At 33.3% G+C, this 109,323-nt stretch overlaps 1 protein-coding gene across 4 annotated transcripts; it reads left to right on the plus strand.

The window, feature by feature from the left end:
- Window positions 1-11,001: 11,001 nt before the first annotated feature.
- On the plus strand, window positions 11,002-99,848 carry LOC145242620 (ras-related protein Rab-24-like). 4 transcript variants are annotated; one of them, XM_080105734.1, is made up of 10 exons: window positions 11,318-11,854; window positions 40,537-41,009; window positions 44,216-44,284; window positions 46,029-46,175; window positions 68,708-68,807; window positions 70,227-70,277; window positions 73,088-73,156; window positions 80,906-80,953; window positions 89,815-89,850; window positions 99,634-99,848. In XM_080105734.1, exons 2-10 carry the CDS (start codon window positions 40,887-40,889, stop codon window positions 99,708-99,710), a joined length of 720 nt encoding a protein of 239 aa, XP_079961860.1. In that variant the 5' UTR covers window positions 11,318-11,854; window positions 40,537-40,886; the 3' UTR covers window positions 99,711-99,848. The 4 variants fall into 4 exon arrangements, with proteins under 4 accessions (XP_079961862.1, XP_079961860.1, XP_079961861.1 ...); XM_080105736.1 differs by lacking the exon at window positions 80,906-80,953 and having other exon boundaries at window positions 11,002-11,854; XM_080105735.1 differs by lacking the exon at window positions 89,815-89,850 and having other exon boundaries at window positions 11,718-11,854.
- The last annotated feature ends 9,475 nt before the right edge of the window (window positions 99,849-109,323 follow it).

Consider the following 109,323-nt stretch of genomic DNA (forward strand, 5'->3'; position numbering starts at 1 on the left):
ATTAAATAATTTTATGTATTTTATTCTTTTTTATAGTATATTTTTTAATATTTTATAGCTTTTTTTTTTACTAGTTTATTTCTTTTACTCTTGTTCACTCCAAACTAGGCATATTGCCACTTGGACGTTAAAAGGTACTATTTGGAACCATGTCTGCAGGTGACTGTGTGGGGAGATGAATGCGATGTTTGTTCTCATTACATTTCAACTTTTGCATGTCATTACAGTCAAGGAATCAGGAAATAGGGAGGTAATTCCAAAGTCTAGCAGTCCAAGAGAAAAAAAAAAACTATTAGAGTAGAAGGTTTTTTAGCATCTAGGGACCTTAACATTGAAAGAATGAGATACTGTACAAACGAGACAGGTTTGTCGGATGTATGTACATTGAGGGGATACAAGTGCTATGAGTTCATCGGAACACATTTCATTAAAGTACTTGTAAAACCGGTACTGGAATACAAAATTGCAGTGATGGGACAGGGGTTGGAGCTTGGTTGATAGTGCAGAATTTATTAGATTGGAACCTCTTTTTTGGAGCTTGTCTAAAAGAGAAAAACTTGTGGTGGATGCACCAGTTTAGATGTGGTAACAATAATTCATGTATGGGTGGATGGTGGCTTTTTAGAGATACATGATACTTTCAGGTGTAAGTAATTTTCTAGCAAGATAGAGGGAGCCCACCTTCGTTGCAGCAGTCTTGGCAATATCCTTTGTTTCAGTTTATGTTACCTGTGAATATTAAGCCAAGGAGTTTGAATGAAGAGCACTCAAGTAGGGTGTTATTGACCATAACAATCAGTAGTTGAGAAGGGTTTTTTTTGCAATTGTTAAAGGAAAGAAGTTTAGACTTAGTAGCATTAGTTGTCAGCATCCATTTACATCACCATTCCACTAAAGACTGTCATTTTCTAAAGTTTCAGCATTAGCTTTTTCTTCATGTCTATTATAGGGCATGGTGTCATCAGCAAATATACCCATCCCGGACATAATTTTATCAGGTAGGTCGTTTATGAATATAAATAACCAGACGAAAAATATGGTAAGGACAAAACAGGAAACAAAACAGTGACAAAAGAAAAATCGAAACCAGACGAGGTGCACAAAGAAATTGCATGCAAGAAAATGTGGACATGGTTGCAAAAAGGACACTTGAAAAGAAAAATGGAATCAAATCGAAAAATGAAAGATGTAAAACATCTTACTTTCACTCCCCTCCTCATCCCAAGTAAATAATACTCCAGTTAACCCCCTAAGGTGGGGGAGCACCTTGAACACAGAAGTAGAGATTTCATTGGATGAAGGGTACTGGAGAGTAGTAAGTTTAAAAAAAAAAAGCTGTCAGCACTAATGAGTTTGAAAAAATATTTAACTCTGTATTCAAATTTCTCTCTAAGAAAAAAATGGACCTTGGCTCAATTTTATACAAACAATGTTGACACTGCCTACTGAACTTACACACTCTGCCACAGGTGTATTTATACCGACAGAAAACAAACATAAACATACACACCTGCGTTTTTCTTTTTCACATTGAACACTGTACAAATGAGAATGTTTAACTTTTCCGACTCATAAACATGAAATAACTTTTAAACTTTTTGTAAATATGTTTTGTTCAGTTTCTGGATTTTTGAGATGAGGATTGATTATTCATATTCTTTGGATTACTGTGATACTATGAAGGTGACCCATGAGTCACTAAGTGCTGAGAGGGGAACAATAGATAGGAAGCGTCATACAAATGTACAATGAAATAGGAAGTAGCAAACAATGAATCTGTAGGTATTTTTTAGATCGAGCCTTTTAGATCTGACAATGACAATAGAAGCCTACAGGACAGATCAAAAAGGAAGGGCAGCTTCCGGGTGGCCGGGGATGGTGGCGACTTTAGATACTGATGGAGAGAAGACAGTTGACAACTAGATGCCGTTCACAGTGGATGGGAGTTGATAGCAACAACAGTTGGACAGTTTTTAGAGTTGACTGCGAAACAGAGATAGAGCCAAATTGCGTCTGACAGATGAGCCTAGCCTTGGTAGTATGCAGGGGTTGGACTATAGTTTCACACACACACCCAGATCCCATCTGATATGTATGTGAAGCATTGGCGGTTGTGTTTTTCGTGTTTGTTTTATTTTAATATTTCTACTTTGTGAACCCACGTGTGTTCTCATCTACAGTCGCCAGCGAGAAAATGACGATCCGGCCATAAGAAACACAGTGAACGAAAAATACTGCAGCATACACAACGTTTAGGGATCAGTGATCTGTCGGGGCCACGCACGTCTGGTCAGATTACTGTTCTCTTCTTGAGTGTTATGTTCACATTTCGTTGAAATTGCTCGACTGCACTGAGGATTGAACTTTCAACTTCTAGAAGAGGTAAATTTACAACAACTGAATTTTCTCAAATACTTTAGCCGCTATGCCATGGCGTGGTACTCACAATAAAATTGCAAATTACCTAGGAGTTCTATCCAGTCAGGGCTGATGGAATGAGAGCATGCAATCTTTGTAGATTAAATAAAAGGTTCTGTGTGAAATTCGGTGCAGATTCCCGAGTTCAACAGAAAGACTTCCGAGTTCAACAAGATACAACTGAAGAAGGTCAGAGGCTAAATCGGCCGAAATATTTTAAAAATAACACACAAGATGAGAACAGTAGTCCGAAAATTCCAAGTAATATGAATGTTTTGTTTATTAATAATATTTTAATTTGTTTCATTCATAAAGATATATTTGTCCTCATTTTAACGTGGATCAAAAGATGCAATCATCATATTTCATCTAAGTCAGGATCCATGTCAGGGACAGATTAATTGCAATTGATTAAAAAATTAAAAAGCAATTTTAAAAAAAGATATAAATCTAATCAAATCGATTTTTTTTTTTTTCACTCCAAACAAGGCATATTGTCACTTAGATGTAAGGGGCTACTATTTGGGATCGTGTCTAACAAGAGACTGTGGGGAGTTGAGCAGCATAGTGTTTGTTCACATTACATTTAAATGTCTACAGATTAGTACAGTAAAGAAAGTAGGAAACAAAGGAGAAATTCCAAAGTCTAGCAGTCCAAGGAAAGAAATTAGAATATCCGGCATCTAGTGAAGGGGTGGGATTTTGCTGATTGCCGGGTTAGTTAGGAATGTGTATGTCGAGGGAATAAAAGTGGCATGATTTAATCAGAGCAGATTCCATTAAAGTACTTGTAAAACATTGCAATGATGAGACAGAGGTTGGAGCTTGGTGGATAGTATGGGTCCTATTAGATTTGAGACTTTTTTTTTTTTGGACCCAAGTGGAAGACGCATGAGCCCGGATCTGGCAACAATACACCAGGCATGGGCGAATTGTGGCTTTGTAAAGATACTTGATGATCTTTAGCATGAGATATAGATGGATAGATAGACACATACATACATACATACATACATACATAAGAGAGTAGACAGATGAAAAGATATTTCCGTTTTGAGGTTTGAAATCGAAAACAGTTGGAAAGGAAATGAAAGAATTAAGCAGTGTCAGGATCTAACAAACAAACGCATTCCTCACTCCACCCCTATCCCCTGGAATATAAATAATGAGTGCCTGGATGAAGCAAGCCGAATGATGAAAGGAGAGAGATTCTTTTCCAGGGAGTCTTCAAAGGAGTGGTGTGATTGAGATAGTGGTGATGTTTCATTGCAATTGAGATCCGGGTTCTTAATTTGGTTTTCTTGTTGAGTTGGACAGAAAAAAACGACAGTTTACTCTCAACTTTCCATTTATCATCGGCTTTTTAAATCTTTGTTTTATTTATTTATTTAATTAATGGTAACGTTTTGTTTCAAACTGTGATTCTCAAGTTTTTATTATAATAGATTCAAGGAAAAGAGAGATTTATGTATATGTACATACATATAGATATGGCGTTTTAGACCACCCCCCACCTCACACACACACATAAAACCAATGTTCATGATTCTGTAATTCTAGATATAATAACTTTGTAAAGAAATAGATTTGATGGATATGACTAGAATAAAACTGTATATTGCTAAATTAGTTAAGGGGTTTCAATTGATAAAACAAGTAAAAACAGTTTGTTTAATGAAATTGTTTTCAACATGTGGGCAAAACGAACGCACACATATCCAAGGCAACCAATGAATTCTAAGCAAATTATCTCAGGTTCTCTATTGGAATAAGGATGAAAATAGATGGTAACATTTAATGCTACTAAAACATAACTCCTTTCCTTTTAACAATTATAAGAAAACTTTTTCAACCACCGATTGCCATAGCTAATTACTCCCTACCTGAGAGTCCATCATTCAAACTCCTTTACAGGTCATCATCATGTTGTTTTACTTCATCTCAAGCTCCATCATCGGACAGTGTTCAAGGCCTCCTTCAGGTGCACATCAGAGCATGCCTCACTTAGGAGACAGTCTGTGTGGATGTATGCGATACTTGTACAAGTTGTGCCATGTTTTGGCAACCTTGGCACAAACCCAGTTCCCTTTTACCAACTCTTTCCGGGAGAGTTCAGAGCCTGCTGGGAGATCTTCTGTCGGAGCTAGAAGAGCCTCTTTGTTGTTGTCTTTGACTGACTCATACCACCAATGCAGGCAGTAGGACACTGGTGCTGTTCGTCTGAAGCCCGTGACAGTAGTAAAGCTCTTTGCTACTGCCAACTTTCAAAGATAACATAAATTAGAACAAATACATAGAAAACATTTCCAAGGCCGCTATAGGAAAGATAGACTCCCACTACTGTGCTAGAAAGCTGCTAACACCTGCCAGAATCCTGTATCTCTATAAAGCCACCATTCATTAATGAATGGAATATTGATGCTACATCTATGCTCTCCCTCTAGTCTCTTCATATTAGACACGGTCCAAGAAAGAGTCCCTAACACGGATTCAAGCAACTTACTCATGACTAGGGCTATGACAACAGAATATTCTTTTCATTATTTTAATTCTCGAGTATATATTCAATACAGTTAGACACAGTTAATCAACCGAGAATCACATCACTGTATATAAAAGCATGTAAGATATCAACGGATACACACTCGAGAGTCAAAACAGTGAAAAGAATATGCTGCTGTCCTAGCCTACTCATGACACAGAGAAGATTGATTGGTCTGTACTAAGATGCAGAGGACCTATCTCCAGTATTTTTTTAAATACTAGGAAAACTAATAAGGTTTTCCAAGGTGTTGGGAAGCATTTCTCTTTTAGACAGCCATTGAATAGCTTTGCAAGAATGGGTGCTAGTTCCGGTTGCAGCTTTTGGAATATTATAACTGGAATATTGTCACAGAACTAGTTGCTTTGCTAACATCAAGATTCTGGATGAGCGTGGTGTAGCAGACGAAATTGCAACAAACATAAGCAGGAGTGAATTCTTGCAGCTGGAGATTTTGAATGCACTTCCTTCCTGACTTGTTCAATCAGAAACCAGCTCGTAGTCACGTGACTGAATTTATAAAAGGTTAAACCAGCAATATATATAGATTCCATGAACAAAGTTGCTTTCTTAGAACTGCACGCCTGTAGAACTGTCTTTCATTTGCCTGCACGCCTGTGGAACTGTCTTCTGTTTGCCTGCTTTCCAACTGACTACAATATGGTTGTCTTCAAGTCCAACGTAAACAAGTTCTTGATGAGCTGTTCCACTTAAGTTAACAAATTTACTGAATTTCCATTACTAACTGTTACTATATTGTCCAATTGACTACTGTACACTCTTTAACCCTCATCCTCGAGTGGCCTCTTGGCCTTGATAAGTGGCCTATGTAAAAAAAAAAAAATAATAAATAAATAAATAAATAAAAAAAAAAATACTCCCTCTTTTTCTTTCTAGACCTTGGACTCACAACAACTCCATGTGGAACGGACTTATCCATCCCCAGCTTCTCTCTTGAGACTCAACAGAACTCACCCATCCTTAGGGCTCAGGGTTCGACTAAGACATAAATACAATAAGCCAACATGACTATCTCCGCACATGGACTTCAATGGAGTACTCACTCCAAATATCTTTCTCATCCTACAATACTGTCTACAATCTTTCGTGACGCATGCTTCTACTAGCTTCTAGGAGACAAATAATTCATCATGGCTACGGACCATAACTTCAGCACAAACACACATGAACTCTGCCTCTCATTCAACAAGCCTGTCTAATCTTTAATCTACGTCTCTACACAAGAACACTTCCCAATACTAACTCTTTTTACAACCCTACTAACGAAGATAATCAATAAAGCTGTTATCAAATGTTGGAATGAGACTTCTTGTCCTCTTTATTCCACACTGGCAACATCACGGACAGAGAAGTGGATGTCACTCAGATTATTTTTGGTCTTGAGAGAAATTTTGCAGGTAGATGGCCCTGATCACATAGGGTTGAGTTTGCTGCCAAGTTCTTGACAAAGAGTTTTGTTTTGTTAGATGCTGATAAAATCACTTATTGATGATGGTCGGGATAAATGACACGCATCTGTTCAGGACCTTGTTTGTTATTCGCCAAAACTCATGAGAACCTCTGTTCTTCTACTTTCGACTTGATGGACAAAGCCTATGACTCTCTCGTGTTTTCTATAATTCTTTTATATTGATTGATTAATTTCAAAACATCGTTTTACATATAAAGCAATTGAAGTCGTTGTTTCTGTGTGCAATGGTGGCAGCACATTCAAGGGTGTACCATGGCTGGCTGTTCGGTTTCTGTGGTAATTTCTTGGAGGGTATATAGCTATCTATGCCAATAGTTAATCAATCAGTTTAGTAGGAATGCTATATTAGAAATATTCTTTTTAAACATAGAGTGTAGGAGTAGTTCCGATGTGAACGTTTTGGAAACTGTCCCAGTCAGACATGGTGTATTCGTATATTGGGGTTTTGTTATACTTTGTTTTATCTTTATTGAGACAACCGAGTGATCAGAAAACCATAGCAGAGACAGAACTAAGGATTTTTTTTTTTTACAAGGTGGTCAGCACTTATCAAGGCCCGGAAGCCACTCAGGGATAAGGGTTATTGTAAGTACAGTATGTTAGTGTGGATATTTAAAGTGTCTACTTAAGGGGGCGGTTCATCAGGAACTTGTTTGCGTTGGACTTGAAGACATCCAAGTTGTAGTCAGGAGGGAAGCAAGCAGACGGAACAAAGTTCCACAGGTGTGCAGTTCTAAGAAAGAAGCTTTGTTCATGGAATCTACGTTTTGATTTAGGCATAGATAAAGAGTGGGGAAAGTTTTTGACAGTGGATTCAGCTAGACGAGTGTTTTTCGTAAAAGATTGGCGAGGGGGGACCAGAGATTGGAGTTCAGACGAGCACCTGCCATGGAAATAACGATAAAACAAAGATAGGCTTGCAACGTCTCTTCTGTGGGAGAGAGGTTGTAGGGAAGAGAAAAGGGCATCCCCCACTAAGCCACAAAGTCTATTTTGTACTCTGTCAAGGCAGGATAGGCTGTTTTTGGCAGCTCCTGCCCAGATATGGCAGCAGTATTCCATCCTTGGACGTACTTGGCTTTTATATAGATAGAGAATTGCATCATTAGTGAGATATCTTCTAGAGCGGTAGAAGGATCCCACCATCTTTCCAGCGACCTTGGCAACAGACTTGATGTACGTGTTCCATTTCAGATCAGGAGTGAAGGTCAAGTCCAGAAGCTTGTCAAAACATGGAGCCTCTCCTAGACGAGAGCCATCCATTTCAATTGCAGTGGTGTAAGCAATGCAACCCGGAAGCACATATAAGGTAAATTAGGATCTTCTCTAGAGATATCCCTGCCACATGGGAAGCCATCTTTAATGTAGGCACATATTCCATGGCCATGGCGATCTTGGGGGTCAGATTTAGATGTTAAATTAGAGTATCTGTTAATTAAGAACTCATCTAGGGAAGTGGTCGGCCCTATTCCAGTTTCGCTTAGAAAGAATATGTCCGGTGTGGTCTCCTATAATTGGGTTTCAACCTCTGGAAGGTTGGAACGTAGACCCCTGATGTTGGAGAAGGAGACATAGTAGTAGGGGTCTACCTTGAAAGATGGGGTTCTAGGTTTATTCGAGTTTTTTTTCTGGAGATGTTTTATGTTGAGGTTTTGAGATTTGTGGAACAGGTCGGCATACTTGGTTAGAGCAGTACAGAAAGGGAAAGTAAGAGAGAAAAAGACAGGAATTTTTTTTTTTTTTGTAGCACATGTTCAGGGCATGTTAGAAAAAGAGGTAGTAGAAGACTTGCAAATGGGTTTATTAACAATCTGTGTTAAGCAAGGGAGAAATGATTAGAAATAATGTAGAATAAAATAATAATGTAGAATAAAATAATAGAATAATAGAATAAATAAAATAATAGAATAATAGAATAATAGAATAAATAAAATAATAGAATAATAGAATAAATAAAATAATAGAATAATGTAGAATAATAGAATAATAATAGAATAATATAGAAACCTTCCAAGTGGGTTTATTAACAATCCGTGTTAAGCAAAGGAGAAATAAGCAAGGGAGAAATCATTAGAAAATCTCCCTTCGTCATCTGTTTTGTTTGAGTGGACAAGCTATTCAACACTGTGAACATTGAAAACTTCACAAACGTGAATGCTGGCTAAGGGATGAGCAGACAGTATATGATCAATATCAAAGATAGCTACTCCATCATTGTGGTACAGGGCAAATATAAATGCTATGCTATGCACTACTTTAAACCACATGTAGAGATGTTTGGGCTTTTCTTTGGAGATGACCCTGCCACTGAGGAAGATATCCTTAATGTAGGCACATATTCGATTTGAGGGTTGGATTTGTTTGCGAAGTTAGATGGAAAAATTGACTAAGTAATGCAGTTGAATTAATGCCAGTTTCTCACAAGAACAACAGGTCAGGTTTCGTTTCCCGCAAGTAAATTTCAACCTATGATGGAATGTAGACCCCTCATGAGGTTGTGGAATTTGTGGAAGAGATCAGTAGAGTTATTAAGAGCAGGACAGAGAGGAAGGAAGAGAAAAAGAATAGGGACGAAAGAATATGTTAAAAAGGAAGGCTTTGTAGACAATATATGGCATAATCACGTTTGATGCCCCAGTTCTCGTAAGATCACTTAAGCAATGTTGAGCCTGGCCAGTACCAGATGAGTGACCAATCGGGACTTCCAGGCATTGTATGTGCTCTCCACTAATCTTGACATTGTTTCCAGTCCTCCTGGACATCTCTTTGCCACCGGACTCAAACAATGCTGATTCAAGAATAGTATGGTTGGGGGATTGCACAACCCTTGCCTCACAATTACACACGCAGTTGCCCCTATGGGGGTATTCTTTGTCTTTTGAGACTGAACAGAAACATTGGTAGACAATTGAAAAGGAAAATCCGTAGCAATTTCCACTAATATGGTATTGAGAGATCCAAATGGCAATGCAGCAGTTGATATGACAACCTCCTTTGTAGTTACTACAAAGTTCTGGTCCATGACTATCAAGCGGATAATGTCAGCTCAAAAAAACATTTACCTCCAGCATCCTTATTAGTGACATGGCAACAAGAATAGAATGGAAAGATAATTTAGTCATCTCTAACTATTGCTCGCACAAAACTGCCGACCGAGTATGCAATGTTTTCTCCCCCCCCCACCTTTGCCAGAAATATGACATCTGAGCTTCAATCTATGGTCCCCTCCTCATCAAACTTTCACGAGAAAAACTTGTCTAGCCAAAGCCACTATCAATAATTTTCCACACTCTTTATCTGTGCCTAAACCTAAACATAGATTCCATGTGTGGGAACATGATGAGAATTAGCAGCGAACCGGATGTTAACGTATCCACCATGAGAGACAAAATGAAAAATCGTCTTTTGCGCATGGCTCCACGCATCGCTTCCGCTTGGGAAGAAAAAAAATAAGATAATCACAAAATAATTATCGACCAATGACAGAGTTCCGCGCCTAAAATAACCACCTAAAATATCACGGTCACTGGGAGCCAGTTTGCGACTATAAAAATGAGGGATTTGACGGAACCGAAAAGAGGGAAGAAGAGATTCGCTCTGCTGCGTCAGTGAATGCACGGACAGATTCTCCCATCCGACCTAAACAGATGAAGAAGAAAAAGAAATAAGGCACCAGTGAACTGAAGCCGACTACGCTCTCATATTATGGGCCAAACACCTTCAATTCTAAACAATGCCTAATTCACACAAACCAAAGAAGAGAGGAGGAAAAAGAAGACAAAGACGCCTGGCTGCTAGCTGCTGATGAAAAAGTCACTCGCTTTCCAGTTACAAACCAGGACACGCATCACCGACAGCAGGATGACCGGCCTACCCTAACCCTCTCCATCGTCGAAAAGATAAGTTACATTTTACGAACATCATTCCTTGTCAATTCATACATACCTACAAACATTTTACGAACATTCATTCCTTGTCAATTCATACATACCTAAAAACATTTTACGAACATTCATCTCCTTTGTTAAATCACATTCCATCCTACGAACACTTTGCCTCTCCTAATACAAATTGTTCGTAGTAAATAAAGTCGGTTCTCAATCTTCAATATTCGTCTGTCTTTAATTATATGGAGTCAGAATCTACACACTTCCAACATTTCATGTACTCTTGGTTGTGGCCTCTATGGCATCCTTTCCCACCTCTAATCCCCTTTTCATAAAACTTCGAGGCCATACATGAACAAAGCTTCTTAGAACTGCATGCCTGTGGAACTCTCTTCCGTTTGCCTGCTTTTCAGTTGATTACAATTTGATTGTCTTTAAGTCCAACGTAAACAAGTTCTTGATGAACTATCCCTCTAAGTAATCCCATTTACAAAATTTCCACTACTTATGTATACCCATTAAGCCTTATCCTCGAGTGGCCTCCGAGCCTTGATAAGTGGTGACTCCTTTGTTAAAAAAAAAAAAACAACAAAAAAAAAAAACATCGCGCACTAGTTTGAGATGAGGACTGAGGGAGGGACAAATAGGGGAAGCAAGAGTTTATGCGTTGCCGGGCTTTTCAACTAGTAGTTCCTATTTACAATGACTCCCCACGGGACATAGTTAGACACCAGGGTCGTTTTTTAACGTAGAGAAAAGGAACAAAAATAAAAATTGTCTCAGTCGTGAAGGATTTCTCCTCCACTAAGAGAGAACAAAAAATTGACGTGCAGCAGCAGCAGCAATGAAGAACAGATACTACACTTTGATCTTGTCCCGAAGGCTTTTCAAATTCTTTAATAAAACGTTTGGTACTTATGCAGAATATGAACTGTGCTGAAATAATAGCGTTATTATTTAGAAACCCAATCTTAACACGAAGAAAAAAACTTAAAAAAAAAAAAAAAAGTTTTCCGGGTTTGTATTACTGTACACATAGATTCGAAAAAGTTGTCAAAAAACAAATATATAACAAATAAATGTTATCAAAGGCAAGATAAGTTACTTTTCTACCTAAATGGATATATTTTTTGTGTTTTTATTCAATGTAACATATTTATTTAGCTCGAAAAACATACAGTGTTTACCGATGTATTCGAAAATTCAAAAAAAAAGCTACCATAAAATTGAATTTAACTTGAAAAATCTATCTCCAAAAAGTACGCTCCGTATTCTGCATAAATATCAAACTTTTCTTCGACGATTATTATTTAGAATTAATTTCAGTTTCGTGTGTCCGACGCCAGTTGTCTGTTTACCAGTTTTTGTAAAATCTCTAACGTACTTTCTGTCGAGCAGTGGTCGCGCCTCTCTTCTGCAATCGGATTCAACGCGAGACGACAACCAGTAAAGTCTCATTTCCTAGACAGCAAAAGTGGCATTCTTGATTTGCTTCACGTGTTACGATGTTGTCAGGTTTGTCATTTTAATACTTTCTTCTTGCTTCCAATGCTGTTTATAAATGAAGACTTTAGTGTATTCTAGAGAAACAATTAAAATAAGCCGTTAGATGTATGTATAGCAATTTACACACCGCACCCCCAAAAACTTCAATACTTCTTGCAAAAAAAAAAAAAAAATAAATAAATAAAAAAATAATAATAATAATAAATAAACCAAAAATAATGCCTTATTTAAACTCCTTTTTGATTAGTCTCAAAATTTACGATTTTTAGCGATTTTAATACTAAAATGTATTCATTATTATGCTGATTTTAATCTCGATGATTCGAATTGAGTTGTCTCCCTCTTATTTATAAATTATGGCTGATCAAAACGATGTCTCGCTTAGTAATAAAATTTGATTGTATTAGTTTACAACAAGCAAACAAAAAGGACATATTTTTACGACCTGCCCCTGCGTTGTATAAACACCCCAACCTCCCTATGTTAAGAACGGTTTTCGAGATTAGGTCGTATAAAAATACAAAAAACAAACAAACTACTTGTTGAATTTATATGATTTTTGGAATATGACATCTTCGTTTCGTGAGAAGTACGTACACCATAAAGATTTTTTTTTCTAAATAAGCAATATTTTCATTTCATCTGTGATAAACGAGAATTGAATGATTATTAAAAAATTCTGTTTTGAATTTAACACCAAAATATACATTTTCTTTAAAACTTTCTTGATTGTTTGATACTATGATAAATAGTAAAAGTTAGAACAGATTAAATTATTTCAACACAAAATTATTAAAGTGAGAAACGAAACAATACAAAACTGATACCTATACAGATAGACCCCCCATGGCGGTCAATATCGTCATCTTTGTAAAATCCGGTAACGAGTTACGACGACAACCGAAAAACGATCACATGAAATTAAACCCTGGTTCCCAAAACGGAAAATAGCGAAAACATTTTCAACAGAGATTAGAGCATTCCTGTAATGACCTAGTCCCTATTGATTGCGGTGTAATGCTGGTTCTGTGCAGTTCTAGGAGGTTCACCCTCTCATGGTGTGCTTTCTCTTATCGAGGCCCAGAGGCCACTCGAGGATAAGAGTTATAGAGTGTACAGTAGTCAATGGCCTCAATGGGACAATATCAATATAATGAGAATGGGTTAGTTTATTGCTAATCGCCCGAGGCGCCCTTACTGGGGAATGCCGACGGGGCTGCCAGGGCAGGTACTTTTTGCAGGTCATTGTACCCCCCCCCCCACCACCCCCACCACCCCGGAGGCCGCTGACTCCTTAATTCCACTTTACGATCCTAGTTTCACAGTTCTTTGCAGTGGGAGAGAAATACCTTGTTTGGTAAATTGTTGCTTTTTATTTATTTGTTTGGGCGTTTAGCAATATGGACAAGAGAACGGAAACGTGGACACATAACAAGTTACCAAAGGCAAGATAAATTACTCTTCTGCCTATCTTAATGTTTTTTTACTTTTTTATTTTTTTTTTATTTTAAAGCGTTTATTTTATTTGAAACACAAGTAGTGCCGATACTGATAGGAACGCGGCCAAAATAAAGTCACAAAGACATTGAGTGGGTGGATTTCTATTTTGTTTAATTTTCGAATTTTGAGCGGTTATCGAGACTCTCCATTGACCGTCTAATGTCAGCCACTTTCTTTTTGTTCTAATGTAATACTCGGCACTAGTGTTTCAAAATAAATAAATAAACGCTTCAAAATAAACACACACACGCACACACACACACACACACACACACACAAACACACCCACACACACAAACTTCAGATTTAGGTAGAAAACTAAGAGGAACATCGTGACTTATCCGAGGTTAATATTTTCCAAAGGCAAAGTAATCAATGAAGTTTAATGAGGTTAATACAGAGTGCTCAATACCGAAGTAGGGCAGTGTACTTTCACCTAACAATCTACATGCTAATCCAAGGAGTTATTTAATGCTATCGTGAGTACTTCTATAATTTATCACCGAAAATGGAGACGCCATTTTTTTCGCGCACCTGTTAATAAACTGTAGAAGTATCCTATCGTGTTACATATAGCTGTTGTAACTTGTTACTCCGGATTTTACTCAACCAATAAGTCCAGCTGCAGCCATGGGGCTTGATCTGTACAAGCACCAACAAAGTATGTGCATTAGTGCAGATGCCTTGGATAGCATTAAATTACCTTAAGGGCAATGCAAACTTTGCTTTCATATAAACTGTATCGCCTGAAGAGATCTCTAGTTACTAGCTGACCGAAATATGCTAATGACTGTGTAGCAACATATCACTGCTTATGTAAAAACATTGTATATATGTGCGTGTTTTTATTTCCCTTTGTTTCTGTTATATTTTTTTATTAGTCACGCCAACATCTTATTTATTTTTGGTCATTAGTAGGTATTTAATCTACAATAGTTAGAAATAACTGTTTTATTTATTTACTAGCGAGGGGTATCCGGCGTTGCCCGGGTGTTTGGAGGTGTGTGTGGCTTTGGGTAAATCAACACTCCGGGGAGGGGGGGAGGTTAAAATAAAAAAAAATGTTTTGGTAGGTAAGTATGAAGATCGAACCCGAACCCTTGAGGCAAAGTTGTAAATTAAAGTGTGAAAAAAAGAGAGCGCGACGGTTTTAATCATTGGCCCACCGCGAGATGCTAACGGTAAGACGTTTGAATTTATTTAATTACTTGGATTTGGCAGGTGCACGTTTTAATGACTTAATGAGGTCAACTTTTGACTGCGGGGTAGCATTTCATTTAGTGCGGGAATGTTTCCCCCTCCCCAATACGTTGGGGGAAACATTATAGGAAAAGGCCTAACCTACATGCGGCGAGCGAAAACTGTTGAATATTTATCTTCCCGAAGTCGAGCAAATTAAATAGACAGGCGAGCTCCGTTGTTAAATCTGAGATATTACGATTTACATGTGATATAAAAAGTTTTAAAAAGTTGTGAACCGACTGACCGCTTCTCTGAAAAAAGCTTTTTTTTGGACATACACAAAAAGCGAACATACATTTTCGCTTTTATATATATATAGACTAGCGAGGGGTACCCGGCGTTGCCCAGGTGTTTGGAGGTGTGTGGGGGGTTAAAAAAAAAAAGTAAGTATGAGGATCGAACCCGAACCGTTGAGGCAAAGTTGTGAAAAAAAAAAAGTGCGACGTTAACCATTGCCCCACCGCGACATGCTTACGGAAACACGTTTGAATTTATTTAATTACTTGGATTTAGCAGGTGCTCGTTTTAATGAGTTAATCAGGTCAAGTTTGACTGCGGGATTTCATTTACTGCTGAACGCTTTTTTTATCCCCCCCAAGATGTTATAGGAAAAAGACTAACCCACATGCGGCGAGCGACAAATATTGAATATTTATCTTCCTAAAATCAAGCAAATTAAATAGACAGGCGAGTTTCATTGTTAACTGTGAGATATTACGATTTATATGTGATATAAAAAGTTTTGAAGCGAGCGACCGCTTTTCTGAAAAAAGCCTTTTGTAGACACACAGAAAAAGCGAACACACATACATACATACATTTTCGCTTTTATATTTATAGAAAGATTTCAAAAGTATGTACAATGTAGATGTCTGGGATAACAGGGAGACGAACAAACAAAATAAAAATAACAAATTTAGTGCTTGTACAAAGAACGGCGACAGATCAAACAAGGAAGATAACTCGTGAAACAAAAGATTTAATTAAATTGTTAGGGGAGAGTACATAATAGTTACAAAAAACTCTCTCCTTCCATGTTAAGAATGGCTTTCTTAAAAAAATAACATTATTTCAGCGCGGTGCAACTGCATAAGTACCAATTGGTAAATTTTCAGATTAGGTCCACCTTCACAATTTTTTTTTTTAAATGACAACTTTTATAGGTTTCCGACTATGCTGAATACGAAAATTGCATAGAAATTTTGCAGAAATGAGTAGTTATCGAGATATGAAAAGTTGCATTATGCATTGTATTCTTTGGCTGCCATCTTTTTTACGCGCGTCCGCGCGCGCCATAAACAAACAGCAAAAATAATACTTCAATTAAGTTAATTAAAATTTGAATACTGTTTAGTTCTGTTTTCATAAATTTATGTGAAAATATTTTTTTAACAAAAAAGAAAGTAATTTAACGAACAATAAGCAAAAATTGAAAGTAATCTCAAATATGCTTTCTAAAGTAAACAATGTGAGTTATGCCCCCTGTTTCTGCAATCTTATTTAAAAAAAAAAAAAAAAAAAATGATCTGTCGCCTATAAAATCAGTGTTTTCATTTCCAGTTTCAAGAACACAAATTTGGTGTGGTCGCCTGTCAGCTGTTGTAACTTGTTACTCCGGATTTTACTGAGCCAATAAGTGCAGCAGCCATAAGCACCAACAACTGAGTAACTGTGTTAATGGATTCGTCCGGAAATCATGTATCCACCCCCCCCTTTTTTTTTTACAGTACTGAGTACGACTGACGATTATGTTCACGTGACCTAGTGTCCCGGAATTTAATATTAGCAATAATAAAAGAAAAATTAATGTGTTGATGTTGGAAGACTCGAATTTTAATATTTCTGTTGTATCAAATATGGGCCACTCTATAACAAATACCAATATATATTTCTGTGTGTGTGAATATATATATATATATATATATATATATATATATATATATATTAGCAAACAGTCAATGAAATATGTTAAAAAACACTTTGAAATGAGTTAAAAACATATTTAATCTGAAAAGGAAACACTAGATAAATGGATAGTCCTTAATCCGCAGAGTTTCGAAGAAATACTCTCCTTCTCATCAGAGGGTAGGAATTTATATATATATATATATATATATATATATATATATATATATATATATATATTTATTTATTATTATTTTTTTTTTTTTGAAAAAGAAATCCAGCAGAGTGCTCAATTAAAAGGAAAATCCGAAAATAAGAGCGTATTTATATATTATATTTTGTGTACAGAAAGTTGTTAGATGAGACAAGTCATTGGTACCGTCGGTTTCAAGCCCGATAATTAGGACCGTTTAAGATATCCATATCAAGCTCTCTTCAGTCAATATATCAAGCTCTCTTCAGTCAATACTCATCTCATGAGTATTGACTGAAGAGAGCTTGATATGGATATCTTAAACGGTCTTTATTATCGGGCTTGAAACCGATGGTACCAATGATTTGTCTCATCTAACAACTTTCTGTACACAAAATACAATATATATATATATATATATATATATATATATATAATGTGTGTGTTGGGACGATTATTCGGAATCAGAACTTTTGAGGGTATCGGAATCGGAAACATTTGTTCCTATTTTCCAATGCCAAAAAACGATTCTTTTAGTTATGTATTTTTATTTGATTTTATTTAAAACAAAATGTTCCACTGCTTGTAGTAATAATAAAATAATAAATATTTATTTAAAACTACCAGTAAAACTAAAAGGTATAAATCACTCCTTACTGGTGTGTTTTATGTTTGAGAAAATATCTGTACATTTAACGTGTTTTCCCTGTAATCGGGGAAAAATAACAATTTTATATTTATTTTTTATAGTTAAATAGGTACTTGTACAGTTTAATCAAGACATTAAAAAATGAAAATATCAAAAAAAAGGTTATATTGTACGTATCCGTTATGGAACAAAGTTCTTCGAAAAAAATTTCATTTAATTTCAAGTAGTTTTTTTTTGTTTTTTTTCTACAGCGAAAAAAACAATTTCTTATGATACTGAGCAAAAGGTTCGATTTTTAGGAAGAAAAGCTAGTATTAGAGATGGGGAGGGAGTGTCGGCGCTTTAACTGGAGTTATTTCCCCGTGGTGTTTCTAAAATTCAAACAAAAATTTTAAAAAATCCAAGATGCCTGCCTTCAACGTGCTGTCATAAAAACGTGTTTTTCCTCTGTAAAAAAAAAAAAAAAACACACAAAAAAAAAACCCTACTCGATCAAATTAAGTGAAATTTTTTTTTCAGAGATCTTCAGTTCAAAACGAATACGTACAATATAAACTTTTTTTTTCGATATTTTCATTTTTTAATGTCTTGATTAAATTGTAAAAGTACCGTTAAATATTTAGAGGGTGTATGTGTATATATTGACGACTTTAAAGTATTCAGATGTACAAACGTTTACATAATTTTATAGGATCCGGTCACCGGCGATGCCTAGTGGAAAGATGGCACAAAACTAAAACAGATTCGTTGAAAAAAACTCCATCCTCTCAAAAACAAATAAAACATATATATATATATATATATATAAAAGGCTATATGTCCGTCTGTCTCCATATTTTCAAACTCTATCTCCTCCGAAACTAAAAGTTGCAGAGTGGCACTAGGGGCCTCAAATGATTGGATTTTCACGGACCGGTTAAAATAGATTTTAAGGGGTCAAAAATGGGTCAAAATTGAAAAAAAAAAATCGTTATACATTTTTTGCATTCATCTTAGTTTATTTTTAATTTTTAATCAGTTTATATATGCATCACGTTGATAAAGTGGTAACGTCACTAACTTTGAATGCTACAGGTTAGGTTTCAATTCTAGCTGATAGCACCCAAATAGATTTTTTTTTTACTTTTGAAATCAGGAATCTATAATAATACATACAAAATCTGGACAAATTAAAATATCATATTTAAGCGTATTTTATGACCGGGCAAAGCCCTTCCCCCTTCCACTAGCACACACACACACATACATATAGATATATGGAAGAATTTAAAGCATTCAGATATACTGATTTAAACACCGATGGCCACCCTCATCCAATTTAAGAAAACAATTTTTTTTGTGAACAAATAAGAATAACAATTAATTTTAAAATAGAAATATTCAGATACATTTTCGTTCACCCCCAAGTCTTATCTGTTAAATCTGATAATGTAACCTTCAATTGAGTTCTCCTCGGTCTCCATTGTCTGATATTTCTTGTACAGACACTGATTATCATTTATCGGGGCTAATGCACTTACTGATCCGCGTTATTTTTTAAATCGTATTTCCAAGTTTAATTAAAGTTTTATATGTTTTTTTTTATTCAATTGTAAGGTTAAATTATAGAATAGGTACAAAACACCCTCGCCTCCCCATGTTAAGAATGGCTTTTTAAATAATAACGTTATTATTTCAGCACGGATCAATAAGTGCACTAGTACCTATTTATCAAACTGTCCCATCACTAATATTAGGTTGGTGCAAAAATAATGTCGTTATTTGATGTTCAACTTTAAGTCAAAAAACATATTTGCATCAACCTAATATATATTATAAATGTCTACCCCATCACACGAGTAAAACGATACCTGCCAGACGAAACCATTTCAAGTGTTTAAGAGAATGGAGAAAACGAATAGCAAGTCAGACCCTCCCTCCAAACCGTCTGAAATGAATTCATGAAGCAGTCCACTTTATTTCCATACTGAGACATTTTCTCCCTTTTATATTGTTCCTCTACAAATTAGTTATTTTTCGTTCTTTTTAAAACTTTCTATGTTAAGGCATTTTTTTTTTTCTGACTCCACGAATAGAGACGTTATTTTTTTATGCCTCGTAGTGTAAACATTGGTGAAGCATATTTTTTATTTTATTTTATCTATATTTTTTGTCTTCATTGTTAATGGAGAGTATACACTCGTCTTCTATATATATAAAAGACAAACGTCTGTGTGTATGTATGTATGTTTGTTTGTAACGCTAAAACTTTTGAAAGACGGAACCAAACTTGACAAATTTGGTATCATATCGAAGCCCCATCACCCGGATGACAAATATCGAAATTTCACGTCAAACGGACCACTAGAAGTTGGTCAACTGATCAGTTATCTTCGAGGGGGGCCCCAAAAAAATCTGTCATTAACGCTAAAACTTGAGATGAAAGATTCCTCTCCCCTAAGAATAAAACATATGTTCAATATCTGCTTTTGTTTTTTTCATTGTTTATACGGTCCCGAGCAACGCCGGGCAGCCCTGCTAGTATTTATAGAAAATAGAAAACTTTTCCTGGAAACGTTTTAAGACGGCACAACCCAAACATGCTTAATGACTTGACCTAGTTGCTGTTAATGTTATGCATGACAAGTTGATACAGCGATTATGAATCACTGAAAACTCCAAATAACAAACCTCAATTTGTTAAACAGACATCGTTGTTGGACCAGCCCAAGGCCATAACCTATATGTACGTATACTGATGTTACGACTCTAGACTAACTAAAATTCTTCTTGCACCGTCTGAGCTAGTGTATCTACCACTAGAGGATCTCAAATCTAAGTCCCACACTATCAGCCCAGCTCCAACCCCTGTTCAATCACTGCAGTGTTGCATCTCTGTGTCTGTTTTACAATTAATTTAATGGAATGTGATCTGATGAACTCCTAGCACTTGTGCCCCTCTCAACGTACATACTCCCGATAAGCAGCAAAACCGAACCTGTTCTTTAGATGCTGGAAGGCCTCCTATTCTAATAGTTTCCTCCCTGCCAAACTTTGGAATTTCTTCCCTATCTCCTGCTTCCATGTATTAACATGCAGAAGTTTAAATGTAATGTGAACAACTGATGCATCTACCACTAGTTTTTCACTCTTAGAGTTTAGGAAACGGTGTCAAATCTAATGTCTCGCACTATCGGCCAAGCTCCAACCTCTGTCTCATCACAGCAATGTTGCGCCCTGTGCATGTTTTACAAGTACTTTAATGGAATGTGCTTTGATAAATTCATAGCACTTATGCTCCCTCAACGTACATACTGCCGAGCAACCCAACAATCAGCAAAATCCCACCCCTTCACTGTTGAGACCAATAGACGCCGAAAAGTCTTCTATTCTAATTTCTTCTCTTGGACTGCTAGACTTTGGGATTTCTCCTTTGTTTTCCGTTTACTAGACTGTACTAATCTGTTGAAGTTTAAATGTAATATGAACTTGCTGCTCAACTCCCTGCAGTCCCCTGTTAGACACAATCGAAATAGTAGCCCCTTATGTCCAAGTGGCAATATGGCATTGTTTGGAGTGGAAAAGAATAAAGAAAATTAATTTGATTAGATTTATTTTTATTTATTTTTTTTAGATCAATTAAAATTAATCTATCTCTGGCGCAGATCTTGGTTTAGATGAAATATAGACAATGTCGCATCTTTAAAAATGAGGACAGAAAGAAATTAAAGTATTGTTCATGTTGTCATTACTATTGTTTTAACACTCGTATAATTTCCATTCTTTGAACTACTGTTCTATTCTTGAGTTTTATTTTCACAACGTTTTGGTTGATTTAACCTCCGACCGTTTTTTTTTAATTTTTTTTTTTTTAAATATTGTTAATGAACAAAACATTCATATTACTTGGAATTTTCGGACTTGTGTGTTATTTTAAAAACATTTCGGCCGATGTAGCCTCTGACCTTCTTCAGGTATATCTTGTTGATCTCGGAAGTCTTTCTGTCAAACTTGGGAATCTCCACTGAATTTCGAACAGAACCTTTTATTTAATCCACAAGGGTAGCATGCTCTTGTTCTATCAGCCACGACTGGGTAAACATCCTAAGTAATTCGCAATGGTATTGTAAGTGCCACACCTTACGCTGTTGTGGATAAAGTATTTGGTAAAATTCAGTTCTAAGTTTCACTCTTTTTATCTCAAATAGTAACCTTTCACATCCAAAAGGCAATATGCTTTTTTGGGTGGAAAAGAGCGAATAAATCATGATTATAAAGTCTAAAACTCATTTCTAGATGAGGTGTTCAATGTAACCGTGGCAGTGAATATAGAGTTTTATGCATTGGCTTTTGATTGGACAAAATCTCCAAACAATTTTACTATAAAAACTCAAACATGGTTTTCTTTCTATTTATTTTAATGTTTCTTCTATACCCAACATATGTGGGTAGACCTTTAAAAGTTAATCTTGTCCTCTGGTCAAAAGGGCCTTAACAAAAACAATGAGACTACTAGACACGACGCCAACATAATACTCTGTTAACTGGACACACACACACACAAGTTAGTAAACACACACTCTCTCACTAACAAAAGAGGCATGCAAGCATATACACATCTACAGGCCTATTTCATTTTCTTGCATGTAAACACATAAAGCACCAGCTGAAACAAACGTGCACCCAATTTCTCCTTAAACGGGAAGCAACTCTTTCAAACAGGAATTTTCTTCAAATTCTTTGAACTCTCATTCTTGCGTTGTTTATATCTAACTGATATACTTTCGTCTATAATAAAATTTCAAAACAAAGCAAAAATAAAAACATGTTCCTCTACAAAAGGTCAAGGGTCAATCAGATTGTCAGTTGGGTAAGAGGATTTGAAATGATGTATGACTTTAACAAAATTTACTTACTTAAAAAGACGTCTCTACAAGTATTTGTTGATATTGACCTTGAAGGCGACCATGTAGTCCACGAGGGGTCAATTTTGTAATAACATGCTCCATAAAAGAGAAGGTCTTGGAAAGAAACTTTTTTTTTTACTATAGTGTTATTGCTTATCGAGGCCTGGAAGCCATTCAAGAACAAGGGTTAATATGTGTCAAGCGAGACAATACTGTGATAATCGGCGGAAATTTGGTAAAAATTAATTATTTAATAGGACGACTCAACAAGAACTTGTTTGCAATGGACTTGAAAACGACCATGTTATAGTCAGCTGGGAAGCAGTTCAGCGGTGTTGTGTTCCACAGATGAACAGTTCTGGTGGAAAAAAAAAGTTTTGCTCATGGAATTTTAGTTTAGTTTTAGGCAAAGCTAGAGAGTAAGGGAAATTGTTGACAGTGATTGTAGCTAGGTGAGTGTTTGCTGCGAATGTTTTACAGGGAGCAGAAACACCACAGAGTAAAGCTCGGTCAAGCACCTGCCATGAAAATAATGATCAAGTAGAGATAGGCTTGCAACATCTGTTTTGTGTGAAAGAGGAAATAGAAGAAATGTACATTTACTATCAGTATCAATAAATTCCCCCCAACTCTCTATCGTTGCCTAAACCTAAACGTGGATTCCATGAACAAGCTTCCTCCCTAGAATTGCCTGCCTGTGGAACTCTGTTCCGCTCGTTTGCTTTCCAGCTGACTACAATATCATTATTCTCAAGTCCAACGTAAACAAGTTCTTGTTCAGCCATCCTTGTAAATGATCTAATTATACCAAATTACTTTTACGAATGATTATTACGCAACTGTCCCAATGACTACAATACACACATTAACCTTTATCCTCGAATGGACTCCGAGCCTTGATATATGGTAATCCCTTTGTAAAAAAAAAAAAAAAACTGAAATAATATGACAATTTGGTTTATCTTTTTTTTTTTTTTTTTTTTTCTTCCTTTGAAGATTGTAACGCTGGGTATGGGGCAGCTAAACCAGCTGCCAACATTGCCCTGCTTTTTTATTGAAACCAACCGAGAGCTCTTTTTAGTATCCTCGTTGTTCCCTTAAGTGCAATTGTCTGGATCTCTTTTGCGCTTGGTTCACCAGGAATATTAGTTAAGTAGGATTTCAGGTTCTTCTTCGTAAGCCCTGTGGCACCTATAATAACTGGTATGATTGAGTTGCTTAGTGATGCAAGTGATAATGTGTTTATGCCAACAAAAGGAAAAGAGAAGGAATAGCTTTGCCAATACTTATGTGCCTACATTACCTTTTGTCTAAAAATAAAAACAAATTACAAATAAAAGTTAATACTTTGTTTTAGTTCAGCTATTTTAAAGGTGATGTTTTGTGATTGCTTTCCCATCTGGCATAGAAAAGTGTTTTATCAGTTAGACTAATTAAATTCGATAGAACATTTGATGTTTTAGACTGAGGCACTTCTATTAAGCTTGACTGTGCATAACCCTCATCCCTTCCCATACTGCCTCCTTATCTGCACTTCTGTCCCAAATGGTGCTAAAGTTATCTCCACCTACCCTTACCCTTGCTCACACACACACACGCACGCACGCACGCACACACACACACACATCCTGAAAACTTTGCGACCGTCTCCAAAATTCACTTCGCATGTTTCACTTTTAATCTGCAGTTCTTCAGGGGGGGGAAAAAAAATTCAGTAGCCCAAATGACTCCTGAAATTTTTAAAGGACCAATTCCAAATAGGAAATCTTCTTCAATCAGTAATAATTTATCTACATAAATAAAACAGATGTATGTGTGCGCGTATGATTGTCTATTTGTGTGTAAATATTTAACTGATAAACTCTTAAACTACTCGTCACATAATCCTGAAATTAACAGAAAATAGTAAACATCCACCAATTATGGTTTATAGCGAGTAAAATCTTTGTTTGAATGGATTAATAATGCTTATAGAGGTCGGCAAATTCAAATGCAAAAATGTTCATTTCAACTTGCCGACATTTGCATTATTAGATTGTGCATGCACAAAACATAGATGAAAGTGATTTCATTTTAAAACTCTCTTTTTTGTCTGTTGGATTAGCTCAAGTGGTAGGCAACACGGCTGGAGTGCTAAATGTTTTGGTTTCAATTCTAGCTGATGGCACCCAGGTTTTCTTTTTTTTTTTTTTTTTACTTTTGAACTCAGTACTATATATTAACTACAATATGATATTCAATAGAGAATTGGTTCTATAATGATGAATACGAAATCTTCATGAATTCAAATATATTTAAGCGTATTTTCTGATCGGCAAGGTTGGATAGACCCCCCTCCCCCGCTAGGCGTATAAATTTTTTTGTAATTTTAATTTTTTTTTACATAGAAGTCACCACTTATCAAGGCCCAGAGGCCACTCGAGGATAAGGGTTAAAGAGTGTATAGTAGTCAATAGGACAATATCATAGTAATCATTAGTAGTGGAATTTTGGAAAATTGGATTTCTTTAAGGAGAACTGTTGTCTCGGTCAGCTTTCTATCCCCCTCCCCCCCACTGCTTGTCTCTGTACCTTTTTTTTTTTTGTCTTTTCAATAAACGTTTCAAAGATACACATCATAATTTCATCCATTTCGCTTTGGGTGATTTTTTTATTTTTAACTTGGAAATATTTTGACGTTTTTTAGTAAAACTAATTTTTGTTAGGTGTTTTTTTTTTTTAATACATTTTCTTTTGTTTTTACAATGTTTATTTTCGTTATGATTTCAAATATTCAGCTTGAAAGGGGTCTGCATATGTAATTTTCCTTAATTTTTCCTTTATGGCATTCGTCCAACCCACAACCCATCATTATAACACGATCTGGCCCACAACGTTGAATGAGTTGCCGACTCCTGTCTTATTTGGATTGGTCGAACTACTGTTCTCATCTTGAGTATTATTCTCCCAGCATTGTGGCCAATGTAACTCCCAACCTTCTCCCTGTGTATCTTTATAATGGCTCTTATTATGAGGGCGTGTCTGTAAATCATAAAGAAAGTTCAATCTTCAGGGATCACTTCAGGGTCTTTAAGATTTCCGGACACGCCTTTCGGTCAGGGTCGGTCTGAAGTCTTTCAATGCAGAGCTAACCCCTCTTTTTCTTAGTAGAGAAAAGGAAACCTGGATTTCACACCCGAGATGAGAATAATTGTCCGAGTAACCAAAATAATACAAAAAAATGTTTTGTTTAAATATCTTGATTTTAATCTTCATAAAAGTGGTGCAAAACTTTTGTTTTGAGAATTAATTTTACTTGTCCCGGGACGGGTATAGTTTTAGTTACTATTATTATTACTAGCAGAACCTGAAGTAAATTCCACAAAATGAGAAATATATTTAATCAACAAACATGTTTTGATAAAGCTATTTTTCTGGATAGTGCAAAAAAACCTTATCCCTTAGTGGCTTCCGGGCCTTGATAAGTGGTGACCACCTTGTAAAAAAATAAAAATAATAATAATTTTTGGACAGAAAAATCATTAGCACACAGCAAATATGAATTTATTAACATTTTTATGAAAATACTGTCCATTGTATTTTAAATATAAAACTAACCCAAATGAGATAAATTAATAAATACTAATAAATATCAAAGTAATATTGTGCTACATAGTTCAATACAAACAATGAAATTACATTGTAAAATACGATATTTAATTTTTTACTACTTTAGTTCAACACCTCTTTGCAGACAATGTCCCCCCCCCCTCTTGTTTCTTTTAAATGTTCCCTTTTTTATATAATGTTTCACTGATTTCTTCGGTAATTGTGCGGTAAGGATTGTACAATCCCAAACCACATCTCTCCTGAATTAGCACTGCTTAAGCCCAGTAGCAAGGAAAAGTGCTAGATGACTGAAAACAGTCGAGATAAGCAGAGAGCACATACAGCACCTAGAATTCTCAAATGGTCACCCATTTTAGTACTGATCAAGCTCAACATTGCTTAACGTCAGTTATCTAACAGGAACCGGTGTCAATGTGAATTATGCTATATATATATATATATATATATATATATATATATATATATTATATATATATATATATATATATATATTGCATTGGAATCAGAAATTTAGAACAGAATCAGGAATTGTATCGGAATTGGGGAAAAATTTTGGGAATCATCCCATCACTAATACGTACAGATCAAAGTTATGTTGTACTGCTATTTATTATCAGTTTCACAGCAAAACTAAACTAACACACGTTTCTAGAAGAATCAAAAAGCCTGAAACAAAGTTAAGTAATAAAGAAAACTCCTATTTACTGAGCATTATTGCAAGATCCAAATGAAATTTCATGAAAAGCAACACTGAAAAACAAAACACAACAGCAAATGGAAATTGACTACTTTAAATAAGACTGGGGGGGGGGGTCAGCTTTGCCTGGTCATAAAATATGCTTAAATATGATATTTTAATTTATCCAGATTTCATATATATTATTATAGTCGTGATTTCAAAAGTAAAAAAAAAAATGTATTTGGGTGCCATCAGCTAGAGTCGAAACTGAAGCAAAACTTTACCATTTCAAGTAGGTGACTTTACCACTGTACCAGCGTGATACGCATATGAATTGATTAAAAATAAACTAAGATGAATATACAAAATGTTTAACGATTTTTTTCAATTTTGACCCTTTAAAAACTACTTTAACCAGCTAAAGACCCATAAAAGAATGGTCCATAAAAAATCCAATCATTTGCGGCCTCTAGTGCCGCTCTGCGACTTTTAGTTACGGAAGAGATAGTTTGAAAATATGGACATACAGACAGACATAGTGAGTTTGATAAATTAGATTTGAATCATTCAGATTCGAAGGTAGTGAAAAAAATGTTTATAAAAAAAACATCTCATTTGTCTGAAACTTTAAAAAATCATACAAAATTTAGTGAGAAGAAATAAACTTTTGCAGTTAGCATTCAATGACAAATATTATCTTCCATTTGGTCGATTTTTTTTTTTTTTTAAATCTAGTTATCTTCTTATCAAAGTTATTGCATAACTTTGATTTATCAATTTATTAATAGTGCTTACAAATTTTGAAATAACTAATTGAAGCTTTGAATATTTTTCTCTCAAATTTTAAGTCCCAAAAGAATCGATCTGCACTAAATAAAAGAACTGTTTATTTTTTTATATATATATAAATATATATATGTATATCTCATACACACATACACACACACACATGACTAGGCAATTCCTACAGCTACATACCTAGGAAATGGAGCTATTAAGCCTGACATAGTGATATGGGACAAGGAGAAAGAGAACAACCTTAAAAGCTAATGTTCCCAATAATGCTGGATTAAATAGAGCTGAAAGGGGAAAAGATAACGAAATACCAAGGTTTTATGTACGATATAAAAGGAAACTGGAATCTTAAGAAGACCTCCATCATTCCAGTAATTATAGGAGAAAAAAACAGACTCATGGAAAAGAATTTCAAAAACTATCTGCCCAATATACTCGGTGAACCAAGTGCAAAAGAGATACAAACAATTGGAATTAAAGGGAACATTAGAATCTAAAAAAAATGTCTTGGTTGGAATGTATGAGATAGTGAGTCGATGTCTTGCATCCGTTGGGATGCCCCATCCCAATCTAGCACAAAATGGTAAGAAAATTAAAAAAATAAAGAGAACTAGTAGTTTGAAAAAGTGGGGGTAATATCTTTCTTTTGAATTTTTTTTTTTATCTACCTCTCTCTCTCTATCTATCTATCTATTTCTTTGATTGCTCTTCTCTCCTTCTCAACTGGTTCAATATAATAGAACGATAACTGTCCTAATTTCAGTGTTTTGTAAAACAACAACCGGTAAAAATTAACAAAACAAAAATAAAAACAGGAACTAATGTTGTCTTGTATTACAGTATTTTTTTGTTTTCCCATAACTAGGTAGGGGTCACACTGAATAAGATGACGTAATGTTTTTTAGTGTATCTTATGTTGTTTCTGACTTTTAGCTAAACATATGGACAGAATTGGGAATTTTCTTTTATAAAGTAGATTAGCAGGGCTATCAGACATTGCTCGGGGCAAGAGTATAACTTATTCCTTTTTAAACTTTTCTATCTCCCTCTTTCTCCCTCTGCCATTCCTCTCTCCTCATCTCATTTTTTTTTTTTTTTTGATACCTAGTCCATTCCTCTTGGTTACACACGCAATACATAGACAACTTGAGGAATGGTATAGCATAAGGAAATTAATTCTGTGAAAAAAGAAAATCACACTTGTTAGTAGGTGGAATACACCCTCCACCCCTGACCCCAATGAAATCTATGCCAGTTTATGGTCAAAGAATGAAGAAAATCTTTTTTAATGTGAGATATTATTCATCCAGGGCAATACCGATCAAGGAAATACAAACTTTGTGGGTACTTGTGTCATTTTTTAGTTTTAGTTGGATATACTTACACACAGACAACTACCTTTTGTATAATAGATAAGGTTTGGCATGTATTTATCTAGACTGTTGGTAAATGTGTGTGTGTGTGTACCTTAACTGTGTGTTTGAATAAAAGAATTGTTTTTGTTTTTGCTCTTTAAAACAATAGAAAATTACAACCTATAAAAAAAAAATGAATGTAAAAATTTGTTTGTCTATAAATGAAACCTTTGATTTTCAGTTGATTAAATGCCACAAATTTGAATGCAATTCAAATTTCTAACCCACCCTCCTCCATCCCCAACTGACTTAATACTAATTAGACTATGAACCAAATTTGAAAGACAAAACAAAAAAATAAAAACAAACACCACAAATGAAGAAAATCCTGATTTTGCATTTTTTATTTTAGTGTCCATATTGTTATTTTTTTTTATTTTCACATCTATATATATAAAAGGCAAAAGTGGCACGCGCGTTTTTGTATGTCCGCAAAAGGCTTTTTTCGGGGGCGGGGGAGTTCTTGAGAGAGTTACTATTTCAGAGAACTTTTTATATACTCCCGAGATTATAATATCTACGATTTGTGAACAAACATCGTCTCTACATTTTGATTAACTTTTATTAAAATTCTCTCTATTCTGTCCTTTTGCGTATTTGTTGATCTTTTTCATATAAATAAAGCGAAACTAATGGAAACAAATGTCATTTGTCGGCCTTCTCGGCCGGGACCTCCAGAAAAGTCTCCAATGGAGACTTCAATGTTCACAATGTAGAAGGGTTGACCCACTTAAACAAGACTGATGATGAGAGGAGGTTCATTGTAGGTATAGACCGTTTCATACTCTCGAAAAAGTTCCAGCAAAAACCTAACAGCCAGCTATGGTTCTCTCCAGAATGTGCTGCTGCCATTGTGCACAGAAATCACTTTTTCCATTGCTTCCAACGTAATAGATGTACAGAGACTAAAGCCACTTTCAGGACTGACAGCAACTATTGTAAGAAAGTAATAAAGAACGCAAGAGAGTTGTATGCTCAGTCCGTCAAGTCCAAAGTAGCTGAACAGTGGCTTGGTTCCCACCATTTTTGGCAAATAGCAAACAGAATCCTGAACAGAAGCATGTGTTCTATCCCAACTATCATCAATGGACCTGAGGTAATCTCGTCAGTATCAGACAAAGCCAAACTCTTTGCCAAGAATTTGCAGCTAATTCTACCCTTTGTGACCAAGGCCGCCAACCCCCAATATTTCCTCCTGTATCAGAAAATATGCTATGTGATATACAAATATCTGTACGTGATGTTGCCAAGCTAATCAAAAACCTTGATTCCAGTAAAGCAACTGGCTCTGACGGTATTCCAATTATAGTACTCAAAAAACTTCAACCAGAACTAGTGCCCATACTTACAAAACTGTTTAAGCATTGTCTTAAGGAGAATTGCTTCCCATCACCCTGAAAAATTTCATCAGTATGCCCTGTATTTAAGAATTCAGGTGATTGCTCATATCCGGCTCAGTACAGGCCAATAAGTCTCCTGTGCGTCATGAGTAAGTTGCTAGAATCTGTGTTAAATACAGAAGTAATCAATCATCTCAGCAAAAATAACCTTCTTAGTGACACACAATATGGTTTCCGTTCTGCTAGATCTACAGCAGATGTGCTTACAGTTATATCTCATAGGATTAGTGAATCTCTTGACAAAGGCTTCCTTTCTAGGGTAATTGCTCTTGACATATCAAAGGCCTTTGATAGGGTATGGCATAAAGGTTTACTTCACAAGATCTCCAGCTATGGTATAGCTGGAAATGTCTTCTCAATTATTTAATCATTTCTCTCTGATAGGTTCATAAGAGTAGTAGTTGATGAGCAAAAATCAGAAGCTCACAGTATTAATGCTGGAGTCCCTCAGGGGTCCATCCTGGGCCCAACTCTTTTCCTGATCTACATTAATGATCTCCCAAATCACATCCTTACATCATTCGTAGACATTTATGCTGAAGACAGTACCATCTATGGTAACACATCTAAGACCGTAAATGACCAACTTCTCTCTGGGGAGGCCTCATGTTTTGACAAGCTTCTGGACTTGATCTTTACTCCTGATCTTAAATGGAACACGTACATCAAATCTGTTGCCAAGACCGCTGGAAAAATGGGATCCTTCTATCGATCCAGTAGATATCTCACTGCTGATGCAATTCTATATTTATATAAGAGCGAGGTACATCCAAGGATGGAGTACTGTTGCCACTTCTAGGCAGGAGCTGCTAGAAAGGACTTGTCCTGCCTTGATAGAGTTCAAAATAGACTTCGTGGCCTGGTGGGAGATGTCCTTTTCTCTTCGCTGCAACCTCTATCTCACAGAAGAGATGTTGCAAGTTTGTCTCTGTTTTATCATTATTTTCATGGCAAGTGTTCGACTGAGCTTCAATCTATGGTCCCCTCTCACCAAACTTTCACAAGAAACACTCATCTAGCTGAAAACACTATTAATAATTCCCCCCACTCTTTATCTGTACCTAAACCTAAATGTAGATTCCATGAGCAAAGCTTCTTTCTTAGAACTGCACGCCGGTGGAATTGTCTTCCATTTTCCTGCTTTCCAGCTGACTACAATATGGTTGTCTTCAAGTTCAATGTAAACAAGTTCTTGATGAGCCATTCCACTTAAGTTGCAAATTTACAGAATTTCCATTACTAACGATTACTATATTGTCCAATTGACTACTGTACACTCTTAACCCTTATCCTCGAGTGGTCTCTGGGCTTTGATAAGTAGTTATGTCTATGTAAAAAAAAAAAAAAGCAATTAGCTTTGATCAATGTGGGGAAAACCCTTCATATCAGACAATTGCTATTCATTTGAGAGTTCCTCCTTTTTCAGGGGAGCTTGGTTTCCCCAACATCATGGGGAAGCAGAAACTGGTCTGCAGGCAACCTTCATTTCTGTGCCTGCGTGATTCTTAACTTATTCACTTCAAGTCGACTTTATAATCGTTAAATTTAAACGCTTTTCACTTCCTGTCGCGTCTTAGCGTAGCGGTAAGATCTCAGCTTTTTTTTCACTTTCTTTTCCGCCTTTGTGTCACGGGTTCGAGCCTGCCTATCTACTACCACTATTTATTTATTATTTTTTTTTTTGCTCCAAACACCCGGCCAACACTGGGCACTAGTCACTTAATAGTGTTGGGACGATTAATTGGAATTGGAAAACTCAAAATTTTGGAGGTGTCAGAATCAGTATCTGAGAAATTTGTGCCTGTTTTCAAATTCCCAAAATGATTCTTTTAATTATTTTTGTTGTGTAAAACTTGATTTTATATTGCTGATATTAATAATAAAATGTTTATCAATTTTAAAGTAACAGTAAAACTGAAATCCATTATTTCCATATATAATTATGGTACTTCTACATTTACCGACCCGCAGTTTCCACAAAGTTTCTTGGGTGTGCTCGGCCACTGACGGGAATAACCAGGAAGCAGCCGATCACGAAACATTAAACAGCTATGAAAAAATTATAGTGATAAACAGGAAAAACATGGAGATACAATAAATAAAATTACAAACGTGTATCTAACCCAACCTAATCCTAACCCTAAACAGAGCGATTAAAATTAATTTTTTATTTCTCCCAATTTGTAAAGAAATGGTCTTCATAGATTCGCATAAGCAGACAGCACATTTATTTCCGGTTATTTCTGTCAGCTGCTGAGCGAATCTGAGCCAACTTCTTGGAAACTGCAGATCAGTAAATGCAGAAGTATCATATATATATATATATATATATATATATATATATATATATATATAATGGCATAGCCTCTATTCGAAAACCTCCATAAACTCTCATTGGTTGTACTTTAATCAACTTATTGTCTTACTTTTTCATTTTCTTTTTTATAAAAAAAGAAAAAAAAGTATATCAAATTTCTTTTTTGTTTGCAATACAAAGAAAGTTTAAAGTATGAAAGAAATGATAGACATTTCTCATTATTAGAACTCAATTGTTTAATTTGCTTGAATTCTGTTTCGTCATTAACTTGAAATGTTCACAATCAGTTAATGTAAGTATTTTTGTTCTTTATTTCTGGCCTGACTCTAATTTTTATTTATTTTTTTAATTTTTTTTTTTTTTTTTTTTTTTTTACTGTTTATTTATTCTTAACTCCAAAAGATGCAAGCATGCTATTTTCAAAAGTTGGAAAGTGCTTGAAATATGTCTGATATTCATATTCGAGTAAAAAACCGTGTTTATTTTCTTTTTTAAAAATAATTTTATGAAAACATTATGAATTTTAAATAAAGCGTATTAAATCAAACCAGGAGGTTTTATTTTTAGTCCATCATCTTTGGGTGACTTTTATATGAAAAGTCTCAACCCAATTTTAGAATTCGTTTATTTATTTATTTTATTTATTTATTTATTTATTTTTTTGAGACCAATTTCTACACCTACCTGAGGTAATCCAACTTTCAATTGCTGAAAATTTTACCCACTCTGACACTCTGTACCATAGTATATCACCAAGGGGAAAGGTGTAATGTAGTTGCTTTATTTCATTAACATTAATGCAGCTTTGATCAGTTTTTTTTTTTTTTTTTCTTTTTTACATAGGCGTCACCACATTATCAAGGCCAAGAGGCCACTCAAGGATAAGGGTTAAAGAGTGTACAGTAGAAATTGGACAATATAGTAATCATTAGTGATGAAAATTTGGTAAAGTTGATAACTTATATGGAACGGCTCATCAAGAACTTATTTACGTTAGACTTGAACACAACCATATTGTAGTCTGCTGGAAAGCAGGAAAACGGAAGATAATTCCACAGGCGTTCAGTTCTAAGAAAGAAGCTTTGTTCATGGAATCTACGTTTAGGCTTAGGCACAGATAAAGAGTGGGGGGAATTATTGATAGTGTTTTCAGCTAGACGAGTGTTTCTTGTGAAAGTTTGGCGAGGGGGAACCATAGACTGAAACTCAGTCGAACACTTGCCATGAAAATAACGATACATCAGAGACAAACTCGCAACATCTCTTCTGTGAGATAGAGATTGCAAGGAAGCGAAAAGGACATCTCCTACGAGGCTACGAAGTATATTTTGAACTCTATCAAGGCAGGACAAGTTCTTTCTAGCAGCTCCTTCCCAGATGTGGCAACAGTATTCCATCCTTGGACGTACCTGGCTCTTATATAGATAGAGAATTACATCAGCAGTGAGAGATCTACTGGATCGATAGAAAGTGCTCAGTTCAACAAAAGAAAACATGGGACTTTTCCACTATACTATTGATGATAAATTTGGATTTCATTGATGTTGGCTTCGGATTGACCAGTAGCTGACATAAACCACCGGAATATGCCGAGCACTGATCAAATTTTAAAACGCTAGGAAACAAAAATAACATTTATCAGATATTAATTACAATAATATAAAAATGGAAAACCATAAAATATATTGACCTACCATAAATTTCATGAATAAATATTTTTTATTTTTTGTTTTAAATAAATACAAACATTTTTCCCCCAAGATAACTTGAAAGGTTAGGGTTGAACTGATTAAATTTGTGCATGATCAAAACTAACTTTTTTTCTTTCAATTGATTAAAAGTCGTCTGCTTTGATTTTTTTTATTAGTTAAACGCATTTGCTATCACTTTTTCATTGGCTGATGAACTTGATCAACCAGCACATTCTGGCATTTTATGTCAGCTGCCAGTTGAGCCTGAGTCCATATTTACAGAAATTCGGTGTGCAAAGTGCCAAAAAACGTTTACAATTATCTTTTCGGTTATAATATCTGTTGCGATGAATTGATAACTATAAATGAATGTGGAATATTTAAAAGTTATTAAATCGCTGGCTGCGTAATAATTGTAATGTTGCCCCTTATCTATCAGATGGATTATATTAAACTTTGATCAGTTGTTGTACTTCCATGAACATTTTCATTGAAATGTTGACAGTTATGTTCTTTTTACTGACACAAAAGAAAACATGTACAATTATTATCTTATTTAGAAACAAAGTACCAACAGAAATAGAATAATGGACAGATAATCTTAAATCTTTATTGTCATATTATGTACTGTTGCTGGAGAGTAAACACTTTCCTTGTTCATAAACTTAGATTCACTTTAAAATTCAAATAAAATATGTCACCACTTAGCAATAAAATAAATGACAGATAACTAATTCTCTGTTTTTTTGGTGAAGAAATTTTCTAATCTGTCATAATTTTATCTCAAATTCGTTGTGAATATTAATTGTATATCGGTGTATAATCATGTTTTTGGTTTACTTTCTTAATTTACGAGGGTCGTTCCAAAAGTAAAACTTCCCATTTTTTTTAACTAACAAAGTTAAAGACTGGAGTGGTACCATTAAAACGAGCGACCTTTTGTGCTCCAGAATTTATTTTTCTACATATTCACCCCCAATTCTCAATTGATTTTTGCCAGGAATTTAATAGCACACGCCCATGACGGGTTGCTTTCTTAGTCTCACACCATCAATATCTGTAACAGAAAGATGAAACTTTCATGTTATGAATGCACGAGTTCAGTCATCATAACAATGTGGTTTGCAATCCTCTCTGATCCATTTGGGCAGAATAAAAAGATAGGAGGCATTACTTTTGGAACACCTCGTACGTAAATGACTTTACCTATAAAAATAAAGAAAAAAAATAGAATTTTTATTGAATTATGTGTATTATCCAGACATCGAATCTATTAGAAATAAATTTGTTTGATGACCATCTGCCATTGTTTGCGATGATGACATGGCCAAATCAAAGGCATTTTTTCCTAGAAACCACAAATAAAAAGTAATAAATCTTTTTGTAGAGTTTTTTTTTTTTTTTTTAGAGAAGACTATTTCAGCTTCAACTGGATAAAACAAATTTATCATCAATAGTCTAGTGAAAAATAGTATGACAAGCAAGTATATATAGAAATTCAGACAATCTGTGTAGAGTATGTATGAATGAAAACTTTTAAACTTTAACACCCTCAAACATATTACACTATAGAAATAGCAAACAATTGATCAATAAAATTAAAAAGTCAAGATGCAAATTTTTCCATGGACAGATTACAAACTAACTCCAAATTTGGTTATGTGCTCCTGTTAACTATTTTTTTTTTATCTGCATGTACCACATTTTCAAAAGTGTCTGGTCTGATATTTTGATCGGGCTATGACAAAATGTGTGCATTTAAAATTTCTATCCAAAAGGCACTAAGAAATGCATCAAACCATATCCAAACAAATAAATAAAAATAAATCCAAACAAATAAATAAAAATAAATCCAAACAAATAAATAAAAATAAATCCAAACAAAATAAATAAAATAAATCCAAACAAAATTGCCACCATCTTTCAAAATGACAGCAATAAAACTGGGAACAGGCTATGTCACCATGGAATGGAGAATCAGGAATCTCAAAACAGGAAATTGGGGTTTCCCATATCAAATTTTTCCAAAACAGGATATATATACTTCAAACAGCATATCTCTGATAGGTATGTCTCCTTCTTCCCAAAACAGGAAAATTTAACATTGTTATGAGAAAAAAAAATTAGAAAATTACTTTTGCATATTGTAGCGACTCGCCACAAACATTAAAAGTGGCTGGACAAGGAGCGTTCCAGTTGCATGTACATCTGTTATATACACCCACGCAAATTCTGCGGGCATAAAAACTAAAAACTTTAACTTTTTTTCGCTAAGGTAGTCCAAAGCACCCCACATGACAAAGGTGTTGACTTTTCCTCCAATCGGCATTTAAAGAAAGCAAATTTCAAAAATATTTTTTCAGACAGCTTTTGCTGGAGCCAGCTTGAAACCTATAAAAAAGGCACTGCGCGCCAAAACCAATCAGTCGAAACCAGCCAACATGCTGTAAACAACACCAGTGACTCCGTTGAGGTTCGACGTAAAACAATCAACTTCGCGCGAATCACTCATCTAAATTCTACATATGGAAGCACCAGATTAGCGAGAATTAATATCTTCCCTTCTTCCTTATTTTTGTCTTGCATATTAACGTCCGAATCACACTGGATTAACAATACTGAACTAATGAATATAACGGATTTTAATACCGTTAAGAAAAGACAAGAAATAAATATTTTATACCAGAAAAACATTTGCACTTGAATTAATTACCAAAGGAAAAATATATAACTTTGTATTGCATCAGATATATTTGTGGAACTGTTTAAAACAACAAACTAATCTTTTCTTACAGGGTTTTAAAAAAAAAAAAAAAAGAAACAATTTCTGCAAAAATGAAATTTTGCCTCAGAGAAATATTTCTCTCTCCTGCTTTTCTTTTTTCTTTTTTTTTTTCAATTTCAACCCAAACAAGGCACATTGCCACTTTGCTGTAGGGGGCTACTATCAGGGACATAAGCTACAGGAGGACTATGTGGGGAGTTGGACAGCAAGATGTCGGTTCACGTTACACTTGAACTTCTGCATGTCAGTACAGTTGGGGAAGCAGGAACTTGGAAGGGAATTCCAAAGTCTAGCGGTTCTGGGGAAGAAACTACTGGAGTAGAAGACTCTCTTACATCTAGGGATCTCAACTGTGAAGGGGTGGGAGTTTGTTGCCTGTCGGGTTTGTCGGGGGGTACTTACGTCTAGGGGACACAAGTGCTTGCAGTTCATCAGAGCATTCACCATTGAAATATTTGTAGAACAGGCAGAGGGATGCTACATTACGTCGATGAGACGGAGGTTGAAGCTTGGATGACAGTTCAGGACCTATTAGGTTGGCGACTCTCTTTTGAACCATGTCTAGGAGTGAGACTAGTAGCAGATGCACCAGTCCAAATATGACAACAATACTCCATACATGGGCGAATGGTGGCCTTATAGAGGTACAGGATACTTTCGGGCGTTAGTAGCTTTCTAGCACGGTAGAGAGAACCTACCTTTCATTACATATTTTAATTCAAATCCTGTCAGACTATTTAAAAACATAATATAAAGTCCTAGCGAGCATACAAACAGTTACAAACATTGCCTTTATGCCAGGACTTTTAAGAACATTTATTATTTTCTTGCTCATGTGTTATATCGACACACACATAATATGTCCGCAATAAAAACATGATTCATTATTTCTTGCTATGTTAAAATAAAAACTTATTAATTTTTATAATCGTTTTTGCCTTAATGCTGATTTTGACAACCTTTTTATTTTATTTTTTTGTTAAAGGTTGGGAAACATTTACCTATGCTCACATCCTAGCTGTGATACCAGGCATTGGTGAATGTCAACCAAATCTCCTACAATATTTTGTCTAAAGAGGAAAAGAACAGAACCCTGTGAGAACAAATGTTTAGAATGTGGAATTCTATTTTTTGGATCTTCATTATTGTAGCCAAATTTGAAAATTGAAATATTGAACTTCAAGTGAAACCAATGTTATCTACTGAATTGTCAAGTTGCAGTAGTAAAAATATCCCCCCCCCCCGATAAGGTTGAAAATTAATTATTAAACAAAAAAGTTTTCAGAGAAATTAGCAATTTTAGCTTACATAATAACTGAACAGCTTGTATATTAGCACAGGTGAGGTAATTCACTTTTGAAATTCAGTAATTCATTTTAGGGGAGGTAATTCACTTTTGAACACTTTCAAAAACTTAAGCTAATTCAAACTATGAGTTATTTCCCTTGTGTTTATGTCACACTTGACATTTAGGTAAATAACCTGGCCTTTTGTTGAAATTGATAAAAAGTGTAAGTAGTTATGATTGCTTTTAATGAAAACTCATTTTATTTTGGTTGTTGGATTTTGCTATAATAACAAAGAAGAACCATTTTTTTGCGTATCTTTCAAATTTTTCCCAGCAGTTTGTGATTAGGTTAAGATTGAACTATATATATATATATATATATATATTTCAGAATTTGCAGTCCTGAATATCTGGACAAAGAATTCAAATACCTTACAAACATTTTGAAAACCTTGCAATATCCGACATATTTCATATTGAATGCTAAGAGAAAAGCCACACAAATATTTTCCAGAATAAATAATAATAAAAAGTCATACACACCAGACCTTTCTCTCATAAACAGACATCTTCTTTTACCTACACACACCAATAATACAATAATCTATAACACACTAAACAAACTAAAAATTCCTATCGTACAAACCACATCACTAACCATAAGACATATATTAAAAACCACGAAACATCTCTATAACAAACCAGTTTCCGATGGAGGTATATATACTGTTCCTTGCCATAATTGCCATCATAAATACGTTGGTGAAACTCAGTGTAAATTGGAAAAAAGGCTCAATGAACACAAAAGAGATATAAAAAAATAGCAATTCTCTAAGTGCATTATTCTCTCATTCATTGCAACATAACCACACCTTTGACTTTAAACAAGCAAAAGTAGTTAAATTTATTTCAAATAAACCGCGCCGGAGACTTCTTGAATCTGCGCTTATCGCAATTTCAAGCACTATTAAGCAATGTGGAGGTTTCTATAACATAGCGCCATTAATAAGTAAACTGTTATTAAAAGAACATTATTTAACTGTGGACACAGGTTAACTTTCTCACACCATTCAAACACCCCCTGTAATAATTAACACATAATCTCTATCAATAAATTACATAAATAACACTCATTTCATTTCTGTTATAAACTTATATTTGAATTTCAACAGATATATCTTTTTCCCAATAAGAATATAAACTTGCGTTCATAGTTTTAAAATTATATTAACGACTATATGACGTCACTAAAATTTCCTTCTCTTTAACAGCGCCAGCCCCCCCCCCTTTTTTTGAATTTCCAGCATCAATTTTCCGTTTCTCTGAAATAGAACTGCGTCACACTGTGCACGTGAAACATTTTCAAATATTTTGTACTGGTATATTTTTTGGTTTCTTAATCTCATTCATCCAGAGGAAGCCTCGAAATAAAGACGAAACGTTGATGAACACATAATACGGTTTGTTCCTTTTTATTTTATATATATATATATATATATTCATATTTAAGCACGTCTGATCAAACATGACAGAATTATTCTTTTTTCCGATATTTCCGGATATTTTTTCGATTTGCTGAGCGGTCTTTTTTATTTTAGCTGGCATGTTGTACAAAATGCCGCCCAAAAGTTGTTGTTTGGCCATATTCTACTCTAGTGCTTTCTATTGGGCGCCCACACCAACTGAAATAAAAAAGACTGCTTAGTGAATCAAAAAGATATCCAGAAAAATCGGGAAAAAGAATAACTATCGTGTTCAGACATGCTTGAATAATGACTTGCTGCCACAATATACAAATATATATATAATTTATGCATTTACATAAAATTATCTGTAAATGTTTTCAGTATTTACTTCGACAGTGCTTGATATGTAACTAGAGCTAGGGAATAAGTTTAAAAAATATATATGGCAATTAAGCTACACAGAATTGTCCATGTTTCATCCTTTTGAGTATTCGTCAAGTTATAAAACTTAGTTTTTGTGAGCTGTGGCATCATTTTACTGTGGAAATATATCATCTCTCACATTCTGAAAATTCTAATATATATATATATATGTATGTATTTTCATTTTTTTTTTTTCCTTGTGATAAGAAGTGTAAATGGCTGTTATGGATAATTTATCTGCCATTTTTTTTGCTATTGGAGAAACCCATTATAAAATGAAGAAGGGAAGGTTATCCTTTTCTCCAAGCCAAATACTATTTTGTTTTATTTATTCAATTAATTTAAAATTTTTCCTATTTTATTAGTAAGTAATTTTCTTTTAGCAGAATTAAAAAAAAAAATTCTGTAACCAAAACTGATTTTGACTTTTATTGTTTTATCTTTTCAGAATATGTGCATAAGATGGAGATGATGGTTGCAGTCCGAGAAGGCTGATATAAATTAATTCCATTCTTTGATAAAAAGATTTAAAAAAAAAAAAAGGTTGAGGACTGGTAATTCTTTCTTCAAAATCTTTGACCGCCGCACCTCATGTGTCCAGCTGATTCTCAAGGTACAACAAGAACACGCATAAAGCAGGGAAGACACAAGAAAAGAAAACGATACAGCAAAAAAGAAAAAAGCCTCAGGTCCAATATCACTTGACCTATTTGCCGATTTCTCTTTCTTATAAATGTTAATTTATCTTCTCCTTTCTAGACGGAACAGGACGAGAAACACCAATTCTAATTCCTCTCAATGGCAAATAAAGGGGTTGATATAAAAGTTGTCCTTCTGGGCAAGTCGGCTGTTGGAAAGACAAGTTTAGTCGAACGATACCTACATAACAGATTCACAGGAGATACAGTGCCTTATCAAAACGTAAGTATTTTAATACTGATTTTCATTACGAACGTACCCATTCTATCCAAAATGATGGCCATTGCTTCCAAACTTTGCTATAACTTTTCTAATTAAAGACGTTTTAAAAAAAGAAAAAAAATAACAAAACATTTGTCCTCTGGTTTTATAAGTAATTCTAATACTGACTTTTTTTGCTGTAGAGTAAATCAGATTTCTGCACAGATGTAGCCCAATGAAAAGAGCCCTTTTTGGAGGATAGGGGACTTGACCTCCCCTTATTTAAAAGCCTTTTATCCATATTTCCTTATTCTTGGGGAAACATGTAAAATCAAGTTGATGCTGGTTTCATCTCAAGATGTCAGTGCACATCAGCAAGCCAGGTTGTTTATGGAATTGAGGTTAACAGGCTGATATAGCTTCACTAAAGGGGTGAACCTTGACAACAATCTGTTGAAATGGAATAATAAAATATGTACTTTCTTTCTCTATCTTTATCTCATTTTGCCATGAGGGAAGATTCAATCGAAACTTGGATCTTGTTAGTCAGTTGCAAAAAGTTAGATGCTCAACTTTTTTGAGAATGGACAAGTTGCATGGTTCAACTTTCTGGCTTTTTAAAATGCTCCTTCACTATTAAAAAAAATTTCTATTTTTATAAGAAAATTTGTATGTTGCTTATTTTATACAACGCACAGTTTTCAGTTGATGAATCTTGCAGTTAATGATACTTAATGATTTGACATAGTGCACACGAGAGCGTTGGTAAATATCATCAGCAGCAAAGGATAGCTGGCTTGTAGTAGCAGCAGTAGCCAAAAAAAGCACATATGCAAATTAGGAAGTGTGCATGAGAAGAAAAAGGAGAAAAAAAATGCAATACATGGTCAGAAGAAAAAAGTTGGCGTCGAAGAAAGTGGGCATGTAAAGTTAAAAACAAGAAATGGCAAGAAAAGTGTTCGCTAGGCGAGATGGAGGATGGCGAGAGACTTAAGCTGATGTCAAGATGGAGAGTCATGGTAATAAATGCTTTTGTTAAAAAAGAAAAAAATGGATTTATGTTTTGTTAGTTTGTCCATTTGCGAAAGTACCCACGTTACAATAAGACCAAAAACTCAACAGAAAACCCATATGATGTGCCTATCATTGTATTATTTATTTCTCACGGAGAGCTGGTTGCCGTGCTCATGACATAACAGATGTTTAAAAACGTCCCCACAATACGGACATACCAAGTCACTCTCCCTGGCAAATGATAGTAGCACACAGACCCCACAAGGATTGTATGTTAGGATCGTTTGGTCCGTATGAAGTCCTGGTTGGCTGTAGCTATTTGTAATACCTGCAAGATTGCAGGTTTATCTCCGACGCCCCAAGCAGCAAGATCTAATAGTTGTATACAAAGTTAGAGAAGGTTTAACTCAGAAACAATGTTATTCTCACTGATGTGTCCTTGCTTTCCATATACAGAGGTAGACAGGATCAAAGGACAACAGATTCTGATATTAACCTCTCCTAGATTTTCGCCACAGCCATATTAAACTGGTATCTGACACTACCATGTTGCTACTGCCCTACAATGTTGACTTTTTAGGGGAAGTGTTTAACAGATAGACACGCATCCACATAAAACTTATTTTGCCACCACAAATTACATATATATATATATATATATATACTTGTTTATTGTTATATAAACATGCTCACATCCCGCTGCTACAAATAGCCACTTGTTTCAATCAAACAACAGATATCATCAGGCAGCGACTTGACTATTCAAAAGTTCAATGAATAATGGATTTATGAATGAAAAATCCATTATTCATTGAACTTTTGAATAGTCAAGTCGCTGCCTGATGATATCTGTTGTTTGATTGAAACAAGTGGCTATTTGTAGCAGCGGGATGTGAGCATGTTTATATAACAATAAACAAGTATTATCAGCTCTTTTTATTGAGCACTATCTAACAACCTCGTTGAATTCATTAGTCCATTACTTTTGAATAAAAAAACCCGAGTATATATATATATATATATATATATATATATATATATAAGGCACTTTGTCTGTCTCTTTGTGAGTTTATTCCCTATGGAATCCGAATAGTTGGAGCTTTGTTTTATATCGAAATTCCTCCGAACATGTTCTGAAACTATCGATTAGAAAGGTACAATTCGAATTTGATCAAAGTTAACACTGTTATACAGCCTAATATCACAAGTGTACTTGAGAAGTTTTATTACCGCACAAGCCTATAAAATCAACATTATGTTCTTTAAAAAGATAGTGGAGCGTTCGAAATGAATGATTGTTTACTCTCATTATATATTGAATGTCAAGTAGAATTTTTAAAAAAAAATAGTTATTTTCTCTTTGGTTATACTTATAATTGTTCAAGGCCTAGCTGTCTGGCAGGGTTAAAAAGGTCAGATTAGCAAATCGTGGAAACCGAAAAAAAAAAAAAGTGAAACCCAGATGAGAGATGACATCATTAGGGAAGGAAGAACAGAATCTTTAAATCACTTCATAACTGAAAACAAGTTAAACACATTAAAATAAGCCTTTAATGCCAAATAACTAAGGGTTTTTCGCTCTCTCCCCATCACTCTGTAGACTGTATGTGGGATCTCCAATAAAGGATCAATTGTTCAGTGACAACTCTTTTCAAAGTATGGTTGCATTGGTGTGTGAGAAGTGTAAGACAATGGCTAGAGCTTAAATACGAAAAAAGTATGTCTGTTATATACTCGGACCCTATGCTAATAAGTAGCAATTACATTAACTAGTGTGAATTTCAGTGAGGGTTACATTAGTACATGTCTGGATAACCTGGCGACAAACAGAAATAGACCCACTTGCAGTTAGTGTAACTGAGGTAAAGATTAAAAAGTTAGCTCCCTAGAAAATATGCACTAGAAAAGCAGGTGTCGAATGATATGACGTAGAGGTTATGTCATGTGTTCGGGGGAACAGAACAGAATTTCTAGTCGGTTAGACATGGTTTGAGTTTGAGACACTCGCTGCAACCTAAATATCAAACTGTATGAAGATTCTCAGAATGTTTTGGTTAAGAATAGTAAAAATTTAAAAAAACAAAACAAAAAAAAGAAAACAGGAGTAAAATAATTATGTGTAAGACAATGATGGTTAAAGTAAGATGAAATTATAATTGTTTTTTAATCTCGAACACAATTTTAAAAAAATCTTTCCTTCCATTTTCATGCAGACAATTGGAGCAGCTTATGGTGCCAAGAAGATCGAGATTAATGGCAAAGACGTGCAGTTAGGAATTTGGGTAAGTTAACATTATTTACATGTCCACTCCCCTGTCAATGACCGCCACCATGAAAATTATTCACTTCTAAACGGAAATTAAAAAATTTTTTTTTTATTTATTCATATTAATTCCAAACAAGGCAAATTGCTGCCAAGACATAAATGGCTACTGTGAACTTTTTTTTTTAGTACATATGCTTACCTTCTTCTTCTGATGAGAAGCATTAGATTTTGAAATGCCTGGCATAAAGAGTATTCATAACCCTTACACACTATATTGTATTCCCTTGTTTCAAATTGATTAATAAGTCTGTATCCAACAGTATATAATTTTTCTATTAATATATTTTCCTAATATATGCATATACAACAAGGAAAGTTTTTATGCCACATTTGTGAACTTTCATGTAGGACTAAAGCTGGATTAAAGAGTCATCTACGTGCACATGGACGCAATGACACTTAAGGAAGAGATGGCAAACTTCTGTTAAGAAGTAGCAATCATCATATATATGTATATAATAAAACTCTCAATCCCTAGTTCAGAAAAAAGGAGAGAGATTTTATCAGCTTATCTCTTATGTTTAACTACTGTTTGTGGCACAATATCCTGACACCTTAACTCTAGTTTGTTATCGTCTTATAGAATTTCCCACTATTTTAACCTATACTCTTGCACTTAGAAATACAGAAATGATTGCATGATTATTCATTAACAAATAAACGTCAAAATTGAAAATTTAAAAACAGGAAGCAAATCTTTTGCTGAGGAAATTAGTCGCCTGAGAGTTCTTCGTCCGAAACATAAATTTATAAATATATAAATATAAATGGTAAGGATAATACAGTTTTTTTTTTTTTTGTTTTTTTTTTACTAATAGCTCATCAAGGCCAAAAGCCTTTTTTTTTTTTATATATATATATATATTTCTTATACTTATAATATTTATTATATATATATAAGAGGTATTATATCTATATGTGTGCATGTATGAGAAGTATTGAAATGATGAAAATGTATAATTTACAAGTCTATGTAATCAAGCATTCAAGCAAGAAATATATTACAAAAAACTGACATTTAATCCATGGATTTTCAAAGAAATCTCTTATCAGAAAAACAAAACAATGAATTAGCAAATTATTTGAAAACAAAAACATTTTTTTAAATGTGTTTAAAGAAAAACCAGATCAAGGAAAGTTTCAAAATTGCATAGAAAGTTAAGAAAAAAGTGGCTCAATATTTTTTTGTTGCTATTGTTCAATGGAGGATATTCATTTGATTGCATGTCTCTGAACAGTTTTTAGGCAGTCAGTGTTCCAAGAAAGGTGGTGACTGGTGATATGAATTTTAAGTGTGGTCACACTAGTGCTTTATGAAGGACAGCTAACAAATTCCTGATTATTGGCTTCAAAATTGTATTAAAAAAAATTATTGAGACTTTCTTAAAGAGTCGAGATCAATTAAGTATATAAAATTTTATCTATTTTATTTGTATTTTTGTTTTAATCCTTTGAGGTGAGGCTTCGTAATTTGTGTGTCTATTCTTTTGCGGACTGTTATCCTTATCTTCATAGTTGTTGTTGGCCAAAATATGGTAAGACAACAACTATGAAGATGTAAATTTTTTATATAAAACAGAATTCCTTTTTTTATTTTAAAAAAGGAATCAAATAAAAAATTATTTTGATTTCAATTTGGCCTGCCTTTTAAATATGTCCTTGAATATAATCAGTTTTCTTTTTCTTTCCTTGTACCCCAGGATACAGCAGGCAGTGAACGCTATGAGGCTATGAGCCGAATTTATTACCGAGATGCTGGGGCAGCTATTGTGTGCTATGACCTAACGGAAAAAAGCAGTTTAGACCGAGCCAATTTCTGGATCCAAGAACTCCGGGACAATGAAGAGGTGCATTTGCCAACTGTATTATCCAATTTGATTCTTCTAAACATTAAAATCTTACTTCTTATTTTCCTCAGAAAGTAGATTAATTGAGTTGAGAATTGTACTCTCAAAGAGTATTGTTTCTAAGGAATAATGTTTCTACTGTCAGTGTAAAATTATCTTAAAAGAGTAGTAATTTTTACAATCTGTTTAAGGAAATAGAATGTCAAGGAAAGTGTTTCAAAACTGGGTAGAAATATATATCTATACAAATGTTCAAAGATTCCGCCCAATTGGATCAGAGGGATTGCAATTGTTATGATGACTGAACTTATGCATTCATGACCTGAAGGTTTCATATCTCTGTTGTAGATGTTGTAGACATTGATCTCTCTCTTGACAACTCTTTCATTTTCTAATATTAAAGTAATATTTTGTAATGTTATGTATATTATTTTAATTTATATATTCATATTTATTTTGTATTATATTTTCTATTTCATTTTATTATATAATATTTAGAGTATTATTATATTATTATAATATTTAATTATATTAATAAATATTTTCATTATATATTATTTATTAATTATTATTTTTGGTTAATTATATTTTGTGTAAGAAACTGTAATTTCTTCATATTTTAAGACGAAAAGATATCCTCAAAAAATATTTATAACAACACTGATAATAATTTATTTTTATTTCTGTCGTCTTCAGACCAATGGAATCCTATAGCAGTCAATTGTAATAATAATAATATTAATACCAACACTAATAATGATTATAATAATATTACTAATGTTTATACTACAAATTAAAAATATGTGATCGGAGGTTGTATACTCTTGTTAGAATATCATCCTTCCTCCAAAACAAGAGGGATGGTATGAAAATAAATGAGATACTACACTGTCCTCTATCCATCTTGAATTGAGTATTAAAAGATAGTACATTAGTAGAAAGTAGTATAGCTTCGGCTCCTGACATAGGCATCAAATCTCTATTATATTATAATAACAATTTTCTTCCATTTTGTCAGTTTCCTGAGTGACTTGGGCCCTGTCGGTGGGGCATTAGAATACGCTGACTGCCCCCCTGCAGAGGGTAAAAGTCCCTCAAATGGGGGTCCTGGATATGACCTTAAACTATATCCAGTGGTGAAGCCCCAGCTTGTGAGCTTTGGGGAGTGTGGAGCCACCCTTTAATTAACATTGCTCCCAGGTCCACTCTGACCCGGAGTGGTAGTACCTGTTAGGGTCCCAACTATGGGTTAAATAGAAACCGACGTGAAAACAACAAATATATTCTATTAAAAAACATTTTTCTTCAAAATCTTTGGATTCGGCATTAAATAACCCGAAAAGGGTTGATATGCCGTAAAACAAAAACAACCAACCAACCAACCTGAGTGACTTGAACACATCTAGGCACCTACAAAAATTCATCAGTTATCCAATTCATTTATGTTTTGGTAATAATAATAAAAGCTCTACTTATGCATAAAAGGCACTTAGTCTATATATTAGTTCATTCCCTATGGACTCTGAAACGGTTTCCTGGAGTTTTCTGAAATTTCATACCAATGTAATTTATGTGTCTAGTAATGTTCTTAGATAGGTTTTGTATTAGAATGCTTCTGATAAGTGTTGAAAAAATCTGATTAAAATAAGAAACAGTCCGATTTTGACCAAAGTTAACATTGTTATACAGCCTAACATACGTGCATTTGAGAAATTTTATCACCTCACAGGCAGAATGGCTCTGCATAGTAAATCAACAATAGGTTTTCTGATAGATGGGTGCGTTGGAATGAATGTTTCTGGTTAGGGCACAATTAAACCATGATACTTGACTTTTTGATTTTAAACTTTAATTCAACCCATTATATAAGAATAATTTCATAAAATCAGCAGTAGATTCTATACAGTGCAATTTTGACTGCAATGTATTGTGGATTAAGTCACTGCGAGAACGCATGTACAACTTCCTCCCAATGCACCATGGTGGGTCCTTGATTAGAGCAGGCAAGTAATCGTTTTGAAAAATAGCCAATTTTACCGATTTCAATGGCAATAAATGTATTGGAAGTATAAAAAATTAGTTGATCCTCATTCAGTCCCAGGCAATGTTTTGTCTCCCTGCTAATCATTTATAAGAATAATTTCAATTTACCTGTTTATTTACATATTTGTTAACATTTGTTTCAGGGTATTACATACATCATCTCAAACATTGATTATTCTGCTCATTCAACCGTCATAAGTCAGCAGCAAAATTAGCGTCCCATAAGTCTCCTCTCACTCTTCGCTAAAATCTCTGAATTGTTAATAGATCTAACGATAGTCTGCCATCTTTAAAATGCTCAACTTTTTCTAATCATAAGTATGAATTTAGATAATCCCATTCAACTTTTTCTAATCATCAGTATGAATTTAGATAATCCCATTCAATTTTTCTAATCATCAGTATGAATTTAGATAATCCCATTCAACTTTTTCTAATCATCACTATGAATTTAGATAATCCCATTCAACTTTTTCTAATCATCAGTATGAATTTAGATAATCCCATTCAATTTTTCTAATCATCAGTATGAATTTAGATAATCCCATTCTACTTTTTCTAATCATCAGTATGAATTTAGATAATCCCATTCTACTTTTTCTAATCATCAGTATGAATTTAGATAATCCCATTCAACTTTTTCTAATCATCAGTATGAATTTAGATAATCCCATTCAACTTTTTCTAATCATCAGTATGAATTTAGATAATCCCATTCAATTTTTCTAATCATCAGTATGAATTAAGATAATCCCATTCTACTTTTTCTAATCATCAGTATGAATTTAGATAATCCCATTAAACTTTTTCTAATCATCAGTATGAATTTAGATAATCCCATTCAACTTTTTCTAATCATCAGTATGAATTTAGATAATCCCATTCAACTTTTTCTAATCATCAGTATGAATTTAGATAATCCCATTCAACTTTTTCTAATCATCAGTATGAATTTAGATAATCCCATTCAACTTTTTCTAATCATCAGTATGAATTTAGATAATCCCATTCTACTTTTTCTAATCATCAGTATGAATTTAGATAATCCCATTCAACTTTTTCTAATCATCAGTATGAATTTAGATAATCCCATTCAACTTTTTCTAATCATCAGTATGAATTTAGATAATCCCATTCAACTTTTTCTAATCATCAGTATGAATTTAGATAATCCCATTCAACTTTTTCTAATCATCAGTATGAATTTAGATAATCCCATTCTACTTTTTCTAATCATCAGTATGAATTTAGATAATCCCATTCAACTTTTTCTAATCATCAGTATGAATTTAGATAATCCCATTCAACTTTTTCTAATCATCAGTATGAATTTAGATAATCCCATTCAACTTTTTCTAATCATCAGTATGAATTTAGATAATCCCATTCTACTTTTTCTAATCATCAGCATGAATTTAGATAATCCCATTCTAATTCTTCTAATCATCAGTATGAATTTAAATAATCCCATTCAACTTTTTCTAATCATCAGTATGAATTTAGATAATCCCATTCAACTTTTTCTAATAATCAGTATGAATTTAGATAATCCCATTCAACTTTTTCTAATCATCAGTATGAATTTAGATTATCCCATTCTACTTTTTCTAATCATCAGTATGAATTTAGATAATCCCATTCTACTTTTTCTAATCATCAGTATGAATTTAGATAATCCCATTCTACTTTTTCTAATCATCAGTATGAATTTAGATAATCCCATTCTACTTCTTCTAATCATCAGTATGAATTTAGATAATCCCATTCAACTTTTTCTAATCATCAGTATGAATTTAGATAATCCCATTCAACTTTTTCTAATCATCAGTATGAATTTAGATAATCCCATTCAATTTTTCTAATCATCAGTATGAATTTAGATAATCCCATTTTACTTTTTCTAATCATCAGTATGAATTTAGATAATCCCATTCTACTTTTTCTAATCATCAGTATGAATTTAGATAATCCCATTCAACTTTTTCTAATAATCAGTATGAATTTAGATAATCCCATTCTACTTTTTCTAATCATCAGTATGAATTTAGATAATCCCATTCTACTTTTTCTAATCATCAGTATGAATTTAGATAATCCCATTCTACTTCTTCTAATCATCAGTATGAATTTAGATAATCCCATTCAACTTTTTCTAATCATCAGTATGAATTTAGATAATCCCATTCTACTTCTTCTAATCATCAGTATGAATTTAGATAATCCCATTCTACTTTTTCTAATCATCAGTATGAATTTAGATAATCCCATTCTACTTTTTCTAATCATCAGTATGAATTTAGATAATCCCATTCTACTTTTTCTAATCATCAGTATGAATTTAGATAATCCCATTCAACTTTTTCTAATCATCAGTATGAATTTAGATAATCCCATTCAACTTTTTCTAATCATCAGTATGAATCTAGATAATCCCATTCAACTTTTTCTAATCATCAGTATGAATTTAGATAATCCCATTCAATTTTTCTAATCATCAGTATGAATTTAGATAATCCCATTCTACTTTTTCTAATCATCAGTATAAATTTAGATAATCCCATTCTACTTTTTCTAATCATCAGTATGAATTTAGATAATCCCATTCTACTTTTTCTAATCATCAGTATGAATTTAGATAATCCCATTCTACTTCTTCTAATCATGAATTTAGATAATCCCATTCTACTTCTTCTAATCATCAGTATGAATCTAGATAATCCTATTCTACTTCTTCTAATCATCAGTATGAATTTAGATAATCCCATTCAACTTTTTCTAATCATCAGTATGAATTTAGATAATCCCATTCTACTGTTTCTAATCATCAGTATGAATTTAGATAATCCCATTCAATTTTTCTAATCATCAGTATGAATTAAGATTATCCCATTCTACTTTTTCTAATCATCAGTATGAATTTAGATAATCCCATTCTACTTTTTCTAATCATCAGTATGAATTTAGATAATCCCATTCTACTTTTTCTAATCATCAGTATGAATTTAGATAATCCCATTCTACTTTTTCTAATCATCAGTATGAATTTAGATAATCCCATTCAACTTTTTCTAATAATCAGTATGAATTTAGATAATCCCATTCTAATTGTTCTAATCATCAGTATGAATTTAGATAATCCCATTCTACTTTTTCTAATCATCAGTATGAATTTAGATAATCCCATTCTACTTCTTCTAATCCTCAGTATGAATTTAGATAATCCCATTCACCTTTTTCTAATCATCAGTAGGAATTTAGATAATCCCATTCTACTTCTTCTAATCATCAGTATGAATTTAGATAATCCCATTCTACTTCTTCTAATCATCAGTATGAATTTAGATAATCCCATTCTACTTTTTCTAATCATCAGTATGAATTTAGATAATCCCATTCTACTTTTTCTAATCATCAGTATGAATTTAGATAATCCCATTCTACTTTTTCTAATCATCAGTATGAATTTAGATAATCCCATTCTACTTCTTCTAATCATGAATTTAGATAATCCCATTCTACTTCTTCTAATCATCAGTATGAATCTAGATAATCCTATTCTACTTCTTCTAATCATCAGTATGAATTTAGATAATCCCATTCAACTTTTTCTAATCATCAGTATGAATTTAGATAATCCCATTCTACTTTTTCTAATCATCAGTATGAATTTAGATAATCCCATTCAACTTTTTCTAATCATCAGTATGAATTTAGATAATCCCATTCAACTTTTTCTAATCATCAGTATGAATCTAGATAATCCCATTCAACTTTTTCTAATCATCAGTATGAATTTAGATAATCCCATTCAATTTTTCTAATCATCAGTATGAATTTAGATAATCCCATTCTACTTTTTCTATTCATCAGTATGAATTTAGATAATCCCATTCTACTTTTTCTAATCATCAGTATGAATTTAGATAATCCCATTCTACTTCTTCTAATCATGAATTTAGATAATCCCATTCAACTTTTTCTAATCATCAGTATGAATTTAGATAATCCCATTCTACTTTTTCTAATCATCAGTATGAATTTAGATAATCCCATTCTACTTTTTCTAATCATCAGTATGAATTTAGATAATCCCATTCTACTTTTTCTAATCATCAGTATGAATTTAGATAATCCCATTCAACTTTTTCTAATAATCAGTATGAATTTAGATAATCCCATTCTACTTTTTCTAATCATCAGTATGAATTTAGATAATCCCATTCAACTTTTTCTAATCATCAGTATGAATTTAGATAATCCCATTAAATTTTTCTAATCATCAGTATGAATTTAGATAATCCCATTTTACTTTTTCTAATCATCAGTATGAATTTAGATAATCCCATTCTACTTTTTCTAATCATCAGTATGAATTTAGATAATCCCATTCAACTTTTTCTAATAATCAGTATGAATTTAGATAATCCCATTCTACTTTTTCTAATCATCAGTATGAATTTAGATAATCCCATTCTACTTTTTCTAATCATCAGTATGAATTTAGATAATCCCATTCTACTTCTTCTAATCATCAGTATGAATTTAGATAATCCCATTCACCTTTTTCTAATCATCAATATGAATTTAGATAATCCCATTCTACTTCTTCTAATCATCAGTATGAATTTAGATAATCCCATTCTACTTCTTCTAATCATCAGTATGAATTTAGATAATCCCATTCTACTTTTTCTAATCATCAGTATGAATTTAGATAATCCCATTCTACTTTTTCTAATCATCAGTATGAATTTAGATAATCCCATTCAATTTTTCTAATCATCAGTATGAATTTAGATAATCCCATTCAACTTTTTCTAATCATCAGTATGAATTTAGATAATCCCATTCAACTTTTTCTAATCATCAGTATGAATCTAGATAATCCCATTCAACTTTTTCTAATCATCAGTATGAATTTAGATAATCCCATTCAATTTTTCTAATCATCAGTATGAATTTAGATAATCCCATTCTACTTTTTCTAATCATCAGTATAAATTTAGATAATCCCATTCTACTTTTTCTAATCATCAGTATGAATTTAGATAATCCCATTCTACTTTTTCTAATCATCAGTATGAATTTAGATAATCCCATTCTACTTCTTCTAATAATGAATTTATATAATCCCATTCTACTTCTTCTAATCATCAGTATGAATCTAGATAATCCTATTCTACTTCTTCTAATCATCAGTATGAATTTAGATAATCCCATTCAACTTTTTCTAATCATCAGTATGAATTTAGATAATCCCATTCTACTTTTTCTAATCATCAGTATGAATTTAGATAATCCCATTCTACTTCTTCTAATCCTCAGTATGAATTTAGATAATCCCATTCACCTTTTTCTAATCATCAGTATGAATTTAGATAATCCCATTCTACTTCTTCTAATCATCAGTATGAATTTAGATAATCCCATTCTACTTCTTCTAATCATCAGTATGAATTTAGATAATCCCATTCTACTTTTTCTAATCATCAGTATGAATTTAGATAATCCCATTCAACTTTTTCTAATCATCAGTATGAATTTAGATAATCCCATTCTACTTTTTCTAATCATCAGTATGAATTTAGATAATCCCATTCAACTTTTTCTAATAATCAGTATGAATTTAGATAATCCCATTCTACTTTTTCTAATCATCAGTATGAATTTAGATAATCCCATTCTACTTTTTCTAATCATCAGTATGAATTTAGATAATCCCATTCTACTTCTTCTAATCCTCAGTATGAATTTAGATAATCCCATTCACCTTTTTCTAATCATCAGTATGAATTTAGATAATCCCATTCTACTTCTTCTAATCATCAGTATGAATTTAGATAATCCCATTCTACTTCTTCTAATCATCAGTATGAATTTAGATAATCCCATTCTACTTTTTCTAATCATCAGTATGAATTTAGATAATCCCATTCAACTTTTTCTAATCATCAGTATGAATTTAGATAATCCCATTCTACTTTTTCTAATCATCAGTATGAATTTAGATAATCCCATTCAACTTTTTCTAATCATCAGTATGAATTTAGATAATCCCATTCAACTTTTTCTAATCATCAGTATGAATCTAGATAATCCCATTCAACTTTTTCTAATCATCAGTATGAATTTAGATAATCCCATTCAATTTTTCTAATCATCAGTATGAATCTAGATAATCCCATTCTACTTTTTCTAATCATCAGTATAAATTTAGATAATCCCATTCTACTTTTTCTAATCATCAGTATGAATTGAGATAATCCCATTCTACTTTTTCTAATCATCAGTATGAATTTAGATAATCCCATTCTACTTCTTCTAATCATGAATTTAGATAATCCCATTCTACTTTTTCTAATCATCAGTATGAATCTAGATAATCCTATTCTACTTGTTCTAATCATCAGTATGAATTTAGATAATCCCATTCAACTTTTTCTAATCATCAGTATGAATTTAGATAATCCCATTCTACTTTTTCTAATCATCAGTATGAATTTAGATAATCCCATTCAATTTTTCTAATCATCAGTATGAATTCAGATTATCCCATTCTACTTTTTCTAATCATCAGTATGAATTTAGATAATCCCATTCTACTTTTTCTAATCCTCAGTATGAATTTAGATAATCCCATTCTACTTTTTCTAATCATCAGTATGAATTTAGATAATCCCATTCTACTTCTTCTAATCATCAGTATGAATTTAGATAATCCCATTCAACTTTTTCTAATCATCAGTATGAATTTAGATAATCCCATTCTACTTTTTCTAATCATCAGTATGAATTTAGATAATCCCATTCAACTTTTTCTAATCATCAGTATGAATTTAGATAATCCCATTCAATTTTTCTAATCATCAGTATGAATTTAGATAATCCCATTCTACGTTTTCTAATAATCAGTATGAATTTAGATAATCCCATTCAACTTTTTCTAATCATAACTATGAATTTAGATTATCCCATTCTACTTCTTCTAATCATCAGTATGAATTTAGATAATCCCATTCAACTTTTTCTAATCATCAGTATGAATTTAGATAATCCCATTCTACTTCTTCTAATCATCAGTATGAATTTGGATAATCCCATTCTACTTTTTCTAATCATCAGTATGAATTTAGATAATCCCATTCTACTTTTTCTAATCATCAGTATGAATTTAGATAATCCCATTCTACTTTTTCTAATCATCAGTATGAATTTAGATAATCCCATTCTACTTTTTCTAATCATCAGTATGAATTTAGATAATCCCATTCTACTTTTTCTAATCATCAGTATGAATTTAGATAATCCCATTCAACTTTTTCTAATAATCAGTATGAATTTAGATAATCCCATTCTACTTTTTCTAATCATCAGTATGAATTTAGATAATCCCATTCTACTTTTTCTAATCATCAGTATGAATTTAGATAATCCCATTCTACTTCTTCTAATCCTCAGTATGAATTTAGATAATCCCATTCACCTTTTTCTAATCATCAGTATGAATTTAGATAATCCCATTCTACTTCTTCTAATCATCAGTATGAATTTAGATAATCCCATTCTACTTCTTCTAATCATCAGTATGAATTTAGATAATCCCATTCTACTTTTTCTAATCATCAGTATGAATTTAGATAATCCCATTCAACTTTTTCTAATCATCAGTATGAATTTAGATAATCCCATTCTACTTTTTCTAATCATCAGTATGAATTTAGATAATCCCATTCAACTTTTTCTAATAATCAGTATGAATTTAGATAATCCCATTCTACTTTTTCTAATCATCAGTATGAATTTAGATAATCCCATTCTACTTTTTCTAATCATCAGTATGAATTTAGATAATCCCATTCTACTTCTTCTAATCCTCAGTATGAATTTAGATAATCCCATTCACCTTTTTCTAATCATCAGTATGAATTTAGATAATCCCATTCTACTTCTTCTAATCATCAGTATGAATTTAGATAATCCCATTCTACTTCTTCTAATCATCAGTATGAATTTAGATAATCCCATTCTACTTTTTCTAATCATCAGTATGAATTTAGATAATCCCATTCAACTTTTTCTAATCATCAGTATGAATTTAGATAATCCCATTCTACTTTTTCTAATCATCAGTATGAATTTAGATAATCCCATTCAACTTTTTCTAATCATCAGTATGAATTTAGATAATCCCATTCAACTTTTTCTAATCATCAGTATGAATCTAGATAATCCCATTCAACTTTTTCTAATCATCAGTATGAATTTAGATAATCCCATTCAATTTTTCTAATCATCAGTATGAATCTAGATAATCCCATTCTACTTTTTCTAATCATCAGTATAAATTTAGATAATCCCATTCTACTTTTTCTAATCATCAGTATGAATTGAGATAATCCCATTCTACTTTTTCTAATCATCAGTATGAATTTAGATAATCCCATTCTACTTCTTCTAATCATGAATTTAGATAATCCCATTCTACTTTTTCTAATCATCAGTATGAATCTAGATAATCCTATTCTACTTGTTCTAATCATCAGTATGAATTTAGATAATCCCATTCAACTTTTTCTAATCATCAGTATGAATTTAGATAATCCCATTCTACTTTTTCTAATCATCAGTATGAATTTAGATAATCCCATTCAATTTTTCTAATCATCAGTATGAATTCAGATTATCCCATTCTACTTTTTCTAATCATCAGTATGAATTTAGATAATCCCATTCTACTTTTTCTAATCATCAGTATGAATTTAGATAATCCCATTCTACTTTTTCTAATCATCAGTATGAATTTAGATAATCCCATTCTACTTCTTCTAATCATCAGTATGAATTTAGATAATCCCATTCAACTTTTTCTAATCATCAGTATGAATTTAGATAATCCCATTCTACTTTTTCTAATCATCAGTATGAATTTAGATAATCCCATTCAACTTTTTCTAATCATCAGTATGAATTTAGATAATCCCATTCAATTTTTCTAATCATCAGTATGAATTTAGATAATCCCATTCTACGTTTTCTAATAATCAGTATGAATTTAGATAATCCCATTCAACTTTTTCTAATCATAACTATGAATTTAGATTATCCCATTCTACTTCTTCTAATCATCAGTATGAATTTAGATAATCCCATTCAACTTTTTCTAATCATCAGTATGAATTTAGATAATCCCATTCTACTTCTTCTAATCATCAGTATGAATTTGGATAATCCCATTCTACTTTTTCTAATCATCAGTATGAATTTAGATAATCCCATTCTACTTTTTCTAATCATCAGTATGAATTTAGATAATCCCATTCTACTTTTTCTAATCATCAGTATGAATTTAGATAATCCCATTCAACTTTTTCTAATCATCAGTATGAATTTAGATAATCCCATTCAACTTTTTCTAATCATCAGTATGAATCTAGATAATCCCATTCAACTTTTTCTAATCATCAGCATGAATTTAGATAATCCCATTCAATTTTTCTAATCATCAGTATGAATTTAGATAATCCCATTCTACTTTTTCTAATCATCAGTATAAATTTAGATAATCCCATTCTACTTTTTCTAATCATCAGTATGAATTTAGATAATCCCATTCTACTTTTTCTAATCATCAGTATGAATTTAGATAATCCCATTCTACTTCTTCTAATCATGAATTTAGATAATCCCATTCAACTTTTTCTAATCATCAGTATGAATCTAGATAATCCTATTCTACTTCTTCTAATCATCAGTATGAATTTAGATAATCCCATTCAACTTTTTCTAATCATCAGTATGAATTTAGATAATCCCATTCTACTTTTTCTAATCATCAGTATGAATTTAGATAATCCCATTCAATTTTTCTAATCATCAGTATGAATTCAGATTATCCCATTCATCTTTTTCTAATCATCAGTATGAATTTAGATAATCCCATTCTACTTTTTCTAATCATCAGTATGAATTTAGATAATCCCATTCTACTTTTTCTAATCATCAGTATGAATTTAGATAATCCCATTCTACTTTTTCTAATCATCAGTATGAATGTAGATAATCCCATTCAACTTTTTCTAATAATCAGTATGAATTTAGATAATCCCATTCTACTTTTTCTAATCATCAGTATGAATTTAGATAATCCCATTCTACTTTTTCTAATCATCAGTATGAATTTAGATAATCCCATTCTACTTCTTTTAATCCTCAGTATGAATTTAGATAATCCCATTCAACTTTTTCTAATCATCAGTATGAATTTAGATAATCCCATTCTACTTTTTCTAATCATCAGTATGAATTTAGATAATCCCATTCTACTTCTTCTAATCATCAGTATGAATCTAGATAATCCTATTCTACTTCTTCTAATCATCAGTATGAATTTAGATAATCCCATTCAACTTTTTCTAATCATCAGTATGAATTTAGATAATCCCATTCTACTTTTTCTAATCATCAGTATGAATTTAGATAATCCCATTCTACTTTTTCTAATCATCAGTATGAATTTAGATAATCCCATTCAACTTTTTCTAATAATCAGTATGAATTTAGATAATCCCATTCTACTTTTTCTAATCATCAGTATGAATTTAGATAATCCCATTCTACTTTTTCTAATCATCAGTATGAATTTAGATAATCCCATTCTACTTCTTCTAATCCTCAGTATGAATTTAGATAATCCCATTCACCTTTTTCTAATCATCAGTATGAATTTAGATAATCCCATTCTACTTCTTCTAATCATCAGTATGAATTTAGATAATCCCATTCTACTTCTTCTAATCATCAGTATGAATTTAGATAATCCCATTCTACTTTTTCTAATCATCAGTATGAATTTAGATAATCCCATTCAACTTTTTCTAATCATCAGTATGAATTTAGATAATCCCATTCTACTTTTTCTAATCATCAGTATGAATTTAGATAATCCCATTCAACTTTTTCTAATAATCAGTATGAATTTAGATAATCCCATTCTACTTTTTCTAATCATCAGTATGAATTTAGATAATCCCATTCTACTTTTTCTAATCATCAGTATGAATTTAGATAATCCCATTCTACTTCTTCTAATCCTCAGTATGAATTTAGATAATCCCATTCACCTTTTTCTAATCATCAGTATGAATTTAGATAATCCCATTCTACTTCTTCTAATCATCAGTATGAATTTAGATAATCCCATTCTACTTCTTCTAATCATCAGTATGAATTTAGATAATCCCATTCTACTTTTTCTAATCATCAGTATGAATTTAGATAATCCCATTCAACTTTTTCTAATCATCAGTATGAATTTAGATAATCCCATTCTACTTTTTCTAATCATCAGTATGAATTTAGATAATCCCATTCAACTTTTTCTAATCATCAGTATGAATTTAGATAATCCCATTCAACTTTTTCTAATCATCAGTATGAATCTAGATAATCCCATTCAACTTTTTCTAATCATCAGTATGAATTTAGATAATCCCATTCAATTTTTCTAATCATCAGTATGAATCTAGATAATCCCATTCTACTTTTTCTAATCATCAGTATAAATTTAGATAATCCCATTCTACTTTTTCTAATCATCAGTATGAATTGAGATAATCCCATTCTACTTTTTCTAATCATCAGTATGAATTTAGATAATCCCATTCTACTTCTTCTAATCATGAATTTAGATAATCCCATTCTACTTTTTCTAATCATCAGTATGAATCTAGATAATCCTATTCTACTTGTTCTAATCATCAGTATGAATTTAGATAATCCCATTCAACTTTTTCTAATCATCAGTATGAATTTAGATAATCCCATTCTACTTTTTCTAATCATCAGTATGAATTTAGATAATCCCATTCAATTTTTCTAATCATCAGTATGAATTCAGATTATCCCATTCTACTTTTTCTAATCATCAGTATGAATTTAGATAATCCCATTCTACTTTTTCTAATCATCAGTATGAATTTAGATAATCCCATTCTACTTTTTCTAATCATCAGTATGAATTTAGATAATCCCATTCTACTTCTTCTAATCATCAGTATCAATTTAGATAATCCCATTCAACTTTTTCTAATCATCAGTATGAATTTAGATAATCCCATTCTACTTTTTCTAATCATCAGTATGAATTTAGATAATCCCATTCAACTTTTTCTAATCATCAGTATGAATTTAGATAATCCCATTCAATTTTTCTAATCATCAGTATGAATTTAGATAATCCCATTCTACGTTTTCTAATAATCAGTATGAATTTAGATAATCCCATTCAACTTTTTCTAATCATAACTATGAATTTAGATTATCCCATTCTACTTCTTCTAATCATCAGTATGAATTTAGATAATCCCATTCAACTTTTTCTAATCATCAGTATGAATTTAGATAATCCCATTCTACTTCTTCTAATCATCAGTATGAATTTGGATAATCCCATTCTACTTTTTCTAATCATCAGTATGAATTTAGATAATCCCATTCTACTTTTTCTAATCATCAGTATGAATTTAGATAATCCCATTCTACTTTTTCTAATCATCAGTATGAATTTAGATAATCCCATTCAACTTTTTCTAATCATCAGTATGAATTTAGATAATCCCATTCAACTTTTTCTAATCATCAGTATGAATCTAGATAATCCCATTCAACTTTTTCTAATCATCAGCATGAATTTAGATAATCCCATTCAATTTTTCTAATCATCAGTATGAATTTAGATAATCCCATTCTACTTTTTCTAATCATCAGTATAAATTTAGATAATCCCATTCTACTTTTTCTAATCATCAGTATGAATTTAGATAATCCCATTCTACTTTTTCTAATCATCAGTATGAATTTAGATAATCCCATTCTACTTCTTCTAATCATGAATTTAGATAATCCCATTCAACTTTTTCTAATCATCAGTATGAATCTAGATAATCCTATTCTACTTCTTCTAATCATCAGTATGAATTTAGATAATCCCATTCAACTTTTTCTAATCATCAGTATGAATTTAGATAATCCCATTCTACTTTTTCTAATCATCAGTATGAATTTAGATAATCCCATTCAATTTTTCTAATCATCAGTATGAATTCAGATTATCCCATTCATCTTTTTCTAATCATCAGTATGAATTTAGATAATCCCATTCTACTTTTTCTAATCATCAGTATGAATTTAGATAATCCCATTCTACTTTTTCTAATCATCAGTATGAATTTAGATAATCCCATTCTACTTTTTCTAATCATCAGTATGAATGTAGATAATCCCATTCAACTTTTTCTAATAATCAGTATGAATTTAGATAATCCCATTCTACTTTTTCTAATCATCAGTATGAATTTAGATAATCCCATTCTACTTTTTCTAATCATCAGTATGAATTTAGATAATCCCATTCTACTTCTTTTAATCCTCAGTATGAATTTAGATAATCCCATTCAACTTTTTCTAATCATCAGTATGAATTTAGATAATCCCATTCTACTTCTTCTAATCATCAGTATGAATTTAGATAATCCCATTCTACTTCTTCTAATCATCAGTATGAATTTAGATAATCCCATTCTACTTTTTCTAATCATCAGTATGAATTTAGATAATCCCATTCTACTTTTTCTAATCATCAGTATGAATTTAGATAATCCCATTCTACTTTTTCTAATCATCAGTATGAATTTAGATAATCCCATTCAACTTTTTCTAATCATCAGTATGAATTTAGATAATCCCATTCAACTTTTTCTAATCATCAGTATGAATCTAGATAATCCCATTCAACTTTTTCTAATCATCAGTATGAATTTAGATAATCCCATTCAATTTTTCTAATCATCAGTATGAATTTAGATAATCCCATTCTACTTTTTCTAATCATCAGTATAAATTTAGATAATCCCATTCTACTTTTTCTAATCATCAGTATGAATTTAGATAATCCCATTCTACTTTTTCTAATCATCAGTATGAATTTAGATAATCCCATTCTACTTCTTCTAATCATGAATTTAGATAATCCCATTCTACTTTTTCTAATCATCAGTATGAATCTAGATAATCCTATTCTACTTGTTCTAATCATCAGTATGAATTTAGATAATCCCATTCAACTTTTTCTAATCATCAGTATGAATTTAGATAATCCCATTCTACTTTTTCTAATCATCAGTATGAATTTAGATAATCCCATTCAATTTTTCTAATCATCAGTATGAATTCAGATTATCCCATTCTACTTTTTCTAATCATCAGTATGAATTTAGATAATCCCATTCTACTTTTTCTAATCATCAGTATGAATTTAGATAATCCCATTCTACTTTTTCTAATCATCAGTATGAATCTAGATAATCCCATTCTACTTCTTCTAATCATCAGTATGAATTTAGATAATCCCATTCAACTTTTTCTAATCATCAGTATGAATTTAGATAATCCCATTCTACTTTTTCTAATCATCAGTATGAATTTAGATAATCCCATTCAACTTTTTCTAATCATCAGTATGAATTTAGATAATCCCATTCAATTTTTCTAACCATCAGTATGAATTTAGATAATCCCATTCTACGTTTTCTAATAATCAGTATGAATTTAGATAATCCCATTCAACTTTTTCTAATCATAACTATGAATTTAGATAATCCCATTCTACTTCTTCTAATCATCTGTATGAATTTAGATAATCCCATTCAACTTTTTCTAATCATCAGTATGAATTTAGATAATCCCATTCAACTTTTTCTAATCATCAGTATGAATTTAGATAATCCCATTCTACTTTTTCTAATCATCAGTATGAATTTAGATAATCCCATTCAACTTTTTCTAATCATCAGTATGAATTTAGATAATCCCATTTTACTTTTTCTAATCATCAGTATGAATTTAGATAATCCCATTCTACTTTTTCTAATCATCAGTATGAATTTAGATAATCCCATTCAACTTTTTCTAATAATCAGTATGAATTTAGATAATCCCATTCTACTTTTTCTAATCATCAGTATGAATTTAGATAATCCCATTCTACTTTTTCTAATCATCAGTATGAATTTAGATAATCCCATTCTACTTCTTCTAATCATCAGTATGAATTTAGATAATCCCATTCAACTTTTTCTAATAATCAGTATGAATTTAGATAATCCCATTCTACTTTTTCTAATCATCAGTATGAATTTAGATAATCCCATTCAACTTTTTCTAATCATCAGTATGAATTTAGATAATCCCATTCAATTTTTCTAATCATCAGTATGAATTTAGATAATCCCATTCTACGTTTTCTAATAATCAGTATGAATTTAGATAATCCCATTCAACTTTTTCTAATCATAACTATGAATTTAGATAATCCCATTCTACTTCTTCTAATCATCAGTATGAATTTAGATAATCCCATTCAACTTTTTCTAATCATCAGTATGAATTTAGATAATCCCATTCAACTTTTTCTAATCATCAGTATGAATTTAGATAATCCCATTCAACTTTTTCTAATCATCAGTATGAATTTAGATAATCCCATTCTACTTTTTCTAATCATCAGTATGAATTTAGATAATCCCATTCAACTTTTTCTAATCATCAGTATGAATTTAGATAATCCCATTTTACTTTTTCTAATCATCAGTATGAATTTAGATAATCCCATTCTACTTTTTCTAATCATCAGTATGAATTTAGATAATCCCATTCAACTTTTTCTAATAATCAGTATGAATTTAGATAATCCCATTCTACTTTTTCTAATCATCAGTATGAATTTAGATAATCCCATTCTACTTTTTCTAATCATCAGTATGAATTTAGATAATCCCATTCTACTTCTTCTAATCATCAGTATGAATTTAGATAATCCCATTCAACTTTTTCTAATAATCAGTATGAATTTAGATAATCCCATTCTACTTTTTCTAATCATCAGTATGAATTTAGATAATCCCATTCAACTTTTTCTAATAATCAGTATGAATTTAGATAATCCCATTCTACTTTTTCTAATCATCAGTATGAATTTAGATAATCACATTCTACTTCTTCTAATCATCAGTATGAATTTAGATAATCCCATTCTACTTCTTCTAATCATCAGTATGAATTTAGATAATCCCATTCAACTTTTTCTAATCATCAGTATGAATTTAGATAATCCCATTCTACGTCTTCTAATCATCAGTATGAATTTAGATAATCCCATTCTACTTTTTCTAATCATCAGTATGAATCTAGATAATCCTATTCTACTTCTTCTAATCATCAGTATGAATCTAGATAATCCCATTCAACTTTTTCTAATCATCAGTATGAATTTAGATAATCCCATTCTACTTTTTCTAATCATCAGTATGAATTTAGATAATCCCATTCAACTTTTTCTAATCATCAGTATGAATTTAGATAATCCCATTTTACTTTTTCTAATCATCAGTATGAATTTAGATAATCCCATTCTACTTTTTCTAATCATCAGTATGAATTTAGATAATCCCATTCAACTTTTTCTAATAATCAGTATAAATTTAGATAATCCCATTCTACTTTTTCTAATCATCAGTATGAATTTAGATAATCCCATTCTACTTTTTCTAATCATCAGTATGAATTTAGATAATCCCATTCTACTTCTTCTAATCATCAGTATGAATTTAGATAATCCCATTCAACTTTTTCTAATAATCAGTATGAATTTAGATAATCCCATTCTACTTTTTCTAATCATCAGTATGAATTTAGATAATCCCATTCAACTTTTTCTAATCATCAGTATGAATTTAGATAATCCCATTCAATTTTTCTAATCATCAGTATGAATTTAGATAATCCCATTCTACGTTTTCTAATAATCAGTATGAATTTAGATAATCCCATTCAACTTTTTCTAATCATAACTATGAATTTAGATAATCCCATTCTACTTCTTCTAATCATCAGTATGAATTTAGATAATCCCATTCAACTTTTTCTAATCATCAGTATGAATTTAGATAATCCCATTCAACTTTTTCTAATCATCAGTATGAATTTAGATAATCCCATTCAACTTTTTCTAATCATCAGTATGAATTTAGATAATCCCATTCTACTTTTTCTAATCATCAGTATGAATTTAGATAATCCCATTCAACTTTTTCTAATCATCAGTATGAATTTAGATAATCCCATTTTACTTTTTCTAATCATCAGTATGAATTTAGATAATCCCATTCTACTTTTTCTAATCATCAGTATGAATTTAGATAATCCCATTCAACTTTTTCTAATAATCAGTATGAATTTAGATAATCCCATTCTACTTTTTCTAATCATCAGTATGAATTTAGATAATCCCATTCTACTTTTTCTAATCATCAGTATGAATTTAGATAATCCCATTCTACTTCTTCTAATCATCAGTATGAATTTAGATAATCCCATTCAACTTTTTCTAATAATCAGTATGAATTTAGATAATCCCATTCTACTTTTTCTAATCATCAGTATGAATTTAGATAATCCCATTCAACTTTTTCTAATAATCAGTATGAATTTAGATAATCCCATTCTACTTTTTCTAATCATCAGTATGAATTTAGATAATCACATTCTACTTCTTCTAATCATCAGTATGAATTTAGATAATCCCATTCTACTTCTTCTAATCATCAGTATGAATTTAGATAATCCCATTCAACTTTTTCTAATCATCAGTATGAATTTAGATAATCCCATTCTACGTCTTCTAATCATCAGTATGAATTTAGATAATCCCATTCTACTTTTTCTAATCATCAGTATGAATCTAGATAATCCTATTCTACTTCTTCTAATCATCAGTATGAATCTAGATAATCCCATTCAACTTTTTCTAATCATCAGTATGAATTTAGATAATCCCATTCTACTTTTTCTAATCATCAGTATGAATTTAGATAATCCCATTCAACTTTTTCTAATCATCAGTATGAATTTAGATAATCCCATTCTACTTGTTCTAATCATCAGTATGAATTTAGATAATCCCATTCTACTTTTTCTAATCATCAGTATGAATTTAGATAATCCCATTCTACTTTTTCTAATCATCAGTATGAATTTAGATAATCTCATTCAACTTTTTCTAATCATCAGTGTGAATTTAGATAATCCCATTCAACTTTTTCTAATCATCAGTATGAATTTAGATAATCCCATTCAACTTTTTCTACTCATCAGTATGAATTTAGATAATCCCATTCTACTTTTTCTAATCATCAGCATGAATTTAGATAATCCCATTCAACTTTTTCTAATCATCAGTATGAATTTAGATAATCCCATTCAACTTTTTCTACTCATCAGTATGAATTTAGATAATCCCATTCTACTTTTTCTAATCATCAGCATGAATTTAGATAATCCCATTCAACTTTTTCTAATCATCAGTATGAATTTAGATAATCCTATTCTACTGCAGATATCCTACATCTCCGAATGCATATATATTAAAATCCAAAAAGAAAGCTAAACCTATACTACTACTTCTACTAATGTACTATCTTTTAATACTCAATTCAGGAGAAATAGAGGACAGGTGAAGCTAGAACAGTACCGCTTGATATATGCCTTTGAAGGGATTTAGTATGAAAGACCTTCATTATTCCTGATTTTCTTAAATGACATCCCTGATGCAATTAGACCTGTTAGGTATATTCTAGTGATGAGACAATTCCAATATTCATCCCGATTCCAATACAATTACTGATTCCAATTCTTTATAAATCTCTAAATATTTAACTATAAAGTTATTTTTTCTTGATTATCATAAAAGCACATGTTAAATTTGTCATATATTTCTTCAAAGTGCAAATAAACTGGGGGGGGGGGGAGATCTATAGATTTTTGTTTTACTGGTAGTATAAATCAATATATATCTATTATTTTACCAGCCTGGATACCCGGTGTTACCTGGGTGTTTGGAGGTGTGTGTTGAACAAAAAAAAAAGTGGTAGTAGGCAGGGAGGCTCGAACCCGTACGACAAAGGAGGGAAAGAACATGAAAAAGAAACGTGACGTCTTTGCTGTTGCATCTATCGCCAAACCGGAAATGGTGAAGGTTTAAATTAAGCCTAGTCGATCGAAAAGAGGGAATGACTTTTGAAAATATCGGCGAAAAAAGCGACCCTTCCTTGTAGAAAAGTGCCCAGTTGAGGGTGAAGGAGTTTGTTTTTTAACCAATTTTTTTATATTTGTCGTCCGAAAGGTCGAGCTTCGAAACAATACCAATCTCGTGAAAATTTGTCACCTCTGTCGAAAGTTTCAGGTAGATATACATACATACCATTTTAGCAGACAAATGATATTTATATTATAGCAGTAATGGAAGATTTTGTTTCAAACAAAATCAAATTAAAAAAAAAAAAATTAAAGGAATCTTTTTTTGGCATCAGAAAATAGGCACGTTTTTTTTCTGATTCCAACATCCCAAAAGTTCTGAATTTTCCAATTCTAGATTCGGATTAATCATCTCAATAATAGTATATTAGCTAATGACACCATGCTCTATTCTTATCATGATGACAAATCAAAACACATATCTAAAGCAATAACTGAATCTTGAAAAAATGACCTGTTTATAGTAGAATGGGGACATAAATGTATGATAACATTTAATGCTACTAAGACAAAGCTCCTTTTCTTTAATGATTATAAAAAACCTTACTGATAACTGATTATCATGACGACTAATAACACCCTTCGTGAGAGTCCAGGATTTAAACTCATTGGCCTGATATTTACAGATAAGATAAATTTGTAAAAATACATAGAAGATACTGCCATGGCTACTGAAAAAAAGATAAGTTCCCTCTACCAGAATAAAAAAACTTGTCACACCTGCCAGTATCCTATATGCATAGAGTATTGTTGCTATATCTGGGCTGGTGTGCCAACCACTAGTCTCTCCCTCTTGGACAAGATCCAAAAAAAGAACCTCTAACATAATAGATCCCACATTATCTACCAAACTCCAGCTCCTGTCCTATCATCGCACTATTGCATCTCTGTGCTTATTTTAGAAGTACTTCCATTGAGCATGCTTTGATGAACTCAACTCGACAATCAGCAAAATCATATCCCAACAATGTAGGGATCCCCAAATGCCGGAAAGTTTTTTTACTGTAATAGTTTCTTTCTGCAAGCTGTTTGCCTCTGGAATTCCCTCCCTGTTCCTCCGACTGTACCAACTTGCAGAAATTTAAATGGAATGTAAAAATGTAAATTTGCTGTACAACTCTCCATCTAGGATGCTCCTTTAAATCTGGATCATAATTCACAGTAGCTCTATATGATCATTAGCTGTATGCCTTATGAGGGGTGGAATTAAATAAAATTAAAAAAAAAAAAAGAACAGTAGTTTGAATAATCAAAATACAATTTCCATTCCAGACCTAGGAAGTGCCAAGAAGAGTCGGCTAGCATATATATAATATTAATATATATTTTTTTTCTTTTTTTAGAACTGCAAACTTTATATGTGTGGATGCAAACGTGATCTTATTATCGACTGTCCCTCGAAAAGACAAGTGGAACGAGGAGCTGCTGAAGCCCTTGCTGACAGTAAGTCATTTTTTTTTTTTTTGTGTTTCTTAGCTCCCTTTTTCATCTTGTTGACGCATCAAACATTTGAAAGAATTGAAAACAAACGAAACTAAATTCTCCAAGGATCAAGGATCCAACTTCAATTTTTATCTGATTTTAGTTTCTATAGGAAAATCTGCAAGAGTAGAATATTATTCTACCTAAATTTCAAGATCCTATGTTTGTTAGACTAAAAATAGTTATGTAATACTGTCAATAACAAATACATTCATGCGAGTGTTTGTGCGTGCTGATCTTTTTTCCATTTTTGTTGTAGTCACTTCTTCTCATTGCCATTTTGAGTTCAGACGGAGGCATAGACTGAAGCTCAGTCAAGCACCTGGCATTAAAATAACGATTGAGCAGAGATAGACTCGCGACATATCTTCTGTGAGAAAGGGATTTAAGGAGGGAAAAAAGATTTAAAAAATGGAATTAAAAAAAATAATAATAAAAAAAGCATTTAAAACTACTTAAAAACAAAAAAATTATGCAGGTAGATTGGAAAGTAACTTTTATTGGCTATGGTAACATTTATTTGTTGTGTATTTGATTTTTGACCACTTCTATTCCAATCATTGTGAATTGTAAAACACCCCAAATTTTGTTTTTAAAACTTGAATTTTGTCTTGAGAAAGTCTTGAAAAACTTTGAAAAGTCCTTGAAAATTTGTACGAACCCTGTATAAATACTATTATTGCATGTATTCTTCAGAACTGTCAGATATATTCTCTGCTTCTTTTGTTCCAGCTTGTTTGACTCATTAGTTTAGTAGTCTTCATCAATTCACTGTTTTTGATATTTTATTATAATGAAGTTTCTTATTCCAGTAGCTTCTTTTCAAGAACTGCAAACATGAGGAATTCTCTTCTTGCTAACTGTTTTCATCCTACCTATAACCTTGGTCTTTTCAAGACTCAGGTCAATAAGAGGCTCTCCTGTCTTTGAAATTATCATCTTTCATTTTAATTAGCTCCTTACATCAAGTTGTTTCATGACTTGTCTGGAGTGATTTTCATTTAAAAAAAAAAAAGAAGTCATATAAATGGCCCCAGATTGTCGGTTCAAAGTGGAATTTTGTATTTCTCCATTTGAAACCGCATCAAGTTTAATATAAATCCAGTGGTCTATGGGGATAGGCTGGCTACATCGAAGCACTATCTAGAGGAGGAGGAGGAGGGATATCACAGTAATAGTATTATGAAATGGTCCCTTTTCTCTTACAATTCCTTTATTTTCTTCTACTTCTTTTTTCCCTTTCATGTTTTTATCCTCTCTCCTCACTTCGTCATGCCTTCCTTTTCTATTTTTTTATTCCTCATCCCATCTTTTTCTTCTGCCCCCCCCCTTTTTTTTTTCAAACTCCTTGATTTCTTATTTCTTCTTTCTTCATTTCAGATAACAATGCTGAAATCTTTGAAACGTCCAGTAAAACGGGAGAGAATATTGGTAAATTAAACTTTTATTCAAAATTCTTAACTGTACCACCCGAACATCAAAGTGTTGAATAGTCAGGTCATTGTGTACAATACTGAATGGCCTTGTGCCTTACTAGGCTGATCTCAATGTTTTAGGGAAATCTAACAAAAAAAACAAAAATCTGAAAGATTACATTTTCAGCTGCAAAAAAAAAAAAAATCTATAAAATAGATCATCATCATCATCATCATCTATGTTAATACATAAAAAAATAAACCCATCTATGCTATTGTTTACTGCCATGGTTCTTATTAATCATCCTCATCATCATTGTATAAATCCAAAAATTTTACTGTTGGCATTGGTTTCTCCGATATTTTTCTAGTCTGAATTCTTTCTAGGAAGACATTAGGTACTTACAGAAGGTTGCTGACATCTTAGTGAAAGTGATTTTTTTGTGGAACGAACTGGGTTTGAACTTAAAACACCTAGGCTATCAGTTCATGCCATTAACCACTTGACCACCATCACCTCCCTGTAAAATAGATATATTTCTATCATATCTATTTATATAATTATAAAATTCAAATGACCTTGTAACGAGTGTTGTAGCATTCAGTTTACGACTTCCGGTTGCTCATGCGGACATAAACAAATAATCAATGCAACAATAAAACATATTGTTTTACTGTGTACGTTTTCAGCATCCCAATTGTTTTTTTTTTTCACGTTTAAATTATCCAAAAAAACAATTGTTAATACTTTCTGTATTTTGTTTTTACAGCGTAGCTTTCATTTCCGTTATGCGTTTAAGTTATTTTAACGCAATTTTCTTACAAATAAATCTACTTTAACTCGTTGACAACCATAAGAGCATTTTACAACGGTGATTTACCCACCGCCTTCCTTTTTTTTTTTTTTTAAATTTATTCTCCATTTTTTAATACACCTTTCTTAAAACACATTCACACATTTTCTTCTACACTACCAACGTAAATAAATAAGTCTGAAAATATGCTTTTTTTGATTTGCGTTACAAATAAATGATCAACTGGACAATAAAACATATTTTCTTACTGTGTACGTTTTCAGCGTCTCAAATCTTTTTTTCTTTTTGCGTTTGAATTAAAAGATGTAGCAAAATTTGAATTTAACTTTAAGTATTATGGTATCTGTTCAGTGCATATTTACCTATAAGTATGGCAAATCACTTATAATTCAATGGCTGTATTTTTTTTTTTAAATAAACAATTATAAATAGAACGACTCATAGAAATCTATCTATATCCTTTTTTCATTTTAATATACTTTCATAAAAATGTTTCTGCTATGTCACAAAAAATTATTTCTTTACATCACAAATGTCACGCTCATACATTAAATTAATTCCATAGCTAATATAACATACTGACCCAACGGCTCACGGGTAGTCTAGTTAATATATAAATCTAATATTAATTAAATTCTTGATGAAAGTTTAAAAACATTTTTTTCAATAAACATATTTAATTCAAGTTAGATGCACTTAAACTAAAGATATTTGGCAAAATAATCTGAGGTTTTCTTTAAATTGAACAATTTCTTGTGATTTTGAAGAAAATGTATCTTGTCATAATTTTTGGCTTTAGTTAAGCATCAAACTCCTTTGTTTACAAAGCCATTTGGTGAAAGTGACGTCAGACAAATTTTTAGGTACGGATCACCAACACTGTATATAATATATCTTTTATTGGACAAATAATATTGAAAAATTGGGAAAAAAAATCAGTGATTATTTTGTGTAGAAATTGTTTTGTTTGAAAAGGGGGAAGGGAGTCAGTTAAAAACCTTGCTTTCGACACTGTTTGCAAACCATGCATGCGCTAACCGTCATTATGGTTTTCTATTTTAAAAGCTAAATTTGTGACATTGTGACATCTGTGTCCTCGTAGGCCTATCAATAAAAGCGTTCGCTTGTTGACTTAAGTTATGGGAGTTCGTGCCCCGCATGGGTCGATTTTTTTTTTTTTTTTTTTCCACTTACAAAATTTTGCTTTTGGTTTTGCTTCTGGCTGATGCAATCCAAGTCCCTTTTTTTTTTCTTTTTTTTTTTAATGACCAGGCAACACCAGGCGCCCCCTACTAATATTTGATATTACTCTAATTATGGGGACTTTTAGAGATTACTAGCAGGGAGACCCAGGATTGAATGAGGATCAATGAATGTTCATTTCCAATACTTTTATTGTCATCGGAAATGGTGAAATTGCACATTCTTCAATCAAATCAATTGATTGCCTGCTCTAGTCGTGGACCCACTGTGGTGCATTGAGAGGATACTCCGCATTGCCTCCTCGCAGTGGCTTAGTCCACAATACATTATAGTCTACATTGCACTGTAGAGAATTTAATGTTTATAAAATTATTTTTTATATTTAATGGCTTGAATAAAAGTTTAAAATGCAAAAGTCAAATATAGTTCTTCTGTCTTTTCAAAGAGCCTACTGTTGATTTTATATGCTGGGCCTATCTGCCTGTGTGGCGATAAAACTTCTCAAATGCAATTGTGATGTTGGACTGTTCCTTCTTTAATTGGATATTTTTGATTATTGATTTTCATACATATTGGAGGCATTCTGATACAAAATCTATCTAAGAACACTCCCAGACACATAAAGAACATTTGTGTGAAATTTCCAAAGAATTGATCCAGCTGTTTTGGATTCCATAGGGAACATCACACACATAAGTATAGATTTTGTGTTGTTTATTAATCTTTTTCTTAACTACACTCCATACATAGTAGTCCAAAAGATATAGAGCGCTATATGTCAATTTACGGTTTTTATTTTCTCTTGCAGATAAACTCTTTGAACGTATTGCCTCAGATTATGTGACTTCTTTAGTAAGTCAGTTTAAAAATTTGAAAGGTAAGTTGGACGAGAACAGAATCTGCCCTCCCCTCTCCATTAAATTTTGTAGATAAAATACATAAACTTCACACTTAAATCCATCATATGTGTAATGGTTTAAAGATAGGGATTAAAACATTCCTACTGTTTAAACACACTATATGAGAATTGAATGCCAACGTAGTTTCATCAAGTGGACAATAGAGAGCGCAAAACTATTTTTTTCAAGAGAAGAATCCAAATTGTCAGCCATGTTGTAAGAGCTGAGAATGAAAGTCGGTCTTAAAATAAACTTGGTAATAGACAAAAAAAATAAAATGACAGACAAGATTTAATTGCAATAATAATTAGGTTCAGTTGCTGGTGTTGAAGTAGTCTGTAATTGTCCTGAAAAGCACAGGATGTTTGTTCTGAAAAGAACAATGATCACAAGTTGTTTGTGATTGTCCTGAAAAGGGACAAACTGGACCAATTCTGGCCAAATAAAGTGACTATTTTTGTATTTAATAAAATTACTGTTTTTCATATGTTTGCTCATTGGTTTTGTGCTTAGAAGTTGCAACTTGGCCTTTGCAACACTCATCCTTGACCTTCTCTGATCAATGAACGCTCATCCCCAAAGCAAGAGTCAACAATTTGAATTCTTAAATTGTTGATTGTGTTGCAATGGCTGAGTATGAAGGATGAATCATACAATTTTTATGCATAAAACCAATACAACAATTTGACAAAAATGACAAATACAAGAAAAAAGTCAATTTATTTGGCCAGAACATTTATAATTGCCTTAATAATTAAGCTCAGTCACAGGTGTTGATGGAACATTGATGTTGAGTGTTTGTCTGGTTCGCTTCTCCAATGATGATGATAGTGTTGATGTATACTCTGGTTAGTAAAGCAGACTAAAACAAAAACGTGTTGTCATGAATAAAAAAAATAACAGCAATCACAAGTAGTTCTAATTGTCCTGAAAAGGACAGGGATCACAATCAGTTCGTAATTTTCCTGCAAAGGACAAATTGAACAAAATCATTGTTGCAATTTTACCTCGTCTGGCCAAATAAACTTGCTATTTTTATATTTATATTTTACAAAATCCCTGTTTGTCGTTTTTACTTCATTGCTGTGTTGTTCTTTTGCTTAAAAGTTGCAAAATCGACCTCCATATTTTTCCCTTGTAACAATCGTCTTCGACCTCTGCTAATCACAATGGCTGACAATGTAGATATTTCTTTTTAATAAATCAATAATTTATAATAAATCAATAATTTATAATAAATCAATAATTTCTTTCTTCTTGGTTATATACAGGGTGGAACAATGACGTTGTCGCCCTAAAGAAAACAACACTACAGCTTTATTTTAAAACTTTTATTGAAAAAAATCAATTGAGGTAACTTGATTATGTAGTAGAGCTGACATCTATTCAATGTAGCCGTCTTCAGCATCAATCACCACCTCGATACGGGTCTGGAACTGGAAACATGCCTTTTCTACAAGTGGCAGTGGGAACTCTGCGAATACTCGGCAGATGCTGGCAATCAGGCTGACTTTGGTGTTGTGGGAGGTCATGTTGGTGATGTTCTCAACATATGATCAAGTCCAGCAGGTTCAAATCAGGGGAGGAAGGGGGCAGTGAGAGAAGAGTACAAAGTCATAGCACTCCTTCTAAAGCCAAGTCTGGGTCTTTTTGGACTTCGGAGCCATCGCCAAGCCCTGCTGCCACACTCAGGTCTGCCAACGACCACCTGATTGCACCAGGGGATCGTCACACTCTTCATCACATCCAGGTACACTTTAGTGTTTACTTTCAAGCTGACTTCGAAGATGTGAGGTGGCACGATGTATCTCTTGAAACCATACCACAGACCAAAACTATGGTTGAAAACTTTGTTTTCATCACCTTGTGCACGTCCCTGTTATTCGTGGTAATCCAGCGATGCATTTTGAGAATGTTGGCAATGGTCCTGTTGTCATAACTTGGATCGGTAAAGAGCATGAGTTGTACAGCGGTGCATCTTTGATTTCGCTAGTTGAACATTGTGTCACTTTCAGACATGATAGAAAGCTCCTGTCGCTCTTGGGATTTGTACACAACTGACCAACTAGTAGATGGTTCTTTTCTAGGGCAACAAGTTTATTGTTTCACCCTGTAGAAAAAAAAATATATTATTTATAAAAATTTCTTGCAAGTGGCCGACTATAATCCAGTTGATAAAAAATAATGTTCCTATTTACTGAATTGGAGTAAGTATAAAAGTTGACTCAGTCTAGGAGGATTTCTTACCTCATGATTGAAGGCAGAAGAAATACTATTTTGATATTAGCTCAAAAGCCAGTTGCTGTGATCTTAATTGAAAACATAATTTCTGGATTTCTTTGCATGTGCCTGTTCATTTCTTCATATCCTTCCGATAAATGTAATTCAAATCCTTTTAAGATCTCATAATGTCTGGCTTGTTCTTCTGTCGATAAAAACTGCCATTAATTTGCTTGAATTTTATAAAACATTTTTTTTTTTTTTACATGTATCAAATTTAACTTTAAATATTTTTGTTTTCTTAAATATTTTGTGAAGCTTAAAGTTGGTTGTTGCGGATGTGACTGTTAGTATTTTTGTGTAACTTATAAACTGACTAACGACTCGCATACGTTAAAGCTTTATATAGAAGTTTTATTTTATTATAGAAATAAATAATAGAAACTCGGACAGAATGTATAAAAAATAAAATGGGAAAGACAAGTGTTTATGCCTGCTAAAACTTTAAAAATACACAACACACCCACAAAGTTGGTATCTTTTTTAATCGATGTAAAATATGTAAAAATATTTAAAATTAAAAATAATTAATTATTTTGGAGTCCATTAGCTATTTATATAATTTAGTGTTATCAAGATGTACTGTTTAGGCTTCTTGATTCCTTGGGGAGCATAGAGCTGCAACGACGCTCCTCCAATGGACCCAGTTCTGGCTGGTCCTCTTCAGTTCGGCCCATGCCATTCCAGCAGCTCTGATTTCAGCCTCAATGCTTCTTTTCCATGTCTGCCTTGGGTGACCAGTTTTACGCTCACCTTGCTAGTTCCATTCAAGGGCCTGACTGGTGGTTGGATGTAGGCTTCCACAAGGTGTGGCCAATCCAGTTTCATTTTCGTATAGGGTTCTGATGTTCCTGGTCCCTATCCTGGTCTTGGTCGTCAGGTTTGTTGGTGCACTGGCTTCCTGGAGGCTTTCACTCGCTCGCGTCATGAACTCTACTAGAGAGGACCCTTCCCGGATTAAAAAATCCACAGATGATGTCATTGCGGTTTCTGTAACTTTCTTTCTTTTACAGAATTGGGTTGTTGGCTCTATTCTAACCCCCAACATGGATGACCAGTAAGTGCTCTAAGTCTAATCTCTACCCTTCAACCTGTTTGGCTTGGGTGACCATACTAGGAGACAAATCTCCTGCTAGCATAATTATCCGGGTCCTAGAGACATGCAAACCCCCCCCCTTAACCATGCCACTGTTGCACTCACTAAGGGGATCAAGATGTATATGCATCTTTTAATGTTATGTAAAGGGAAATAACTCTGATATTATTTTCCGGAATTATTTTCTTTATGCTGACTCAATGTGTGTGTCCAGAGAGAGAAATGGGCTTGCTAAGCGAGAAAGTGGCGAAGGGGGGGGGGTAGAAATTATGCTACACTTTTGTCCTGGGCAATGCTGAGTAACCCCTGAAGCAGATGGCGTTGATTACGACCGAGTAAGCATGAATGAAGATCAAGATTAAAGAGCAAGTTTACCAGAGTACATTCCAGAAGACATTTAAAAGGAGAACGTAATAATCAAGTTACATATGTACACATCGTTATGCATATATATTCTTGTGCGTACATGTGTATGGATGTTTGTGTGTGTGTGTGTGTGTGTGTGTGTGTGTGTGTGTGATCATAAAAGCCCCATAAAATATGCGTTGAATGTTCATTGTGTATGCGAGAGTTAAGTATACATACGTATTCTCTTATGAAAGAATGTACCTCCGTTTTATTTTAAAATGGAGATGTCGCCTTGTCGAGGTGTGTGTAAAAAGCGTGCACCTACATGGGCGGTTAGGTAGGAAATAGAGAGAAATATAGAAAAAAGACGGGACAGGAAGTAGAACGCTGTCTGTCAGCTAAAACGGGAACCCTGACAAAGGCAGGTAACCAGTGCATATTCGAGATATTTGTGTGCGTGTGTGCAACCTATGAAATAGCATATAAATCTGAAAACCCTAACTATAACTAGCCACAATATAAAAAAAAACAAAATTATATCAGAAATCTATCAAATAAACTAATTGTTTGCCTCTTTTTATTAATAGAAGTTTCTTCAGAGTGAAGCAAGGATAGTATATTTGATATGTTTTATACAGAGAATTAATTGAAATACTTGTGATGTCATTTATCCAGGATGTGAATTTGACACGAGTCAAGACAGTCAATCCTGGTTTGTCCACTGCTGACTATTCAGCAGCTATTCATGATTCCATCGTCTCACATCGGAGAGAACCGGTCATAGATTCCAAGTCAGCTTTGACTGTTGCGAGCCACGTCCTCAGTTGGCCACCATTCTTCTTGCACCATCCTGATAATGCTGTTGATGCTATTGCCTTCTGAATCAAGTCAGTTGATTGACAACGGCATAATCATGTTGACGCACCAGTTCCCATCAGATCGCCGAAGTTAAGCAATGTGTAGCCTGGTCATTATTAAAATGGGTGGCCAATTTGGAAATTCCAGGCGCTGTATGTAGGAGGATGTCGACACTTTCCTGCAAAAGTTGCAAAAAAACCTAACGTCATCATCTCCCCCTGACAGGGATATACATGTGACTGGAGACTGCTTGTGAATTTCATACTCCCGTGGAACTTCCTCCTCTGGAGGAAGCTGGTTAAACCCAAATAGGGTTAGTGCTGTTTCACACACACACACACACACACACACACACACACACACACACACACACACACACACACAATGAAGTGCGTGCCGAAGCCATTGGAGCCTCCTAATAAGTACTTCCTCAAATCTAGGAAGCTTGCATTGTATATTAATTGTGGCATTTGGGATGTGGTTGGAGAAATTAAAATACCTAGTACTGTTTGGATTAATATACTCAATTTTGATTGGTTGCCTATATCAGACTTGAACCAATCAGAAACAGATTTTTGTGGAGTCGGATACATATTCGAATTAACTATATAAGCAAGATCCCAAGTGCTGTAGCTAGTGAAATACAGTGAGAACCTCAACTTGCCACAGGAACTTATGCCATTCACAATATGGTGTCATTAACTGCTACATATACTCTTAGCAAATGAACTGTTCATAGCCTGTGGCTGTTGGCATCTCAGTAAACAACGCAAGTCATTGTGATAGACTACTAAAATACGACAGCAGTTTGTCAGAGTCACTTACAAATTTCACTCACATCTTAACTCTTTTGGGCACTTCTTCATTATAATAGCGGAAATCGAAATATTGGATTTCAAGTAAAACCAATGGTATCTACTTAATTGTCATGTCACAGTAATGAACATATCCAAAAATTATGAAAAACGATAACGTAGAAAATTTATGATTTAATGAAAATAGTATTTGGAGACAATTAGCAAAAATTGAGTTTTGCTTTAAAAAAAAAAATATAATTTAATAAACTGGAGAGTTCGAATTGTAACAAGGGAGGTAATTATTTTCTGAAAATTTAGAAAATCTTAACTCAATTTAGTAAAACTCAATTTTCACCAATTGTCTGTGAAAACTATTTTCATTAATCATAAATTTTGTACCTTATCGTTTTTCATAATTTTTGGATATGTTCATTATTGCGACATGAATATCAAGTAGGTATGATTGATTTTACTTGAAATTTGATTTTCAAATTTTGTTCTAATAACGAAGAAGCACTCCCTTTTTTGTTCTTCATTCTGTAGTTTTTGTTTAACAGGATGTAAATAATGTTGATATATTATGTATGGATAAAGTTTGTCATTTACTTTTGATAATCTATAATGTATAGGAATGTGATAGTTCAGTTTAACTGGCGGGGGGGGGGGGGTCCATCAGGGAAAGGGTACGGGCCAGTGGATGGTCACAAAGTAGATAAAAAAGGTGCAAATCGATATGCCTCTTATCTTGATATCTCAATCGAGAAGAGAAACTAAAACTTCATACACAAGGTAACCCCTAAAAATGCCCCATATCGAATACACACCCCTGTCTACAATTCAACCATATATGTACGAATGAACTCTAGTCTGACTTGACCACCAAGTTTCGGTCATGAAATATCCAACAGTCTTTGTTCAGTGAAATACAAGAAGACTTTGGTGATAGTTTTATGACTAGGAGGTGTAATCCTGAATGGGCTTCACACTCACCGAACCTTAACCCCCCCCCTGTATAATGTCCATAAAAACACTCACCAGGCTATTCTTGAACTGAAACCAAAATTAGTGCAATGTGTCAGTTGTTGACAACTTTGCATGTCATATCCAGGTAAACAGTTTGAGGAAAATAGCTATTAGAGTAGAAAGCCTTCTCGGATATGGGAAACATTACTGTGAAGGGGTGGGACTTAGCTTCTTGTCAAGTTTTATTATGTTGAGGGGAACACAGTGTAGTAAGTTCATCAGAGCACATTCTATTGAAGTACTTGTGAAACAAGCACAGATGTGCAACACTGCAGTGATGAGATAGAGGCTGGAGCTTGGTAGACAGTGTGGAATCTATTAGGTTAGAAACTCTCTTTTTGGACTCCGTCCGAGAGAGAAAGACTAATGGTTGACACACTAATCCAAATTTGACAATGATCCTCCATGCATAAGTAAATAGTAGCTTTGTAGCGATATAGGATACTGCCAGGTGTAAGAAGCTTTCTAGCCTGGTAGAGGGAACCTACCTTTATTGCTTTAGTAGGATCTGCTACATATTTATTCCAATTTATGATATCTGTGAATGATGAACTCTCGGGTAAAGTGCTATCAGCCACAGCAGTGGGTGGTTGGTAAGATTGTTTTTTTATATAATGGTTAAAAGAAATTTCATTTCAAGATTGAAGCTCAGTCGAACACCTTCCATTTCAAGATTGAATCTCAGTCGAGCACCTTCCATTTCAAGATTGAAGCTCAGTCGAGCACTTTCCATTTCAAGATTGAATCTCAGTCGAGCACTTTCCATTTCAAGATTGAATCTCAGTCGAGCACCTTTCATTTCAAGATTGAATCTCAGTCGAGCACCTTTCATTTCAAGATTGAATCTCAGTCGAGCACCTTTCATTTCAAGATTGAATCTCAGTCGAGCACCTTCCATTTCAAGATTGAAGCTTAGTTGAGCACCTTTCATTTCAAGGTTGAAGCTCATATATAAATGTTTAAAAAAAAAAAATGAGTGTATGCGTTCATAAAAAATTCTGACAAGAATCTTACACCCTTTGTGAATGTGAGATTGGTGAGGATTGAGATAATAATATTGGTGATGACCATTGTGTTGGCAGTTGTGTCTGCCCTCTTTACATCATCCATCACGTTGATTGCTGATGTCTAACGTCAAAAAACAAAAAAAGAATAGGTATATTTTACCCAATCCTTTCTTTACCTAAACTACTTTTCTCGTTTGATATATGATCTTCAAATAACAAAGATGAGTTTTAACCCCCCCCACCCCACCCCCTCAAAAAAAAATTTTACTTGTTGTGGTCATTTGATGATGAACCGTTTGTCCTGTTGTGGCACTGTAGATGGAGAATTTGATAGCAGTGATGAGGATGGTGATGATGATTCCCAGGGTGAGAGTCTTTTACACTTTGCTGTTGTATAATTTTGTGGCTTTCTCATATTTTTAGATTGCATATTTTTTTAATTTGTAACTTTTTGTTTTGGCACATCTCTCTTTATTCCTCTCTCTATCCTTCTCTCTCTTTCTCTTCCTCTCTTTATTTATGCCTCTCTCTCTGTTTCTCATACATCTATATATTCTCTCTCGTATATATATATATATAGGCATGACAGCAATAGACACTCATATGAGCTGCAATGTTTATTAATTAATTATAATAATAATCTATTATAAAACTCAAATGACCTTGTAACGGGTGTTGTAACCCAACATCCGGTTTACGACTGCCGGTTACACATGCATACATAAACATAAACTCATAATAATCAACGCGACAATAAAATGTATTCTTTTACTGTGTACGTTTTCAGCGTCCCAATTTTTTTTTTGTGTGCTTAAATTATACAAATAAACAATTCTTAATACTTTCTGCTTTTTTTTTACATTGTTCATTTCCATATTACGTTTAAGTTATTTTTAATCTATTCTTCATTTTAATACACCTTTCTTAAAAAACATTCATACATTTTCTTCTACACTACTAACATAAATAAATAACCCGAAAATGTTTTTTTTAAATTGCATTACAAATAAATAATCAACGCGACAATAAAACATATTGTGTTACTGTGCATTTTCAGCGTCCCAATTGTTTTTTGTTTTTTTTTTTTGCATTTAAATTAAAAGATATATCAAAATTTGAATTTAACTTTAAGTATTATGGTATCTGTTCAGTGCACATTTACCTATAAGTATGGCAAACCACTTATAATTCAATGGCTGTAAGTTTTTTTTTTTTAAATAAACAATTATAAATAGAACGACTCATAGAAATCTATTTATTATTCTTTTTTCATTTTAATATACTTTCATAGAAATGTTTCTGTTATGTAAAAAAAACAACTATTTTCTTTACGTCACAAGTGTCACGCTCATACATTAATTCCATAGCTAATATAATATACTGACCCAACGGGTCACGGGTAGTCTAGTATAATTATAAAATTCAGATCAGCTTGCTTGCTTGGGTGTTTAAACTGTCCATTCGGTTTCTGACTTCCGGTTTCAAAACATTTGTCTGCTTACCTATTTCATGGCCGCCCTGTCTTAAATCCGATATTAAAAGCCACTGCTGCTATTCAAAGTATACATAAGGTTAATAATAGCTTTTTGTTTTAACTTCTTTTAACGTGTTTTCTTTACAAAGAAATGTAATTTAACCCTGTTGAGTTAAAAAAAAAAAAAAGCTAATTTAAATATAAATATACAATTTACAACTATAATCATATTTATAACAATATTTGTTGCTTTTAGTAGTGCTCCTGTGGATTCTGATGATTAACTTTTTTCAGGCCTTACTTAAAAAATATTTTCTCTTCAAGGAGGGAAGAAACTTGGTTTTAGTAGTGCTTTTAGTAGGGCCTCCTTAATTTTAATTAGTGCTCGCAGAAGTGCTCTGAACGCTTCCTAGGTTGTATTTTTTTCACTCATCACTTAAAAAAAAAAAATTTTCTGAAGACAATAAGTCAATATAATTTCAAAATCACTTTTTATTTTGAACATTTTTCCTCTTACACTCTAAGGGTCAACTAGTTATTTAATAAAACTATTATAAGAAAACTAATACTTTGTATTTCTGCAAGAACCTATGGCGTAGCGGGTAAAGTTCAGTTGTAAGTTACACTCTTTTAGAGGTTGAAGGTTCAATCTTCAGTGCGTGCAATACTAAAAATGTGATTGTGAATTACTAAGGACTTCTACCCAGTCATGGCTGACAAAACAAGAGCATACTGCCCCTGTAGATTAAATATAGGGTTCTGTTCGCAATTTTTGTGCAGCTTACAGAGTTCGACAAGATACACCTAAAGAAGGTTGGAGTTTACATCAACTGAAACGTTATGAAAGTAATTCAAGATGAGAACAGTAGTCCAAAAGATCTAATTAATACGTAATACATATGATGTTTCTGAATTTTTGAGATGAGGATTGGTTAATCATATTATTTGGATTCATCGAACTACTGTTCTCATCTTGAGTGTGATTTTCACAACATTTCCGTTGATGTAACCTCTGACCTTCTTTGGGTGTATCTTGTCGAACTCGGGGAATTTTGACGGAATTTATTTACATCACGGGGGTAGCATGCTCTTGTTCCGTCAGCCATGACAAGATAGAAGTCCTTAGTAATCCACAATTGTCTTTTTCGGTTGCTCGGTCCTGGATATGATCTTAATCTATATCTGATGGTGAGGCCCCAGCTTGCGGGCTTTGGGGAGTGTGGAGCCAACCTTTAATTGCCATTGCTCCCAGGTCCACTCTGACCCAGGGTCCCAACTATGGTTAGGGTCCCAACTATGGGTTAAATAAAAACTGACTTGAAAAAAAAAACAAACAAATATATTCTATTAAAAAAATTTTCTTCAAAATCACTGGATTCGGCATTAAATAACCTGAAAAGGGTTGATATGCCGTAAAACAAAAACAACCAACCAACTTTTCGGTTGCCCACACTGAGGATTGAACCTTCAACCTTCAGGAGAATATCACTTTTTACAATTGATTTTTCCAAGTACTCTAACCACTGCGCCACGTGTCCTTGCAAATACAATTGCGAATTACTTAGGACCTTTATCCAATCATGAACAAGAGCACGCTACTCCTGTGATGTAAATAAAGGGGTCCGCTCAAAATTCCGTCAAAATTCCCAAATTCAACAGAAACATTCCCAAGTTCAACAAGATACACCTGAAGAAGGTCGGAGGTTACATTGACCGAAACGTTGTGAAAATCACACTCAAGATGAGAACAATAGTCTAATGAATCTAAATAATACACATAATACTTAGGTGCGATCTCCTTGGAATTTTTTAATGTAAGGACCTTTTTAGACCTGCTGTTGATCAATTCGCAAATATTATCTTAAAGGGATGTTTCATGTGGGAAATAATTGTGTTTTATCATTCTACCACTTGAGGATATTGGAAGGAGTTTTTTCTGCAATATTCTTATCTGAAATAATTATAAAATATGAGTGTGGAAGGTGTAATTTCTTGCCGCATTTCAAAATAAAAATAAAAAATCACAGAATCTTTTTTTTTTTTTGCGTGAAATGAGATTTAAAATCTTATATGGCAAAGTTGGTCACCAGATATGAATGCGATCAAACACTCCTGGGCTATATTAGACTGTAATCTTAGAAAAAAAACTAAAAAAGACATCTTCATAAAGGTAGAAACCTTTTAAGATTTACTGCATAAAACATGGTGTTAAATCTCTCTAGATTATGTTCATGAACTGATCATCAACATGTTGCCTAAAAGGGAATTAAAAAATGCAAATAGAATTTTACTTTATTGTAATGTCATTTATTACAGGGTGGAACGATAAACTTGTCGTCCTAAATAAAAACAACACTACAGCTTTATTTTAAAACTTGTATTGAAAAAAATAATTCAGGTAACTTGATTATGTAGTAGAGCTGACATCTATTTAATGTAGCCACCTTCAGCTTCACTGACCATCTCAATACAGGTCCAGAACTGGGGGCATGCGTTTTCCACAAGCACTGGTGGGAGCTTGGCGAATACTCGGCGGATGGCGACGATCGGGCTGGCTTTGGTGTTGTGGGAGATCATGTTGGTGATGTTCTCTATGTATGACCAAACGAAGTGGTCCAGCGGGTTCAGATCGAGCGAGGAGGAGGGGCCGGTGAAAGAAGGGTACAAAATCGTAGCACTCTTTCTGAAGCCAAACCTGGGTCTCTTTGGACTTGTGCGCCGGTGCCGAGTCCTGCTGCCACACCCAGGGTCTGCCAGTAGTCACCTGATTGCACCAGGGGATCATCACACTCTTCAGCACGTCCAGCTTCATTTTGGTGTTGACGTTCAAGCCTACCGCTCTTGAGATTTATACACAATTGGCCAATTAGTAGATGGTCTCCAACAAAAAAAGAAAACCGGTGTTTATCAAATGGAAATGGAATCATAATGTCTTTTCCAAGGTGACAATTTTATCGTTCCATTCTGCATTACAACATATCAGTACTTTATTGTAATGTTATTTATTATAATAATATTTAATGAAATTATTACACTAATATTTTAAATAAACATCTAAGTTTCTGTTTATTTCTGTCATGCCTGTATAAAGCATGTAAAAAACTACCATGGTTTCAATAGAATTGCCAATGAGTTTACTGTGCACAAACATGCATACGCACATGGTTGCATCCACTAATAAAGCTTTGAACTTTTGAGTACATTTTGTCACACTCAAACACACTTTTGACTGTTTTGATTAACATTTATTATTATTATTATTATTATTAAAATTATCGTTAATATTATTATGCAAATTATTATTATTATGCAAATTATGGTTATTATGCAAATTATCATTAATATTATACAAATTATTATTATTAAAATTATTATGCAAATTAATATTATTATTATGTAAATTAATATTATTATTATGTAAATTGTTATTATGCAAATTATTATAATGCAAATTGTTAATATTATTATACAAATTATTATTAATATTATGCAAATTGCAATATATTTAGATACTTCATGATGACACACAGTATACTCCTTAACCCTATTGATGAAAACATCCTAATTCTTGTAATTTTTTTGTGTTAACATCTAACTCTGTACACTTGTATATTGAGCCCATTTTAATCTTACTCTTATATTCTATATAAACACTGTTGGTTATATTTAGTTTTTCTATATTCACTCTCTCTCTCTTGCTCTCGCTCTCTCTCTCTCTCTCTCTCTCTCTATGTATATATATATATATATATATATATATATATATATATATAATAGTAAGAACAAAGCTGTAAAATAGAAGTTTGCAATTAGTTTTTATTATTCAACAGAATACTCCAATATATATATATATGTGTGTTTAATGAAACTGAATATTTTATAAAAAAAGTATATACATTTAAATTCTCAGAAATACTAAATTCAACATATCACAGATTGGCACTTGCATAAGCCAACTCATCGTTGGAAAATTCATGCATATAAATATTTTGATAACTTGAACAAAACAGCAATATGTTTTTAAAAGTGCTCAATATGTGTAGAGCTTTTATAAATAAACTTATATATAACCATTGTAAGAAGTCTACGCAGGTGGATCAACACTGATCGACACGCACAGATTCCTTAATGTTTATATACTTATATATTCTTCGGAATAAAGTTATCCAACAAATCAACTGGTATGGAAACCTGTGATTATAGTTCTTACAAAAGATTATTGGCATTAATATTCTAAAAGGACAATCTCATCTAAATAAAAATTGTTCAATATACAAGAAGACCTTCACTTCAGATTTTACCATGCAATTTGGATGTGGAATTCAATATCCATTTCTTTAACTTCCCTTACTCTATGATATTTAAATACTTAAAAAAAAATTAATTGTGATTTTCTATGTTTTACTGGTTTTAGCAAATAAGGTGTAAACCATTATAATTATTTGCTAATATTTTCTCTGAAGAGATGGTAGACATTGAAATCCTATAAGATAAGGAGATATAATATTTCAAATGTATTCTTTGTTTTACATGTAATAATAATTTTTTCATTTGAAATTTAACCATTTCACGCCATAAATTTTAAATTTATTGAATTACTAAAATTCGATATATATAAATATATATATATATATATATATATATATATATATATGCATGCTATATATGCATTTTGTATATAGAGAGAGATAATCTTGCTTCTGTTGCATTTCATTTTTCACTTTTGCATAATGGTAAATGTTTCTGTTGTCTTTTTTTCTTGTATCTCTTCCCCCCTACACTTTGAAAGTACAAATTCCCACGAAATGCATGTAACGGCATGAATTCTTTGTATCTTGATTTGTTGTTTCTCCAACAAGAATCATAGGGTTGCATGGTAGATTGCCCCGTGACTAATAATTCAAATTACTTTCTTAACCACAGAGAGAATATTGATCTAAAGCAGCAGTCTCTAAAGTTTTTGAATATTGCTGTTTTTTTTTTGTTTGTTTTTTTTTTCTTTTTAGTGTTATGCAGGCCAAAATAAAAAGGAAATGACTTGTCTTATACGGTTTTGGTCATAACCTTTACTTTTTAGTGAAACTGGTTCTCCCAAACCTCATTCTTTTAATCGTTTTCTGAACAATAAGAAAAACCACCACACTATTTTCACGCATTTCCTTTTCTTAAAATTTTTCTTGAATATTTTTATGTTTTAAATAAGAACTCCGCAAGCCATATTAAAGACTTTGGTAGGCCAGATCTGGCTTGCAGGCTGTAGTTTGGAGACTCCTGGTACAAGAGATTCTTCCATGGGTGATAGTATTGATTTTATTTAGAGTATTCAAATTCTTGTTGATCTAATGTGGTTTATCAAAGGTATGAAAACTGAAATTTTAAGCCTTCGTATATTATTTAGTATAATTTTATATTATTTAGTTAATTTTATATTATTTAGTTAATTTTATATTATTTAGCATAATTTTATATTATTTAGTTAATTTTATATAATTTAGTATAATTTTATATTATTTAGTTAATTTTATATTATTTAGTATAATTTTATATTGTTTAGTTAATTTCATATTATTTAGTTAATTTTATATTATTTAGTTAATTTAGAAGCATAAAATCGGTTTCTGGAGAGGATGAGGTGAAAGCATCACAAATGTTCTATTGCGGTGGTTTATCTACTTTATTAAATGAACCTTAACCTGACGCTTCTGAATTTTTGAGATGGGGATTGGTTATTCGTCTGAAGTTTGCTTTTCGGTCGATGTAACCTCTGACCTTTTTCAGGTGCATCTTGTCGAACTCGGAAATTTCGACAGAATTATGAACAGAACCCTTTAACCATGCAAGAAGACGTGTTTAATGCTGTTTTGCTGATTAGTTTTGCTTTTTAGTTAAACTGGTTCTCCCGAACCTCATTCTTTTAACCTTTTTTCTAATCAAAAAGAAAAACACCACATTATTTTCACACATTTCCATTTAAAATATTTTTCTTGAGTATTTTTTATAATTTTCTGTAAGAGCTCTGTGGGTTGGATTAAAGACCTTCATGAGCCGGATCTAGTTTGCAAGCTGTATTTTGGAGACCCCTAGTGTAGTAAATAAAGTATTTGGTAAAATTCAGTCATAAAGTTACACTCTTCTGGAAGTTGAAAATTTAATCCTCAGTGTGACAACACTTAAAAATACAATTGCGAATTACTTAGGACTTCTACTTAGTCATGACTGACGAAACGAGAGCATGGATCAAATAAAAGGTTACATTCAAGATTCTGTACAGATTCTCAGGTTTGATAGAAGGATTCTAGAGTTTGAAAAAGATACACCTGAAAGTCAGAGGTTACATCAACCGAAATATTCTGTGAAAATAACATTTAAGATGAAAACAATAGTACGAAGAATCCAAATAATGCACATTTTTTATCTTACAAAAAAAAAAATCTTGACAAAACCTAAACAAACATTGGTTTTGTAAAACATTTATTTTGTTATATACTAGAAAACATGAAAAGAAGTAAAAAAAAAAAAAAAAATGTGTTTATACTGCAGCATATATGGTTATGTTATGCGGGGGTGGTGTGAGCCAAACCCAAGGAACCAAACAGCACACAAGTTTATAGGAAGATAACTGGAATGTTTGTTACTTAGCCGATTGTACATTGGATTCATTGGTGCTTTCGTTTGGCAATAGTGAAAATGTGATAAAATAGTGGATTATTAGAATCAAAGGAAATAACCAATGAAATCATATGAAAAGGCAAGAGATGAAGCGAAAGGAACCAATCATTGTTTGTTACGATAATGAGGTGTTGGAAGAATAGAAAAGCACGGTTGATGTAAAATAAAACCATACAAAACTAATTTTAAAAAAAAGACAAAAATGTTGGGGAGCTAACATCTTCAATATAGCTATTTTTACATTTTATAGCATTCTAGTTGGATTTTTTTGGTTCTTTATCCTGTAAACTTTGGCCTTAATTATTTTTATAGTCCAGTCGTCGCTAGAAAGATATTACTATGAATAATCTGCCCCAGTGTATGATGGGAATATGTGAGGAGGCAATAATTAGAGAGTAAGTATCCTACCACTTATAAACGAGAATTGTTTGGGAGAATGAATGGTCCCGGAACAAGAAGGGGAATTTACTGAAGTTAGAAGAAGTAAATGCTAATATCTGAAAAACATGCATCAGATATCGGCAGGTAATGTGAGCATATAAGATTTATGTGGCATCTGTGTTTACAATGCTATGATGTTTTTGTTTTCTAGACGGGGAAAATTGTTTCCATCTTATTATGAAAAGAAAGAAAATAGAGATTAAAAAAAAAAATGTAGGAGGCCTCAAATATTAAAGCGAGTCTCAGTTGATGAACCCGATAATAATACACTCGTCAAGTTTTACTTAATGTGTCTGCTGCATATTTTAAATCTTATTTCTTCAGTTTATTGTATATCTTCACTGCTTGGCAGTCCTCAACAGCCCCACGTCTTGTGCATCTGTATCGCCTCATCTGCATCGTCATTACCCTCCTTTTGCTTGTTTTTTTTCTTTTTTTTGCTCCGTAATTTTGCGTGCTTCTAAAATCTCAAATATCTTTCATTTCTTCACAATGCTTTCTTAATCTGGCTAGAAAAAAGTAAGTATAATTTTTTTGTGAGGGGTAGGGAGTTGAGGGCAGTTAATTTAATATTAATGTATATTTTTTTTTCTTTTCCTTTTTTTTTTGTATGTGTTTCCATTCCTTTTTTTTTCATTTTTAGATCCAGTTTCTTTGAGTAAATTCAAGAAACGAGAAGGTAGGAGTGAAAATCATTCAGTCCATCAATCCAAACTTCTTTTCCTCCTCACTTTCTTATTTTAATCATCTTTCAATTATCTCCCCTTATTTTTGGTAGGTAAAAAAAAAAGAAAAAAAAAAAAAAAAAAGAATTGGCTGAAGCCATATTGTCACGTCCAGGGGAATTGGTTCAACAGTTAAGATGGTGTCTAGTCTGATCATTTACACATTCATAATTTCGTTTTAGAGAGCGTTATCACTGATGATGTGTAAAAGTGAAATCTGGCCAGTGAGGGTTGAGAATATGTGTTGCATGAAGAGAAGTGATACAATAGATGTGAAATGTAAGTTTTAAAGACAGGCTTAGATCTGATAAGCTCAAAGAAAGATTAAATCTAGACAGTATAGGGAGATGTGTGCAAAACAGGAGACTTGGATGGTATGGCCACGTTGAAAGAATAGATGAGTGTTCTTGGATTAGTAGATGTAGAGCTATTGTCATTGTGGTGTCTGCTAACATAGCAAGACACCAGAAATATTGAAATAAGTAATAAAGATGGACTTAAGAGAAAAGGGGATTCATAAAGACCTGGTGAGAGATAGGAATGGAATGAGTTTATTAGGTATGTGTGTGCATTTATGTGTGTGCATTTTAATGTTAGAAGTGAAATCGGCCAGTAAGAATTGAGGATATGTGTTTCATGGAGAGAAATGATATGATGGATGTGAGATGTAAGTTGTAAATACATGCTTAAATCTGATGACCTCAGAGGAAGATTAAATCTGGATAGTATTGGGAGATGTGTACAGATTGTATGGCCACCAACAAAGTTTTTTATTCTCCACACATCTACTACACATGAGGTGCCTTTAATAAGTTTCCAGACTTTTTTTTTGTACTGGCATTTAAAATTGTTGTATACTCTTGAAAATTCAGTATGCTATTGCTGTACATCTTATGAGAGGACTGACCAATTTTTATGATTGCAGGTTCAAATGAACAGCTACAGCAGAAATTGAAACACACCCTACTTAAGCCTGATTGTCACAGCTGGTGAATTTAAAAAATGCAATTTGGACATGAGGAAATTTAGAAGGACAATATGTTTTGTTTTAAACTTGGAAAAAATGCCAATGAAACATATGGAATGATTCAGACTGCTTTTGGGCCATCTTGCATGAATCAAGCATCTGTTTTTAAGTGGCATAAGAGATTCAAGGAAGGCAGGGAGTCTGTGAGGGATGACGAAAGGTGTGGAAGGAGTAAAAAAGTCAAAACACCAGAGTTGATTGGCCAAATAAAGAATTTCATGGATAAGGACTGTCGTGTGTCTGTAGAGCTGTAGAGACAATAATTGCACAGTTTGATGTCAGTGTAAAACTGAAGATGCGGAAGATTCACACAAAGTTTGTCTCTAGGGTGCTCAGAGAAGATCAGAAAGAAAGACGTTGTTATGACAGCAGTGAGATGGTCGAGCTGATCAATTTAGATCCCGCAATGCTTGATGCTCTGGTAACCTGAGATGAAAGCTGGATCTACTGCTATGACCCAGAGATCAAGAAACAGTTTCCAGTTAAAGCATATTGGCTCTCCCAGATCCAAGAATGTCAGACAGAGCAAATCCACCTGAAAACTTATGATGATCTCTTTTTTTTGACAGCACGGGTATCATCTACATGCACTTGGTTCTCACCGGACAGACGGTCAACGAAAGTTGTAAGGAAGTTCAGAAAGAGATTCTGTCGGAAGAGGCCAGCACTCTTCAAATCGGGTCCTTAGCATTTTCACCAGGACAATGCACCAGTCCACAACTCCATCCTTGTCAAAGACTATTTGACTAAGATGGGCATCAAGACAGTTCCTCACTCTCCCTATAGTCCAGATCTTGCTCCCTGCGACTCCAGAAAAACCTTAGCGGCTGTTGTTATGAAATAAATAAATAAAAGAAACTGTAACGAGGTTTATTGACACGCTCACACAAGAGGACTTCCATGGGGCCTTCCAGAATTTGTAGGAATGATACAAGTGCATTGCAGCCAGAGGAGATTACTTCGAAGTGGACTAGAGTTTCATGTGTGTATTATCAATATATAAAAAAAGTCTGGAAACTTATTGAAGGCACTTTGTACTAGCCAGATTTAATCTTCCACATCATCCGATCTAATCCTGTCATAAGACTTGCATTTCACATCCATCGTATCACTTTTTTCCATGTAATACATATACTTTAAAGAATGAAAGAAAGTGCTTGCATTAGCAGACATAGAACAGTTGAGGTAGCAGGGTCAGCCAGCAGAGTAAGGTCAACGGAAAACATTGGAAGAAAAGCATGAAGATGAACTTGAAAGAAATAAGGGTAAATAAAGACCTGGCCATGGATAGGTTAATTTAGAAGTTAATTTCTAAAAACCATCCAATGCATAACAGCATTTAAAACAGAAGTTAAATAGAATATGATGATCATGATTGGTAGATTATTCTTGTTCCATCAACCATGACAGAATATAACAGAATAGAAAACGGGACATGGTTTCAATTTTCGGCAGCCTTTTAAATTTCACTTCTCTTATCATCCATTAGTCCTCACATTCCATAGATGATGTTTTTGACAAAGAGGAATTGCTGTTTTCTGGGTCAAAAACTATTCACCTAATACTTATTATTGACTAGTGTTTGACCTTGAAGTTGTTATATATTATTTTGTTATTTAATTTCTTACTTCAAGTGGCTTCATGCCTTGTTTGGAGCCCCCCCCCCCCCGATCTATAATATAGATCTCACCTGTCTGTTTAAATGTATGCATGTATGTATATCTGTCTAAAACTTTCAACAGAGGCAACCGATTTTCACGAGATCGGTATTGTTTTGGAGCGGGACCCTTCGAACGTCAAATATCGAAAACTTGGCTAAAAACATTCATTCCTTCACCCTCGACTGGGCACTTTTCTACAAGGAGGGGTCGCTTTTTTATTTTTTGATACCAATCTTGTGAAAATCTGTCGCCCCTGTCAAAAGTTTTAGGCAGATATACAAATATACATACATATATTTAAACAGACAGGTGAGATTTATATTATAGAAGAATTCATTCCAAAAGTAGAGCTTATTATAAGGGAAAATAAGAGAATTTAAAATTTAAAATTAAATTCACAATTCAAATTATTATTCGACAGAATACTCCAGAAGCAATTTTCAAAGTCCTTATTTCACTGAGTTTCAAAGAATGCCAAGAATAGCAAGAGTGGAATTCTTCGAAACTCGGTGGAATAAGGACTTTGAAATTTGTTTTTGGAGTATTCTGTCGAATAATAAATTTAATTGCAAATTTTAATTTACAATTTTAAATTCTTTTATTTTCCCATATATATATATATATATATATATATATATATATATATATATATATATAATATAAAGCTGAACGTCTGTGTGTGTGTGTATGTCTGGTCACGAATAGGCTCCTATATGGTTGACTATTATAGAAAACTGATCACATATAATGATAGAAGATTTATAGAGACACAGGAATGGGTATGTTTGATCTGGCATAATCATGATTCATTAAAATTGTGGGGTCTGTGTACGTGCTTGGTTCACAAAGTATGGAAATAAAAAATTAAAAAAAAAAAAACGTTTACAAATGTTTTTGATATAGATGTACATAATAATACTTTGATAAGTATGTTTTAACTTAAATAGGGATGGTATAATAAAATTGTTGGGTCTGCATTTGCGCCTGCCGTCCATAGAATGGAAATAGGCACAAACTTTAATAAAGACTTTTCATATCTATCTGCGTAAGTATACTTTGATAATTATGTTTCAGTTTGAAGAAATATGGTATAATAAAATCATGGTGTGTTTGTTCGCGCCTGACCTCCATAGAATGGAAATATGTCACAAAGTTTAACAAAGTTTTTTAATATAGATCCACAGATTATTGTGATAAGTGTTTCAGTGTGAACAGGTATGGTATAATAAATTATGGGGTTTATCTATTTTATTTTTACTTTCATCATATTTTGCTTTAGTTTGGATACCCCCAAATTCGAAGCTATCTCTTTACAACCCTTCCTTTTCATAACCTATCATACTTTCATAAATCAGAATCCATTTTCTGTACACTATTTTTGAACCTAGTCAATGACAGGTACTTTTGCTAGTATATATATATTAGTTATCATCTGTAGTAAAAAGTAATCCTTTGAACTCTACAAGAATGTCACTTAAATTTTTTTTTATGGAAATCACTCCAGACAAGGCATGAAACGACTTAATGTAAGAAACTAAAAAAAATTACTGCTTCAACATCAAAAACTAACCAAAGTGTTAGATGGATATATTTCAACCCAGAAGATAGCAATTCTTTCCCTTTTGGAGGACTAAAAGATAAAGTAAGAGGAATGAGAGCAAATCAGCATATTTAACATTAAATTCAAAATCATAGTTTCTTAAATTTGGAGAGATGCATTTGAAGGTGTGAGGTTACACTAGTCAAAATGTGAAAATAACGACCATGCTGAGAATGGTAATTCGAATAATTCAAAGAATAAATCATCATCTCAAAAATTCCTAAACCTGAAATGTTTCATTAGTACAAGGTGGAACGATAAAATTGTCACCCTAGAAAAGACAGCATGATTCCATTTCCATTTGATGAAAACCGGTTTTCTTTTTTTCTTCTTGCAGACTATCTACTAGTTGGCCAGTCGTGTACAAATCCCAAGAGTGATAGGAGTCTTCTATCATGTTTAAAAGTGACACAATGTTCAACAAACAAAATCAAAGATGCACCGCTGTACAACTCGTGCTCCAAGTTATGACAGGACCATTGCCAGCACCCTTAAAATGCATCGCTGGATTGTCATGAATAACAGGATGCTTCTGAAGCCAAGCCTGGGTATCTTTGGACGTGTGGTCCAGCGCCGAGTCCTGCTGCCACACTCCGGGTCTGCTAGTGGCCACCTGATTGCATCAGGGGATCACCACACTTTTTAGCACACCCAGGTACACTTTGGTGTTGATTTTCATGCTGACTTTGAAGACGTGAGGTGGCATGATATGGCCCTCACTTGAAACGACATCAAGGACCATAACGGTGGCCAGAAACTTTGTTTTCATCACCCAGGGCATGTCACTGTTATCAAGATTTGCATTTTGAGGGTGCTGGCAATGGTCCTGTTGTCATAACTTGGATTGGTAGAGAGCATGAGTTGTACAGCAGTGCATCTTTAATTTTGCTCGTTGAACATTGTGTCACTTTTAAACATGATAGAAACCTCCTATCGCTCTCAGGATTTATACACAACTGGCCAACTAGTAGATGGTCTTCAACAAAAAAATAAAACCGATTTTCATCAAACAGAAATGGAATCATGTCCTCTTCTCAGACGACAATTTTATCGTTCCACCTTATATTTGAGTTTCAGTTCAAATTTTAATTTATTTTATTTCTTACTTGAAATTACTAGATAAATGATTTGATTTGACTTTCTCTCTAATGTGATCATTATAGAACTGATTCCCAGAGAAGGGCTTTCATTTGTCACGCCTCCCTGACTCCAACTAAATCCATGCCTCTATCACAACACAACTTGGTCATAGACACACAACTCAGTTCCATCAATCATAGCGTAAATCAGGCGAAATGACATGGAACTAAAAGAGGAAGTTTCTTTTAAATTACTTCCTGTGGTGATAACGCTAAAAAAAGATGAGAACATAAATTCCGTAAACTAAACCTTCCACAATTCTTCTTTGTCTTGGGCAACAAACCTTTTCTTGAAACTGCTTCCATTTTGAATTGTCTTCTATAGATACCAGTACCACTCCCCTATGATTAATACTAAAATTTCTCCCCAATTAATCCTCGTACTAAAATCGCTCCTGTTATGAAAAGCATGCAACAAGGAGAGCACGCAGGATGGTCAATGTTGTATCGGACTTGTGCAGTTGAAAAATAAAAAATATAACAATGAGATTGACTTTTAAACCAGAGTACAGATATGTAAGTGGCAGAGTAAGACACAGCGGATATTGACAGTTTAAAAAATAAACGAGTACATATTGGATGCCTGACACCACAAAGATCGAACATCAAAGAGAATGCACCATAGTTTGGTCAGTTCAATCTCAGACTAACAATATTAAAGGAAGTTTGTAATAAAACAATAAAATTGAGATATGTGTCTGCATACCGTTTGTAAATAGCGCACCAGTCATCTCGACTTTCACTGCATTAAATCAACCGGGAGTTAGATTTACCCTTAAGGGGAGACAACTCACATTTTTTTTAAATGATTGAACAACCAAAACATAATAGTCTCCCTTGTTATTATTATTATTTTTTTTTGTAATTATTTTGATTTTTGTGTAGATTGGTGACCTGTTAAACGAACGCATTTCAGGTGAAAACATTATTGCATAATACTGACGCGTCATACCGAAATTTGTATAAATTCCAAAAAATTATGAAAAATGATCCAGTAGGAAAAAAAAGTATTGAATTATCAAGTTTTATCGTATGTTTTAAAGTGGAAGAATTGTGCAACATATTTCAGTATAAGAAACAAGGCAGATGACCCTTGACTTAAATTAAGGGTACGACATATTCAAATTAAAAAGCTCAGAATATAATTGTGGATGTTTATTTTTATTATTAAAAATATATCTACCACATCTACTGGATCATTTTTTATTTTTTAAATTTTTGGAATATATACAAATTTCAAACTAATACGTACATAGTAATGTTTTCACCTGAAATGTGTTGGTTTAAAAGATCACTAATTTACTCAAGCACCTCTATCTTTCCTCATCACTATTATGGTTACCATTTTGCCAACAAATTGATTCCATATTTTTTTTTTTTTGTCTGACTGAACATTTGATTTATTTCAAGTTTAGATTACTTTTGAGATTATTCTGTAAGTCAAAGGATGAGAATGACCAGAGATAAACTCTTAGAAATTAATTTCAACTTAGATTTTAAAATAACAATTAATCTAACATTTATTTTTGAAGGACCTTTGTAAGAAAAAGAACTACCAAACAAAGTCAAATTGAAAGCCTGATGGTTAAAGAATCACTTGTGTAGTATATTTATTTTTAAATACATATTCATTTAAAATCTAAATAGATATTTATTTATTTAAAATTTAAAATTTTCACCTTATACCAAAGGCTTCATCAGGAAGGTTTAGACAATACCTTTTTATTTTTTCTTACAAACCATAATTGTGTTTTGGTGCAGTCTCTAGTTCTCGAGATATAGGTTGTATCGTCCAGTTCAGTGTTTGTGCTCGACCATGCACACATGTGCTCCTTTGAGTACTTGGAGTTTTTGAAAATATTTTTCTAACCTTGTGTCCACAGCGTAGCATCTCTTTAGAAGTTTGTAAGATCGTTTGAGTGAATTAAGACTTCAAAAGAAACTGAAAATGAGTTAATTAACTTTATAATTTCGAAATTGAAGAAATTTTAGGGACATGGCTATACAAAGCTTACTGGCAGCTGAGTTCTCTGTAACTAAAATTCCAACAGTTAATAAATGTCCAATATGCCTATGTTTACCATGGTTGGGGACAGTGAGAAATTTGCAAAGCAAATCGGCTCAACAGTGCAAAATTGTTATTTTGCTTCAAAAGTACCTATTTACTATGCCTCCCCACGGGACAGAGTTAGACACCAGGGTCGTTTTTTAACGTGGAGAAAAGGTACAAAAATAAAAATTGTCTCAGATGTTCTACCCCCTCCCATCATTTTGAATGTACTTGCAGTGTCAACTATGTGAGTTGAACAACATTGAGATTCGATGGAAGAGTCTAATAGCACGTACTTACCAAAATCAGAAATGGTATCAACAGAAGTACTTGCCAACACATACGAGTCTTCAATCACTGACCATCTCATTAAAAACCTGTCATGTGCAGCGAACATTAGCATGAACTCATTTTCAATCCTGAGTCGTGCTTACTCATTATTACATTTAAAGATCTTGGAGACTGTTCACGTTCGGTTGAGAAAGCCTTCTCTCTGTAAACAGAGGGAATGGCTCTTGGGTTTGAGTGTGCTAGGATCTTTGAGTAATATAACCTTGCTTTTTTAATTGCTTTCACCATTTATTTTTCTTTTTTATTCCCCATGCATAACGTAACACGTAATTTTATTTTAAATTGTATATGTTTTCGACCCCCCCCCCTCCCCCATTAAAAAAAAAATCCCTCAATACAGCTTGGGGAAAACGAAGACAAAACCGGTCAGCCCCCCCCCCTCTTTTTTTTCTTTTCCTCACCGTTTTTACTTTATTTTAAAGCACATTTAATCATGAATTATAAAAGTCTTCCCATGATGATTGCGATATATATATATATATATATATATATAGTAAATTATGAAAATATATATGGCAATTAAGCTACACAGAACTTTCTATGTTTCATTCTCATAAGGACTTGTCAGGCTAATGCATGGAATTGATGCTACATTTAGTATCAAGTTTGTTAGCTAACCAATCAGATTTTGAGTCGCGTGCAAGCGACTCTGTAAGTCGGTCTGTCGGTAACACTTTTGTGCTTGGCCTTTTTGGTTAAGATCAAAGGTCTGTTGTTAATAGATGCTGTTCTTAGCTTTTTAAGATCAAAGTGTAGTATCTGTTCCCGCAAATACTGCAAGCAAAGACCATATGTGGGGGCAGCCCCACATATAAGACCTTGATCAATGTAGGAACAACCCTTCATACCAATTGTCACTATCTAGCTCCCCTACTCCCCGGGGAGTTGGTCCCCATTTCCCCTTCACTCCTCACATTAAAAATCGGCCAGGATCAAAGTATAGTATCTGTTCTTACTACATGCTGTACTTATGTTTGTAACTTTGTGATATAAAGTGGGGGATCACTTTTCTCTATTAATTTAATGTAAAATGATCACCCACTTTACAACCAGTCAGTCTCAAAGCTATTCAAGTCATTCTCCAGATCATTCAAGTTGTTTTTGAAGGATTCCAGTTATTTTTTAAGCATTCAAGTAATTCTTAAGCTCATTCAATTCATCCTTAACTTCATTAAATTCATTCTAAGTCATTTACTTTTTATTTATTTAAGTCATTTCAGCCCATTTTTCGGTCATTTTAGTTTATCTTTAAGAATTTCATGTCAATCCTACATTCACACATTCATTCATTACACGAGAGCACGCGACTAATGGCTATCGGCCTTGTTTTTATTATTCCTGTCTGTGTTTTCACCACCCAGTAGCCAGGCAAAAGATTGACTGGCTTGTATTTCATCTTTTGTTATTCATTTTTGAAGAGGGTGAGCCGCACAAGTGTCAAATCTACTTAGATATTTTACTTATGGTTACACTAAAAGTAAAGTATAATTTTGCTATTTTATTTATTTAAAATGATTTTTTTTTTTAAGATAAAACTTATAAATATTTTCAAACATGAAAACAATCCATACAAATTATTTTTTCATATTTTAATAGCCAAAAAGAAAGTTCTGATTTACTTGTCTTCCCACAACGACAGAGTTAGACATAAAGTCGTTTTTTTGTATGGAAAATCCAGCTCTCCAAAATTGAGCACTCTGATTTGGGACAAAAATAAAAATTGCCTCAATCTTCTTTGTGTATTAGAAGGTAACCTTGTTTTAACATGGGTGTGCTTAGATACAATTTATTTTTTATCTCTAAGTTTAACCACTAGAGATCTTATAAATGTATAACTATAACAAAATTAGTCTGCTATTAATTCAATTTTGTCAGTCAAATCCTAATTTTATTTTTCTCTCTTTTCTAGAATCCAACAAATCTTTCCGACTGAGTGATTTGCAGTGTAAAGATCCACACCGAACGAGATGCTGTGTAAACTCCTGACCAGTCTTGCCTGGAATATTTTCTTTCTGCTTTTCTTTTGAGGACCATCTCGCTGTTGTCCGCAAAAAAAAAAAAAATAAATAAAATTGTGATTTTCTTACTTTCTCCCACATGCAACAAATAAAAAAAGAAAAGAAATTTTTTAAACAAACATGAATAGCAAAACTAACTTCTTAGCTTACTCATACACCTATAAACAGATTTCAGCACAAGTGCATGTGCAACTACACACACCATATAAAAATGATTGCTCATAACTGGTTAGGTCTGTTTTGACATGGCATTGTTTCTGTTTGATCTTGTCATCAGATAAAATGAAATATAAAACAAAATGTTGAAATTAAGATGAAAAATGAAAAGGAGTAGTGATACATCCAGAAAACTAATTAAAATAACAATGTCATAAAACTAATTAAAATAACAATGTCATAAAACTAATTAAAATAACAATGTCATAAAACTAGCTAAGATAATAGCAGTGTCATAAAGCTGGCTAAGATTATAGCAGTGTCATAAAGCTGGCTGAGATAATAGCAGTGTCATAAAGCTGGCTGAGATAATAGCAGTGTCATAAAGCTGGCTAAGATAATAGCAGTGTCATAAAGCTAGCTAAGATAATAGCAGTGTCATAAAGCTGGCTAAGATAATAGCAGTGTCATAAAGCTGGCTGAGATAATAGCAGTGTCATAAAGCTGGCTGAGATAATAGCAGTGTCATAAAGCTGGCTGAGATAATAGCAGTGTCATAAAGCTGGCTGAGATAATAGCAGTGTCATAAAGCTGGCTAAGATAATAGCAGTGTCATAAAGCGGGCTAAGATAATAGCAGTGTCATAAAGCTGGCTAAGATAATAAGAGTTTAATGTAGTTTGTTTAGTGTGTGTATATAATATATATATATATATATATATAAGCAAATTTAAATTTATAGAAAATACAATGCAGAGGTTTTATGAATAGACATAAACTGAAGCAAATTAAGAAATGATGGTGGAATAAGTTTTACAAATTAACCATTTATTGATACAATACAGGTAAACATACATATATAATATTTTACATGTATTATGTTCTTACTTGCGTCAGGTGGAGTGTCTACATTGTATTATTTCGGGAAATCTCCCTTCATCAGACATGTATTTGACTTTCAGATGTACATGCTGGGGGCTATTGACAAAAACTAATTAAAATAACAATCTCATAAAACTAATTAAAATATAGAAAAACAATATAAGTAGATATGTTTTCATTCTAAATTTCTATTGTTCAGATTAACATGTCCGTCTATTCTGATTGAAGAGACTATAATCTCTATTTGCTAAGACTTGTCATCTAAACTATGCATTACAAACTTATAAAATACAAAAAAAAAATACAAGCAGACGATCATTTGTTGCCATGGCTGCTCCCTACATTTTACGATTGACAACTTTTCCAGTAACTGTGATTCCGAGATTTAATTGCATTAAAACTGTTACATTGGATGAAAATAGGCTATGACACCCTCTCCTCTGTCTGATTATGGTATTGTGCAAGCACGTTACAGCTTGACAGTAAACTGAAAAGGTTTTTCTTTTAAAAAAAATAAATTTTTTTTTTTTCTGTTGAAGAATTGCTTGCATCAATTTAAACCATTTTTGTTATTGTCTTGCTAACCTTAAACAATGAGGGTTAAAAAAAATGAGGAATTTTTGCTGTAGTCGATTGTTTTTATAAAAATAAGGCCTGTCTCGCCATGGTGCCGACAATTTTTTGCTCAAAGATGTCTGTTTTTATTTATTTATTTTTTGTTGTTAATTTGGCTGTGTGAGATGGTGTGCAAAGGAAGAAAAACTATTGAGAAACTTGTGGAAAATAGTTTTTGCATAATTCAGACCATTTTTTTTTTTTTTTTTTTTTCTTGTATCCAAAGTAAAATTGCCCTGAATAAACTCTGATAGCCATAAACGGTTATATTATTTTTCGGACATCATTGTATATTGTTGAAATACTTATATCCTCACAGTTTAAATGTATTTAATTTTCATAACATTGCGAGACTTTGTGTGGACTATATGCTAGTCAACTGTTGTGCTTCTGAGTTTTTAAGATAAAGATTGATAATTTGTATTATTGGGACTACTGTTCTCATCTTTAGAATTGCACAACATTTCGGCTGATGGAGCTTGACAGATTCCCGAGTTTGACAGAAAGATTTCCGAGTTTGACAAAATAGATCTAAAAAAAGCTCAGAGGTTATATCTGCCAAAAGTTGTGCAAATGACACGCCAGGTGAGAACATTAATCTGAATGATACGAAATAGCCACCTGCTATTCTGCATGTTATACAATTTGTCCGAAGAAGAACCAGAGCATTTCCAATTCAACACTTTGACCTTGACAAGAAGATCTTTTTTGCTTTTGAAGGTGATTATCTTGCATCTTGGTTGTTAGTAACTGACCCGTGCAACTTTTGTGTGAGGAGTAATGAATGTCTTCATTCAGTAACCATTCTCTTTCTCGTCTGTATTGTTGCCTCATCTGAATCTTGCCACTTTTCTTTTTGCAGCTTTCTTTTTTTTTTTTTTTTTTTTTTTGACATAGGAGTCACCACTTACCAAAGTCTAGAGGCCACTTGAGGATAAGTGTTAATGAGTGTACAGTAGTCAATGAGATACTACCGTTAGTAGTGGAAATTTGGTAAATTGGATTACTTAAGGGGACGGTTCAACAAGAATTATTTTACATTGGACTTGAAGATGACCAAATTATAGTCAGCTGGAAAGCAGGCAAACAGAAGAGAGTTCCACAGGTGTACAGTTCTAAGAAAGAAACTTTGTTCATGGAATCTACGTTTAGGTTCAGCACAGATAAAGAGTGAGGGAAATTATTGATAATGGTTTCAGGTAGATGAGTGTGTTTCGTAAAAGTTTGGCAAAGTGGGACCATAGATTGGAGCTCAGACAAGCACTTGCTATGAAAACAATGATAAAGCAGAGACAGGTTTGCAATGTCTCTTCTGTTGGAAAGAGGTTGCAGAGAAGAGAAAACTGGCATCCCCCATTAGGCTATGAAGTCTATTTTGAACTCTGTCAAGGCAGGATAAGTTTTTCTAGCAGCTCCTGCCCAGAGGTGGCAATAGTACTCCATTCTTGGACATACCTGGCTTTTATATGTAGAGAATTGAATCAGTAGTGAGATGTCTATTGGAGTGGTAGAAGAGTCCCACCATTTTTTCAGCGACCTTGACAACAGATTTGATGTACATGTTTCATTTCAGATCAGGAGTAAAGGTCAAGCCCAGAAACTTGTCAAAACATGGAGCCTCTCCAAGACGAGAGCCATTCGTTTCAATTGATGCCAGATGAGGATCAGAGCGTTGATGATGTAAAGATAGAAGCTTGGTTTTAGATGCATTCTCTATGAGTTTCATTATGCAGACACAGTCAAAACACCAATAATCCTGTTTCTGCTAGCCACTGCTTCCACATCTTCATTGCAATTCTCCAGTTAACAGTTGAAGGTATTCAAGGAACACTGAGTTGCAGCTAAAATCTCTGAATCTGGCATGAATCGTCATGATGCAGGCCACTTGCTTACAAAATTCCAGTACTTCCCAGTGGTCCACAGTGTTCAGCTTTCAAACGCACGAGTAGCACATGCACACACACACACACACACACACACACACACACAAACCAGTTGTCCATTGTGATTTACCATTATTAAAAACTTGAAATGAAAGAATATCAAAAAATGATAAAACAAAATTGAAATGTAAAATATTGAAGATAAATCAATTACAAGGAACATTTCAAAAGTAATGCCTCCTATTTTTATTCCGTTCGGATGGATCAGAGTGGATTGCAAATTGCATTGTTATAATGACTGAACTTATGCATTCATCTCTCTGTTGCAGATAGTGATGATGTGAGATTCTAAGAAAGCAACCCGTCATGGACATGCATCAGAAGCAGAGCTGTATCATTGAATTCTTGGCTAGAGTGCATTGAGAATGGTGACTATGTAGAAAAATTAATTCATAGCTCTTAAACTTTTTAAATTGAAAATAAAATAGGAGGTAACACCCCCGTCTTCGTAGCTCTTCAACTTTTTGGGTTTAAAAAAAACAAAGGAAGCTTTACTTTGGAACGACCCTTGTATGACAAAGTGTACTTTGAACGTCCATGTACAGCCGTTGTTTATATAAAAAAAAAATACTAAAAAAAAAAAAAAAATGATCAAATTTGTGTCGAACAAAAAAGGAAATATATATTATTTAATATAATTCATTATTGAGACGAGTATTTTTTATTAATTTATTTATTTATTGCGGACTATTATCCTTATCTTTCTTAGTTGTTGTTTCGCAACATTTCGGCCAAAAACGTGGTAAGACGACAACAGCTATGGATTGCAGTAATTGTTGAGAATGCAGTTAGGAGATTCGGAGTTTCTATCCCACCGCGGTTACCACCTGACGAAGGCCAGGGGAATAGTTGGCCGAAACGTGAAACAACACCTATGAAAGATGAGGATAAAGTCCGCAATAAATGAATTAAAAAACACTAGTTAGAAATCAGATCAGATCAGGTAGCGTTTATGAGAGTCATTGTTTCCCATGCGAATGAGGACTGCTTGTGAATTTCATACTTCCCTGAAACTTTCTCCTTTGTAGGAAACCAATTAAACCTGCCTAGAGTGAGTGCGACTTTGGTCATGGTATGGAAAGACTAGCTCAGAGGAAATCATGTCATATAAGGTAAAATAGGCACAAAAGAGCAGGGACTCTTAACAAAAAACAAAAACAAAAAAAAAATCATGTTTTAAATTGTACCTATTTACAATGCCTCCCCACGGGACAGTTAGACACCAGGATCGTTTTTTAACGTGGAGAAAAGGTACAAAAATAAAAATTGTCTCAGTCGTGAAGGATTTCTCCTCCACTGAAAGAGAACGAGAAATGGAAGTGCTGCATCTGAAGAACAGATGGTATTTATTTGCTCCCCCACCAAGCAAATTAGGCACAAGGCCGATTTTTTAATGTGAGGAGTGAAGGGAGGGGGAAGGGAAAAAGGGGACTAACTCCCGAGAGGTGGGAAATGGGAGCTGGTTAAAGGTCAGGCATGTGGGGTTGCCCCCACATCTGGTCTTTGCTAGTCATAGCTTGCAGTATCTGCCGGAACAGACACTACACTTTGATCTTGACCCGAAGGCCGGCAAAGTATGCATCTGAAGAACAGATGGTATTTATTTGCTCCCCCACCGAGCAAATTAGGCACAAGGCCGATTTTTAATGTGAGGAGTGAAGGGAAGGGGAAGGGGAAAAGGGGACCAGCTCCCGAGAGGTGGGAAATGGGAGCTGGTTAATGGTCAGGCATGTGGGGTTGCCCCCACATCTGGTCTTTGCTAGTCATAGCTAGTCATAGCTTGCAGTATCTGCCGGAACAGATGGTATTTATTTGCTCTCCCACCGAGCAAATTAGGCACAAGGCCAATTTTTAATATGAGGAGTGAAGGGAGGTGGAAGGGAAAAGGGGACCAGCTCCCGAGAGGTGGGAAATGGGAGCTGGTTAAAGGTCAGGCATGTGGGGTTGCCCCCACATCTGGTCTTTGCTAGTCATAGCTAGTCATAGCTTGCAGTATCTGCCGGAACAGATGGTATTTATTTGCTCCCCCACCGAGCAAATTAGGCACAACGCCGATTTTTAATGTGAGGAGTGAAGGGAGGGGGAAGGGAAAAAGGGGACCAGCTCCCGAGAGGTGGGAAATGGGAGCTGGTTAAAGGTCAGGCATGTGGGGTTGCCCCCACATCTGGTATTTGCTAGTCATAGCTTGCAGTATCTGCCGGAACAGATTGTATTTATTTGCTTCCCCACTGAGCAAATTAGGCACAAGGCCGTTTTTTAATGTGGAGAGAGAGGGAGTGGGGAGGGAAAAGGGGACCAGCTCCCGATGGGTGGGAAATGGGAGCTGGATAGTGATAATTGGTATGAAGGGTTTCCCCTACATTGACCAAGGTCTGATATGTGGAGTTACCCCCACATCTGGTCTTTGCTTGCAGTATCTGCCGGAACAGATGGTATTTATTTGCTCCCCCACTGAGCAAATTAGGCACAAGGCCGTTTTTAATGTGAGGTAAAAAACCAGCTCCCCTAAAAGTAGGCAAAAAGGGGGCACTCTGGTTACCAAAAATAATAATTGTCCCAGTATAGAGGGTTTCCCCTCCATTGACTGGTACAAATTATCTTAAGTGCAGCATCTGCCGGAACAGATGGTATTTATTTGCTCCCCAACTGAGCAAATTAGGCACAAGGCCGTTTTTAATGTGAGGTAAAAACCAGCTCCCCTAAAAGTAGGCAAAAAGGGGGCACTCTGGTTACCAAAAATAATAATTGTCCCAGTATAGAGGGTTTCCCCTCCATTGACTGGTACAAATTATCTTAAGTGCAGAATCTGCCGGAACAGATGGTATTTATTTGCTCCCCCACTGAGCAAATTAGGCACAAGGCCGTTTTTAATGTGAGGTAAAAACCAGCTCCCCTAAAAGTAGGCAAAAAGGGGGCACTCTGGTTACCAAAAATAATAATTGTCCCAGTATAGAGGGTTTCCCCTCCATTGACTGGTACAAATTATCTTAAGTGCAGCATCTGCCGGAACAGATGGTATTTATTTGCTCCCCCACCGAGCAAATTAGGCACAAGGCCGATTTTTAATGTGAGGAGTGAAGGGAGGGGGAAGGGAAAAAGGGGACCAGCTCCCGAGAGGTGGTAAATGGGAGCTGGTTAATGGTCAGGCATGTGGGGTTTCCCCCACATCTGGTCTTTGCTAGTCATAGCTAGTCATAGCTTGCAGTATCTGCCGGAACAGATGGTATTTATTTGCTCCCCCACCGAGCAAATTAGGCACAAGGCCGATTTTTAATGTGAGGAGTGAAGGGAGGGGGAAGGGAAAAAGGGGACCAGCTCCCGAGAGGTGGGAAATGGGAGCTGGTTAATGGTCAGGCATGTGGGGTTGCCCCCACATCTGGTCTTTGCTAGTCATAGCTAGTCCTAGCTAGTCATAGCTTGCAGCATCTGCTGGAACAGATGGTATTTATTTGCTCCCCCACTGAGCAAATTAGGCACAAGGCCGTTTTTAATGTGAGGTAAAAACCAGCTCCCCTAAAAGGGGTCACTCTGGTTACCAAAAATAATAATTGTCCCAGTATAGAGGGTTTCCCCTCCATTGACTGGTACTAATTATCTTAAGTGCAGTATCTGCTGGAACAGATACTACACTTTGATCTTGGCCCGAAGGCCAATGTAGCTAACAAGTAGTTGTTTTATATGTAAAAAAGAAAAAAAGTCAATCCGGCTTCATTTTGAAGTAGTGGGGCAGATTGCTGAAACAATCTTTCACTTGGTGCTTGTATCACTAAGTGAAAAATTCTTATGGAATATTGAGATAACCAACCCCACTAAAAAGCAAGTCAACCTGGTTTCATTTTAAATATGATATTCATTCAAAACAGACCTGCATACTCCTAAAAATCAACTTTTTAATTATAAGTCTTCATTTGGTAAAAATATCAATTCAAATTTTGCTCTAAATAGTTTTATTAAAAAATTTTGTAAATAAACGTGCTCTCTATAGAAAAAAAATTAATCTTGCTGGCACGCGATCGTCTTGTTCGGTGTCCCCGGCTTCAATTGTTTAAAACAATTCTCTTTTTTAAAAGAAAAAGATGGTGATGAGAAAATCGAAAGAAAGAGTGAGAAGGAGAGAGAGAGAGAGAGAGAGAGAGAGAGAGAGAGAGAGAGAGAGATGCATACTCTCCAAAAAGGAACGCAAATCGAATGCCACTGTGGTTTCCAATTGTGCTGCCGGTTAGACAAGTTTGAGCATCTGTGTTCTCTGATGACTTTGATTTTGTTGAGTTTTATAAACAACTGTCAATCTTGGCTTGAATCATATCTGATTGACAACAGTTATTGAAGCCGCTACGTTTTTTCAATAAAGAATAAATGATGTGTACATCCCTTTAAACTAAAGGGTTGATATAATACAAACGTTCATTACCTCAAGGGTTCAATAGAGTTGATTTGGGTTAATTTGGGTTCGATCTGATGTCTGCTACATCTGCTGATGGGGCTCTTCTTGATGTCATTATAGGCAGAGCATAATAATATTATATCAATGATGCTAAACTGTTTTGTCACAGCCTATTTGTTCTACATTAATATCAGTAAAAATTCATAACTGATAAGTTTGTTCAGAAATTCTTGCATACTTAAAAAAAAAAACAAACTATGGCACTTGTGTACTAGTATGTAGGTACAAATTTTTTGGTTTCATGTCGAATTCAAAAAAAAATAATCTCTATTTTTGCTAAAAAAAAAAAATCCACTCTATTTTGTATTATAAGTTCTTATATTTATTTAAAAAAACTTTCTCAATAAAAAAAACATGCATTCGAAAATTTCAGAATTCTGGCTTTGTTATGAAAAAAAAAGTCTTTTCAATTTTTGATTCTGTCTTAAAATTACATTTGTCTGCCCCTGCTATGCACCCTCCAAATTCCCCAACTTAAAACCAAAAAATTTTACCTATGCACAAGTGTCAAATCTACTTATATATTTTACTTATGGTTACACTAAAAGTAAAGTATAATTTTGTTATTTTATTTATTTAAAATGCTTTTTTTTTTTAAATAAAACTTATAAATATTTTCAAACATGAAAACAATCCATACAAATTATTTTTTCATATTTTAATAGCCAAAAAGAAAGTTCTGATTTACTTGTCTTCCCACGACGATAGAGTTACACATAAAGTCGTTTTTTTTTAACATATCGAAAATCTAGCTCTCCAAAATTGAGCACTCTGATTTGGGACAAAAATAAAAATTGCCTCAATCTAGAAATGTCATTCTTCATTGAAATGCTCAGATACAGTAAAAACTATTAGAGTTGTTGAATCAACATTGTATCTTGTTAAACTCGAGAATCTTTCTGTTGAACTCAGGAATCTGCACAAAATTTCAAACAGAATCCTTTATTTAATCCATGGGGATAGCATACTCTTGTTCTGACTGGACATATCATCAACCATTACACCCAGTGGTGTGTTGGGTAGCAACAAATCCCCTCCTCCATCTATCCTGAACTAGCCCAGCCAGTAAACCCCAAAAATTCTGCATAGCTTTCCTCTCCTTCCACCGTTCTTCTCCAAGTTGCTCTCAGCCTTCTTCTCTTCCTTTTGCCATCTGGAGTCCAATGCAATGCTGTTCTTGTGATTGCTTGTGATTGCTTGTGATTGCTTGTGGGTCTTTCCGGAGAACATGCCCAATCCACCTCGCCTTTTTCTGATGATTAAGTTCATATCTTCTTGATGGCATCTCTTTAGTAGGTCTTCATTGGAGATCTTCTCAGGCCAGAATATCTTCAGTATTCGCCAAAGGCAAGTGGTGTGGAAGGATCACAGCTTGATGAAATCTGCTTCCGTTATTCTCCAGCATTCCGATAAAAGTGTTACGGTTCTCCCTCATCCTGCTGTTTAATGTCCTCTTGGCTTTGGCCACCAGCATTCATACGAGTTTCACTTGATTCAGAAGGCCCCTACATGCTGAAGTAGGGGTTCTCATTGTTGCTGTTT

The sequence above is a fragment of the Euprymna scolopes genome, chromosome 21, assembly GCF_053919585.1.
Source record: "Euprymna scolopes isolate OS-2025 chromosome 21, ASM5391958v1, whole genome shotgun sequence".
In the NCBI taxonomy this organism is placed as follows: Eukaryota; Metazoa; Mollusca; class Cephalopoda; order Sepiida; family Sepiolidae; genus Euprymna; species Euprymna scolopes.

What these genes read in the sequence shown, in the direction of transcription:
- LOC145242620 (XM_080105734.1), top strand. Translation starts at nt 40,887, where the DNA reads ATGGCAAATAAAGGGGTTGATATAAAAGTTGTCCTTCTGGGCAAGTCG. An exon ending in ACGTGCAGTTAGGAATTTGG is followed by an intron (nt 44,285 to 46,028) that starts GTAAGTTAACAT and finishes CTTGTACCCCAG; the next exon opens with GATACAGCAGGCAGTGAACG. An exon ending in TAAAACGGGAGAGAATATTG is followed by an intron (nt 70,278 to 73,087) that starts GTAAATTAAACT and finishes TTTCTCTTGCAG; the next exon opens with ATAAACTCTTTGAACGTATT.